The 144,179-nt window shown below is 40.6% G+C and overlaps 1 protein-coding gene across 2 annotated transcripts; it reads right to left on the reverse strand.

The window, feature by feature from the left end:
* Window positions 1–9,532: 9,532 nt before the first annotated feature.
* Window positions 9,533–106,104, reverse strand: DAPK1 (death associated protein kinase 1). 2 transcript variants are annotated; one of them, XM_061343945.1, is made up of 26 exons: window positions 105,841–106,104; window positions 56,793–57,014; window positions 46,496–46,634; window positions 44,478–44,607; window positions 44,154–44,202; window positions 43,978–44,004; window positions 43,383–43,535; window positions 43,187–43,232; window positions 41,600–41,689; window positions 41,438–41,530; window positions 40,268–40,360; window positions 38,589–38,708; window positions 37,578–37,676; window positions 36,687–36,785; window positions 35,450–35,548; window positions 34,716–34,913; window positions 33,541–33,738; window positions 30,147–30,245; window positions 25,565–25,642; window positions 22,534–22,756; window positions 19,853–20,041; window positions 17,889–18,086; window positions 15,521–15,659; window positions 14,098–14,218; window positions 12,594–12,782; window positions 9,533–11,950 (listed from the first exon to the last, which is right to left on the reverse strand). In XM_061343945.1, exons 1-26 carry the CDS (start codon window positions 105,900–105,902, stop codon window positions 10,718–10,720), a joined length of 4,386 nt encoding a protein of 1,461 aa, XP_061199929.1. In that variant the 5' UTR covers window positions 105,903–106,104; the 3' UTR covers window positions 9,533–10,717. The 2 variants fall into 2 exon arrangements, with proteins under 2 accessions (XP_061199929.1, XP_061199928.1); XM_061343944.1 differs by lacking the exon at window positions 41,438–41,530 and having other exon boundaries at window positions 105,841–106,103.
* Window positions 106,105–144,179: the final 38,075 nt, after the last annotated feature.

Below are 144,179 nucleotides of genomic sequence, written 5' to 3' on the forward strand. Positions count from 1 at the left end.
TCCTAGCTGGTATATTTTCTTTACTGCTGAAAAGGCAAAAGTCATACTTCTGCACTTTGGAAATGGTTGTGTGAAAGCCACTGTTACCAACCCCTGAAGTGATGACAGATCCCTTGCTTGTCCTAAACTTAACAGTTTTTCCCCACAGCACAACCAAATCCTTCCTACTTATTTACATTTGCTTTATAGGTGAAGAGGAAAAAATTCAAATACAGATTCCTAAAGACTTCCTAAATTAATGGGGATCACAGAGCATCCTTTACATGCATCAGGGTTTGTTAAAATACTTGGGAAAGTGCTTCCTGACTCACTTACAGAATCAGTAAGGCTTGTAGGTTTGTTTTTTTAATGCTTTCCCAGGCAGTGGTCTAGACTGAGGTCTTGAAACCACCAGTAATATTTGGTGTGCAAACAATGGAAGAGTGAACCTTGCTTTGTAACAGTACTTTGATTCCATTTGCTCATTATGTTGGTTTAAGAAGAAATTTAAGACAAAAATTCCATTTGCTCATTGTGTTGGTTTAAGAAGCATTTACAGCAGCTGCTGTAAAATCGGGGTTTTCCCCTTCTTTTCTGGCTGAAAGTAACAAATCCAAATGCCGATAAAGATACCTGCTTGAGCATAATAAAAAAGATTAAAGGGGTGAAATGACACACAGATGAACTTTACTCAGAAGTGTTTAATCGTAAGTAGTACTGTATTTCTTCTTCATGTTCTGTGTCTTCTGATCAACATCTCCAGCTAATGTTTTGTTTTGTTCCAGCATGTAAAGCCCACATCTGCATCTCTGCGACAGTGACGTAGGACCACAACATGCCCTGTACTCTCTAAGAAGTAGCAAAAGCAGTATGAAGGTGTAGTCCTGTGGCACTGAGACTACAACTAGTTTTAGAAACATTCCCTCTGCTGAGCCTCAGTCCAGCCCTCACAGTCAGGGCAGTACTATTATCTGCCTGTGCACTGCAGAGGGATGAGTCAAGGGTGGACTCTGCAACTTCAGCAATGCCACAGGAATCCTGTGGCACAGGCAGGAGAACCAGACTCCCTTATCCTTGCTTCAGTACTAACCTTTCCTTCATCACCAGATGGACCAGAATTAGCTGTACCCAGACAGAGCTTGAGGAGAGAAGGGCTGTGGATGTCACTCTTCATTTGCTAATGGGAGTAAAACAAAATGCTGTTCCTAGTACTTCAGGGATGGCTGTGAGTTAGGAGAGCTGAATCCCACAGGGGTGTATTTGCCATGCTGCCCTCTCCTCCACGGTGAAGCAGATGTAATTGGTGCTTAGGGCTGGCTTTTCTGGTTAACCGTCCGACAGGGTACAGGCTCTACCATCTCACACTTGCCAGTGTTTCTGGAATAGTTGCTCGTTCCCTAGAAGTGGGTAGAGGACTGTTTTAGTTTACTGTGATCTCTTTAAAACGTCTTTTCTGCCAAGAGCCACTGACATCTGGACAAGAGTTTTACCAGAGCTTGTAGAAATGATTTGTTAGCTAAAACAAATACTGAAGTCAAACCTTTACAGGGTTTTAAACTATTTCTGGGTGTGGTTTACCAAGCAGCTTAGGCTGATTTGAACCAGCATTACTGCTGAGAAAAAGGCATTCTGGCCCTTCCCTGTCCTGTTGACTTCTCATTCCTGCTCTAAGTTGTGGCAGCAAGCTCATTGGACGGCAGACAAAGCCTTCAAACCAAAGTGATAGCTTCCTCGTGTATCAGTGAGCCAAACTGGGTGGGCATGCCAGGTAACAGGCCAAAAGATGGCAAAGCAAAGGTGGAGAGGACAGGACTTCCCCCTTCAGTGCAACACACCTTAGTTTAGCCTAAGGTACTTGGGCAAATCCACGGTAAGTCTTATGGTTTCAAGACCCGAGATATGGCAGAACTTGATTAAAGTCTTGAGACAAGCTGAGCAGGAATTTAGACCAGCCAGCATCAAATTCACCTACTCTCATGCAAACTATCTATCTCCTGACATTGTTGTGAAAATGCTCCGGATTAAAGATAAAGAGAAGAAAAAGCAAAATGTCAAAACCACAGACATTACTGCAACAAGGTATCTAACCCCCATCAGCTGTCCTGAGTATGGTTATAAACTCACATGCACACCAGCTACCCTGCAAATAAGAGACATCAGCCTTGGACAAATCCACTGATCAGTTGCCAGCAGTCTCCTGACCAAAACGTATGCAGTAAGGCTTCGAACTGTGGCTACTGGCCAGAAGAGCACCTGCTCCTCTTCACTCCAAAGGTAGTTACATTAGCTGCTGCATGCTAAGTTTTGTTTACTGTTTCCCACTAAGCTCTACCATGCTGCTTTTCCAAGACAGTTTAAATATGAACACAGCACTCACTAAGCTAGCAGAATTAGACTCCCTCTTGCAATCGATGTAAACGGGCTGTGCCAGAACTGCATGTACAGAACTCCCCAGGAACCCATACTAGAACATGGTCTGGCTTTAGAAAGAGCTATTAATCTTATTTCCCAGTTGCCTTGTTTACCAGGACTACAAGTGAACCAGGGCCTCCCTCTTTCAGGACACTATCTGCAGCACAGGGAGTAATGCAGGGGATTTGTCATTACTGCTTCCTGCCAACAGTTAAAATTGTCTGTGCTCCCTACAGAAAGCAGTTCAGATATTTTGAAAGGTGAATGCCATCAGTATGTTCTCTAATCTGGCTATTTCAATGTTCTCTAATTTGTCTATTTCAACACTTGCTTATTTCATTCCTGCTCCCCAAAACATTTTATTTAATTGGCTCCTTGGAGCAGGACTGCAGAGACAGGCTTCAGGTAGCAGATATTAGGAGGAGCACATCTGGCTTCCCAGATTTGAAACGGTCCCTGAAATTTGGTGCCCCAATGAGCTAAAAGTCAGAAGGAAGGACTGTAGTTATTTGTGATACAGCAAAGGCAGACAGCTTGTGAAATTTGTTCCTCATACAAGAGCATGAAACTTTTTTTGACCCTAGTCTCTAGTTTCATTCCTTGACATCTGAACACTGCAGCTTTGATCAACAGACACTAGCACATAACATACTCAGCCGTTTTGCAAGGTCAAGGAGCCACTGATTTCACACATTTCCGTATTTTTCACATTCCCATTCTACTTTCATCATCAACCCCCTTTCATATAATTCATAGAAATGGCCAGATATGACACAGGACACTTGAATAAACTTCCTCACTTATGGCCTTACACTGTAGTCCTCATATCTTCTTAGGGCAGTCCAGTAGAAGTCCCTTGGCCACATCAACTACTGCATCTCTGCTCATCAGGAATATGATTATGCCATTCCTGCCTAATGCTGGGAAATGTGAGGAGATGACATTTGAGGGTCTTAACTTGGCTCTACCATAATACTATTGCCATGGCAGTAAATTTTCATAGTAGCATGATTTGGACAATGTCTCTCATCAACAGTTGGACTGATTCAAACACTAACAAGAGGAAGGACATCCTCACAATTAAGCATGTGTCAGGTGAGAACTAAGTGGCCGGGGCAGTTTAATAACCTAGCACCACACCCTGCCTGATGGCAACAGAGCAAAAAGCCACTGTTGTGGGTAGCTTCTGCTAATGGAAGCCTTGTCTGAATTGTAGAAGTGACACAGTACATCTGGGATTTGTAAGTGTTGGGAAGTGCTCTCCAGTCCATGGTAGGGAGTCTTCTGCTGGGAAAACACAGGAAACCGAGCAGAAACACACTTCTGCCAAGCCGAGGAGAGAGAAGTTGAACTCCTGCTTGGAGCAAAAGAAAGCATTCTTGGATGATGTCTCCAATGAGCAATTCCAACCTGATTTCTTAATAGTCATGTTTCAGAATATAGCCCAAATCAATTATACTAAAGGCTTTCCAGACTTCATTGAATTTCAAATCAAATTTAGATTTGAAAAAGACAAATGACTTGGCAGATTTATTTTTTTTTTAACTGGAAACTGCAGAAAGAACATAAACCCCAGCTTTTTATTGCAACTGAAATGACCTTACATGCACCTGATCTTAGAGCTTCTCAAAAAAATCATTAGTACTGTTGGCCCACTTCTTGAGACTCACCTCAGGCTGGATAAACATGTGGAGCTGTGAGCAGTTAACAGGAGTAAAAGGGTAGGCAGAGAAACGTAACCCAGATAGTCCTGAGTAGGAGTGAGGCCAGGTCTGCAGGTCACTTCCTCCAAGCTACAAATGGAAATTGGCTTCAGCTTATGCAAAGTGTGGCTCTGGGCCTGGCTGGTATTAAGAATAAGGTTCCAGGGGCATAAGCAGTCCTTGTAAGTCTGACCACCTGTAGAAAGTACCACAGGTTTCATGTTTACTGTGTATGCACAGATCTACTAATACCTGTTAGGGAGAGTAGTCTTCATTAATTTTTGTTATGCAGAAGCATACTGAAGTCATGACTGCTGTGGTAGTTAGTATGTAAAAACATAACAAGGAATTGTGGCTCTAAATTGATAGTGGATTAAATGTTTTGAAACTAATTCTTCTAATGACAGAAACAATTTGCATATTATTTCACTTACCAGTCAAAGTAACAGTGGCAGTCTCTATTAATAACTCATACGAGTAGAAAATTGCTATCAAAGGTTATGTTTATCTTTTAGGGAAAACTTTTTTTTTTTTTTTTTGAGATTTCATTGAAATCTATCCTAAAACCGACATGGACCAAAGATGGAGACTATAAACACTGAAAATGAGAGGTTTCCAGCACTTACATAGAGATTGGCTTCACTTCTCAGAATGAAAAAGCATGAGTCCAATGAATGCCGAATGAGGCAGGAATGTTCCCCACACTTCTTAATGTAGTAGTACTGAGCTTCATACAAATACATGAGTATCAAAGCTGAATTTAGCAAGATGCCTTTGTGCTTACAAACCCTGCTCCTGAGCTCACTGGTGGAATGTGAAAGATGCTTCATGTCAATCACACCATAAAGAAAAACATAAGACAGTTGCCCTTCTGTTCTCATCAGTGGATGTGGTATTTTGTATTTGCAGCTAAAGCATGGGAAAGTCAGAGGCATCACATCCATACTACATGTCCTGGGGTCAGGACTGTGGTTGGTCTGACAGTAGAGAGAGGCCCTGGGACCGTCACATTTATCTGGGCAGCGACAGCAGCCACCATGTCCATTTGTTTTGACCTGTGGTGTTACTGTGTGCAATGCCTGACTCACCTGGTGCTGCAGACGGCATTTTGCACAAGTGACATGACACTCCTTCCTGCAGTGAGTAACTCAAAGCAGAAAGGCAGGTCTGGGAGGGGAGTTGTGAAACTACTGCACTAGCATGGAAGACTGCAATGTTTAAATAACTGAATATCCTTACTGAAGAAGCCAGAATTTCTCCCTGACATGATTTCTTTGGTGACTATGGGAGTTCCTACAGAACTTTCCTAGCCATGACAGTAAGAAATGGGTTAACTGCATGGTGTTAAGTCACAGCTGGGAAAGTGAGTCTTCCCATAACACTCCTTGACCTTCCTCCAAAGTATATTCTCGCTGTTTTGTTAATCATAGAAAAGACTGGGCCTTGGAGAGTGGCAACTGGGGAGGTCATTTGATGGCTTTGTGTTCATTCTTTACACCTGCTCTCTACACACAAGCTGACACCAGTAGATAAGGTTCCTTTTCATATTTTCCTGAGAAGACAGCAGCAACTGCTTTGCAAAGTGCTTCTCAGGCAGGTAGCATTACCTGGGATAAAGAGGTCTGGAAATCCTCAGTAGCACTTTGGAGCTCTGGGCCTTGATTCAGTTCCTGAAGCATACATGGAAACTGTGTTAATCCATCAGCTTTTACATTCATGCAGCTTCTTTCTGAAAGTCAATAAACAGACTGATACTGCAGGCCACTTCCTCAAAAGCTTCCCTTGACACCCTTACTGGCACTTGACTGCCAGGTCTAACAGCTGCAAGCTGTATTTCCGTGAGCAACTGAGGAAATTCAGCCCGTCCTATCTGATGCTAATTTGGTTATGGTGACTCAGCCCCTTCCACAATTTCCAGACTAATTGCTACAACATTCTCAAGCTGCCAACACAAACCCCAGGGGTCTGTAGAAGATTTTGATTCAAAATGTTCTAGTTGTAAGGGATGGTGGGTTAGCTCCTTATGTATTATTTATACACATATTTATATACATATATTTATACATATATCAGAGAATGTAATCTTAGCTGTCAAAGCCTTTAATGGGTAGAAATGCCTCCAAAATAATCTCCTGCTTCTTCTGCAAATACGTACCTTAGGAATAGTACATACCATAAGTTTAGGAAACTTACGTGGGTTTGGGACTGGCTTTCATGTGCACTGACATACTATCTTCAGCACAAAATTCAAGACCCGTACCCTCTGTTTTCCATGGTAATGTTCCAAGCAGATGACCCTTTCTCTCTGTGTTCCCTCTGTGCAGCTGACTCACTCTACTACATACATTTTGGCTTGTAAGTAGTCCTGCACAGGGGATGCTCAAGTGACACTGATTCACTTCCAAGGAAAATAGAACACTCTATAACAATCAAATACACATTTTTTTGTGGGTAGGTTAAAATAGTGGATTTTGCAATCCAAAAAGCAGCTCAAAAATGAAGCACAGTGACTCATAAAGTAGTACACACATGATCCTTTAACAGCATCAGCAGTCTAAATCCAATAATGCAAGAGTTCTCCCTTCTCTCCCACGTTTCCTTGACAACTTTTTGAAAAGCAGAACTTCATCCTCCCCATCCTGTGCACCTCATGTGTCTCACCCAGCCTGTACTCACTCATATGAATTCCACCACCTTTGGCAGGTAACCCCCCCGACCCAGCCTTACATGCCAAGATGCATCAGAAGCATCATGATTATACTTCAACACAGATGGCCTAAAGCTTCTCCAGGTCGCTTATGCTCAGCTGCAACAATGCCCGAGTCAGCAGGAAAGATGCTTCACCAGACTACACTGTTTGGATCCTGTGCAGGTACGAGAGAGAACATATTCCTGAACCTGGACACACAGAAGCAAGAAATGCCTTAACTATTGCAGCAGGTACTATGACATTTCACATCAGGAAGAGGAAGTACGGGCTCAGGCTGTCAACATCCACCATGATCCTCATCTGGCTCTGTGGCAGCATTAGCTGTTGGCCCCACTGTTCCTGTAAAGTTTGTTATGATAAATGGTGTAGCCACACAGAGGAATACCAGCAGTCCTCTTCTATGTACAGGCAGATGAGCTGTATATAGAAAACCCAAACACTTCTACAAGCAAAGTCTGAGTGGCTTGGCCGTAACCCTTTTGTATCTCATGCATCTTCCTACTACCTTGCCTTCCAAATCAGACAAAGACTGAAAAAACATGGGAGTGAATCTCTGGTAATGTTTAGTAATTTTGGTGATTTAAAAAACAAAAGTCAAATAGAAGTAAATGTTTTGCACCAAAATGTTTGCTTCTACCCCATCACCACCTTCTTCAGAATGTTTTGAATCCAGATGCCAGTAACACACATCTCTAAACAGGAAGACCATCTGTAATGCATCTTGGCCTTAAGTAACTGTGTTGCAAGCTTGAGAGTTTGTCTGCATTATGGATTTTGAAGACAAAATGAAATGTTTGGGTTTATCTGCTTTATCTTCAAAATTCTGTTTCAGAAGCTCTGCGCTGAGGTCAGAAAGAAGTGGAAGGTAGAGAGTTTCTTAAGAATATCCAGCCTCACTTACTTCACTGTCAGGAACTGAACTCAGCATGTCCCTTGAACGAACTATACGTACTGTACATTTATGGCTAAAGTGCTTTGATCTTGCAGAGACCTGCATTCCCTCCATTTCTGAAGTGAGTAAAGCAGGCTCAGTGCATTTTAAACACAGTTCTAAAAACTGCGGAATGAAGCTCTGCTCCTAGTGGCATTCACAAACCAAAACAGGCAATCAATAAAAGTGAAGCAGCTGAAGGGATGCCCACTTGTATCACTCTGCTAACCTTTTTTTTTTTGTTATTTAGGACAACAGTTTTTTGGGTTTTTTTTGTCAGTGGCACATGACTTGTAGGAAAGCAATCCAAGCTATCCTATGACTGTGATTCACTTTCCTGAGCCTATTACCATGAAAACTGTAAATGATGCAACAGGCTGTGACTGCTTTTCAAGGATCCATCATAGCACCTCCTAAGTCATTTATACTCCCAGGGCTGTATTTTACAGTAAATGGAAGCAGAGAGTTGTCAGGAACATGCTGTTGCTTTCTGCAAGTCAGGAACATGCTGAAAAAGGACAAAAGACTATTGCATCAGTGTTGGTCAGTCAACCATGCATAAAGCAACACAGGAGGCAGGCAGGGTAGGAGCTACCTGGTATCTCCAAATCTTGCCACTCCACCACAAGCAGTACAGTGGTGAATTAAAACCCGAATTAACAGACACCACTGACAGCCCTGCTTTGGAAAGGCATCTCAGAGTAGTCTCTGCTCTGAAAGGGCTTGTGATGGCAAGTCCCACTCTTCTGCAGTCACATGGACTCAGTGAAGGTTAACTCCAAATTTGATGCTTGAGAAACAGGCCTAAAGAAATCAGCAAGAAAACCATAAAGTCTTATGAGATAAGAAAGACCCCTCCACATACCAGAATCCAAAAAAAAGTGCTGAATGTGTTCACAGAGGGAAGTTGAGGCATGGTGGTGGCCATGATGTGACCTAAGCAAATACAGCCTGTGGAAAGATGAGCTCTCCACTGAGCAACTTTGATAACTGGTGGGAGACACTGAACTCGGTTCATTAGAGGCAGAATATCAGAGCACAGACACCTCAGGTTAGTACTGGCATTAACCACATTGCTCATTGAGGACTAACACTTCAAGAAATGTTTAACACGGGAGCCCAGTGATGCCTGGGGAAGAATTTAATGAAACGAGAAAATACGGAAAGGCAGTGGGAAATGACAAATATCATTTAAAAAAAGACTATTTATCTCCTTTTCAGCATACACAGGGAGGAGGTATTGTGCAGAGTGGCCCCCATAGAGTGCCGTACTGAGACTGTGAAGCTATCAGTGAGTGATGCTGAGGGTTTAAATAAGCAGCCATAGCACTCATGTCATAGAATCGTAGAATGGTTAGGGTTGGAAAGGACCTTAAGATTATATAGTTCCAACCCCCATGATGAGGGGATCCTTGATGTAAAGGACAAGTACTGCAGCACAGGCTCTAATGCAATGTTCATCCCCTTTACAGCACAGCATACTCTCGAAGCTTCCTGATGACAGACTCATGTCTGCTGTTTGGGTTTCCATTGCAGAAAAACACAAAGGAGAAGCTATGTAGCAAAGACCTTTGCCTTACCATTTGTCAACCAAAATGCAAATCCCTCTGCTGCAGAGGGACCACCTCTGCAGTAAAAAAAGAATAAATATTCCTCCCGAATTCTAAGGAATTCCCCTGAAATGAAACAGAGGGTTCCCAGAACTTCAGAAGCCAGGCACTGCCTCTCCAGGATTGAGACTCTTAAGGAAAAAATAAGTTACAGTCCCTTTCAAATACAGAATATGAACGACACGGATGCAACAAGCAACAGTTTATTTGTAGAAAAATCCTTTAAAATTTTACTACATTGTAAGATTAAGGAAAAAATAGTATTAATGTATGTACATACAATATATATAAACAAACACACATCGCACCGTTAAATTACATGCTTTTCAAACCAGAAAATGGTTCATATTCCCTCATATCAATTTTAAAGTTATCACTGCAAGAAACCTTGCTTCCTTTTTGTTTTTATCCCCATCAAAGTTTTCAAGTACAGGAAGTAAAGTAATGCAGGATCTAATAGTAGAAAACCTTTGTTATACACAAATAACGACTGACAGCTCTACAATATTTTTCCGCAGTAACCAACACTTGTGTTTTTTGAATTCTCTAATGAAAAGCAAACTTTTACCTGAGGTGCACGGAAATAATGAAGCATGGTAATTGGCAAGTTTAAGAGATTTTCACATTATGATCCCACTGTAATTGAAGTTGATTAGGTATCACATGTCTATACCCATAGTACTGGCACAAGAATGCTCTGCGTGAGTTATCACCAATGTCTTAGAAGTGCAGAAAAAAATTAACAGGCAAGCACCACTTGCAATGATAAGCATGCAGACGATTTAAGTGAAACAGAGGTAGCATGTTCTTGTAACTCCAGCAGGGTCATTCAAATCAACTGCACCCTCCCTTCTGCAAAAGGCACTCACTTTATCAGCTGAAAACAATAAAATGGTTTAAAATTGTCAGATTGACCACAAATGGTGGATTTCTCTCCTTACAAATATAAGAAAATGTTAAGCAGAGGACATGATGAATATTTAAAAAAGAAAAGGGTGTGTTAAGACATACACATTTTGGGTAATATGTGCTATTCCTCTCCCCCTGCCTGTTATGGGGAGAATCGAAGTATTTTATAAAAACATTTGCAGTACATAAAAGTGAAAACTTTCCAGTTAAGATGGCAGTATTAAGCAGCACATTATGTATCAGGAATAACTTTGAAACACCAGAAGTACACCAGCCTTTTTAATAGATAAAGAGCAACAATTCACAGTTAGAAGTAGAAAGTTTATGCAAAAAAAGGTGGTGCTAGAGAAGGATAAAGATCCTTTGATGTAAGAGCTCATAAACTAAAATGCACAGAACCTTTTGTACTGTATCTCTTATCCTTTCTGCAGTTTGAAAGTATGTCCATGCAAAACACCTGCTCTTACCGTGACACTACAGAGCTGATTGAGTTATAAGAAGTGCCACTGTTGCAACTAGAAGCATAAGCTTCTGGACCGTTAGCATCTAAATTTATTTTGAATACAGAAGATGCCTTCAGTAAAAAATCTGCTGCATCTCTGCGACCTAATTCCCTCAGCTTAGACATCAGGATACCTACAGTGCTCTCAGGAGTGTTACTCCACTCCTGCAGGAGAGCATGGACTGGGCTCGAGATAAAGTCATTTTGTGTTCCATTATTTGTATTGTACTTTGCAACAAGATCAGGGAGGCCCAGGTTCATGGCCAGAAGGCACCAGTCTTTTCCCATAGGATCAGGTGGATCCAAAAGTCGACTTAGTTTTCTCCTGGTAAGTAGATTTAGATCAGAAACATGAATATCCATTCCTAGGCTTCCCTGGGAGTACACATCAAGACACCCAAAACACAGTATACTGCTAAAGCTCTCTTTATATCCCCCCATAGTGTTAGTTAGTGATGTCTCTTTTTGACTCTGTGCACGGAAAAAGTCTCTAGGCTGGTAGACCATTACTGGTTCATGATGTTCCCTCAGCTGCTGCGGACTAAGGTAGTATTTCCCAGTCAGAAGGCCTGGTAAAGTTGTGGCCATTAAATTATCAATGGTGCTGCATACAGAATCCAGAAGTAAACAGCACTTGATCTTCTCTGTTTCCAGTCCTCTAACTTGAACCTCTATACCCTGACCATGGTTGACCAGCAGCACTAAAAGCTCAGCTCCACGATTCATAATCTTTGATCCATTTACCCACAGGCGTATATCTGCATCTCCCTCTGTGCTTTGCTGATGAACCCACCTGCAGAGATTCACCTGAACTTTATGAAAAATTCCACAAGGAAATGGGGTAAGATGTTCCACAGGAACGATTCTAACACCACCATAAATCAGCACCTCATCCTCCTCATCTGTCCAAGACCTGTGGAGATTGTCAGTCTTTATGAGAGCAGGAATATCCACCATTGCTCCACTGCTAAGGTCCCTTGCACAAATATCCATTGCATCCAAAATCTGTATCAGTTCTTCCACATCACTATCCGTCACCAGACGCTGGATATCCTCTAGAGTGTACCGACCTCTATAGTGATGGAGGGCTTTTGGGTTCTCCACTGACAGGATTTTTCCAAGGACGTTTGAACAGAGCCAGCGAGGATCCAGAAGCACAACATCTTGGACAGTTTCACTCTGCATAATGTTAATCTGTTCATAAATATGAATGTTATTATTTACGTCTTGTGAAGTACAAGATGATACCCCATGTTCTCTCCTCCCTAACTGGCTGACCAATCATTTTGTTAACACTGCTGACAAGAGAAAAACAGTGCATTTTATTTTCTTGCAAGTATTCAGAAGAAAGAGCAGGTCTTGTTCTTGCTTTTCACTAGTAATGAAGCCTTTAAAGTCCGCCAGCTGTAAAGCCGAGCCATGCCCTGCCAGCTGTTTATGCAAAGGTGTTATGCTTTGATTCAATTTCTAACGGGCATACAAATTTCTCATATGCAGTTAACACATTAGGCACTACCTCAGTAAAGATGAAAGCATACTTACACTTTCTGGGTATTTTATATTCTTACAACTACAGCAATAAACTTCCTGTTGCAAGGAAATGCTTTTGAATGAAATAGGAGCCACAGGACAATAATGATAACAATTAAGCATTATTAACCAGTCTACTTTTTATGATATCTTACGAGGGAGGAGGAAAAAAACCCTACAAGCTACAAGACACACTACAACTACAAACTTCCAAACTATAGACATTTGCTTCAATCTCATTAATCAATATTCTACCAGAGCAGCACCTTGCTAATAAAGAGTTGCAATTTAGATAAAAAACACTTACCTCTCCTATGCTGTGCAACTGCTGTGCAATATGTCGTAGGTCATCTTCACTTGCTAGGGGATTAAGGTGTTCCTGTACATCGTATACAAACTGCTGCAACGACATCAGCTGGTTGGGTCCATTCATTTTTCTCCATGAAGGCAGTGTGGAGATTATTTTTTCACACAGATAAGTCATAGGTGGGCAAGTCTTATGAAAGCACAGAAAACATCTGTTTGTAATTCTGCCGTGCAGAGAATGACAGTACTGTTGTTGTGGGGTTTTGCTGTTGGTTTTGGGTTTATTTTTTAATGGAGGTTATGAAGTCTGATATATTTGTGGCGTATATTCATGTCTAAAGACTTCCCCTTCTGATGGACCCTTACTCTCCCACCTGGCATTTGCTTGCCACAAGATCTACATTTTCTTAATAAAGTGTTTTTCAATTAAATTAAAACAAGATTTTTTAAACATGATTACAAAGGGAATCCTGACATGTGAAACAAAGCTTGGTTTATATAGTCCTGCCTTGTCAAATGTCAAATGACCAATTTCATGGTCTAGAAGATAATCTTTATTTTGAAATTGTCAACATTATCTGTATAGGACCAATTTACTTAAACAGGGGAGACATCAGGGTACCGGATTAAGATGTTACTTTTATTTATTGATTGTCTTGGACCTCACTGTTGCCTTACACTCTCAAGCCACAGCATACACTTCTTCTGCAGCAAAGCCCTCCAGATTTCAAGCCGGCTATGATAAAGTTTTGTCAGAGAAGAAAAGCTTATTAAATCAAGAGACCATTGGGAATGTAAAATAGACTGAATTTGGTATGAACCCAAACATTTTCCTTGATCTACAGGATGAACTAATACGTTTACTTTTCATTCATTAAAAAAAAAAATCCCAGCCTATCAGAAGTAGCTACAGAAAGTCTTAGTGTGTCACACAAGTACGGTATGAAGAAATTTAAAACCATATAGCACAGACTGCATATCAACTTGATTTGGTCACCGTTGTTATGGATTCCTGTGATATCACCAGGAATTCTGTGGATTCCTGGTAATAACATCAAGTCATGGCTATTTGACCTACAGTCTCATTTACATATACTTAGCCACATATATACACCTCCAAGCACTTTTTTCATTAAAAAAGTAAAGTAAAAAGTTAATTAATAGTCAGTTCACACATCTATATTGGGAATTATCTTTCTAACAGTTAGAATCAATCACTGTCAGTTAAAAACATGAAACTATAACTTTGAACTGAAAATCTTGAATTTTTTCCTTTTAAAAGAGATCATTTTGATGACCTAATAAAACACACACAATTTTTAAAATGCTGACTGAATCTTTGCTGTCAGGAGTTTCTTTATCACCATGTTTGTCATTAAAGCTGCTAAAAAATTTGAACAGCACTCACTTAAGTTACATAATGTAAGTATTACATTTACAGTAAATTATTGCACAAGATTCTCGCATTTTGGCTGGTCCAACACAGACCATTAGACATTACTTACAGAAATTATCTGGCTTCTTATTTCTTGCAGGTGATTCCGCAGAAGCTTCATATCTTTAGACCCAGACGCTCCAGCATCCAACACATACAACTTTTCTGAAATTTGAAGATCATTTCCAAATCTGAAAGAAGAAAAGCAAGCAATTATTTACTTAGTCCCAAATCCAGTTTTATTTCTTAATTCAATTGTACTTCAGTCTTAAATTACAGTTATTTTTCTCCTAAGGAACGATGAAAACATTTAAGTACAGATTATGCTAAGTTATTTTATAAGCACAGAGAGTAAAACTGCTCTTTAATTTTCTTGAAAATAAACAGAGATATTGAGATTTTCTAAAAAGGGAGGATGAACATTTATAAGAAAGTAACAACTGCGTCACAAGACTTGAAATTACAAACTCAAACATTTTACTAAAGGAGGGGTAGTGGAAATTAATTATTTTTAAGGTCTCTGTATCTGCTGTTTTCTTTTTTTGCACTTTGAATAGTTAATTTGTCATTGCTACTGACACCAGCTCTCTTCTCCAGTTCCTTTTGTTCTTTCAACAGCACACACTTGTTTTCTTAGCTCTGGACTTATCTGCATTTTAAAGTATTCCAACATCAACGATTATGCAGGTATTTTCTGCTGGTTTATTTCAACTGATTAAGACACTGCCCTGCCACTATTGCACTGGAATTCCCACATCTGTTTCTTGCACAGTCCAGACAAGTATCTACGCCTGCAGGTATGGATTGGTTGCTCATATCATGTGTTACTCACTTACATGCTCACTGTGAACATAAATTACTGTCAGTTTATACAACAGTATGTTGATGACAAATTTCCCTTTCCATCTCCAACCAGCATGCTCTCCAAACATTTGCTCAAGAAGGCTAGAAGTTTCCCTAACTTCTAGGTAACTCCTGGATAACCTTGTCACCTGTGTGACTCCACAATCCCCAGCTCTTCACAAACTGTGCAGGGAGTACCTCCAGGTTTAAGTTTTTTTCCTGCCCATCCTAAATCAATTCAGAGCAAAAGGTGGCTTCCCTGTAAAGCTTCCTCTTTTGCACCCAGAGTCTGTAGCTGAGAACTGCTCACTTTTCTGAGACTGGTGCAAAACCTGAGTACCAAGTGTAGGCAGATGTCTGATACGGATCTTTGGATGAATCCCAGAGTTTACAGGACGAGACTTCCTAAGCCTCAACTAATTTTTGCATCACTTATCTCATTTTAGGTCACTTCAGGCAGCTTGCTCACTGTATTAATGGTAAGTGACTAAATATTTTCACAATATAAGCTTCCTGAACATACTCAAAACATCAAATCATAAAGCTTAAGCCACATAAAAATCTTTTACATATTCCTGTCCATTTTAGTATTTTTTCTTTCTTTCCACCTGGCATGTTTAAGTGCTGTGTATAACACACTCCCCACTTACCTGTTCCTGATTTCTTTCAACAATGACATATCTTTGTCATACCAAAACTCTCCCCCAGCAGGCCGAGGAAGATTCACTATGTCAGCATGTGTGGCAACCAGAACAACACGCAGCGGACTTTTCAGCTTTCCACCGAATGCTGGAAGAGAAACGAGAGCACTCCCTCACTATGAGACATGCCTATGGAGATGGCTGCCTTACTAAGCCAGGAAAGTAGCAATACATTTCACATTCTTCATACCAATCATTTTTGCAGTGGATTTATCAGGTCTAAGCATAACCACAGTGTGGGTACACCACTGATGCTTTGTGGCTTTTATTTCCCTATAAGATTATCTACGTAGATTCCTTGAATGTCATCAGATACATTGATACTACATAACTTTATTGTTTTAACAAAACATTAATAACACTAACGACATCTATTAACACTATGACAGTGTGAGGAAAAGAAGTAAAAATAACAGCTTCTTCAAAGGGTTTCTCTCAATCTTTGGATGATGCTTAATACTACAGGTGCATAGTAGAGGACTGTAAGTAGAACACAAAAGGTCTACAACATTCATACATTAGTATGAATGCTATTTTGCAGTACTTACACAAACAATGACCTCTCACTTAGGTGAGAGTTAAGTAGGAAAGCCTGTCAGAAACCATGAAAAAGAATAAGAAAGAAAGAAACAAATGACATGAATGAGGTGACAGGATGGAACACAAGACTTTCCAATCTCTTCTCAAACTAATCTTGCAGAAAAAAGGAGACATTGTTAAACTATTTTTTAAAAATGACAGTACATCCAATTCTGCTGTTTTAATTTGAAAAAACATTCAATGGGAGAATATGCTTACATCACTAATCGGTTTTCATCAACCAAGGGCTACAGAATCTTGATTCATTCATGAATAGTCACATTTTCTCAAATCTTTGCATAGCACTTCCATGGTTAAGTATTTTGTACTAGTATATATTTTTTTTGGCAGCTGAATGACGTAATTCTAAAAGTATAAGTTTTCTGCTAACATCAGTTACTACAGATTACTTACAAAGAACGTGTAATAGTACAAAAACGCATGGGTACCCAAACTGAGCCCACCATTATAAACACTCATTTAAGCAAAGTATTTAAATAATGCTGATAATCAGCTCAGCAAGAAGAGACAATTAAATTCTAACACAAACCAAGAACTATGTTTCCTCACTAGACTGAAGAGCTGTTAATAGCTTTCCACAATTGCAAACTCACTGTTTTTTTTCAGCTTTGATACTTTTTTGCATATTTCTGAGCTTTTACTTCCAGAAGTAATTTCATGATGTGTAGATCCAAATGCTCATATTGTTAATCTCTGTAACTATTGTAACTTGATCTACAATGCAAAATGCACATGCCTGAACTGAAAACTGAAGGTCTGCCTGGGCTCATCATTATCATTATTTGTCTGAGACAATGCATAGAGAATTGAGCAGAACACAAAAAGAGAGAAATACTCTTTGCACTATGTAAGTACTTGAGTCCCTAGCAGCATTACACATGCTTGTGAGTGCTGAATTAGATCCGCTGGCTGGAATAATGTTTTGGTTCATAGAACCAAGCCACGTCAGACCTTGGTTCATCCCTGAAACTGCTGCAATCTGCTCAGCTAAAAGCACAAACAATTTATATGGTGTATACATACCCAGACTTACAGACCTTCTGAGGATTAAAAACATAAATCTGTTTGCCTGCCGAGTAACTTTCTTTGTTAGAAAGCTTATATATAAAACAAGTAAACTTACTCAAAACCTGTGCAAAGTCTCAGGATATACGAAGTCAAATTTACAAGAAACAGCAATTTCTGTACACCCTGATATACCAAAAGGCTAACATATTTGAAGTCCCAATACAACTCTAGTTAAACATGTTAAACTTGCATGTATTGAGAGATAATGCCACGTCACTATTTTCTGTTCTGTTCTCACTGACAAGACTGACTTATGCTGGAAAAGCTGTTAATTTGGGCTAGATTTAAGTGGAATTTAAGCAATACATCTAAAACTGGTTTTAGATTGTTCCAACCCTCTGAAACACTTTTCTACACAGCTTATTTAAAATAAAACTTCATGTGTCATTTACAGATGTAAATCCAAGTGCCGCAGGAGGCTGTACCACACTTCATGATCACTTTTAGGTGGACTAAGTGGTGTGTACAACTCTTCAGGCTTGTTCCACAGATAATTCCCTTTCTCTACGAAATCTTGTGTGAAGTTTGTTTGAATGCATGGGGATGACATAACAGTGCTCAACACACAGGATGTACAAAGTTGCAGAGAAAGACAAGAAGCTTTATTCTACAGTTCCCTATTATTTAATTAACAGGCAGAAGAGCATACCTATTGGCTCCTCAACTGGGACTAATGATTTCAGTAAACTGAGCCAAAAGGTCACTTGGTTTAACTGGATTTCATAAGGCTCCTCCAGACTAAAAAGCACTATGTGAATTGCTGTGGCATCATTTGCAGCAAAATAATCGTAACAGCAGAAGTACACAGGATTCCCAGAAAACTCCCAGACGCTGAAATCACCAACTCCTGAAAACAAACAGATGAAAAGATCACACTTTATCAGTAAGCACAAAGAATCTTTCAGCCATGAAAAAACAAACAAAAGAGTTAATCTGATTTAAACTTTCAGAAAGATAAACCCTACGCATATGAGAAAGACAACCGCAAATGCAATCATGAACAAAGGGAAGAGGTTTCAGTCAGTTTCAGAGGCTGAGAAGTTGTGTGCTCACAATCTGTTCCTCTCTCACATTCACTTCTCTCAGACAGTCAGCTGGATGCCACATGGAAACATCTGTGGGTTAACTGCATGCACCCTCACACATAAAATTTGCCTTTGCCTTGTAATTCACTTGCAAAACAAGAGTTACAGCTTCCCTTCTTTTCCTGCTCACCCCCAAAATCTGAGCATTTAAATTGATTTTTCTTCTTAACATGTCACTGCTGCTATTAAAATGAGCTGAGGGACAAAAAGAAGTCTTCTGCTTTCCAGAACTGCAGTAATATTCACATCACATCATTAACTCAGGATTTAAGAATCACGTTAAGAATCCCAACAGAACCATGCTTGTTGCTCCCATCTCCTTGAGCTTCAGGTGAGAAAAATGTTAGTGTGTTGCAGCATATAGTACTTCCCAGATGCACCATCGGATTAGGGGTAAGTCTGCTGCACTTGTACTACCTCTATTTAAATAAAATGCTGATTAAGATGAACCTTAAACTTCTAGAAGCCAGAAACCTCAAACCTGCTGTTAAGAGTACAGCTATTCAGAGTTCACCCATGTGTATTCATTTTATATCAAGACAGCACAGAGAAATAAAAGAAACCCTTTCTGACAGTCTGTTGCACAACTGTTTCACTACAGAACTTGGTTTCAACGACAGAGGAAATAAGCCTGGACAAAGAACAAGCTTAGGTGCATGGCAAACTCTTCAGCATCTAGGATGAACATTTTGTCACTGCATGTGTTAGTGTGTATATACTGCATTCATAAATAGTTTTCTCCCTCCAAGACAAAAATCTTGATTAATCCTAAATCAGAATCAAAATTGCAGCTGTTAAGGCATGCAGAACATTTTCACTATGAAGAAGAGATCCTACTGGGAGAGATCTTATCCCCTATGTAATAATTAGTATGGCTCGTGGTGTGTATGTGCTCTTTGTATGGTCTTCACAGTCAAAGCCATATATGTAGTTATGGCAGCCTCTCTAACTGAGCCCTCTTACTGCTAACACGTGCAACTTTTCCTTTTAAAAGAACAATGGAATCAGAAGCTCCATTCACCATGTTTGGCGAGCTCCAGGGCTCACCAAACATGGTCTAGCCCTGTCATGGGGTAAGAATGGTAGGTCCTTCATACAGCTGGGAACTATTTACATATCGAAGACACTTGGGTATACAGGACCAGATTAAATCCAATAAGGATATGGCCCAAAGGACATACAGTTTTGGTGAAGGAGCCTTTACATTAGTAGCTTGTTTGCTAACCCGATCTTATTATTCTAAGTCCTTCCTTCCTTCCTCCTGCCCAACTTACTCACTTTAAAAACATTTCTATGTGACACTAGAGGTACCTGACACAAGTGATTAGTATGTATATTACAAGTACAGAGCTTTATGGAGATTTACCTTCAGCTTAAACAAACCACATCCCACCACTGTTGGGTTTTCAACCACAGTCACTACAATATCAAGTCAGATTTTTTTCTTCTTCTCAGTTTTATTTTAAAAAGCAAGCAACATGGCATTAACTGTCCCACATCATTAAGGCACACCCACGGCTTTGCTTACCATGCAGATAGGCATTCTGAATATCAATGGCCTTGGTGGACTGGTCATCAGCAGATAAGTGAGAGTGATGAGCAGGTGAAACAAAAGCTTCTAATACTCCTTTGGTCAGGCCCGGCTCAAACATCATACTACGGCTTCTCACGCTCACGTTCTCACAACCAGGATAAAGATTTGTAATACTTACTGAAACTGGGTCAGGGAAAGGAAAATGAGATTACGAAACATGTGAAAATCACAACCAGATCAATTCAAAATAAGTATGCAAAGCATAAAAGCTGATTAAACAAACGAACTGCTCTTCAAAGAAAGCAGATGACTACCAAGCTGTGAGAATACAAAACTACGTCCTTCTTTGACTAAAAAGGACAACATTAGAATGATCCCATATAGCACTTACTGCCCTTTAGCATGTATACTGCTGGGGAGGAAACACAGAAAAAAAACCCCCAAACCCGAAGATTTGTGAGTGAAAGGTTTCAATATTTAAAATTTTTCTGTGTTGCAAAGATAAATTCCTTTTAGCTATGTGCTGCAATTTCACAGTATGGTCTATTTTTCTTGGAATATCACTACCTATTCATATTGTTGATTCCTGTAAGTAAGGATAAAAATGTCACTCTGTAACAAAACCTTTTTGGGGAGATGGGGGAGAAAAACAGGCCCTTAACTAAAACTATTTTACTAGTAAGCAATTTGTTCAGTTCATGCCTAATTCAGATTCCGTTAAGAGAAATGAAAGGGCTTTGTAATTGACTGGCACCATCTAGTGGAGAAAGTAAAGTTTCCTCTCCTTTGATAGACACTGCGTTTAATATTGGGTTTTAACAGAGAAAGCACCTGTCAGCTGTAAAACTGTATTTTAATGTTTGATCTTCTACTGTATTATTTGTATCTTTAGGCTCTTGTAAATAAATACGTGGTGAGGCCACACATTAATTTTTGAAGAATATAAACAAACCTAAGCACATGGAACCACAGAATCAACTAGGTCAGAAAATACCTTTAAAAGTCATCAAGTCAAACCATTACCCCAGGACTGCCAAGACCACCACGAAACATGATCAAGTATAGACCAAACTGTGCTGGTTTAAATATTTATCTGATTATGTCACTCAACCCATAACATTATTTATATGTTATATAAGGAATTTCATCCAAAGGAACAGATGCTCAAATAAGCAAAAACCAAACAGTAAAATAATGCCACAGTAGCTTTGTGTGCATAGAATTGCACAAGTTTCAAGTGTGCATAGCACTACACAACTTTTTGGTTTATATTTAGGTCATCTGTTTTCAAGTGCACACTTTGAATTCACCATTATTTCTATAATGATTTGCCAATGTGACTAGCAGTGTTGTCTGATTTATGATGGTGTGAGTACATAGCACCTACCTGCTTCTGATACCAACCAACATTGAAAATAGCTGTCTTCAGTCAAAACCTTCCTGAACTGCCTCCAGGTAGATACTCCCTGAGTGACTTATCTCCCCTCGTATGGCACAGTAAATTAAAGATAAATAAATCAAGATCTTCTTATTGATTCCTTTAATCAGTTTCTTTTTTCTGTCATCACAGATGTCAGCCTCTTATGTTAAGTAAACAGCAAATGCAATAACAATCTCTGTGCCAGCCATCTTGTCTTAAGCCACTCTTTGAGTACCTTTTAGCTTCCTCAGGTGACTAGACAGAAAGCAGAGACAAAATCTACTACCAGTACTGTCCTAACGTTACTTAAAAATGATGAATGAAACCTAAACCTGCAAGTATTATCCAAAGGTTTTTAAAGAAAAAGGCAACCCTTGACCCGTCTAATACTTACTCAGTTAAGACTATTTCTAAATATCGATTCAAATTTGAGTTTCTCCAAGTGCTTGCTTAGCTTGTGTATTGTGCAGTCTCTCAGTACTAGAAAAGGCAGCTGGACAAATAGTTTGCTGCTCTCTCCTGTGTACTTCTACCACAGCTGTAGATTCCTCCAATGTCAGGCACATGCTGAAGTATAAACCTAGCTAGCTCCTCCACATTCTGCAGCTCTTCCCACTTCACACAGGCCAAGTGGTGCTACATGGGCAAAGTTTTCCCAATTATTTGCACACATTTATTTCAGTTTAGAAAACTTCTATTTCTACCTTGTTTGGAGACAATTTTAGACATCTCTAACTGGGCTAATGCACCCCTGTACCTTACAGAACAGCACGCAGAGGCATCAGAGGCAGTCTGAATGCTCTGTTATTACTGAAGATCACAAAAAGATGCAGCAACTGTTTCAACTCTGAACAGAGTTTATTGGAGCTACTCGAAAAAAAAAAAGACTGACAAAACCTACTCCCCAAAATCATGATGGTGACGTGTGGTCAGGACACCGCAGTCACAGCCTAGGGCTTTTTGTGAAAAATAAATGCCAGTGTTCACAAGTCCTGTCTTCCACTCTCCAAGTTCATGTAAGTAAGCAAAACCTTAACTGCTTCTGCATTCTCCACACTGCCTGCTCCTCTCTGCTCTTACTGTAGGTACAAGCCTGTGTACAGAGAAGTCAAAGCCCTCCCTGGTTTTTGCTTTGGTTTCTTAAACAATTTGTGTGTCCTGTCTTTTGCAGTGCAGCCATCAGCTCTTCCTTGGGAGCTACACAGACCAAGAGGAAATGTGTTCTTATTCAAACATTACAGCTTCAAAGCCATACCTGAGGGTTTGGATGACAAAGGAGATGGGGGGAATCTGGTTGAGTTTGTGGATGAGAGCCTAGGCCTTCGTCTTCGGAAAAAGCTTCGTATCAGGCCGCATTTGAGAGACTCCACGAGGGTTGTTTTTCCAGCACCTGAGTGTCCAAACAACTTCAGTTTGATCCGGGGCTGTGGATTCTGTGTGTGCCGCAGTTGCTGGATAAAAATTCCCCGGTGAGCATCCTAAAATTCAACATAAAGAAGAAATCAGAATGTGGCAGGGAACTTGTGCCTCTCAATAAATTCAAACCACAGGGTTTAGATAACATTTTCTTGCCAGGCTGGTGTTCATCTGGATCAGTTCCTTTATCTGCTTCATCATGCAAGTGATCAGTTGCTGGCAGAAGGGCAGGAACAGGTAGACAAGGTACATCTGACAGCTTGCTTTCAAAGCGCCACCTTGAGTCTTCGTGAAAATCACACATGACTTCAGGCTTAACATCTGTGAACAGAATCATTCTGACCTCTGACAGAGAGGGCAAAGGACGAAAACCTAGCCTCTTTCAGTACCCATACTCCTTACCTGTCACTCTCAGCAGCATAACTGATATCCATAATCTTATATAATATACATATACACACAGCACTGCAGAATTTTGCAGTGACATCTACTACCTGAGCAGTCTGAAAACTTGATGTGCATTTCCTCTCTTCTTTACATCGACTTTTTCTGCACTTCTCATATTTGGGAGAATTCTCCTTTTCCCTCTTCCTCTCCCCCATCTAGTTCTCTGTTTACTTTCACTCCATTTCTTTGCAAGGTAAGTATCCCTTTTCCCAGACCACTCTTACCTCTCCTTTCTCCACACACTTAACTCCTCTTTACATGAAAATACCTCTCGCAGACTATTAATTTTCCATTTTTCTAGCCCTCTAGTACAAGTGTACATCCTGTATACTCATCTCCCTCCCTACTCCCAAGCCTCCCTACTCAATTAACCTTTCACAGTTTGCCCTCTGTTTGCACTCATTGTCTCTTCCATAGCTGCAATCTCATCCTCCTACACAGGCCTTCTTCAAACCCAATCACATCTACGTAAGAGCTTTCAGCTCCCCCATTACTCATCTCTATCTTTTCTTTTAGTATCTGAAGGACACTCCTGTTCCTGCCAAGGACAGGAAACAGAATCTGTCTTTTCTTTTTGCCCAGCAAGAGGTAATCAGAAATGGATAATCTTTCCCACACAAAATGAGCTTGGGAACTCAATTTATCAAGGGGGTGCAGTGCAGGACAGCAAACTATTACATGTCTCTTGCCACAGAAAGGCGGGCTTTAAGAAAATCTGGAGATAGCAGAAAGGTGAAAAGGCAAAGGAAGTAGCTTCATCTTCCCTTCCTTCATTCCCCTTTTTGGAACTGAGACAGAGGCTCTGTTGTTCTGCGTTGTACGGAGTTTAACACGTAGGATGAGTCATTAAATGAGCACCTACAGCTCCCCAAAATTACAAGCATGCAGCAATTAAGCTGAGAAATTTGACAGAAATAGTAGTGCATTTAATTTAGTTTCTTCCTCACCAACAGACATTTATTAAGTAAATTAGTCACAATGCAAATACTGAACCTCTCATGGCTAATACTGAATCCTCTCTAAAAACCACTAGGTAACACTAATGTGCTATTAGAAACTAACCCCTCCACAGGCACTGAAAATATAACAAGTGTGAGGCATGCTCTGTACTAGATGATATTGACCATTTTGAATAATACTAGAGTATTGTTAGTGCTTTGATGTAATTCATTCATTTCAATTGACTATATTGACTCTGTTGCAATTACTATGCTGATGAAGTATGTAAGACATGTTTCCCATATATACATATATATATACATACATATATATATGCAGGGCTTCAATAATCAAGTGTACTGCTATCAAGAAGAAAGTTAACAACTATTAACATCTCTTTCAGAAGATGATTTATCTGACCTTCTCCCTTTTGTTCCAGGCCAACTTGTATTAGTTCCATATCTAGATCTTAACTAAACCACAATTTTATTTATCTGCCTGCAGACACCAGCAAGGGTTCGGTGTGGGGATACAACTGTGCAAAAACCAGATCCTGTTACCGCAAACATTTACAAAAGCTATCACTGCAAAGGAAGCCTGAACTTTGGCACTTTCTGACATCTTCACTGATATACTTTACAGTTGTAGAAAATACAGTTTTACTGGCAGGACTAAAGGCTAAGATTCTACTTCCACCTTGGCAATGCCTGGCATGCACAATCTTCTATTGCTACTCTGCAATGTTCATTTATTTCAGTTTTCCACAGGCCCATCATCATATTTAAAACAGGATTCTTTTAATTGGTCTGGCTTTTGCCTGTGATGTCAAAAGTGGTCCCTGAACCTTCACAATTTGAATGATGCTGCATGTCCAAAATGATCAATGCACTATCAGATGTGTCAGACCTACTGCCTTACAAGCCCCGCTTCCTGGGAAGATCAGCTTTCTGTTCTAGTTGTCATTCTAAAATTCCAGAATTAAAAGAAGACATTGAAAACTTACGCAACTCTTCCATATGGTATTAGTTTCCAGAAGAGGCACAACCCCCTCATACTTCATAACCCTGATCTAACTAAAATGGTGATGGGTAGGGGAAATAAGTCCTCTTGTGGGATGTGCTAATTCTCAATAATTTATTTTCCAATTTTTTCTAACACCTTAGCTATTTTGCAGGCAATGACAGAGACAGGATACGACAGATTAGTGGTGCAGATTAGTTTAGCCATTTTTGTTAGTATGCACATACTGACTTTAACTGAGGGCATAATTTTGAATTAAAATTAAAAACAAAATCACAAAACCCAAACAAAAAAAAAAAATCCTCCTCCCTAAAAGAAAGAGACACCATTCCAGTAAGGATTTCTGCAGCTGCTTCTTTAGAATGGCTTTGATGAGAATCTTATTGCATGATTTTCCATGGTCAAACTTTTTCTTCATATCTTAAAAACAGGAAAAACCCAGTTAAAATTCATGCATTGCCAACCTTTTTAAGTCTTGCAAGCAGACTGGCTACATGTTCATGCTGCTCTGCTCTGGCAAGATCTTCTGCTGTTTTCCCATCCTGTCAAAACACAAATATATTAGCAGCAGTTCCTTCCTTTTTTCTGACAATAAAAAAACCTCACATGCAACTTAGCTCAGCTACTCCAGGCAGCAACAGAATTGCTGTCAGATGCAACTGCAATAGGCAGAAGGAAAAAAAAACCCAAAACCCACACAACAACCAATGTTGATCACACCCTACCAGTATCCCCATCTTTTTTTTTAGTTGTCCAGAAAAGATATGGTACAATGAAGAACGATGGCATTTCTTTCACAAATTGGCATCTGCATACCACTGCAATAAGATATTTTGAATTTCGAACCTGCGAGTGATGCCAGTACTCCCCATCTGAGTTTCTCTTCCCATCAATTAGAGGATGATAGCAATTTCTACACACTGAACAGACACAGAAGTTTAAATGAATGACAGTGGTGTAACACTCACTGGAGGATTCCAGAAAGCAGGAACATTGTAAGGGATGTTGTTTAAATTGCATCAGAAAATTCTAAAAAAGCTAAGCTACCTTCAGCATTCTTCAGGTCTTGCCATTTAATTACCCATGTTTCAGAGGTCAGCAGCTCAATATTAAATTGGCTGAAAGGAAAATTGCTCAATACTACAACTACATTAATGCTATTGTATTGTTTAAATCTTGGTAATGGGTAACTAACTTACAAGCACTTTGCTTCTTTCACTCTTTCACAGTTATTAAGAAGTAATACTGGAAAACTAAGGTCTCTTTATTTGCATTTCTACCTTTGATTTTACTGGTTTTTCATGTGAAACCTGCATTGTCTTAAGCAGTTCCTGAGGTTATTGTATTACAGTATTATTACAATTACTGTACCATAGGAAATAAACATCTTCGACAATTGAGTGTCCACATACAGAAGCAATTTTCAGGTTTCCATAAAAGTTATTATGTACTCCAGAGATAATTCAGGCAGAATAAGAACAGAACATTAGCAGGAAACAGACAAAATTGTAGTTGATGGCATGAACTGACTAAATTTGAACCAATGCCTTACCCTTCAATTCCTTCCACAGCTGACATGCAATTGCACCTTTAGTGAAGAAACATCTGAATGTATTTTTAAAATCTTTATTCGTGCTGACTCTCCTCTCCAAATCCTAGTTAATTGCAAGTGTCTGCTGTACAAGAGGAAGAACAGTCTAGTGGCTGGGCAGCTAGCCTGCCATCAGAGCTGCTTCAATACTTTTAGTGCTTTCAAAGTTTCCAGTCTTGTGCACATACAGTGGAATCCAAAACTTTAAAGTAAAGGGAAAATCTTCATCCCCTTCCTGAGGATCCCTGTGGTAACAGGATGCAGCCTCCCCCAAACAGAAGTGTGAATTTTATCTGGATCCCCAAACCTTTGGCCTCCTCTTAAATCCAAAGCAGGACTGTTAGAGCCTGGCCCCACACTCTTCCTCCTGCAGTATACTGTTGGAAATGGCTGTCAAACTCCAGCACCAGGCATGTATGCAGTGACAGATTCCTGCATGGGCATTGTTTCTTTGAATCAAAGTAGATCCCACACCTCTTGATGGTACATCACAACTATATTGGCAAGACTAAGATAAATTCACACCCTCGTTTGCTGTGTCTCAGTGCTCCACGGGGATTTGCTTTGGTTCCAAGCCTGACTTTGGCTACTCAGCTGTACATCATTTGTTTAACTCAGTCACAACTATATGGGCACAAAACCAAAGGAAATAAGATGGTGAATATTTGAAAAGGGGTGTGGGTGGCAGTTGCTCATTGGAAAAATGGCACCAAGAATGGTTCAAACTGCTAACAGTCTAAGCAGATGTGTGCACAGAGCAAGCTTACCAGTAAAAGTGGGGTGGCACTGTTATGACCCAGAGATCCCTCCCCACTTCTTAATAAGTTCTTGAGCTCATGACCAGCTGCTTGATACAGCTGCCTAATCTTGGTGCTGTGAAGGAAGAACACCTCAAAAGCAGCCCTACCAGGAGAGCTCTGCACTACTTTTTGCTCAGGCGTTGCTCTTACGCTGAAGCTTTTGCCCTTGGTCCTCACCTGAGCAACACCCCAACTATATGTCTGTGTGGCCATGTATCCCACTGACCCACCTCCTAACTTCTGCGTTTGACCTAGAACTTGTTTCTTCTCTATGGACTTGCCTGGTATCACTAGAGCCTTGGCGGACCACTTAGCCCAATTCCTGACCATGACTTAACTTCAGACCTGCCTTATTGTTATAGACTTGGCTGGCAGCCCCGATTCCTGTCTGAAGCTGGTTGCCATCACTGCACCTGCTCTGCTTGTCTTGCTTGGATACTGTGGGACCCAGCCCTTGTTGTCGAGGTCACTGTCCTTAGTTGCTGTGTTGTTTACTCTTGGCTCGTAGCTCACCTCTGCTTACAGAGAAATGCCTTAGCAAGGGTGATGCCTGACAAGCACAAATTTTGAAGTCATGGTCATTCGACCACAGAGTAAACAAGACATGCAGAAAGGCCACTGGAGTAAGTGGAGGATACCACAGAGCACTGGCAACAAGTACAACAGAAAGAACTCTAGGTCAAATTCACCCCAAAAAAGCACTTTGAGATGTTTACATTGACAGAGGCTAGCAGTTCAGTTCATATGCCTGTTGTAAGTAGACTCAGATCTGGAAGCTCAATTTAGTAAGATAACATGTAGAAAAATAATTTGCTTCCATGGCAAAGAAATTAACAGAAGAAAGTTCCCATTTTGTCCAAAACATTCTCTGGGTGTCCACAGCAGGAAGAACTGCAGAACACAACAAGAATCAGAAAATACATACCCAAGTAAAATAGGAAATGTATTTCAGTAGGTTGTTTTCCTATTAAAGTTTCCTTGACAAGTACAGGGTATATATATACACTGCAATAGTAACGTGTAAGCACTGAAAAGGGCTTGGCTACAGGGTCAATAAAACCATATTTCATACCTGGGGGTAGCATTTCACTGCAATTGCTGACTGTCTCTTGTTGCAAATCAGACAGTTATGCCTGCAAGAGCTGGTCCTGTGTTTAACTGGCCATGTGCAAGCATCATCCAAAGGTTTTAAGTAATCTGACAATTTTAAACTTGGGACAATTTTAGAAACTTCTGTGAGGAGAAGCCAAGAACATGGTGCCAGCTAGTGTGTCAGCACAACACAAATTTTCTGGTGACATTCAAACATTGGAAATGATTGTATACTTCAGGAACTTAAGATTTTTTTTAAGGTTACTTAACCGCATTCATGCAATCTAATTCAAATAAACTAGTCCTTAAATGGGGTTACTGCAGCCCAGTTACTTAACAGTCCCGGAAATGTTAACTTCTCAGAAACAGCATGCTGAGAGAAGAAAAAGGTCATTAATTCTACCGTGCTGACTCAGGAAAAGCTGTTACTAAGACTTTTCAGAACAGTTTAACATCTACCTGGAAAACTAACACAAAACTGAAATGCTATTAAAATCACAACACTCACTTCCTCTCCCCCTCTCCTCCTTTTCCTTTCTCTTCACTACGACAATGCTAGAATAATGGACAGTTACGTATATTCAATCTGGTTCTGCCACATTTAGTAACAGCACGATTTATTTTGTTATCCCCTTCAAACTATCTAAAGGTAAAAAGTACTTTTATCTTGGAAGGACAGGGTGCATACAGGTAACTATACCAGCTGTCACCGTGACATAAAGCGACACAGCTCAAGAATTTTCCCGTCACCTTTTTGTTTGCAAATAAACCAGATTTTTTTCTCCTTCCCCCCCCCCACCCCCCTTTCAGCCATCTCAGGACTAATTTATTAGAGAACTCTGAAAAACATGGACTTTACTAAAATCTAATCACAACATGATTTCAATATACAGAACAATAGTTCTTTCTGAGCAGAATGCATTGGTTAGGGCAAGTAGCTATGCAAACATATCTAATTCATTTGAAAATAAAATATGCTTAGTTTGTTCAAAACACAGATAGTGGTGTGCATGATGCCTAAAATGTATCATGTGCATATGAAGTGTGTATGATGAAGGACAATTCATCCCTGCTGTGGATGTGTCAGCTAGGAGGATATTTCTCATACTAGTAAGAATGAAAAATACCTTCAGTGTTGCTAATTGGCAGCAGTGGTGCTGACTGCTCTGACACAAATGATTTGCTTTGCAAGGACAACTGCATGCTAGTTCACTCATCCATGAACTCACACATCTCCCATCATAAAAAACAAAACTTTTTAATCTCCTGAAAGCAGGAAAAATATTTAATATACATACAGTACATTTCTATAGTAACTGTATGTGATGTGAAATGATGCATACCTTCATAACGGCAGCCCTGCCATTAAGCACACGTTTCTGTGTGCTTACAGAAAACACAGTCTATAAGTAATTATTCAGTCAAGAAATTCTTAGGTGTAAACGAAGTGGTAGCTATAGTGTACCTTGGTCAGTTTCAAATTTCACCCCTCTCTAAATTAATTTGTTTCCTACTATCATACATAAGAAAAGCAGTAAGCATAAAGTATCTCTCAATACTTACAGAAGTTAAAGCTTCTACATTGGCCCCAGTTAGACACAGGAACCGGACAACATCAAGGATTCCATTGTTTGCTGCTAGATGTAAAGGTGTTCTTCCATACTAAAAAGGTGAATAAAGTGACATTAGTCAAATAACTTTATTTTAAACTTTATAACTAATAATCGAATTTATTTTACAATTATACATCCTGATACATAGTAAAAACTGTAAGAAAAAGTACTTTTGGTTACAGCTTAAGCACAACTACTTAAAGCTTAATTAAAAAGAAAGGCTAGAGTGACTACTACAAAATGAGAAACAATTTTATAGCTTAATGCCCCACAACTGTAAAGGAATCCTTGATTTTTTTGGCTGTATTTGAGAATGTGGTTTTAATTTCCAGTAAAACTAATTGCATTTTGCTTAATTAAATATGAACCAGTTAAGCAACACTAAATCCTTAACCTTTAAAGCTCTGGATTCTATTTCAATCCAAGTTATTGAAGATTACATATCTGCAGTCTTCCCCTTCCACCCAAAGGAATAAGAGGAATGGATTCAAGAAGTCAGGCTGGAGGAATTTGTGCTTTCAGTGACAGATGAAAAGTGCTGAAAGGACTGCTTCCCAGATTTGTGCTTTTCTTTGTGATTCTCTTCACTGCCAACAAGTCCTCATGACATCCACGTCTGTTCTTTAGTGTTCAAAGCTACCGTTTTAAATATCACTACCATATATTCTCTGTGTGTAACTCCTCTTATACTACTTCACATATTTTCATGCTTTCATTACTGATCTCCCTGTTTCAACCCTACATTCAGAAACAAACTCACAAAATAGCTTCACAAAAAGGATGTTTCAAATCAAAGCTAACTTTTTGACAACTGGAAACTGAGAAGATGCCCAGCTCCTCAAAACTCTACACCTGAACACAAATAGCATCTGGGATTGTATCAGAACTAGTGTGGCCAGGAAGACTAGGGAAGTAATAATCTCCCTGTATTTGGCACTGGTGGGGCTGCACCTTGAATCCTGTGGTCAGTTCTGGGCCCCTCACTACAAGAAAGATGTTGAGGTGCTGGAGAGGGTCCAGAGAAGGGCAATGAAGCTGGTACAGGGTCTGGAGCACAAGTTCTGTAAGGAACGGCTGAGGGAACTGAGGTTGTTTAGTCTGGAAATACGTAAAATAGATAAGGCTCAGGGAGGGACCTTGTCGCTCTCTACAACTACCTGAAAGGAGGATGGAGCCAGGAGGTTTCTGGTCTCTTTTCCAAATTTGCAAGAGATAGGACAAGAGGTAATGGCCTCAGGCTGTGCCAGCAGAGATTTAGAAGGGATATTAGGAAATATTTCTTCACTGAAAGGGTTGTCAGTCATTGGAACAGGCTGCCCAGGGAAGTGGTTGAATCACTGACCTCGGAGGTATTTAAAAGACGAAGAACCCTTAGGGACACGGCTTAGTGGTAGACTTGGCAGTTTTATGTTTATGATGATCTTAAAGGCAATTTCAAACCTAAATGATTCTGTAGTAAGTAAATGTGTATGATGTTTTACTGCACATAGTCTATGGAAGAAAGAAATGGTGTCCTCAATTGGTATCATGTACATGTGGGACTAAGGATAAACAGTTATTAATTATATTAATGCACTCCCCATTACAGGGCTCACTGCTGAAGAGGACAAGCAGAAATAAAGATTCTCTATTTGATAAGACCCAAACTCACCCTTTCAAATAAAGAACTTGTACACACAACTGTTAATAACGGAACACAAGCTATAAACATAATCCTACCCCCACTGAACTTGAAGAATGATTTATTATTTCCAGACCATGCTTGCAGCCAGGCCATTGATGCCATTCTCCATTAGGAAAAGAGGTGCTAATCCAGCCTTGTGCTTAACTCACATTCCCCAAAGTGTGTTCTCAGCTGTGGATCTTGATTTAATGGCTTAGTCAGTCAGGTTTAAGCTTAGAGGCAGGACTGTGGAGCTCATTATTTTAAGTTTCTTTCACTCAGCAGCTGATGATTTTAATTATTAAAACCGAAAGCGATTGCACTGGACAGCCCTCAAGTGAAAAGCCCCACAGCTTTCTTTAGCTGACTAATACGGAGAAGGTCAGTGCTTGGGTAATGAATGGAAGTGTTAACTGGCAAAATGTAATTACCAGAACATGTACTTTTCCAGAAACACAAAGAATCTACAACACCTGAATCAAACAAATTGCAGAAAGCAATATGAATATTCCTATGAGTAACTTTTAAGCTTTGTAGCATATATAAAGTTTAAAAAGGGCAAAGAAAGATATTCAGAGCTAAGAATTGTGGCCTAAGCCCCATCAGCAGAGTCCAATGGCTGACCTTAACCTACTCAAACTAACCAAAGGAAAATTTCCTGAAACTGCTTACTTCTCTTGAAAATCTCTGGTGAGGTTGCCAGAATGTTAAAACCTGTAAAGCATCACAGTCAATTATCTCATACAGTGACTGCAGCACTAGCACAACAGAAGCAGCAAAAAAGATACTACTATCTCAGAGTTTAGGGACAGCTATTGTATATTCTTTTGGCAAGTGCTTACAAAAATTATGGACAGTTCACATTTTTACCTGGCAGTAACCCAGGGATATGCACTGGAATCAACATTTTTAGCGTTACAACATTTACCAAGGGTGTCTACAATTGTCATGTGTTTTTGAAACAATGAGCAATAAGAAAATTCCCAAAAAGCACCTTACTCAGACTGTCAACTTCAACTTTTGAAAATAATTTTACATTTAATATTTTACTTCTGAGATTCCTGTACCCTGCCAGTGACAATCTGTTTAATAAATAAATTTGAACTATTTTAAGATAAATATTTTATTGCGTTTTATTGTAATAAACTCAATGAGGAAAACATAAACCAGCCAATATGAGACTTTTATAACTGGGAATAGAATCTGCAGTTGAGTTAAATCCTTTGGTAGGTGTCAGTACAGATCTTTTCATGTAATTTGGAAGAATTCAAAACATATTTTTCATAAAACTGTACACTCAATTCTGTATATAAATTACTGGTTTTAAATCACATCAAATCAAGGCCAGCAGCAATGCATATTATCTGTTCTTCAGTGCCTAGATGTAATTTGCACAAAGCAAAGCAATCCAGATAGGGAAGAAGGTTGGCATATACTTCAACATTAGAGCTGAGTGGCAAAGTACACTGTGATATTCCAACTGGGCAAGCTTTTAATGTATCTTTAATCATCTACTCACTCTGAAACAAACTTAGGCAAATGTGCAAAGCGACTTGTTCAATGCTTTGCATTTGGACACTTCAAGAGATAAAATATTTTTCTTATCAGAGAACTGGAAAGGTCATCTAATGCAACGGGTGAGCTATTAAACAAAGAAGTTCAGCATGCATATTCCATTTACCTTATTAGTGACATCCAAATTACAACTTGCTTCACAGAGTGCCATCACAATAGGAAAATTCCCATCTTTGCAGGCCACATGCAGGGGAGTGTTGCCATGTCTGTCTTGGAAATCTACAAAACATCCTTGACTGATGAGAGTTTTAACTACTTCTATTTGACATCTTCTCACAGCAAGGTGTAAGGCTATATGACCATCCTGAAATAACAAGACAATGTATGAGATTTAATAATGCTAAAAATCAAAGCACTTTGCAGAGTCACCATCCTTTCACGTAACTGGGTGTATCTCCTTGCATCAAGAATCACAACGGCTTTTATTTTGAGCGTGGAGGCAGTTAGATGCACAGTATCTGTCAGAACAAATCAGTATGGGATGAAAGCAAATTTCTATTAAGCCACCAGGCTTTGCAGTGGAATGGATGAAATGCAAATACACATTCTTTACTAAGAGCTTCCCTAGGAGGCGAGAGAGTGGCCAACTGTAACAACCAGTTGAATATTGTAAAACACTCTAGCGTTTGCTTACAGAAATTAGTGATGCAAAAATCATGCAATCTGCTTAGTGGTCAGGGCTTTCTCTCTGCGGAATAACTAAAAGAGACAGCGTGACTAGAAGCACATTTTAGAAGCAAAAGCAGTTTTCTGAATGTGCTTTAGTAAGTAAACAGCAATAAAAGGACAAGCATACCAAAAGTGCAAGCAATGAAATGTTAAATTTCTTTCTTGGGATTACACCGTGAAAGACAAACCTGATTCTGAATTAAACAGAGTTACATTTTTAAATAGTTGGAATTTAAGTTATTGGAAATAGGTGTGATTTATCCAGCCACTGGGAATCAAAGGCAAACAGTAAATCTATAATTTTTTCTCTTCAGTTAACAGTTTGTTGCCAATTACAGAACCCAAAGTTTCTGCCATTTTTTTGTACAGTGTAACTCATAAGGCGGTAATTGATAAGGTGATAATTGATAAGGTGATGATGAATCAGCAAAATCCCAACCATGGAAAAATAAACAGCAGCAACTTTAAAGACTGCTGCAGTCACCCACAGAGTGCGTGAAAATCCACATCATGGAAACAATGCAGCATTCAAACAAAGCAATTCAAAAAGATGGCTCTGTGACATCTTTGATCTCTAGATGTAATTCCTGACCAAAAGAAACTCAAATTAACCTTGTCTGTTGCATGAAGATCAGCCTCATGTTCTGCCAAGCATTCCACTATATCATGGTAACCTCTAGCAGATGCTGTCAGAAGTGGAGTCTCCCCTTCTTTGTTTTTAATGTTCACATTGCAACCTGCTTCACAGAGTGCTCTGGCAACTGAGTAGTAGCCGTGCCAAGCAGCACAATGCAGTGGAGTTTCTTCCTCCTATTAACATGGAAAATAAAAACAACAAAGCAGAATTGAACCAAATGCCAGGAGGAACAATTCCCCAGCTTAACTCAGAAAAACAGAAAGATGACACAAAAGAAAAAGGTATTGTAGTTTTTAATGCTGACATTCTCAAAGCAAGAGTACCACCTTCTGATATGACAAGTGATTATAGCAACGCACTAGATTTTCACCATACTTCTCACCATAAAACTATCTACTGACAATACCTTGCATATCTAGTCTTAGTTTAGATGGTTCCATGCTCTTGAGCTAACTGTCTTGGTTCTCTCACTTGAAAACATTCTCTTTCATAAGAAATTTCTACATCCAGTGTGCTGAGAGACTAATCCAGTGTTTAAAACAGAACACTTGCCAAGGAGATGCAAACCCCTGAACTCACAGAGCACAAACCACCACCCATACCTTTGTGATGTTGACTTTTGCCCTCTTTAAGCTTTTTGAGAGAGCCTGTTTTATAACAGTAGTTGGTTGGCCTTCTTTGTAGAAGAAAAACAGTCTCCATGACTTACCTTGTCTTGAAAGTTTGGATTGGATCCAATGCTACAGAGAAACTGAACCACATCCACATGCCCATACCGAGCTGCGACATGGAGAGCGGTCTCCCCAGACTGCAATTACAGAAGAACATGCCACTGTAATTTCATGTGTCACCCTAGACATGCACTGCTGTGTACAGCCTGAATACAAGGCATGTACACTGCATGGGGTACTCCTCCCTCCTTGTTACCCAGTGGCACAGCTTCAGTCAGCATAGATCTTCCACTTACAAGCTGTAGTTGTATGTGACAGACTTGACAGGTCAAAGGCTTGACTTTTTCAGAACTTATTTTCCTACTTTATTTGTTCCAGGTCACAGCCACAACAGGATTTCTGAGCAATATGAAGAGGTAGCTGCATGGGCAACTGGTGGTGAAACGGACCTCCTACTTCTATTCATTCTATTCCCATATGCCCCTCCTCTGCCTTATATATACAAATGTAAGGAGTTCGCCTAACACCTTGGTATATCCTAGCATATTTGGGTCATTACATGTAATTATTTGCAGCCTTTTATTGAAGTTGTATGAAAAATAAATGGCATTTTTATTAAGAGGGTAACCTCTTTCCTAGTAGCCCTATCAGGAGTCAAACACTAATTTTGCTAATGTGCCTTGCACTAGTTCTCTAAGCAAACTATATTTCACAAGTAAAAGTGCCTCTGTACTGCAGCTTTAGTTAGTATAAAAACACCACAATGGCGTAAGATTTTAACAGCAACTAGTTTCTAGGGCAAATGTTGCTAAAGTAACACTGCTGGAGACAAGGTAAGTGCTCATCAGCTATAAATTGTTAGGCTTCATTATATTCAACTTAATAACAGTCAAATTTACTTGTCAGACAAAAGTGATTTTCAATCAAGAGGAATAAAAACCAGAATCACGATTTTGCCCTATGTTTCAATGAGAAATCTAGTTTTCAAGTGAAAATTAAGTTAAGTTTGTACTTCCCCACCTACCCACCATGTAGTCACCACACTTAAAATGCATGCTTGGTTAACATTTGTCAGGAAAACAATCAGTACATCCAGCTACTTTAAAGCTGTGTTATCACAGCCCTATATGTCAGCTTATAAAACCACACTAAAAAACCCGGTCATATGGTTGGAATTGCGGCACAGATGAAAATCATTCTGAAAGACCTTTCTCTTTGTTAAGTTAAAGTTATAAGAAAAAAAACTCTCTGCATGAAAAAGAATTCTTTGCTTACCTTATCCTTAACATCCAAAGGACATTTATTATCATCAAGAAATTTCAGTGTTTCTACGTGACCATGTCGAGAAGCCCAATAGATTGCATTGGATCCAGCCTGTCATAAATATTTGATTACAGATCTTTTTGATCTTTTTAGAATCCTAATTCTAGATTATCAGCTGAGGTATACATGTATTTTGATGTACACAGATATAATGAACAGATATTAAAGCTTAGATGAATATATTTACTTTAAAAAAAATTCTAATTAAATCAACAACCCTACATATCAACAATGACAACAAAACCCCTCTATGAAAAGGACGACTAATGGGATCACTAACTGCAAGGATAATCCTCTTCCTCTTTTTAAGGGAAGTTTTTTGGAAACAGTCATAAAAACGTTTCCGTTTCTGACTTTACCATCTACAGACAGATAAGCAGACAGTGCTTCAAGTTTGTTTTAAATGAATCCCAGATTGTTACACTACGTTTTGGAAAAAAGCTTGCTGCAAAGTATACGCTCTGTCACGTACCAGTTCTAGTTGCAATATCCCTCATCACTAAAATGTGCATTTATCATTCCACGATAAATAAAGCTCACCATTGTGTTTCAGGGCAATCACTAATTTGAACTAATTGAGGCAATTTTGCAAGCATGAACTGTATTTTAAGATTAGTATCATTCAAATTATTTCAGCTAATAAAGTGATCAAGATCAGAGGATATGCATTAGAAACAAATGACATTATTAAAGATTTGCTTTTATCTTTTTGCTGTGGAAGGCAGTAAATGGGCTCTACAGCCAGCATTTTTTACTTCCCAACACAACTTGGTCAGAACTGCTTGTCTTCTCCTAACTGTACCAAATAACTTACACAGAATGGTGACAAAGAAAAACCCTGACCTTATCTTGAACATCAATACGGGATCCATGCTTTAAAAGCAACTGAAGCATCTGAATGTTTCCACAGCCAGCAGCAATCAGTAGTGGAGGTGTTCCATGCTAACAATGAAATACAAATGAGAACAATCTATTCAATTTTTGAAGGCTTAAGAAAAGAAAGCGGAATAAAAGGAAAGTACTAAATGGCATCTCTGGGTTTCTAGTTTCAAATTATGTCTTCAGGGAGCACTGTATAGAAATAATTTGTCCCTTTGACCAAAGGAATTTATTGCATGGCAATTTTCCAAAGTTTTGGGATGAATTCACATCTACTAAATGATACACCACACATTAAAGGTATGCTTTTCAAATCTGAAATATTAAGGTTAGGCTCTCATTAGCCCAGTCTGGCAAGGATGATCCCCTTCGCAACTCCTTCATATCTACATATCTACATTTAAAACTGGATTACCTGAGGTATTTGCCAAGACGCAACATATAGGAAAGTTAAATGGGACTGCACTATTAAAACACAAACCCACTGATTTTTTTTAAAGGTTCAAGACACCACCACAGTAAAATAACAGATGCTTTCACTTTACAATGCTATTCATGAATATTTCTCAAAATACAGATTTGGCAGTCTGGTTATTTCTACATATTCTGCCATGTCCACCTGCCACAAGAAACAACAACAGAGGCTGACATCTCATACACCACTGCTCTTGACAACACCACTCCATTAATACTTTCTTAAGGCCCTAGCTGGGAAAAAAAAACCCAAACAACAACAACAAAAAACAAGAACAACCAAACCAAACAAAAAAACCCAAGTATTTTAGGTTCCATTTTCAGGTAGTTTGAGAAGTCTGAACACAGAACACATTAAAATTTCTCCTAAAGAAAGTCAGAATCATTTCCCATCCACTGGTCTCTTCTTTTTGGGTGTTATATTTCTATTTTACAACCATGCTGCTCTATTCAACAAGGTGATAGCTAGTCCCCCACGCACCTCAAGCAGACCCACACTACCTTGTTGGGTTGATTGACATCGTAATTTGCCAGAGATCCCAGAAGGTGCTGTAATCCAGGAAAGTTGTCATCATTGATGGCATGAATAATAGCTTTCATTACAAAAGAATCTTCCTCATCCTTGTAATTAAATGAGAAAGAAGAAAAATTATTAAAGGAAAAAAATCCCCCTCTCAACAGCTGCCAAGACATGTAAAAAAATAAAGTAAAATTTTCAAAGTCTTCAGCTGCAAGCTGTAACCCTTTGCAAAGCATATGGCTAACGTGTCCGCAAGTTATATGAAAAGAAAACCCACACCAAAACCCCCCTCACTTTTTCCAGTACTGTTATGCTTCCCCTTTCTTCACACATAAGCCCATTACTCATTGAGATTCCAAACAGGTTTCTTTTATTAGGTGTACTTTCCTTTTCCTCGTAGGACTTTCAGTAGATGCAGTACTTTCATCAAATGAAACTAATTCCATGCATATGTGTGAACATTAAAAATACCAAGAAGTACACAAATACAAACCAGAATATCAAGTCTTACACCGTCCATGACTATGACATAAGAGAAGTACTTTGGACCAAGCTTTTATTCATTCAAATGGACCAGTTAAAAATCTAGAACGTAAGTAATGAGCCTAGGCCCCTCTGGAGGTGTATTGTTTGTTTTGTTTTGTTTTTTTCTCATGCAGTAAAATGTCAGAGAACTGAAACTCACTGAGTCCAGTATTTGGATTACTCCTACCTCCTGTCTCCTGAGGTTTCAGATTTTTTTAGAACACTAACATTAGGCTACAATCCTTTCTGCTGCAACATAGGTTGAAATGATGATCCCGTGTTAAAAGTCATAATGATAGCTGAAGTGGGGGAGGCAAGGAAAGGAGGGCAAGATGGAGAGAACAAAGAGCATGGAAGCAGAAAGATAAGAGGAAGAATAGTGGAAATGAGTGGAGAGTTGCACAGCAAAGATAATATGGATAAAAAGGGCTCTGCAAAATATTTGACATTTGATCCTATTAATGCATTGAAAGATGAGGTTACCCAGCTCTAAACATATTAACATACATAAGTTGCTGATCACAGGGAATTTGTGAAGCGTGTATTACAACCTGGAGAGTAAGCTAAAGAAGAATGTTTTTGCATTTACAAGCATTTGCAATTACAAAGCATACAGCAATTGCTTCTGACTACTTAAATCTAGTAGATTCAATATTACAAACTGAATACTGGCCAACTTAAAGTTTTCCCTCTTAAATAAATAACAGCTTGTGATACTGCTGTCTAGCATTCACTGAATCTAAGAGAGTCTCAATGATTTTGAGTATTCTGTTAAAAAATGCCATATTATTTTACTCTACACAGTGCCGTAAAAAAAATTCAGATGCAACTTTTTCACATTGTAATTGTTACAGCACAAAAAGTCCTCTTGAATAAAAACAAAGTTAGATGAATTTCTGGCTCTAGCTATCATGCTCACCATGGTAATTAATAAATTCAACTTCAAGGTTTGTGATGTGCAGAAGATCAGACTATCAGTAACTGATTTCTGCAGCCTTGTGATCTATTTCATCCTACATACGAGATTGATTAATCGCCATAGTTTCAACAACCCAATATTTCTGTTAAAATAATTTCAGAAAACGTTAAGTTTCAGATGTAGTAAAGCATTCTAAGCATGTAAGTATACACTTACCAGAGTATCATCACTTCTAGCGACACTCATATTACTTCTGGACAAGAAAGATCTTGATAATCTTTGGCACAAGGATATTAAGCGCACCGATTGCTTTTCAAAAACAGAAAGAAAAAAAGCTATATTTAAAAAAAAATTAAAAGGGAATACTGTCATATTAGCAAAACAAAGTGGAGCTTGAATTCAACACCCCCATCTCATTTTTATATTGCATTTGAATCTTCAATTTCTTTTGCCATTTATAATGCAAACGGTATACTTATACACTAAGCAAAGCTATATATTATTTTAGGATCACTACTATTTCATCATGCTGTTCAAAATAAAGCAAACCTGACTTGTATTACATCCTCTGACTTACACTGAAAACATTTAAATGTAACTATTTTAAAGCATTTACACACAGAAAACCTAAACCGAGTGTGAATTAGCTGACAGCATTCCTTTAAATGCCAGGTGTCAAACCAGTTTAAGATATTCCTAGCTATTTCATTTTAAGGCAGCAGACTAGTACTTGGATTTTATAAACACCATAGATGTTCATCTATCACAGCCACTGAACTGCAGAAAAAAACCATTGTACTGCTTGCTGGAACACTTTGTGCCTTCAGACCATAGATTAGCAAAATCATCCTATTTCCTGGCCTCTGTGACAATGAATAAAACTCCTTTTCTAATAATAGTGACTTATCTTGTCTCATGTCTCATCTCTCCTCATGATAAAACAGATTTCACATACAACACTCATGCCCTTGTTTAGTATCAGTGTGAACTCCCCTATAGGTATGCTGGAGGAGGAGGGACCTGTTTCAATGAACTGCTCCTTGCACAAATCAATGCTTTCAACTAATACCTTGCCTCCCTTCTGGAAAAATAACTGATGCTAACCTCATGAACAGGTTGGCAATCTCAGACCAAAACTGCTCTGCATGAGAGACTAGTTTTTCCCTCCTGCTCTGTAAAGTGTTGGCATAAGTACTGGAGCATTCCATTCTGTGAGGCCTGCTTAAACGATGCTTTATTTACTGGGATTATTGTCAGAAAAACATGTACCTACACTTAGAAATGCCTTAGAAATGTTAGAAAACATTACCAAGACAGATGACAGCATACAGCTAGAGGCATAAAACAGAAAATCCATACACACACATTTGTATGCAGATCACTAACAAAGAAGTCTTCTCCCATACCACCATACTCCAAATGACAGAGGAATGGGTTTCTTCTTCCTCCTTCTTCACTCCTAAAGGCACTGATATTTCCCTGAAGCAGGTAGTATCACTACTGTATTTGTATGTCACCTATTTCCTTAAGATTAATTGAATGACTTACTTTCCATTTTCGTCGTGCTGCAAACTTTTTGAATTTCTCCATATTCACTGCAGATGCTTTTCTACTAAGTGCTTGCTGGGTGTCTTTAGGCTATGTGCAACAGGAAAATAAAACCGTAAATCCCACAATTACATCCAGAACTTTCCTAAGATACCTTTCTGTATGCAAGCCTCTGTCCTTCAGTGCTGACTTCCACTTACATTATAATAATACTGTAATAATAAAGTAGTCGTAAGCACATCATTTTAACATCCACAGCCTAGTGGCACATGCAGATAGGATTTCCTGAGAAAATGCCCTGTAGAAAATCCAGACCTAAGAATATTTCATGCAACAGTAAAATTTGCTTTTTCATTTTTAACAAAATAAGCCAACACCCAACAGAATATTCAGCTTTATCCTTCACCTCCCCCTATGACAGAGGCACTGGATGTCTCCTAAATAAATCCTGTCTTCTTGAAAGGCTTCATGCTGATTTGAAATGCAACCAAACATTGTTTCAGTCCCAGTGTGATCACGTGGACATTGCACCAGCTACCCATGGAATATACCAAATTTAGACTATACGTTCCCATACTTGAAGCAATTTTTATGGAGAAATGCAGGTAAAGCTAGTGAAGGGAACGGGAAAGAGAGATATGATCAGTGTGGTGGGGGAAAAATGCCTGGAAAGTTAATGTAAAGAGGACCATAAAAGTGTACAAAACAACATGCCTTGTTGCAGAGTGGAGACCTTGGGTCCCTGAGAGACAAAGCTTGCAGTATAAAAAAAATCATTTCAGAATGTTTCAACTATTTGAGATTATCCCACCAAAATTCAGCAAAGCACAGTCAAATCTGTAGCTTGGTGTATAGGAGTAGAAATGTCTGCACTACAATGCTGAACTGGACTGGAACAGTTGTGGCATGGGTAAATATTCTGCTAACCGGCTGTCTGGGAAGTGAATGGGGTCAAATACCCACTGTGAATCCCTAACACTTGGGAAACCAATGGCACTGAAGAGGTTTACTACTCACAATCAAAAGGTGGTATGGAATTTGAAAAAAAAATAATTAAGTGGCAGGTATTACTATACCCATTAAGAAGAATGATAGGTCCCACTTCCTCCCTTTTAACCTAGCACCACCACAACAGGTCAAACCAAATCAAACACTGTGGAACACCGAAAGAAGACCACTGCCCTGCATTAACTGCTTTCTTCAGTTTAAAGAGGAAGGACAGAAGAGATGACCCTTTTCATTTTTTTTCCCAATATAAAGAAGGATATTAAAAGATGAAAAACATGACAGTAAAGTGACCAGGAATCAGAGAATGTATCTTTGTCAGTGCAATGCTCCCTGAAGATTAGCTTCTCTGCCTAAGCACTAATCTCAATAGTGGGCTACATCCCTACTGATGACTTATATAGAGGATATATTAAAGAAGTCCACATTCTGCACCTATTAGCTTTCATACAGACAGCTTTCCAAAACAGTAGGTTATATTAAACAGTTATGCCAATTTTCCTTGTTAACTTGAAAAATGAAAGCGAAGTATAAAATGAAGAATGAATAAAAACAGGACAACAGAATGAATGACATGCTAACCTTGATCCAAGGATGCAGCAAACTATCTTGAATAGTCATTCTCTTCCTTTAATAGAATAAAAGGCAAGACCGTTTCAGATAGTAAAAAATACATACAGCTACATGTTTGTTAAACTAACATCTAAAAACATAATGTGAATTTGGAACACTAGAGACATAGGCTGCAAACACTGTATACACAAGAGAAACAACTCACTTTGGATCCTTGACTAGAAGTCTTTGTATAAAATCTTTAGCTAGCGCACTGGTATTACTGAAGAACTCTTCTTCAAATTCGTAATTCACAGCAGACACATTTGCTAATGTTTCCTGTTTGGTTTCTCCAAGAAATGGTGATGCACCACTTAGTCTGCAAGATACACAGAACGTTCCTCTCGTTTCATGTTGTAACATTGCTGTTCCAACCTTCTGAGGTCAACTAACAGTAGAAAAGCGAACATTTTTATTTTCTGCTCTAAGACTGCAAACAGACTTTCAGGAAGATGTGCTGCAGCAGGGCAAAAAGCTTTGCTGTAATTTCAGGGAGTATTGACCAAGATAAAGCCACTGTGGAAAATCATCTACAGATCTGAAGACAGCTTCCCATGTTATCTCAATGCTGACTAATAGCCTTCCTTTCAGTAAATATATTATTACTTTATTATTGTTCAACTTGAAACATGATGTGCAATCAAAATGGTTTGACTTCTACAAGCACCACTGAAAACCCAGATGACAGAATCAGAATTAAAAAAAAAAGCAAAAAAAAAAAAAAAGCATTTGCAAGAGCACCCACAGACTTTGGTACTTACAGAATATAAGTTATTACACCGATGCTCCTGGAGTGAAAGGTAAAAAAACCCAGAAGGGTGAGGGATGGGGTAGAGAAACAGATGGAGGGACAGAGAGGAGAGAGAAAAAAAAAAAAAAGGTTAGAACATAAGAATAATCAAGAGAGATTTACTTCAAATAAGATCCAATAACTTACCACATATCTGCTTCAAGACCAAGAGGCTCATAATTTACTATTTCAGGAGCTAAAGGAGAAAGCAGGAAGATCAGTACCTAGTCAGAGAACAGATCTATGTCACTCTGAGCCTATATATGTCAGAGACAATAAGCTAAGATGTTGATAGATAGAAACACCTTAATGCAAGTCTAAGTTGGAACTGAATGATACAAATTGCTTATTTACATTTCAAAATGTCATGAATTACACACAAAGTGCATAATCTGATCTCAGCTAAACCAAGCTGTGCCGCAAATTCTGTTTCATAGACTGAATAGTTTGAAGAAAAACCAGTTTTCTCACCAACAAACTCTGGCGTTCCGAAGATATTTTTGAATTCATTTCCAAAGTCAATTTTGTGTGCTAAACCAAAATCAATAATCTTGATTCGAGGCTTTGGTACATTCCTGTCCAACAACATTATGTTTTCAGGCTTTGAGAAGGAGAAAAGGAGAGAGAAGGAGAGATTATACATAGGTACAAAATGTGGGATACATATCAGCATTATTCAGCACTGAACACCTCTCTCAGTCTAAAATTCTGTCTTCAACGTAAAAATCCCACCGTTTCCTATTATGATGTAACATATGCTAAAAATTAACTACAGTAAATTAGGATTTCATGTTGATGACAGGGTGCTATGATTTCCACAGGGGCAAGCTTTTAGCTCTTCTAGATATAACAGCTGCAGTTTTCTTGTGGACTGACCGTAAGTGAAACACGCTGTCTTCCCTGAAGACCACAGCTTCTGTACAACAGCCACTTAACCAGTCCTGGGAACTTGTAAGAAGCAAAGTCATACAAACTAGCATTTGGGCTTGGTTAACATTACTCCCCGAAAAAAGTTTCTTTCACACTACAAGCAGTCAGGGAGGTGTATCTTGTTGCCTTTAGATCTCCAACACAAACTTTTGGAGTGGTCCACCTCCCAAATTTTAAGGTTCAACATACTGACAAAAAACGAAACAGAACATGTCCTCATGTCTTTTCTATCTTATTTTAAAATACAGACTTTGGATTATTTTACAACAAAGATTTGCAAAACCAGAAATGAAGTTAGGAGGTAAAATTTCGAGATTACCCTTTAAAGGAGCCTGCTTTTACACTCCATCACTTTAGTTAGGATACAGAACCAGCTACTTAGTCTCTGTATCCTGACATGCCCATAAACTGGTGTGCTTTGAAAAGTTCCTTGAGTTACATCCATCTTTGTTCAGGACTCTTGGAGTCATTCAGCTCAGCTTTTCATCATCATCCTTCTTTTACCTCTCTTCCCCAATGAAAGGGGCTGATATGTGCAAATGTAATATTCTTCCTTCCCATCCTACATTTCTGTTGCATACTTCTATTGTTCTGCATACTTTGAGTCCTGTTGCATACAATTCCTATGTTCTTGGTATGTGGTGAAAGGGTGCTTTGTATTATTACAAGCACATTGGTCAAAATTTACATTTCATATTGTAACATATGTACGTCTTACTAGATTCACAATTTTTTTCTCTTGTTAACTGTCATATAAAGACCAAATATATTACTGTAGGCAATGGGGATGAGACTGGGAAAGTTATGCTTATTCTAAAAGTCATTTCCTTCTCTACCTCATGGTCAGAACACAGCACCCCTTTCAGAACTGCACTGCAATGTAATAATTATGCCTCCTTTTCCTATTATGGATGTAGCTACCAACTTCAGGGTATGTTCAGCTGCCTACCTCTGAAAAAAAGCTTACAGAGGAAAACATTCTGGAATTAAAACATTAAGAAAGCAATAACTGAGTTTAGATACAAAAGATCTCTTCTCATTACCAAAAGGATGCAATTTAACAGGCTTTTGGAAAATGAATAAAAAAGCCCCAAGAGCAAAAAAAACAGACAAAATGATCTGCTCTGTTTGCTCCATAAGAATGTTTGTATTTAACTCTGTACTGTTTCAATTTAGTACCTATAAATAACATTCATGGGAATATACAACAGAAAAAAAAAAAAGTTAAAAAATGCATCCTGTTAAGATTATTTCATCCAGATCCCATTCATATTACATAAAATCATAATCATAATTTTTATTTCGAGACTGCATCCTCAGAATGGTTTACTTTCATCGGAAGTTGCCATTTTCTGTGAAGAATCTTACATTAAAACCAGATGGGAGCTATTTATGGTTCAGTAATTTCTTTTCAATGGCTGACCTCTCCCCCGTCTACATAAGCTAGCAAAACAAAACTGCCGCCAAGGTCTGCATGACGGCGGGTTTGTGACTGGTGTTACAAAGGATTTTAATGGAAACTCCTTACAGTTGTTGAAGTTTTTATTTGCTCAACACACCTTAAGATCAAAGTGGGCAATTTGCAGAGAGTGGAGATACTGAACACCATTAAGTATCTGTTTGAGAAATTCTGTGGCTTCCTCCTCCGTGAGAGATTCCTTCTCAGCTAAGAAGTCGAAGAGCTCTCCACCTGCAACACTTGGAGAGCAGAAGCAGAGTTATTGATGAGCTTTCCTTATCCAATGGATTCCTTTTAGCATAGGTAGTCTCAAACTAGCCTTGAAAAGGATACAGATGCTTTGAAATTTGTCAATACCAAAAAGAACATCAAAATAACTTAATTCAATACCCCAGATAGTAACTACTCCTCATCCCCCTGAAAGGAATACAATGAAAAGAGTCTTATTTTCTAACAAAAGAAGGTTTAAAAAACCCAAATACATATAGTTGGCTGTATCTAAATTTAAATTAAGTAAAACCACCCACTCTGTGTATGCACATTTAGAAAAATATAACTATGTGTGAAGTAAGTACACTGAAAACATACCAATGTAGTGGGACATCTAGAAAATAAAACATGAATTGGCTCCTATCAGTAAAACATCAGATTTCCAACCCCAATTCTCTCCCCCATTGAAAAATACAAAATTTAAAGTTTACTGTGAAACTATACACTGGTAGCTGCCCTACTGTTCAGTTTCTGAAGTCCTCAAAGCATTCAGCTCTTTGAAAATATAGTCTTTGAAATAGCGCATTACATTCAGCATGTACGTTGTATTTGTTCTCTAACATTACCACCCTTCTCCTGCAATGAAAAGCCACTACTGCCCCCAAGTATATTTCCAGCAAGTGTTTTAGCTGCACAGGCAGAAAGAGGGGTAAGAAGTGAGGAAGGTACATAAGCACATCTAGATTTTTGTGTTTGAGGAAGCAGAATAAACTGAAGATGACCCTTTTCTCAGCTCTGCCAGCAGTTTGGCAGGAGAAATGGTAACTGTCAACAGAAAAAACAGATACTGAAGTGAACAGGAAACATGAACTACAACTATTCTTAAACAACCGATCTCCTCTCAGTTTAAGGACATACGGAGATGACTGTCTACTGCGGCAAACTGTTTGTTTCTGTTTATAAAAGTAGCTTTATTACTTAGAAATGTCTTAGAGATCATAAAAATGGTCATATTACCCCCTATATTTTGCACTGTATTGGCATCAGAAAGTACACCCTAATTTATGTTGCCTTTCTGTAGGGAAAACAATACAATCTGTTCACAATTTAAATTTCTGATTATGAAAAATAATGGGATTAACACATAAACACAGCTAAACAGTCTATGCAAATTTCTGGAAATACATTTGACTACTTTACCGTGTCAACTTTTCAAGAGACTTAAATCTGCATTATTGTAATTCAAATTGCATGAAAAGTGTATTTTAATGAGTTCTTGGAGCTTTCACTGAGCTGCCTAGACAATAATGAGAGTATTGTTTTTGGTATCATTTGTGTTGTAGTATTTTCTGCATGAAAGCAATTACTTAAACAAAATGCCATTAAATACATGAATTATAGACTGGAAGGAAGAGAGGTAATCTTGTTTTTTTCTTTATTTTTTTAAGAGACATGAAAATGGAATTTCTAAATATTAAATACAGTTCATTATTTTACAGAGGCTGGTCAGAAAAATCTTACAAATGGATACACTTGCATATTCTCTCATTCTTTGCTTCCAACTGAAAAGACAGGAAAAGGTTTTCAGGCAAAGGTCTGTATCTGTAGCATTTTGTGATAATTAACAGAAACCTGGACAGTGACACAGTGCTGGCATTTCTCTTAATTTCCGGTTACTGGACTAAGAGACTTAGACATCCATGGAACTTGTTTTCATGTGTTTCCAAGTGGATGTCTGCTGCATTTGCCAGGAGGCTGTTAGCTGGAGTACAGCCATGCCATGCAGAGCAGATTCACTGTGGTTACTTCCCCAGCCATGGGCAGCCGCAGAAGCACTCACAGCAAACCCCAGCACCTCTGTGCACTCAGCATGGTTTGCCATTGGGCTGTCACACAGTTTAGTGAGCTGGCAGAGCTGGACCCTTGGCTGAGGAAGAGTCCCAGAGGCTCCAAACACATGCTTATATGGTCTACTTCTTATGTGAAACAGTGAAAGTGCACAATGATGCTTAAAGCATCAGAAATGTGAAAGAAGTACACAAAGCACGCATTTTCAGCAATTTGCAATACTGTGCTGCCCATCCTGCAGTCTAAAACAGACTGCGACTGTGTCACACAGGTAGTGGTATGTTTTATGGCTGTTACAGTTTAGTCTTATATCCACTGGCATATTAAAGATGGACAATCTCTGTGAAACTTATTAATCATCTATAAACAAGTAGCACTGATTACACACCTTCCTTTTATATCCAGAAGAATGACTTAATTCCCAATGTTTACTTATTTTCAAGTTACCTAACAAAGAAATGTAATTGTGTTTGTATAAAATGGAAAGAGTCTCCTCCAGGTTTTTATCTGCAATCATTTCATTTTGTGCAATTTTGTACCCTGAAAGTTTACATTGCATGAAATTACAAGTTTTATGTACATGCACTTTTATGCGTCACAAAGATGTCACATTTGTGAGTAGGTAATTGCATGAGATCACATATGGCTTTTCTCTAGCACTGCTGAGTACTATCCTGTCATTGCCACAGGTTAGTTTTAGTGACACTTCTTTTATGCGAAGCCTTATACTAGAGCAAAATTGAATGTTACCTGTATTTCACAGGTAATATAACTAGTGCTCGTCAATCTTAAAACTGAGGTCCAGAGAACCTAACTGGTTAAAAAAATAAACAGACAAACAAAAAAACCTGATTTTTTTTTTCCCCTTAAAATTCAAAGCTAGTTAGCAAAAGTTGCAGATTTTTCTTAAGTGCTGTGTGCTTCTTTAGATGCCTAAGTACTATGACCCTAAGTGACTTGGTAGCCCTATACTTAAGGAGTGGGTGGGTGAGGGACTGGATGTAATACACTCACAGCTTTGTTCCAGAAGCAGCTGGACCTCTGGTCTACAGGATATTAGTGTTTCCCTTCATGTAATGCATCTTAACCTTAATGCCTAGGGTGAGATCCTATGCAGGTTCACCTCACTGCAAGGCAACTACTTCAAGAAAATCACAGAGGTTTAATACAGCTTTCTTTGTAAGTTTCACTTCCACAATTAATTCACTGCATTACAGTGACCCAGGTCTATATTCGGAGCCTGCTTTCATACATTTCATTACCAGATTATATATCTAAACATCACTAGATGATCTTGACTGGACTTTCAGATGTCACAGGTCAAAGAAATTTATTAGAACAAGCCAATAGAGACACTAGCTATGTAAGCTACTGCAGTCTTCACAAACCTCCTAAAATCGTTGGGTTTTCAAGCCTAGCCCTGCACCTCAGCCAGGGCAACAGAGTCGCACAGTAAACAAACACTGTACATTTTACTATCCCGGGGTCACCTTCAGAGGTGGAGCCAGAAACCAAGCAGAAACACCATTCTACCACCAACTGCACATGTGCACATGCCACCTCATGCACAAATGCAATCTTAACCTAAAGGAGAAGGGGCAGACAACTCTATACATCAGCCCCTACAACTGATCTTTTTGAATGTCACCTTCTCCCAAGTCATACACTGGTTCCACTTCCACTACAATTGTTCAGCCTTCTTTCTAAGTTAGCTTTAGTGTGGCTGGTGCATGAATGCCTTGTGGAAATCTGCCTGAAACTAGGTCATTATGCAGGTTTCCAGAGCCATGCAAACTGCCTTCAGGGCTCTGCAAAGAGGCCCATGCAGCCAGCATGTAGCAGACTGCCATCAACCAGTGGCTGGATAGATTGCTTCCTTAAGGGAGTAGAGGCAAGAGGTTAACCAAGCACTAACGTTTCTTTCTGTAGAGCACTTTGGAGTGTCTGTACCTCATATACTCTGGAAGCACAGACGTTTTCTTCAATTTCTCTGTTTGCTGGTAGGAATTAGCACACAGCTTTCTGAGCAGTTCATCTGTGCTGTAACACAACTCTGATTGCCAGAGTGCTCATAAATAAGTGATATGGAACAACTTATACCCCTTCAGATTAACAGAAGAGCTTGATTACAGTCAAGTCACAGCTAATTCCTTTACAGCTGCAAAGCCCCTGTGTTCTCCTTCACAAGGTGTTTTCCTTTAAAGCATTAATACTTTAATATTCCTGCATAAAAGTTTGGTGCTTACATTTAAATCAAGTCACAATTTTGCAGGCATCATAGGTTGTTCAATTATTTTGCTCCATAAAACAAGAATTTGTGACTGACGGAGATGACAATTTTAATAATAAAATTTTAATCATAAAGGACATGCTGCATTATTGACCATGATATAACACAGCTGTGAGGGCTCAGTAAATCTATTTTCACTGTTATAGCATGACGGCATTTTACATTGTTTTTGAGTAGCAGAGCACGTTTTCACAAATATTTTGTACAAGCATTTTCAGTAAGAGCAAAGCTGATATGGTACGTGTTGCTTCCCCGGCATTTCTAGGCAGAGCTGCTAGCACTCCCCAGACTGATGCAAGTAAAATAAAGCTTTGGGTCAACTGCATTCTTTTTTTATAAAATGCCACAGTGGTAAAAGCATTTCACAAGCATTCTCAAAGGAAGGTCTGCAACCCACATATTTCCCTCTGGGAGTGAAAATATATCACCTCTGGGGAAAAAGGGTTTCTGGATAGTGCTTTTGCAAGTTTCCAGACTTTCTTAACTATGAAACGGAACTGATCACCAGATCTCAGAGGAAGTCATTATGGGAACCTACACAGGGAACTTAGAACTAATTAACCTTCACAGTCAGTGCGGTCACCTTGTAACAACTCAGTCATATGCCATGTTGATCATACTGCTCATATTGTAAACAGCATGTAAATGGTAATTAATGATTATCTAAGGATTTCTAATAAAGTTAAAAAACCACAAACAAACCCCCAAACCCAAATGCAAACCCCTTGTTTGAAGAAAATTAACCTTGTAAGTTGAAGCTTACAAAGTTTAACTTGCCTTGCCTACATTCTGAAGCAACATAAACTAGTAAAATTAAAGATTTCCACAACCATTTTATTTCATTTTTTAAAAGCAGTTTTGATAAATTATCTGAATCCTTCTCTAATTCATGTCAACTGCAAAATAAATGCTTTCTCTAAGCATCCTGTGGTCTAATGGCTGCTGTATGACCCTTTCCATTCCTTTAAAACAGAAGTTATCAGCCAAAGACTAGAATAAAAAATGGCTCCTTCTGTTTTATTTAAGGTTAAATGGTTTTACCTCCACTGCTTTTCACAGCCTTTATGAATTGTGTAGTTGCCAACCCACTCATCAGAAGTACAAAGTGTACCACGTTTTGAAAGAGCAGAACAAGTCAGTTAGCTGTTTCCTACTCACAGAAAAACACTGTGCTTAGCTTTTTCTTTATCTAGCTACCAGAAATATCAAGACATGTTACAGCATCGCTATGCCTCATCATTTTCCTTTGTCCAGCTTCCATTAGACACACCAGCTGTAATAAAATAATCTCTTCAGTGTGACTGAATTATTCAGTTATATTAAGTAAGAAAAGCATCAAGCTCAGAAATGCCAGCCAGAACACAGGCACTAAACTCTAGGCTAAGATGTAAGCAGTTAAGTCCCACTAAGGAGAAGGCCTGAACACTCCAGTGAGTATTTCCTGTCCCAAACGTGGCTGGTATTCAGGTTTTCATCACTAATGCTCCCTAAGTGCCCAGAGTCTGAAAAATGCACATGGTTACAGACACTTTGGCCCAGAGGAGAGCCTTAGCATTTTGATCATGCCTAATACATTACAATTTAACATACGAGGAGCATTTGGGTTTAGCATAAGAGTGCCATGCATTTTGCTCAGGGACTGCAGAGCCCAGAGGCCAAGTGCTCTCCCTCCATGACGTGCTCAGGGCATTGCAGAGTTGCACTGGCCCTAGCTCCTTTCTTTTTAGCCCTGTCAAGTGTTCATTCTCACCTGTCTACATATCCTCTGTGCATCTATCTGTGGGCCCACAGGTTGGGATTCTGGAGTAAAAAGTTGGACCATTCACAAATTCACATTGCAGAGATTGCTTACCTGCTGCTACCTCCCAGTAAGCGCCAAAGATTAAATCCTCCTCTAAAAATTTAGTACAAGGCCACTTGGGAACAACTTTCTTATGACTTACAGGTAAAATTAGCAAAAAACCTCAGATCTATTTATATCAAAAGACAACTGAAACTTAAACTGCGTGCAGATGTCAAGCTTCTCTGGAAGTTAAGCTATTATAAATATAAAAAGTTCAACGAGCTCCCAGTAAGGTAGAAGTTTAAAGAGTTTGTAATCACATGCTTTTATTTATTCTTCAGGAGCATCTCACAAGATCATCAGAACCTTTATACATGAATCGATCATCTTTATCTTGCTCTGTTCTGTTTTGGTTAATATGATGAAGGTACCAATAACGTGGCAAATCTCTCAGACACTGTGATGCTAAGGACTACATTTTAAAGAAAGTATATAAGAACTTTCTAAAAAGTATAAACCTAGTATTTAATACACAACGACTTGTAAGTCAATGTCATTCAACTTTCTGAGCTGACACTTTCAAAGCTTTCTTCTTTTTTTTCCTGAAGTTCAGCATGTTATTCGTCATTCAGAACTATGCTACAAGAGCTGTCTTCAGTTAAGATTTCCAATTCAGAAATGAAGGTATGTTTCTTGGAGAGAAAAACTCCATCCACAACTTCCTATGGAAAAGAGTCTGCTATTGCTATCAAGCCATTTTAAAAGGTGATACCATCTGCATTACTTTTGTGCATTCCAAGGAACTACTATATAGTTTAAGATAAGGGTATTCATTCTTCACAGTTGAACTGAGAAACCATAACCAAGGCTCTACAAGGCACGACACACAGTATATTTTGTAGGTCTGCAGTCTAAATGAAAACATAACAAAGTGGAAGGAAAAACACAACAGAAGAGTGAGATTATGCATCAAAGGTCAGCAAGAGGGGAACCAAGTAGATGCAAAACATGCTTGAGGAAAGAAAATAGTCATTACTGTGCAACAGAAGCATCTGTGTTTTCTACTCTATGAAGTCTGAGAAAATGACGGCTTCAGCAGAACTCACTGAAATAGCTAACAAATAACAGAGACTACTTCCTGCAGCTGGACAGAAAAAAGTACCATAAAATTCTGACTAATTAATTATTGTGTGAATGGAGAAAAAACCCCACAAAAACTATTACAGTTTTAAGCTAGATGAGGAAGAGACAGTGTCTTCTAGTTAGTATGTAATATGTACAGTATTCCTGGCAAGCTGATGAAAGAATCCATAGAATGGGAATTTCAAAGGTTATTTCCAAATCAAGGAGATACTTGCCATTAAGGAAGACCTAGAAATATGAAAATATGTCCGATTTCTCTAAATATAACAAGAGTGTCTCTTTAAATACACAACACTCTTCAAGAATATCTCATGCTACTGTCTGACTGCTGAAACTCTTAAGTATGCATTTGACTATTAAGTATTTCATAGTTTTTTGTTTTCTTTTGTGAGGGTTTTTTTGGTTGATTTATTTTTTGTAGGGTCAGTGAGATAAAGTAGTTGAGAGAAACACCTCCAGACATCTATGTGGATAGTTTTTGGTACGCAGCTCTGTTCTGCATTCAGTGTTGTGAGGACCTTGCAACCATAATAATTAACTAACTGCCTACATTTTTCTGCATACAAATCACCACATTGAATACTTCGCTGGCTGATGTAACATTTACCACAAGGGAACGAAGTGAAAATTTGTAGAGTCAATCACGTCTGAGAAACAGCTGACTAACAACACATGAAAATGTTTAGGGGGCTGCACACAATACTGCAAATCTCCTGCTGAACCGAGAGATAAAAATCGATACAGAACAGGCAATAGTCACTGTTGCCCTGAGACCCTGGATGTCAACATCTGGCAGCCAGCAAAAGGGAAGCTGCAGTGGCTTGATCTCTGTGGCCTGCAGCTTCTACCAAGAACAGAAACCAGAGATACTTTTCCTCACCACTGCTCATGTTACTACCCTTGCTTATTAACATTAGTGTTTCCTCTGGGCTTTTGTTTTGTCATTAATTTCTCATACATAGCTGGAGTGTTGATTTTTAGTTTCTCTTTGAATTCTAGAAAAATCAAATTACACAAAATTCTGTCTGCATGACGTATACTATCTGAAGTCATAGAGGAACATGAGTCCCAGGAAAAATGCTATGTTCTGAGCAGAAGGGAAAACAGCCATTTAGGATGGGTTCTGAGCAGAGCAAAACAAGTTATTTAATGAGCTTTCAGCTTTGTATTTGTTTGAAATTGTTCTGTAAGAGCAAAGAATGTCAGGGGAGTAAGTCTCTAGGCATAATGCAAATATTAGAACATAAGAAGAAAGGGATTACATATTTAAGTCTCTAAGCATGTAACTGAAATGACAATTTTTTGTCTTTTCAGCAGCTTTACATACTATCATAGTGATTTTCAGAATTACAAAACATTACAGCAATTAGCAAATTCAGTTTACAAAGGGTTCACAAATGTGTCATCTCTTCCTTGTCGACCCTCTAAGTAAATTAATGCATTACCTTTGTGACATCCCAAATAGCACTTAAACCTGAAAGTCTCACATAGCAGTTGGAAAGCAAAAAAAGGAAGTTTCCAGCAGAAACTATATGGAGATTGTTAACTAGGCAAAATAACTGGTTAAATTGTAATGCCAACAGTTTGCTGAGCTTCACACCGTCAATGTTAAGACATATTAACGCTCATTTTCAGAAGCAGGATCTTCTTCCATTTAATGAACCTCAGGAGGTACACACAAAGACACAAAGCAACCTTGTTGCCAGAAGAGCTCCTATCCATGTAGGAAGGGATTCGGGTGCAGAACAGCCCCATTCCTCCTACCATTGTCCATGATTACTGGGTGCCCCTCAGAGCTTTCAAGTCCAGACACTGGCCAGATATCAGCTGGCCATATTACAGAACAGAAAGCATGCACTGCAGAAGCAGTGATACAAGGTTGTAGACAGAAGGAATGCAATAGCGAGTATCAACAGGGAGAGGAAAAAGGATCACACTAATTTTGCTGTGTACTCATGACACATTTAAAGAGCTCCAAACGAAAAGCAGGAGTAGTAGATGCTCTGACAGGAATATAAGGTAATTTTACTTCATACAGGATGACAGTTAAGCTTTGTTAAAAAAATACCCCAAACTTGTTTATATTACCCCAAGTTAACATAGTATCATGCATGTACATACCACAGAAAAGACGAAACTCCAACTTTCCAGTATTCTTTTTAAATCTAGGCTGCAAATCTATAGATATGTTACTGAAAGCACACAACACTAAAGTATGCTTGTAAAACAAGTGAAAATAACATTTACCAAAGCTAGTAAACAGGAAGACATAACCTTCATACGAAAAGTTATATGAACAGCCAAGGAAAAGACACAAGTGGTGCCCAAGAATCTGGTACCAAACCACAGAGCAGGAATGCCAATTATACAGCGTCAGGTATGCACCTTATGTAAAGAGATGCATGTCCCACCAGCAGGCACTGGCAAACTATAATGGGTGAGTGATGCTTAACTTCTAAACTTGCAATCTTTGAGGAACTGGAAGCCAGGCTTGAAAGAATGCAGAAGTGTTCTCTGACAATATATTTACTTCAATCTGTTAACAATAACCTTGAGTGGAAAATGGGAACTAAAGCTATATGAAATAACATGAAAGTTCAGTTTACATTTACACAGGACAGAACTGGGAAAATTCTGTTCTGTTAAGCGGGTTAAAAAAAAAAAAGAGAAAAAGCTGTGATGCTACTTTACTTTACACCAACATAGCAATACTTGCTAAACTAATGTCCACTTAGAATCTGTATTTCCCTCTGCTCTTATCTTTATATCACCTTACTTAGCCCCATGCCATTCTTCTGGATCCGTAATATCAACAGTGATTAAAGTAACAAGCAGAATAAAATTCTAAATATGCTGGTTTGGGGTGTTTTTTTTTTAACCTTGGCAGTAGATTGTGTGGTGCACTGTAGTGAAAAATAGGTGTAGAGATCAAGAAGCTACAACTCTGACTTAAAACTAAAGAATTCTAAGGCTATTACTAATCACCTTTTGGGGTTATAATTAAATGATTAAATTCCTATGATTCTCAGAAAAAGCATCTATTTTGTTAAAACCAACCAACCAACCAACCAACCAACCAACCAGTATTCTGTTACTAGTCCCCAGGTCTCTACAGCTACTTACAGTTCCAGAATAAGAATGACGTCTGTTTTGTTCTCATAAACATCATGCAGGGTGATCACATTAGGATGTCGAATCTCTTTTAGTATGCAGACTTCTCGCTCGATATCTTCCCGGCTCACCCCGCGCCGGCTGGATTTTGTTCTTCGTTTCTTGATGAATTTTGCTGCAAACTGCTGGCCAGTGCTTTTCTCACGGCATTTTTTCACTACCGCAAACTGCCCACTAAAAAAGAAATGGGGGGGGGGTGGGGGTGGGGGTGGGGATGGGGAGAGAGGAATGAAGGTAAGTGTTTGCTTCAATGAAGTGTTAGAAGTATCCTCTATTTACCACAGTGGGAAAAAGAGCTGTAACTGAATTACCAATTTGACTAAAGTACATTACAGCTTTCTAATGCAATTGTCCTGGGTTTAGCAGTTGCAGCCATTTTTCTCCTCCTTGTTAGCTGGTGCAGTGCTGTGTTTTTGACTTTCAGCCTGGGAACAGCGCTGATAACACCGATGTTTTTAGTTGTTGCTCAGTAATGTTTACCCTGACCAAGGACTTTGTGAGTCTCATGCTCTGCCAGGGAGGAGGGGAAGCCAGGAGGAAGCAGAGACAGGACACCTGACCCAAACTGACCAAAGAGGTATTCCATACCACAGCATGTCATGTCCAGGAGGTAACTGGGAGCTACCCAGAAGGACATGGGCTTCTGGGTCGGACTCATTTTTTGGTGGGTGGTATTGTATTCTCTTCCCTTGTTATCTCTCTCATTATTATTATTATTGGTGGCAGCAGTGGTGGTTTGTGTTATACCTTAGTTACTGGACTGTTCTTATCTCAACCCATGGGAGTTACATTCTTTCCGTTCTCCTCCCTATGCCTCCAGGAGCGGGGAAGGGGTGGAGGAAGGAAAGAAAGAGGGAGGAAAAGGGACGGAGTGAGTGAACGAGCTGTCTGGCTGGGTTTAAACCATGACAGCAGGCTAGAATAATAATGAAAAGAACACTAGAGAAGGCAGAAAAGGCAAGTTAAGGTTCTGCTTTTACATCACATAACCATACATACGCACACATTTCAGTGTATCTGTAAGTAAAAGATAACACCTCTGTAGATCATTGGATTTTTGACAAATAGTGCATTAGGGATTATTGGGCAAAAGTAATGGTTTCTAGGTTTCTCTTTCTATATGCACGTTAAGGATAATTTTTTGTTGTTGTTCTTGAAGAGAGACAGTGCTTAGTTTGTTCCAATCTATATGATCTGTCAAAACTCGCTTTTATTCTGTCCTAAAGTATGCGGCTTGTTTTCTTTTGTTTGTTTGTTTCTTTCTTTCATTTTTTGTGTGGGAGTACTTTTGGTGGTTTATTTTGGTTTGTTTTTTGTTGGTTTTTTTTTTTTCTTGGGGGTGTGTTTTGTTTGTTTGGGTTTTTTTAATGATACTGGGCTGCAGGGCTTGGGTTTTAGCTTTAAAAGCACTAACTAAATACAGCAATATCAAGAATTACAGCTATTGTATCATCTTCTTAAATAGGAATTGTTTGAAGGTGAGAAAAATACCAAAGTACTGAGGAACAAAACCCTGTGACTATGTTACATACCAGAAGAAACTTCAGGAAGCTGCTGACTCCAGTACGTTATCATTTGACATACAAGCTTGTTGCTTCTAGATGTACAGACCAGTTCAAATCAGAAATCACCAGGAATCTAATGCTGAGTTAAAGCAAGTCCAGGATTTCTAGTATCACTGAGTTTTGCTTTTAAGTTTTCTTGATCTCTTGCTGGCAATTCTGGTTTTGGTTTACTTGACTGTATGAAGAATTTGCAAAATTATTTGCAAAAAATTTATTTGCAAAATCTTCTGAAGTTAGCCTACCCTGTTAACTGAAGAAGTGTTGTCCCCTACAGTAGACTTAGAACAGCGGTTAAATCAAAGCTAAGCCTAGTAGGCTTATATCTAGGCATGTATAATTCTATCCATACCATGAAGAGGAGCTGACTTGTATCAGTGGTTAATTAATTACAGCTGACAGAGATCTCTCTAGAAGATGTATCACCTGCAAAAAGGGCATCACAGAATGACAAAGTGCCAAGTGGGACTCACCCAAAGCTACACATCTTATGCATGAACTAAATGCACAATACTACCTTATTACTGGAGAATGAACATTGTCAAATATGCCAGCAAAGTAGTTAAACAATTAAGGTGTGCACAATCTATAGAAAATAGAAAATAGTAAGTGTTCAGCAACCATTTTATGCAATAAATGAAGCTAATAAAATGCTGTAAAGAGAAAATCACACTCATGATTATTGAATTTAAAGGGCTGATCAGCTAAGAACACCTTGTGCTGCTGTGTTGCCACTGCCACCATTACTATGGTGACCCTATACAGAACCCCGAGTGACAAATTGACTTGAACTGGGACACGCAGCTGGGCAAAGCAAAATAACTGTCACCTCTAGAAGGCAGGGTGAAGAGATCCTCTTCTAGGAAGCCACCATTAAGGTAGCTGCCACTGGGTGTGACAGAAAATAAACCCACAGGCAGTGAGAGAAATAAACTCAAAGAGAAGCAAAACAAACAGCCTTTTAAGTTTCAAAGTTTGGTTGTAGTTCAATGTTACGATCACCATTCAAACTTAATTCTTCCTTATTTCCTGAAATCAGTTTAATAATTTGTGAGATGACTTTACGCTGCATGAAAAAAATTCCTTGCCTTAAACTGCCCCTCTCCTTCTCCAATTCTGCACAAAGTTGTCACAGGCCAGGTCCAGACAGGGCTCAACACATTATTACAAACTGCACTGGACAGAGCACTGCTTTAAGCCACTCCATATCCTCTTACCCATTACACGGAGGTTGGAAGACCTGCTTCACTTGCCTAGACTTGGTTAGCTAGTGATACCTGAAACGCTCTAGGACACCTAAGAGATTGACATGGGACTGGCAGATGGGGCAAATAACCTCTGAAAGATGTGTGATCCTAAACTGGCAGCAGACGGCTAGACCAACCCTCTCTGCTTGGTTCACACCAACTGTTCCTGCAACAGTGGCTCTGGGTTTGATCTCCAGGGTCTGCGCATTTTTGCACTGTGGACAGCAGGCCAGAGTGGTACAAATGACTGAGGTATTTGCATTGCTGCAGAGAACACACACAGTCTTCTGGCCCTTGCTTATGCGAAATAAAGGAGCAATTCACTCTCTCCTGCAGAACATGCACATCTCCACAGAAATATGCAGCTTTACTTAAAAAGCAATCGGCTTTTCAGACAGTCCCCAGTTCCAGAGAAACTGCGAAGTCAGGCAGCAGACAGATGCAGGCATCACCATACTCTCAACAGCTACTCAAACTCACAAGCCATAAAGAAGTAAAAAGCCATTGGTTGCATTTTGGCCACCTGGCTGGCTTTCAGGCTAGAAGCCTGAACTGCCTCAAAGAGTAAGAAAAATATTTCTGCTTATGATTCATCCATAGGCATGAATGCTATGTGGCTAACCACTTATCAATGCTCACCCCTTAAGTCTAGGGCAAAACCTTCTTCATTTAAAGAAAAAAACACTCTACAAGGCAAACCAAACAAACCCAAACAACAACAAACCCCCAAAACACTAAAACCCCAAATTACTGCTAACATCACCTCTGGAGAGTCTGGGCCTGCAAAATAATTCTGAAGTACATTGACACACAATGCATTTTGACATCCAAGAAGACTTAAATATAAAGGTTGACTGTGATTAAATTACATATGTTTCACTGACAAAGCATGTATCACTGACTTCTGGAAAATTCTGGTATTTAAAATTGCAATCTTTAGCCCATGGTGGATTTTTTCTGCACCTATGAGAGTAATACATTTTCTAATTACTTTCTAAATAAAAAGCATTCCTGGTGTGTTTTTAAATATGCACTGTAGACCTGTAAGCTAAAGAAAGATGACTTTTCCATAGTACTATCCATATTTAAATTACACCATTCCCAAAGCCACTTCATGCTTCTGATGCCTTTATAGCTGAGGCTGTTTAATCATATTTTTGACAATGAGTGAACTATGATATTAGAGCACGAAGCTGACTTACTGAAACAAAGTGGACCACGTAGGACAAGCAGATCTCTCTCCTCCTCTCTTCTGAGCTACACAGCTTTATTTTTTTAGTCTTTCACTTTTTCCTCCAACTACCTGTTTGAAGGATGTCCAATCTATTACAGTTCAATATAAAAGTGTAATTGGGAGACCAATACATTGCTTAAAACCACACAACTTTATAGATTGGTACCATTCATAGTTTATCAGGATGTCAGGCTTCAGAAATCTTTGACATTGCTCATGGCAGCAAAAAAGCTATCAACTAACAGGTATCTAGACTAAGTGTTATCTTTTACCAAATAACCTCCTTATTGCTGCCTGTTGTGGTATTCAGCACATAACCCCACAATTAGTTGTTTGTCATTAAATGCTGTGCATGCAGATGACACTTAAGGCGCAATCAAAGGGGCCGTTTCATGCCTGGGATCCCTAAGACAGACCATTTTATAACTCTCCTGTTTTAAAAGCAGGAGAGGTGTAAATCAACAGGTACTTATTGGGCTTTAACACACAGAACTGCAACAAGTTGTTGTAAGTCAATTGTGTAGGATCTAACACATTTATACCCAGCAATATTCTCCCACAGATCCTACAGTTTCTGATCCAGCATTCATTCATACAGTGTGTTCAACGCCAGAAAGTCCTTCAGTTTTTTAAGTTCCCTTGCTTTTGAAGGTGATTGCCATTTAGGAGACAATCACACTGAAAAAAAATACAGAAATAAATCACAAATTCACACTTAATAAAATATCAATTTTTTTTTGTTTTGTTTTCCACATGGCAGAATCAGGTTAAACAGTGCAGCAGGATGACAGCTTGATGTTAGAACAAATACTTCTGTTAATAACAGTAATTTGTTTTGTGATCTTGCAATTCTTATTCAACCAGCAGTTAATTACTATTCTAAATCCACTCTTTTTGGCACACTTCTCATGGTATCTCCACATTCAGTGATTTTCCATTCTTGCTTCAAAACAAGTACTTATCCCATTACATTTTTCCATCTTTTTTCCAAAAGGACCTCACCAAGTCCTTTCATTTTTTTCCAGAAGGATGATCACAGTGACTATGGGTGGCAGACACCCTGTATTCCTCCCCACTCCCAGCTTTCTGCACCAGCTCTTCCCAGCTAGATCCTTCTTTAAGAACTAAAACTCTTGCCCCAAGAACCCTCCAAGCTGGACACAGAGATACTCAAGTAATCCCCATGGACTATTTTTCTATTACTTATTGTCACAATAGGGCAAGCATAGGGTAATTCTCCATGCTGTCTTCTGAGGACTACATTCAAAAGCGAAAGTTTAATGGGAACAGGGGATAAGACTAAGGAAAAGGTGTTATGTTGACATCAGAACAATAAAATATCATGGTATGTTCCTGACACTTAGGCTCTTTTTTCCTAGTCTAAAAATTTGGTGTTTACTACTCAAATCTGAAAATGTGCTATATTAAGATCCAACTGCTTTTACTATTTGTCTGACTGCTTTCCTTTTAAAATATTACACTAATCCCACAGAAGGAGGCTTACATAATACAATTAATTAGCCAGTGAAAAAAACTGCGGCTATCATACAGGTACTTGTTTCCCCCAATGAAACCATTACTAGCAGACTGCAGACACCTCTGTCTTTCCTCAGAGATGTGAAGCAAGGAAGACCAACTGAGCAGGCGACCTGCACACCCAGCAGTACCTCAGCATCGGTCAGCTCCATCACTCACCATTGCCACCCATGTACCGCTGCCTGTCATCAAGGGCATTTGAGCTGCTTCTGCTAGCAACACTGTCTCTCACAAAACTCTCCAGTGAGGTAGCAGTACCTGAGTCTTTTCCAAAGGAAAGGAAAACTTTTCCACAAACTGTGAAGGGTTATAGCTACATTAAATCCCTCTACATCTTCTAAATGAAACAAAACATTTTCACTTCATCTGCAATGCCAAGTTGCAGGCAAGCTCTTTCCCCTCAGTCCTGTCTCCCTCTTTATGGTCTTGCAAAAGACAGTGCACTTACAGAGACACTTGAGAACCTCTCCTACATGTATGTTTACAATACCACAGCTGAGAGTCTCTAGCACAAAGCACTACCCTTGCCCCATTGAGAAGATAAGCTATTATCCCCATTAGCAAGTGGTGTAAGCTGTGTTTAATAGGTTAACAGAGCACTTCAAGCAGATGCAACTGGGAAGTGGTAGCATTTCACATGTACCACACTCAAAAGACAACATGTCTCATGGAGTAGTAGCACTAGTGCTAGCTACCACCATCGCATCTGCAAAGAAAAATCTTCACAGATCTTGATAAAGAAACTGACATACTCTATGAAAAGGTATCTTGGCACGTAGAGTTTCCCTAAGAGCAGGCACATCTTTTCCCCAGAGAGGGCATTTTAAGCAACATGCCCTTTCCCCAAATCACAGTTTTAATTTTGAGCCAACCAAAGAGTATAGGCACATAGGGAATGAATGCAGGACTGACTGATAATCTTGTATTTATTTAGGCTCTGAAAATCAGAAATACTTGCACGGTGCTCACAGTTGTTGTGTTCCTCCCCTTCCCCTCCAATGTTTAATTCTCTAGCACTGATGCTGAGATTACCAGAAGTGTTGTTCAGCTGCCAGTCCTCCAAGCACTGAAAAGCTTTGAAAAGACATGGCAAACAACACGAAGATGATGAGAACACTGCAGGACAGCTGTTACCTGCAGAATATATGGATCCTGGATAGATAATTAGGCTGGGGGTTATTTTTGGTTTTGGTGGGGTTTTAACAGCTCTGTCAAAACAATTTTCAATGTAAGTAATAAGCACTTCAAGTGCTGACACAGACACACATCTCACAATTGACAGTAGAGCTGTCTGCTTTGTGTTCATGGAGAAATGCATTTTCCTGGTCCACAGTGACTCTAAGTGTCAGCACTCAAAGTACTTGACCACTCTGTCACATGAAGGATCACCTAATTACTTGGTAGGATAAGGAGCCACAAGCACCTGAGGCCTATTTATCACTGTAAACTTGTTTCAGCTGCACATAAACACTTGTTATAAGGGCACACTGGTCATAGCACAACAGCAGTAACTTTGAGATACACACAAAAAAAAACCAGTACTAAACTGGTGGAAGAGGAGCTAAATGTCATACAGCATATAAGCTAAAGAGAAAATACTCCTCAAATCCTACAAGTGAGTAAACAGGAGGATAAGCCAGCTGAAATCTCACAGTGCACTAAAGAGATCATTGTTAGGAGAGGTCTTTCCCAACTACTACTAATATAGAAAAACAACTATAAGAACTGAATCAAACTTGACCATGAAACTATAAATAGTAGAGTGGTGCAGGTACAAAGGCAGAAGAGTAACACACTTATGTAATTTTGCAGTACATTCCAACATGTATGGAGTTTAAATCAAGCTGTAATTTATACCTGTTTTCTCAGTAAAATGTATGATGATGCATTTTCCTTCAAAATATTCTGGAACAGTAGCAAAGCTGAAAAGAGCAAGGACAACAAGGGAAGCAAAGAAGAAAATCTGGCAGATATATAAAGCAAAGACAAACAAATGTACCGACAACCAGTATTTCTTAATTTCCAAGTTTCTTGTTATACATACACATGTTTATACACTTATGGACTCTGTGTCTCTTAAATTCCCTTCACCAGTTTCTGACTTAGAGGTATTTGGTGTCAGATTACCAAGTTTCAGAAGTACCCTGATCCCATGTACTGACTCGTATACCCGTATTCAATATACTGACTCAATCTATATGATGCTGTAATAGTTTGAAATATTTGATGTATCCATACAGAAAGGTAATAATTTAAAGATATTTTACCAAAACATCCAAGGCATAAAAAGGACTTCTTCCCTTATATATTTTCAGAAAAAAAACCCCAAACAAAACAAAATAAACAGAAGCCTAACATTTAAAATCATCTGATTACTGTGTAAAATACTGTCAGTTGGAAAAAACCACTGCATTATCAGATACCATTTTTTGTCTGTATAAATCAACTGAAACCTCTGTCGTACTACCTATTCAAATACAGTTCAAACAGTGTTTATTATTTATTAATGAAATTAATAGAAAGATTGTGTCTGTAACAAATGGTATCACAGAATGAAGCAGTCAGAATTTGAGGTTTCAAACACTGTAAAAAGCAGGTGGTCTAAGTTAACGTTTTAAACATATCCATATACTAAACTACCTATCATAACCTTGTATAACTGAGGTCATGTTGCAGAATAGACCAGAAAGCAATGAATCACAACTGTAGGGCATTTGTCCAAGCTGTTCTTTTCTCCAGCATTTTAAAGCTTGTGCCTTATATTTTTGTGGTTTGGTTATTTGAAAAGCTACCATTATGCATTTCAACTATGCATTTAACTCCTGCAGAAATCCTCTTGTGCTGTTAGCCTCAGCAGATTACACCGATGAAAATGGAGGTCTCTATTGCTCTGCAGTTTTCTGCAATTTCATCAGGCTGCTAGCACACTTCTCTAGATGTTTTCTAAGCTTACAGGAAAGTGATTTTCAAGCTCTCTGTTGTTTTCTTAGAAACCCAGAAGAACCAGTAGTCCTAAGGGAGGGCATAGATAAAGTAATTTATCATTCTGTTATGACATAGTACAAGGAAGATAACATGCTGTTTACAATTTATTGTTTCTCATGTGCTTCGTATCACTACAAGTCCTACATGGAAAATGAGAGAAAGGGGCACGTAGGTGTGGACACAAGACTGGGATGGACTACTTCTCCGCCTTTCTACATGTATGCACATGTATCCAATGCTGAATGGAAGACTATGCTACAAAGTGTCTTCACAATACCAGTTTATCATACTGCTACTTCACTTTCTGGTCCACACATTTAAAAAGGACAAAAGATCAAGAGGGTGAGCAGCTTTGCCAAGACTCACTACACAGACAATTTTCTATCTATGTATTTGTTCAAGATGCCATCTCACCGAACACAGCTCTCCAGAACAGCAATTATTGTTAAGCACCAGCAGATTAATCAGATGGTTCTGGCAGGCTCAGAGAAAAGGGGATAAAGAAAGAGAGCTAGGTTTGTAACACTTTTAGTGTATTGTACCCACATGTTGAAAGTGAGACAGCACACCAGTGCACACCCTCCCATGGCTTTCTCAACACCCCAGCTGAAAAGAAAGGGGCTAATTCTATGCAGAGAACTATGATAAAATTTTCCCAGCACAGTTAATGTCAAAGAAGTTAAAACTGTTAGAGTGTGCATGCATGCACACGTGTGCATACATTTACTGAGCTGAAAAGCAGCCATAAAACTAATACAGTCCATCACACCAAGATGATAGAAAGTGGATCCTCCGTATCAGCATTTGACAGCTAACTTCTACTGCAGATGACTGAATAATTGTTCACATTCAGAAACAAGAAGTTTAGAAAAAATACAGTCTCATGATTAGGCTTTATTGTGAAGTGGAACAAATAATAGTTTTTTTAAAAAAAAAATATATATATACACACACACAAAATCCAGCTCTTCCCACCCCCCATTTACATGCAATACATGTAAATGCTTTCACCCACTCTCTGTGTACCGAAATATGCCAGTATCTCTATACAATCATGACTAGAGAGAGCACTGCAGGAACAGGATACAAACCAAAATATGACTATATGATATTTTGTTTATAGTTTATACACACTATGCTGTGGAGCTAGCAGGTAGATATTTGATATATTCTATCTTTGTAAGTGGTAACTGAGTTACTGTGCTTGAAAAGGGCTTTAATTAGTAGCATAGGAACCTTAAAAAAGAAATTAAAAGAGTCAAAGAGCTTGCAACATTTGTATCCTGCTGATGCACTTCGCCTGAAGGCTAATGGACAGCCCTTGCCAAGTAGGGCTGCTATGTAACCAAACGAGAGTGCAGTCCTCTCTTTTACCGCAGGAGAGTGCCTTCACATTCTTTCCTTTAAGGAAGGCTTTGTTCCACCACAGGGCTCTAAATTGAACACGATTTCAGCCCACTAAATGTGTTTTCCCTGGGTAACACTAGTCTCTCCATGAAGCTGCAAATTTAATTGCTGTGCGGAATTCCTGAGTGTTGGCATACAAGAGCAGGGAAAAGAGTGGAAGGACTTCCGAAAAGCAAAGTGAGAGGTGCTTTATTGTGTGCTTCAACATGAAAAGACTTTTAAAAAGGCAAGCAGCATCAGTTTGGTTTGAAACAGAGGCCATTTGTATTTTCCTTAGGTAGTCTACCTCTTGATACTTAATTAGATGTGACGGAACTGTGGTTTACTTCACCACTTCAAAGGGATGTTTAGGTTAAGTACTTGAGTTACAATACATCACACAAGTATAGCAAAAAGTAAATGCTGTTCAAGAACGTATTAAATCATAAACAAGCATTAGAACAGAAACACGTATAACAAATTTAATATAAACAAATCACATGAAGAACATCACCTCTGAAGACTTTATCTTCATTGAACATGAATTTGTCTCTAGAGATACCACTGGTCTTAGTTCAAAATAATGAGAAAGAATAATACAGGAGTTACAAAGAATGGAAAGCTCTCTACAAACCAAGTCAGCCTTTTGTATACAGAATAGTTCAACAATTATTTATTATCTAAACTGAACTGCCACACAAAGCATGTAATTGTAAGACACTGTCAAGGCTTACAGTGCATTTCATCATCATTTAAAAGTATTGAACAACAAAGCTTACCCAAGACTTTAAATAAGAGTTAACATCTGTAAACTCAAATTGGCAGACTACAACTCAATCGTGCAACAGATCCTTCAAAAGTTGCCTGTTCAGTAGAAAATGCTTTGCAAGAAAGATGCATTTTAAAGCCTATGCACAGTCCTTAAGCTTTATTTCTGAAGCTGTCCAAGTTGTGTGTTTCTATAGATTACATCGGTCTTAAATTAATTTTATTGCTTTTTCATCTTTAAGGGAAAGAAAAAAAATCCTATGACTCAATTTCCCTCAATTTAGATAACTGTAAAATGAATTTCAGTTCTGTTTTCCCAGGTGATCTTCAGATTTCTTAAAGCATTAAAAATAACCCTTATAATTTTCTTATTTCATATCCAAAAGATGGATTTATACAATTCAGGAGCAAAATAAGTGGGAGAAAAAAAAACAAACAGCCCCACACATGAAACCATTAAGGCAGAGAAAAGACAAAGAGCAACCTCACACAAAATGTTATGTGAATGTGCAATCTTAATCTTGATGGATACTTTAGAAGATTTAAGCATTCACATGGAAGTCTTCAAACTGTTTCTCTTTTCAGCACTGATACAATAGAATCATTTTGGGAAATACTTGAAAATTGCTGGAAATAGCTCCCATCTGTTAAATGTAATAATGCATCTGCTTTCCATTGAAGACCTTTGAATAAAATGTTCTACTGCTTTCAACAAACAGCTGCAACCATCCTATGAGTTTATTCCACCTCCTGATTAGAAATAATGGCAGGGGCAACAAAACCATCAAGTCCAAGGTTTAAGAGAGTTTGGAGCAGGGCACCTCCTACTACACACGCTCCTTTCCTTTCTTCTACCTCAATCATGAACTGATTTCCTGGTTACAACACGTGATAAACCAGGCTTGCTGTCACCAGGTGTCCCACTGTGGCAACATGATCAGACTCTGTGCAAGGCGCACCACTCATTTTGCTGCATTGCTAGTCTTCCTTGGTGAAAGATTTTTAGAACAAACGAAACACCACTTGTTTGCCTATTGGCTTTTTTAAAACACTAATTTTTGATTAGGCTGCATAGTTTCATAGGCTGTTTATCTCTTGTGTTTACCACCTTCAACCCTCTTCACCCCATTCACTATGCTCTTTTAATGTAATTGAAAGATTTAATTATTGTCAGAACTGCCAGCCTTCTGCATTTATTTTCCTTGCTAAACCCTCTTAATTCCATATTTTTATGATCTCTGCCTTTGCCTCAGACCTCAGCACTTTGAAGTCCACCTCTCCTGTATCACTAGATCTAGGTATTTAAGCCAGATTGTCTAAAACTTTGAAAAATTGTAAATTCCTCCTCCACCCTTTGAACTCTGCTGTCTTCCCTATTGCTCTTCCCTGACTCCAATGGGACGGCCAGGTACTCAGTTCCACCCCAAGTCTCTCCTAGGAGAGACTTCTTCAGATCACTCTGTTCTGCAAATCACTCTCTTGCTGCATATACTATGTCCTGAATACAATAGCTGGTTTGCTTCCAACTTGCCTAGCTTACCTTTGCAATAAAATGGCAGAGCACACCAAAGAAACATACTCTGGGGACAGGGGGATTGGGTGGGGAAGAACAACCAACCCTGACAATTACATTTCCTTTCTGAATTCAACAGAGTGCTGCACCCCAAATGTGCATTCACACTTCCCTGAGCACCTTTAACACTCAGTGGAGCCTATTTATTATCAGAGGGAAACAGTCAGAACCTGTTAAGGTCTCAAGCATGGATGTAAGAAATGGGTGGAGTCTCCGCATGTTCAAAAACAAATTTCTTACTATAAATAAACAAATAACAGTAAACTGTGCATTGATAATTTAAAGCTTCTGTATCTCTTGCGTTAAAAATACCCCACAAATCTACTCTTTTCAAAGTTACTTGCTCTTGTTTAGATAGCTGAATAACACTTTTGTTACAACTGTTTCAAGGAACAAATTGAAAAAATGTGCACAACATCTAAATTTAACTTAAGAGCTAAGTGGCAGATGGCACATCATGTGGTTACCCATCAATCTACAGCATTGGCAAAAGGATTAATCTGCAAATCCTGCTGCATAACCAGCATCAATATAGGAAGTATCAACACCCCGTGCGCCTGTACTCTCGCCTCCAGCCCATTAGGGAATAGTATTTCTGCAGGAAATTCTTGGACATTTACCTATCCATTTGCTTTTGGGCCCATGCCAGTCAATTTTAAGTACTGCCCAATTAACAGTACAAACCATCTGAAGTTCCAGTATTTGCCAAGATGTCTCACTTCCAGGAATACTATTACGTATGGGTTTCACATCTCTTTTCTAATTCCAGACCAATATTCTTCCAAGAAGTAAACACAAATTTCCACTGGTTTGCTTAAGGTTTTTAACCTCCTTTCTCTCCCACTCCCAATTATTCTAAATACTGGTATCAACAGTCTCACCATAACTGAACTAAATGGAATAATTATCCAAACCACAGCAACTGAAAATCTCTTTAGCTTACTGCAAACGGCTCCAACTTACAGCAACTACATATTTTCTAAAACTCCAAACACAGAAAGGATTGGGGCATTCGTATGCTCTCCAGTCTCTGTGCGTAGTACGAATTCAATAGCTGGAGGGAGGGGAGGGAGAAGATTGACAAGATTTTTTTTTTGTGCAACTATTTCTACCCAAATCCTTATCACTTTTTAACATAACACGTAACCCTCCGAGCCCCTTCCTTCCAGGGAGCCTATGACCTAGCAACTCAATCTCTGCATTTTTACACTGAAACATAAAAATGTCTCAACATGCTGAACTGAAGATAACTGCTCTTTGTTTCTTCAGTATTGGCTTTGTTTAACATGCAAGTATTTCATTTTAGGATTCCCTGCTACAACACCAATCACAGTGTAGTCGTGGAAGTCATGGATGAAAACCACAGCCGAACCCAGCCACTTGGTCCCTTCACTAAAAACACAGTGTTCTCTTCCTTTGGTAGGATCCTGAAGTGCTATTGTGCAGCACTTGAGAGATGGCAAGTTTGGAGCACAACTGCTGAATAATAACATGGTCTCAGGTTAAGCACGTGTTTTATTCACGTGAGTGCTCCTTGTGGAACAAGAATGAGGTTTACAGTTAGACTTCCAGATGGAACTTGAGAAGTGGGAAAAATGTCAAGTCTTTGGATTGATGACTGGCTAACTCTTTCAGAACCTGAAAATGAGAAATAACAGTAGATCACTAAAATTAAAAGGCTTGCATCAAATTAACAGAAGACATAAGTCCATCATGATATTATTGATCTATTGGCTCTCTTGAAGTGTCTGAAAATTGCAGTATCACCACCATCCTTTGGGAATTCATCCATTTGCATTCCATATTATTAATGGTGTCCACTTCCTCTCAAAACCCACTTTAATTTCCTTGCACAATATTTAACATGCTTTCCGTCTGTAAGTACTTACTTTGACTCATTATGAAAAAGCCAGCAATATGCATATAGTTAAGAAAAGAGCATTAAAAGCTTCATGTTTCAGTGTTATGCTGCTATACAGACAATACCAGGTTTTTATGCTTACAGGCAGTTGAACTGCTCTTCTGAAGCAAGAGAAATGGATAAGTGATTCCTAGATGTCATCCTATTTAGCTTTATACTTTATATTTAGCTACATATACTTTATATAAACATATAGCTATATACTTTATATAAACAAGCTTATTGTTAAAAATACTTGTGGGTTTGTTTTTTTTTTAATGCTCTAAATCTGTATTTTACTGTAGGTATAAAAATTGCTGTCCCTAAAGAAAGATTAGGGAAGACGTAGCAATCTACACGTAAGGTAATTTTAACAAAAGGATCTCTGGAGACAGCAGCACGCGGCAACATCCAGAAATTACCTGAATCCCATGATTTGGGGTTCACACTTTCATTAAATATTAATGCAACATCTTAGGGGCTATGTTCCTTAAGTGGCAAGTGGTGCCTCATTTTCACTCCAAGTTTCACTTGGGATGAAAGGTTAATCTTCTGCATTGCTACAGAAAGCAACCTGCTTATGCACAGCCGGACTGTGTAACGCAGCATGTGTGCAGGCAGCTGTCCATCTGAAGCAGCATCTGTCTCTCCGTGATCTACTGGGGGCACAGAATGTCTTCTCTACTCTGGATGCACTTCAGCAAGTTCATGTTGTGCCCAGTAACTCTCTTCTGTAAGCTTTAACCTAACGACACCTTGATTGCTTACAGTCAGTACTGTGAAGTGGTCAGAAGTCCACAGGCATAATTTGATAAAACTTCACGAAAGCTATGAAAACTATTACACTGAACAGAAGGTTGGACGCTGTTGTAGCAATGCAAATACTTTCATCACTACAAGCAATATGTTCAATGAATATCAACATTAAGGACAAACATAAACAAAAAAGATACAGGAAGAAAACCCCAACAACAAATAACCTCGTTGCAAGTCCATATCAGCATTATCAAGAAGAGTTGTTTCTTAAAATCCAGCTTCTGTGCCAAAACAGAGAACTTTTTTCTAAGTTTGGTTTTGACTAACAGGATGCCAGGAGATTTGTTATTCAAAATAGTTGGGTATTTATAATCACTACCATTGCATCAGAAAAGTTTCATTTTCTACAGTAATTCATCCAGTCTACAAAAGACTTGCACACATCAATTCTAGCTTTCAGCACTGCAGCTCCTTCTACACAGAGGAAGAGTTAAGACATCAGAATAAAGATGAAGTCACAGAGACATCCACACAGCAGTCACTGCAAGCTGAAGCTGAAATCCTATCTGCCTGTTACAAGGGCTGAGAGCAATGGAGTGCACAAACTACAGGAAACATTTAGAAATTATGGTCTTAACTGAAGGTCACTTCTGCAGACTTCTGCACTGAAGAACTGGAGATTGTCCTACATGACCTGGCCTTTCCCCTTCACCTTCTTGCTTTATACATTATGGATATGCAATGCTACACCAGAGATAAAACAAGTGGGATAACTTGGAGACACCTGCTTAAGTGATGAAGTGTTTCTCAATACAGACCCAAAATAAACAATTTTTGAATTCACAAATGACTTTGTAAACACAGTTTTATCAAGGGTGTTCTCGCAGAATGCTAGTATTCCCCAGTTACAGCTGGCAAACAAGAGGGTAGTACCCCTACAGTGTGCACTGAGTCCATCCCTTACCCATGCTCTGCTCCAGAGGTACAAATGAACAAGTAAGGGATTTGTGCTTCTTCCTCATTGCTAGCACCAGCAGTATAATCCCTAGATTCAGTTCCCTCATTTTGCCTCTACTCAGGACCTTCCTGCATCCCAGCTGAGAAGCAAGGCCCTGGAAAAAAGCAGAACCAGTCACCCAGTGGCATATCAGTATTTCCAATAAACCTTCTCTGCATATCACTTCCCCCTGCATCCTTTGAGAGGTATTTTACTGTACCCCTTTGGCTTTCATGAATTTCTCAAAAATAACGTAAGAAATTCACTTCCTAAAAGCATTAACTCTTTACGTAATAGAATTCAGAAGCTTGGGGAGAAGTACTCTTGACATGCCCAAATGATACAAAGGGCTTTTGATTAATTTAACTCTGCATCGAAGCTCTCTTTGGAAAGTTTTAGTCAGATGTTTCTTTACTGCATGGTAGTCTAATAAATAAATAAAATTTAAAAAAGCCTACAAGTGACAGGCTGCCTTATGGAAGATGCATTTGTTCTCGATACTGTGTATTTCTGCACACGGAAATAAATGTCAGACAATCCTGAGTTATTTCACTTCACAAGCTACAGCCTACTTTGATCTTTGATTTTCTAGATACAGGCTTTTCAAATAAAGATTTCAAATATTAAACTGCACTAATTCCTGGAATTTTCTTGTATCTATTACCTTCTTGACAAAGGTGTATTCACCAAGAAAACGGATAGAAATGACTCAATCTCCAGTAACACAAGCAAAGCCGTGTTTTTGCTGCAATCTTAGTGACAAATCCAGCTCACAGGGGCATTTTACTCTGGACCCAAAACCACAAATTCCATCTATGCATTTCTTTGCTTTTTCTGTCAGAAAGCAGCATTCATTTGCATGAGTTGCACCTACTGGAAGCATTACCTGGAGCAAAGTTTCTCTTAGCAGGAAACGCTAGTGTTTCTTTCACAGAAGCACGGATCTGTAATAAACCCCGTTATGTCGGATGACCACGTGCCTCTCAACAGCTCTCTGCATGCCCCCCCACCCCGTGCCAGTGAAATGGTAAGCAGCCTGCCTTTCCAACCACAAGCCACCAGCTTTTCAGCTCAACACAAATTGTCTCAGGGAGGCCCGCACAATGTGCTCTCCCCCAGTGTCATGCTTCATTTTGTTCCTTTTCATGTTAAAATGCCAGACAAAGAAAAAGCACTCCGATGGGGGGTTTCTCTCATCTCTTTACATGGGGAAACATCAATGAGGAACTACAAGAGATCAGTGTGGCAGCGCATTTGCCACAGCTGACCTTGCAGAATAGTTTGTCAAAGAACAACCAATTTTAATTGTCCTTTTTCATTCTAGGGAGTTATTTTAAGAAGGACTTACTGTACTTGGTAAGAAAGTCTGTGCTGACAGAGGCAGAGTCTGGCAAGCAGCCTTTTCTTGTTTCACCTCCTGTAAAGGTCTCACGCCCAGCCAGAGAAAGCTGCAGCGGCATCTCCTTAGGAGGTCAGCCCTTGAACTGGGGCAAAACCCAGTGTTTTCAGGATGGCTCCATCCCTATCTATGAGGTCTTAGTAACCTCCCTCAACACCACTGTTTCTGCTTTTCAGTCACTCAGTATGCAGAACTCTCCATTTCAAGTAAGAGTCATGTTCTCCCTCTACCCCACCCTGTTTCTTAAACTGTTCTGGCTGTTCACGCCTGAACTTGCATCTGCAGGGCAACAGTTGTGTGTCAAAGTCCCCCTCCCCTCACAGGCCAGGTGCTTCTCACATTCACTTTGAGAGCTGCTTTGGCATCACAGATTTGTCAGGGCTGAATGCAGACAATGTGCCAGAAGGAAAACAGGTTGGGGATGGGAGATGGAGGGATGGGGAGGAGAAGGCAGAATAAAATGGGATTGCCAGAAGTGGAAAAGCACTACATCAACAAATGCTCCCTTCCCATTTCCAAGAGTGACACCAGTGAATTTTTTCTCGCAATTAATGAGTTTGCACAGGTGTTACTCCAAACGCAACCATAAGACTGTAGAGCTGCCAGAAACAACGCTGAAGTGATAGTGTGTTGGTGGTGACAGAGAGAGAGAGCAGAGCTCAGCTGCCACAGTGCATAGTAACTACGGCAGGGTTGGCAATCAAAATTCAACTTGTAGGCTTGACATGGAAATCTGTCAAATAGAATGGGGAATTCCCAAACACCTTCCCATCTGAAACTGTACAATCACACCAGAAGAGTCAGATACAGGCAGGAGCCTTAGCTCTTTTATAACATCTCACAGGCTTAAATTCACTGTCATTCTCGATGCACTCACTAGGTACAACTTAAGATATTTATTGCTCTTCTTGAAAGCTTTCCTCCATCATGGAAATAACACAACTCCAGCATCAGGTAAAATTTATCTCAATCTTTATCTCAAAAGAGCATTTGAGTAAACAAACTGAAATCCTGATAGGTGTGTGGGTTCAGGCTTCCACTTGCGAGTGAACAGGTTAAGTACAGGCATTGCTGCAAGCAGCCTTTGTCAGGCATGCAGACAGAAACTGTCTTCACAGTGAGTACAAAATACTCTCAACAAAAGGTTCTTTAAAAAGCCATGTCCTTTTGGAACCTGTAACTCAGTAGTGGTTGCACAGGAAAAAGAAGTTACTGTGCAGCTGTAACTTCTACCCCACTAGTATCTCACCGCGGTGCTAAAAGAACATGGTTTATCAGAGGTGGGAATGTGACAGTAAGATGAACCTATATGACAGAATGGCTTCAAGTGGCACTCACATGAAAGATAATATGATTTCTGCAGAGTAGGCTGTAGACTCTACTGCTAGCACTAGCTGAGCACAAACACAGCTTTCTCATGACCACAAGTACAGGGGGTACTGGAATTACCGTGAGGACAAGGGACACTGCTCTCTTTCAAAGACGTTACAGAAAACCTACAACCGCGTGGAACTAGACTGCCACCAAGAAATAGTCATTCTTTTTCTGGCCTCACATGATTTTTCATGCTATGATGCTGAAACTCTTTTCCACATATGCCACATAATTAGTGGAAGAAATAACCTTCAGTCAACACCACCACAGTAGCACAAAAAAGGTCAACACTGAAGCTCTAAGGATCAAACCAGGGAAGGCAGCAGCTTTTTGCATTCTAAAGCTCTACTCCAAAGTTAAAGCCTATGTAAGCCACACATTAAATAAACATGTTAAGTAAATCAGGTCAGCACATAAAATTAATTTAAAAGCAGCGCTATGAAGAAGAACAGGGGACTTGTCTATGTAAATTATCATCAACTTACAATTTTCCCCAGTCTTCCGTAGTATGGAAAAAAAAGTATTTCTTCCATAATTCAGTTTAAATGGTTTTCATGTTAACATCATATACTTCACCCACATTTGTTGGGCTGGATTGCTAGCACAGTGGCAATTCTGGAGCATACAGTGCACTGCAGAAAGGGTCTCTAACATGTTCCTCCTCTGTCTAGAAGTGAATCTGTTTCAAAATGTGTACATGATACCTACCCTCCCTCATGCCCACCTACCTGCCCTAGTTGTCATGCTTCTTCCTCAACTCATCTCACAAAATCAAGATTTTCTTCTAGCATTAATGCTCAATGTTCCAATGTTCCACTTTAAAAGGTAATTAAGAAACAGTGTTCACAAAAGTAATGGAAGAAAGTGCTACCGAATGTCCTAGGATAAAATGGCAATCAGCTGAAATTCTTGAAATGAGCCAACATTGCCTTGTATCCTGCAACCAGACTTGGAAAGACAGTATTGTAAAAGAGGCAGGAAAGACCTTAGGAAAGCAGGCAGACCAGAAGATGGATTTATGAGATTGTTTCAACTTCTTTCATACCTCCTTTATGCTACTTTTTTGAACAAGAAAGGTTGTTGTGTGGGAGGTTTTGCCACCATGAATTAAAACTGATGGAGTAAAAAATAAGAACCTCTCATACAAGCCTTCTGCTTGGCCAGCCATATCTCAGTCGTTAACATCAGCCAAAGAAGTCAGAGGAAATAAAGAAATTCTGAAGGTGGCATATAAGAAGCATTTTTTTTTCTTCTCAGCATCTAGCAGTTATTCAGCATAATTTTCCGAAATTCCAGTTCCTTTAAGATGCTCCACCACAGGCAAAGTTGAGGTTACTTGCAATAAGATGTGACTACACAGAGATTTACTAGGATTTACATGGGGTTTAGTCAAAAGCTCCAGTTATCTTTTAACAGTGCTCAGTTTCTTCCAAATACAGAAAACCAGTTACTGTCAGGTTAAGAAACAAAACTGAAATAAATTACAGCTAGTTCCCTACATTTGGGATGCTATTGTGGAAACATCAAATCTGATTTTTATATAAGGCAGTTACAGAGATTGATTACGAAAAATGAAATATAAGCCATTTTGAATTAATACAGGCAGAAAAAAAAAGCAGAAAAGGTCAGAAAATTTTCCTGGTAGAGGATTTCCTCCACAAATTATGAAGTTGAGAGGACAGAATTGAATATTTCCAGCAGTAGCACCAAGCCATCTATATTACGCTCAAAGTTAACACAAAAACAGAAAAAAAAAGGTCATCTTGCAATGGCTGTGGAGGTCACTTCAAGTGAGAAATATGGTCAAAACCCACAGTTGTCCCTGTAATCTAAAACCCAATAGAAATGCATGATATACTCCTTTACTACGTAGCTTTCTTATCCCAGGAAAGTATTGGTGTACACTTTGGAGTCCTGAGAGCTTCAGCAGGAAACTCTGTATGGACAACAGTGAGGTTGTATGCACAACTAGCTTTGATGTCTCCAAAGGAAAAAGCAATCAATTCCACCAGTCACTATGAGCAGATGAAAAGTCTGCATTTATAGCCCCATCTCCTGAACAGTTCATTCAGGTTCAGCATAACCTCCTCTAACATCAAATGCAAAAGACTGCATATCCTAATGTCATGGTTTAAGCCCAGCTGGTAACTCAAAACCATGCAGCCGTTCACTCCCTCTCTCTTTTCTTCCCACCAGTTCCCTGCAGGATGGGGAGGAGAATCAAAAGAATGTAACTCCCACCAGCTGAGATAAGAAAGGTCCAGTAACTAAGGTATAACACAAATCACTGCTGCTGCCACCAATAATAATAATAATGATAAGGGAAATAACAAGGGGAGAGAATATAAAACTAAAAAGAGAAAGGAAAAAACCCCAGTAAGCACAGGCGATGCACAATACCCAGCCGGACCTGAGCAGCAATCTGGACCTTCCAGGTGACTCCCCCCAGGTTATATACTGGGCATGACATGCTGTGGTATGGAATACCCCTTTGGCTAGTTTGGGTCAGGTGTCCTGTCTCTGCTTCCTCCTGGCCTCCCCTCCTTCCTGGCAGAGCATGAGAGATTGAAAAGTCCTTGATCAGGGTAAACATTACGTAGCAACAACTGACAGCATCAGTGTTATCAGCGCTGTCCTTAGGCTAAATCTGAAACACAGCACCATACCAGCCACAAAGAAGGAGAAAAATAACTGTTAAAACTGAACCTAGGACACCTAAACACCTAAAAAAAGAGCTTCAAGGCAAAGTAACTACTGCAAATGGTGAGGAAGAGGCAGTAAATTGATCATTAGAGGCCTCTCAAATGCACTTGAAGGTAAAAAACCTTTAGAAGTTTACATTAATTCTTTTCTCAACATCTTCCCACCCTACATAAAAAAACACAGTTAATGTTTTCAGACTAAAAATTCTAAATGACTACAGAGAAATTAAACTTTCCACCAGTTAAATATGCATAAGCAAGATAAATATCATTAATTAGCAGTGTTAATTAAGATGGATGCCAAGAATTCACTGTGTGATGTGTTCTGATACTAGTGATCCCAACTTCACCGTTTTTAAGCTGAAGTTAACTGTATTGCAATCACTTTCGGTTAAAACAGCTATGACTGTATTATCCCTCTACCCCCCAATCAGCCAATGAGAACTCGCCATATATCAAGGTGAGCTCATTACCACACAAGAAAACCTTTTGAAGCAAATTATATAATCAGGATGATGGGCAAAGATAGGATAATAGCACATCACAGATGAGGGAGATACCCCCAGACTAAAAATGGAGACATTTTCACACTTTCCTGACTTGCAAACATCCTGAAAAATCCCAGTTTTGGGGTGTTTATTAAGTGATTAAGAATAGTGTGGTGCGTTTTGACAGCCAAAGATAAAGGAACAAATGCAACAGGCATCAGGAAGAGAGTGTCATGTTGAGATTAAACAGCTGGCAAAGTGCAAAGGACAAAAAGCAAACGTAAACGAAGATAACACCCAAGACAAACCAGAATGCAGTGATGTGTTGTTTCTGATGGCATACAGAAACAACCAAACCTTGATACAAAGAGGAAGAAAGAGAAGGGAGAAGAAAGTGTTGAAAACAATTGATTTAAACAAAGCTACACATATAAACAAGCTGTCAAACACACTCAACCTGATTTGAGATTTACAAAGATTAGCCAGCCTCTCCTGGTGCAACCTTGAGACATGGGGAAGCTACTGAAAAGGTAAGGTAAGCAGCAGGACTCCAGTCATCACTCAAGACTTGGAGGTCTGCTTCACTTTTGTTAAGAGTTAAGTGCTCTGTTCCACGCTGCACAAGCACACATGCTTTACACGTGTCTGTTGAAAACTAGGGTAAACCTGCTCTCACTTCAGCAAAAGGCTACATGGTGCATCTAATAAATGTCCATTACCTACTACTTCCATGCAGGTATCTGCCATCCAAACACAAGCATGTACATTTTATAACCACCAACAGGCTGATATTAACCATATCCACCATTCCCTTCCATAAAGGATGGATGGATTAAATTCCCAATTGAAGAAGTATCACATTACATTACCTTGCTTTTTCCAGTCTTTTGGGTCTAACTGTAGCTGAGAAACTGTTTCTGTAAGATATCTCTTTTTCTCTATGTCAGCAGAGTTAGTAATAATTGAGAACATACGAAAAACCACCAGCACATAAACACTATTAAAGATAACAGTACTTAATAGATATAAAAAAGCTATGTTCAAATGAGACAGCCTAAAAGGCTTTTAAAACTTCATACTTTCCCAAAATGAGCGAGAGAATTGGGTGAGAAAACAAGAGCTTTATCATTAAGCGATATGCAGCTGACTAAACACAGGACCTCTCAAAATATCCAACTATAATACGATTTTACGGGGCAAAAATGGAAGAAAAGACAAGCACAGAAACCCAAATACCATACATCCTGTATGTCCCCACAAACAAGCACATAAAGCCTTTTTCCTCTTCCCCTTCACCCTTGTTTCTAAGAAAAGAGCAAGCAAGCTCCTTTCCAAATATACTCAAGTGCATTTACCTCGTTACCTCCAAGAGACCTACTACAGCGGGGGCTTAAAGTCATGCTCAAGGACCCTGGGTCTTCAATCTCTACAGTATAAATTACAGACCAATAGAATTGCATAAAATGAATAATACTAATTTGAAAATACCCCCTTGACAACACATGTCATGTGAGATTTGAAAGGGCAGTCACCTTTACATTTTTTTTAAAAGAAGTTAAAAAAAATACAGAAAAATGGGATAACTACTGCTGAAAGACGGGGGAAAACTAGTCACTTGTATTCTTATTTTCAACTGAAAGTAACAGTCAGAACAGTTCTCCCACCTCAGCCTGCTGCTTCTCCTCAAAACACAGCCTTGATGACAGCAATACAAAGTGCTACAATGGATGAGCTTTGAATTCAGCAGGAGTTGCACAGTGAAGGAGAAGTCTCCTACGGAGACAAAATCAGTCTTGCAGCAAAAGACAAAAGTTAATAGCTCATATTTAACTAATGAACCCAAGAGCAGCTAGGAATCACTGTTATTTTACCTTGCACCATACTTTGCACACCATTAACTTCAATAATCCCTAAAAACTTCACATTTGACACTGACGATTTTATTCACAAGTGGATTTTCCTGTCACTACACTACTCCATAAGCTAGAAAAACTCCCCCATCCTCACTGATTCTGGGACTTGTTTTAGTACAGATAGACACATACAAAGAACTCAAAAATAATTTCCATCTGCTTCACAAAGGAGCCAGAGAAAACATTTCTTCACTTGACTCATTTACGTTACCATTATGCACAGCTTAAACCAGAAGCGTGTTAAGAGAGCTTTCACAGTGTAGCCCCACATTCATCACTGCAATGAGTAACAGCAGGAAACGCAGGCTTCAACAGATGGAGGATTCGGTCTGTGGCAACCTACAGCTTCCGGGTTTTTTAAGAGATGGCCGTGATGAGCTAGAAAGGAAGTACCACCAGAAAGATTAAGGTTTCCAGTGAGGTGCAGGTAAGGAAGACACTACAGGATCCCTGGATGAGATCATGCTGACAAAAGCCTGTCATGCTCTCTCTCTTTCCACCACGTTTGGTGGCTGCTCTGCTTTGAAGGTTTTCAGAACAATGAGCTAGCATTTGTACATCCTGCTTTACTTTGTCTTCTGGTCTCTTATTATTTATCTTGTTTCCAAATCATCAGAGCATTTCAAATTTACACTATGCCCGCACATAAGCCTTTTAAGAAACCCACAGATGGTTTGGGTTGGAAGGCACCTTAAAGATATCTAGTTCCAACCCCCTGCCATAGGCAGAAACATCTCCCACTAGAGTATTTTTCATCTAGGGAAAGTATGGATTCACCATTCAGTCAGACAGAGTAGAGAGTTTCTGTCTCTTTCGTAAGTGCCACGCAGCACAAGGACAGCGATTTTTCAGAAAGAAAAGGTGCCACTGACAATGGTATTTCAAGGAAAGAAAAAGAAGAGATCTTGCAGCTGTTAAATCCTCCAGAGACAGTGCCAGAACACAGCCCTCCCTCCCATCATTGTCGTCTTCTTTCAAAGGAGTACACAACTTTAAAGAAGTTATGACCACAGCATTAGCAGACAATATATGGGATTTCCCCATCATCATACTCTGCTAAGCAATTAGGTCAAACTGTGCTCCTGAAAATTAGTTTAGCGCAGCTGAAGGTCAAGGAATAAAAGCATGCGGGGGAGGAAATGAGGCAGAAAAGGAATAGAAAGATTTAACTCTCAAGCACATGCAAAGTGCTTGCCAGAAGGAGAAGTTGCTCTGTTGCTGGAACTTTATAGTGTGTGAAAGGAACGTTCTTGGCACTGAAGAACTGGCATCTGTGTACAAATAGGAAAAGTGTTGTTCCAAGTTACAAGCTGTACACAGAAACAAAAAGGAACTCCTTTACATCAATGTGCTCACCAGTACTGTCTTGTTCATTCTCAATTACACTTTTGTCAATCGATTGATGTGGCTTAATAGTCAGGTAAAAAAGCAGATTTTTGTTGCTGTTCACCAGAACAGAAAGGTATTATATGCTTTTACAGAGTTCTGTAATTCTATTTTTTTGTTTTTTTTTTTTTTTTTTTTTTTTTAAAAAAAAAAAAAAAAAACCCAACAAAAACCAGATTCTCTTGCAGGAGCAGGAACTCTGATATCAGACTTTTTTTTTTTTCTATTCACATTTGGGTTTTGGAGTGTAAATTTGAATGAATGAAGTACTCTAGGTCTATGTTGGCAGCAGATGTTCAGAAGAGAAGGCACACTGAAAAAGCTAGAAAGATTGCTGAAGGTTTGATGATTCTGTCCTGGAAACCCATAAATTACTGCAGATACAAAACAAAGACCCACTAACAACTTTACAGATTGCTGTAAGAAGTTCACTAAACTAAGCCTGAAAGTAGCTAAACAAAGACAAAATTCTCTTTCGTGCTTTTTATAGTGCTTTGAACGGTTAGGTGGGTGAGAGGCAAACATCAGACAGGCACAGACAAAACCTTCCCTGCTTCCTGTATGTATATAAACAATTCAGCTCTGTCTTCAGTTTCATATTCTCTAGCCAGCATTCACTTGTACAGTCTGGGTAACACCAGACATGCGTGCTTGTCACTGTGCCAGTAGACGAGACAAGAAAAGCAAGTTATCAACATCACCGAAACTTTATACAAGAGGCTGAGCAATGGTCAGACACTGGTTTGTTTTGTTTTTTTTTTCCCTCCTCTGATCCAGTTATTGCCTAATCAGGAACAGCAATTACAACATAATGGAGAGGGGAAGCAAGGGAGAGAGAGAAATCCAGTTGCTGGCTATTCCTTTGTACACAAAAGTGTAATACCAAAATACTGTGACTTGCTATCTTTAGTAAGACTTCTTCCTGCTCAAGAAATAAAGAATTTTTCACGGCAATACTATAAAAGTCATCAAATAAAACTCTCAAAGGTTGTGCTGAATCTTAGAAAGCAGGCATTCTTTATTGTAGTGCTGGAGACATGGGGGATCCCTTCACCAAAGGAGTCTGGTGTTCTCAAAAGCAAGCATTATGTGACAGTAATACATACATATTCATTACTTTTCCCAGAAAAGTCTTGCAAAGGAGTGAAATCTGGTCTGTTTTTCTACCAGTGGATTATTTCACTAGTGGACTCACATGGATGACTCACCCAAGAGATGTTATTTGTTTAAAAACTGTTATATTGGGAACTAAAGCTCCTTTCCAGTTGGATGGCAAAATTTGTCTAGCTTTGTTACCACACAACCAGTATCACCTGGTTCCTTCAGGGACTGTCCGTCCTGTGGTCATTTCTCCTGTATCTATTGTGTTATTACATTTAGTATGATTTCCCATATAGTGTGGTTAAGGCAGTCAACACTTCCGATATCTCTAGGTGGGCTACATCATTGAAAACATTTCACTGGTTCTCCTGTGTTTAAGGTAGTGATTACCTGTTCATTTTCTTTTAATCTCTTTTTATACTCAATTGTAGTGTTCACCCAAAGGCGGTACCAAGACTTGTTAGCCTCAATAGGAATTCCAATTAGGAATTCCAAATAGGAAGACCATTACTTGAATGTTCAGGAAAACGAGTACATACCCAACAGTCAGATTTGTTTGCTCTCTTCATTGTTTCCTGAATCAAGATAAATGTCGATTTTGATTCATGGACCTTTTTGATTTCTCAGAGGTTGACCTACATTTGTTACACCTAGCAGCAGTGATAAGATTAAACAATACATGGTACCAGCTGTCAAAATGAAAAGGTTCAGATATAACTTTAGGTCACTGTCATGGTTTAAGCCCAGCCGGTAACTCAAAACCATGCAGCTGCTCGCTCACTCCCCCTTCTTCCTCCCCGCCCAACTCACAGAGGGATGGAGAGGAGAATCGAAAGAATGTAACTCCCATGGGTTGAGATAAGAACAGTCCAGTAACTAAGGTATAACACAAACCACTGCTGCTGCCACCAACGATAATAATAAGGAAAATAATAAGGGAAGAGAATACAACCACTCACAACCTGCCAGCTGATAACCAGCCTGACCTGAGCAGTCAGCTAGGCCTTCTGAGTAACTGCCCCCCAGTTTATATAGTGGATATGATGTGCTGTGGTATGGAATACCTCTTTGGCTAGTCCGGGTCAGGTGTCCTGTCTCTGCTTCCTCCTGGCTTCTCCTCCACCCTGGCATAGCATGAGACTCAGAAAATCCTTGGTCAGAGTAAACATTACTGAGGAGCAACTAAAAACATTGGTGTTATCAGTGCTGTTCCCAGGCTGAAAGTCAAAAACACAGCACTGCAGCAGCTACTAAGAAGGAGAAAAATGATTGCTACTGCTGAGCCCAGGACAGTGTCCACCCCTTATTCCATACCATTCTCGTCATGCTCATATCCCACATTTTTCAATATACCACCTCTCTTGTCTCATATATATCTCTCTATATACATATATATATGTACACACACACACAGAGAGAGAGATATCATTCCTTAGTGCATGGACCAATCCCTATAAAACTGCTGAGTTCATCCAGTTCACGATGACAGGTTCCATCTCTTGTAACAGTCTTTCAGAGCAGGAGAGAGGGTGTGCAGTGTTGGATTCTCGCCTGCTGACGATACCACAGAACTCATCTGGTTCTATCAAAGTTTATTCTTTGTTGGGATGATGGCTGGAGGGAAGTCAGGGCCAGTTGCTGGTGACCTGAAAACATCTAGCTGATGGGCTATGAAAGTGTTACATAGCAGGCAACAGCATACAACTGAGTTCATTGCCTGTTTTTCCCTAAAATCAAATCCCCTTGAGGTACACATCAGACTTCCCCATCTTCCCGCATTACCCACCAAGTATACCCAGGTCTCTGAGCAAAAGCAATCCCATGAGTGGGTTTGCCTTTACCTGAAGCAGGAATAACCCAGACTCTCTTCTCCAGCAAATTCTTCATGTGCACCACAGGAACTTTGTCCCCTTCTGGGGACAGCCCTGTTGACAGATCCTCTGGTGTTGACCAACCAGATGGCTTTTAGTTAAGTATGTATCCCAGTATCTGAAAGTCCCACCCATTGCTCTTAGTGTAGTTTTTAACAGCCCATTGTACTGTTCAATTTTCCCAAAGGCTGGTGCATGGTAGGGGATGTGATATACCCATTCAAGAATACGCTCTTTGGCCCAAGTGTCTATCAGGTTGTTCCAGAAATGAGTCCCATTCTCTGATTCAATTCTCTCTGGAGTGCCGTGTTGCCACAAGATTTGTTTCTCAAGGCCCAGGATAGCGTTCCGGGCAGTGGCGTGGGGCACAGAGTATGTTTCCAGCCATCCAGTGGTTGCCTCCACTATGGCAAGCACGTGGCGCCTGCCTTGGTGGGTTGGTGGGAGTGTGATATAATCAATCTGCCAGTCCTCCCCATATTTGTACTTCTGCCATCATCCTCCATACCAAACAGAATTAATCGTTCGGCTTGTTTAATTGCGGCACGTTTCACACTCATGAATAACCTGGGCAATAGTGTCCACTGTTAAATCCACCCCTTGATCATGGGCCCACCTGCATGTTGCATCTCTGCCCTGATGGCCTGAAGTGTCATGGGATCACTGGGCCAAAAATAATTCACCCTTATGTTGCCAAACTAAGTCCATCTGAGCCACTTCAATCAGCAGCTTTATCCACTTGTTGGTTGTTCTGGTGTTCCTCAGTGGAAACCAAACTCGTCTGCTTATCCATTGAGAAGAAGTGCTCTTGATGCTGGAGCAGTGAAACCAAGGTCCTTTTCCTTCAAGATTTACAGCAGTGTAAGATGTTAGTAGCACCTGGGAAACAGGAGAGGTGCCTGAGGACTGGAGGAAAGCAAATGTCACTCCAGTCTTCAAAAAGGGCAAGAAGGAGGACCCGGGTAACTATAGACCAGTCAGCTTCACCTCCATTCCTGGGAAACTGATGGAACACCTTATCCTTGGTGCCATCTTAAGGCATATCAAGGATAAGAGGGTTATGAGGGGCAGTCAACATGGCTTCACCAAGGGGAAGTCATGCTTGACCAATCTTGTAGCCTTTTATGAGGAAATAACACGGTGGATGGATGATGGCAGAGTGGTGGATGTGGTCTACCTTGACTTCAGCAAAGCGTTTGACACAGTCTCCCACAGCATCCTTGCAGCTAAATTGAGGAAGTGTGGTCTGGATGATCGGGTAGTGAGGTGGACTGTGAACTGGCTGAAGGAGAGAAGCCAGGGAGTTGTAGTCTATGGGGCAGAGTCTAGTTGGAGGCCTGTATCTAGTGGAGTGCCTCAAGGGTTGGTACTGGGATCAGTATTATTTAATATATTCATCAATGGTTTAGATGAGGGAATTAAGTGTACTATCAGCAAGTTTGCTGATGACACTAAGCTGGGAGGGGTGGCTGACACGCCAGAAGGCTGTGCTGCCATCCAGCGAGACCTGGACAGGCTGGAGAGTTGGGCAGGGAATAACTTGATGAAATATAACAAGGGAAAGTGTAGAGTCCTGCATCTGGGCAGGAACAACCCCAGGTTCCAGTATAGGTTGGGGAACAACCTGTTAGAGAGCAGTGTAGGGGAGAGGGACCTGAGGGTCCTAGTGGACGACAGGGTGACCATGAGCCGACACTGTGCCCTTGTGGCCAAGAAGGCCAGTGGCATCCTGGGGTGTATTAGAAGGGGAGTGGTTAGTAGGTCGAGAGAGGTCCTCCTTCCCCTCTACTCTGCCCTGGTGAGACCGCATCTGGAATATTGTGTCCAGTTCTGGGCCCCTCAGTTTAAGAAGGACAGGGACCTGCTGGAGAGAGTCCAGCGCAGGGCAGCTAAGATGATTAAGGGAGTGGAGCATCTCCCTTATGAGGAAAGACTGAGGGAGCTGGGTCTCTATAGTTTGGAGAAGAGGAGATTGAGGGGTGACCTTATTAGTGCATATAAATATATAAAGGGCGAGTGTCACGAGGATGGAGCCAGGCTCTTCTCAGTGGCAAACAATGATAGGACAAGGGGCAATGGGTACAAACTGGAAGACAAGAGGTTCACTTAAACTTGAGAAGAAACTTCTTCTCAGTGAGGGTGACAGAACACTGGAACAGGCTGCCCAGGGAGGTTGTGGAGTCTCCTTTTCTGGAGACATTCAAAACCCACCTGGACACGTTCCCGTGTAACCTTATCTAGGTGTTCCTGCTCCGGCAGGGGGATTGGACTAGATGATCTTTTGAGGTCCCTTCCAATCTCTAACATACTGTGATACTGTGTGATACTGTGATACCTAAAAAGGACCTTTCCACTACTCTTAATGGTTCTTCCAGCTGAAAAGGACGGGCTGGACCATCCAAGGCCAATGATTTATTTATCAAATCTAGTCTTGAAAGTTCCTGTAAAGTTTTTCCAGTTCAGATCCTGGGTTAAAGTCTAGTTTTAGTGGTTCTGCTTGCTTAGATTTCCCTGGAACTTCTCTGTCCCAAACTGTTGGAATCACAGCTGAACATGGCCTTTTGAGATTTTTACTCTCTTTATCGTTCTCTAATGCCAACACTAAGGAATCTGAGGAAGCTAAATGAATTCCGCACTTCTTTTGCCACTCTGGGTGATTTAAAAAACAGCATTAATTGTAACAAGGTATTGTAATTCAGTCTTCCACTCAAAGTTTGTTTCTCTCCATCATCTAATTTATATAGAGGCCACCATTGATTACAATATTCGATTAAATTTTTTAGAGTCACAACCCCTCCTGGGGGACCAACAATTTGTCTCCAATGAGTTAAAATACATCCTAATTGTATTACTTATACATACAATAGACTTCTTTACTTATACATACAAAAGACTTCTTTACAATACCACCTGAACTCAAACTTTTATTATCCATACCAACTTCAACAAATAATTCAAATAGCCAAAATTAACAAAACAACTTACCAAAACAATAACAAGTAATAATAACCTGAGAACTCAAAACCTACACAATACCAGGAGGACTTGAATCTCCCTTCCTCTGGGGACTCTAACCCCTGATTACCAAATCAAGTGGGACTCTAACCCACGAGCTTACACAAAACCCAAAATACCCAACTACTGCACAGTATTAAGCGGATGGGGCTGCCTAAAAGAATGCCTTTTGTACTTACCAGGGGTCTTACTTCAAGCTCTCAGGTCCGGGGATCAGGGTTCTCCCCAAGAAAATCCTCAGTGCCAGCTGGAGGTCCCATGATCCCAGAATCTGTCGAGATCTAGAAGCAGGGTCCCATCTGGGTCACCAAAATGATACCATAAAACTCATCAAATATAACTCTCCAAGGCTTGTGTTGAAATCTCAGAAAACAGGCATTCTTTACTGCAGTGCTGGAGACACCAGGGATCCCTCCACCAAACGCATCTGCTTGGTGTTCTCAAAAGCGGGTATTAAATGACAGCAATACATGCATATTCATCACATTTCTTGTGAAAGCCATGCATATTTAAATAATTCCTTGGAATGCATGAATATCTGCCAGTCTGGCGGTCTTTTTATTTGAGTTGGAGGGCGGTCCTTTTACAACCACCATTGTTATTTTTCTAGGTATTTTTCTTTATTTCACCCAAAGTAGAGCTTCCTTATTTGGTCATATTTGTTGTATCTTGCTCATGCAGACATAAACTAGGAACAATATTACATGTTGTTCCTCTTTTATCAATGTTTACCTGAGTTTGCTCAACAGGGCCAAGATTCTTTGTTCTATCTTGCTTACACAGGCAAATATTCTACTCGCAGTTAAACATTTCCTGTTATCTAAATTGCTGAGCACAGGATATACAAAAGACAGCTCAATTCATTATCTGCCAGGCTTAGCCTAGTCCATAAATATTAACCCTTTACGGTTTGAGTAAGTTGAGTATCGGTGGTTCCTTCTTGAGAATTCATCTTAGTGAAAATTAGTTTTCACTTTTAAATTTCATCTAACAGTTCAATGTGAGATGACCAAAGTACACAAGTATTAAACATACGGTTTGAAAACTTCAAAGCTAGTCTTAAAACATTCTTTGACACACGTTCAATCCCTTTCTTATTATTACTTTAAATGAGAGTAAGTCATGCTGCTAATCTCCAAGAGCTTGTAGCTTCCTAGCAGAATAATAGAATAGTTAGGGTCGGAAAGGACCTTAAGATTCAACCCCCCCTGCCATGGGCAGGGACACCTCACACTAAACCATCTCACCCAGGGCTTTGTCCAACCTGGCCTTGAACACCACCAGGGATGGAGCATTCACAACTTCCTTGGGCCACCCATTCCAATGCCTCAATACCCTTACAGTAAAGGATTTCCTCCTTATATCCAATCTAAACTTCCCCTATTTAAGTTTGAACCCGTTACCCTTTGTGCTATCACTACAGTCCCTAATGAAGAGTCCCTCCCCAGCATCCCAGTAGCACCCCCTTCAGATATGGAAAGCTGCTTTGGGGTCTCCACACAGCCTTCTCTTCTCCAGGCTGAACAGCCCCAACTTTCTCAGCCTGTCTTTATACGGGAAGTGCTCCAGACGCCTGATCATTCTCGTGGCCCTTCTCTGGACTTGTTCCAACAGTTCCATGTCCTTTTTATGTTGAGGACACCAGAACTATACACAACACTCCCAGTGAGGTCTCAGGAGAGCAGAATAAAGGGGCAGGATCACCCTCCTTTTGATGCAGCCCAGGGTACAGTTGACTTTCTGGGTTGTGAGTGCACACTGAAGCTGGCTCATGTTCATTTTCTCATCGACCAACACCCCCAAGTCATTCTCTGCAGGGCTGCTCTGAATCTCTTCTCTGTCCAACCTGTAGCTGTGCCTGGGATTGCCCCGACCCAGGTGTAGGACCTTGCACTTGGCATGGTTAAACTTCATGAGGCTGGCATCAGCCCACCTCACAAGCGTGTTAAGGTCCCTCTGGATGGCATTCCTTCCCTCCAGTGTAGCAACTGAGCCACACAGCTTGGTGTCATCGGCAAACTTGCTGAGGGCGCACTCAATCCCACTGTCCATGTCAGCGACGAAGATGTTGAACAAGACCGGTCCCAACACCGATCCCTGAGGGACACCACTCGTTACCAGTCTCCAGCCGGACATTGAGCCATTGACCACAACCCTTTGCGTGCGGCCATCCAGCCACTTCTTTATCCACCGAGTGGTCCATCTATCAAACTGATGTCTCTCCAATTTAGAGACAGGGATGTCATGTGGGACAGTGTCGAACGCTTTGCGCAAGTCCAGGTAGATGACATCAATTGCTCTACCCCTGTCCATCAGTTCCGTAGCCCCATCATAGAAGGCCACCAAATTGGTCAGGCAGGATTTCCCCTTAGTGAAGCCGTGCTGGCTGTCACCAAGCACCTTGTTTTTCATGTGCCTTAGCATGCCTTCCATGAGAATCTGCTCCACGATTTTGCCAGGCAAAGAGGTGAGACTGACTGGTCTGTAATTCCCCGGGTCATCCATTTTCCCCTTCTTGAAAATGGAAGCTATATAACCTTTTTCCAATCGTCAGGAACTTCAACTGACTGCCATGACTTTTCAAATATGATGGCCAGTGGCTTAGCAACCTCATTTGCCAGCTCCTTCAGGACCCACAGATGGATTTCATCAGGACCCATGGACTTGTGCACGTTCAGATTCTTAAGATGGTTTCAAACCAGATCATCTCCTACAGTGGGCTGAAGGTATTCATTCTCACAGTCCCTGCGTCTGCCTTCCAAGACTTGGGTGGTGCAATCAGAGCCTTTGCCAGTGAAGACTGAGGTAAAGAAGTCATTAAGAACCTCAGTATTCTCCAAATCCAGGCTAGCCAGTTCTCCTGATAGCTTCCTGAGGGGGCCTACATTGTCCCTAGTCTGTCTTTTATTCGCTACATACCTATAGAACCCCTCCTGTTACCTTTCACATCCCTAGCCAACTTTAATTCTAACTGGGCCTTAGCTTTCCTAACCTGGTCCCTAACTTCCCAGACAATATCCCTGTATTCTCCCCAGGCTGCCTGTCCTTGCTTCCACCTCTTAGAAGTCTCTTTTTTCCCCTCCAAGGTTCCTCAGCAACTCCTTATCCATCCATGGAGGCTTCCTGGGCTTCCTGTCCCATTGCCTTCTAGTTGGGATGCAACACTCCTGAGCTTGTAGCAGGTGATCCTTAAATATCAACTAACCGTCTTGGCCCCCCCTGCCCTCTAGGGCTATATCCCATGGTACCTTACTAAGCAGGTTCCTGAGAGGTCAAAGTCTGCTCTCTTGAAGTCCAGGGCAGTGAGCTTGCTGCACGCTCTTCTCATTGTCCTCAGGATCTAGAATTCGACCATCTCATGATCACTGCAACCAAGGCTGCCCTGAAGTGTTACATTTCCAACCAGCCCCTTCCTGTTGATGAACACAAGGTCAAGCACGGCACCTCTCCTTGTCAGCTCCTCTGTTACTTGGAGATGACATATAGATGACAGCAGTGCTAAACTACACTTTCATTCTTCCTGTCTCTCTCACTTGTACTCTACAGTTCACAGAATGCAAGTGCAGTCAGACTGACTGAATCTTGGTATGTGTGGTTCTCTCTCAATTAAAATTTCCATCTCACTGATCTTCGACATGTTGTCTGGGGTTCAGCAGTAGCAGTCATTTTTCTCCTTCTTGGTAGCTGGTGCAGTGCTGTGTTTTGACTTTCGGCCTGGGAACAGAGCTGATAACAACGATGTTTTGGTTTGGCCAAGGACTTTGTGAGCCTCATGCTCTGCCAGGGAGGAGGGGAAGCTGGGAGGAAGCAGAGACAGGACACCTGACCCAAACTGACCAAAGAGGTATTCCATACCACAGCACGTCATGCCCAGGAGGTAACTGGGTGTTACCCAGAAGGGCTAGGAAGACTGTGGGGTTGAAGGAGGTACGGGTCGGTGCTTGGTCGGGCTGGGGGGGGGGGGGGGGTGGGGTGTGAATTACTGGTCGGCTGGTGGTGAGGTGCTGTATTCTCTTTCCTTGTTATTTCCTTTATTGTTATTATTATTGGTGGTAGCAGTAGTGATTTGTGTTATATCTTAGTTACTGGACTGTTCTTATCTCAACCCGTGGGAGTTACATTCTTTTCGATTCTCCTCTCCCTCCATCCGGGAGTAGGGGGAGGGCAAGAAGGGGAGGAGTGAGTGAATGAGCTGTCTGGCTGGGTTTAAACCATGACACATGTACATTGCCAACATTGTAAAATAAACAAAGTAGTACTTAAACAGGGGAAGTTTAGATTGGATATAAGGAGGAAATTATTTACTGTTAGGGTGGTGAGGCACTGGAATGGGTTGCCCAGGGAGGTTGTGAATGCTCCATCCCTGGGAGTGCTCAAGGCCAGGTTGGATGAAGCCTTGGGTGAGACGGTTTAATGTGAGGTGTCCCTGCCCATGGCAGGGGCGTTGGAACTTGATGATCTTAAGGTCCTTTCCAACCATAACTATTCTATGATTCTATGATCTGTTCTAGATGACTTTAGAGCTGGCCGTTTGTCAAAATGCAGTTGGGGAAAATAAAACCAAAACACTTCATTAAATGTACATCAGTTATACCATGTGACAAATACAAGATGTACACAACCGCTATGAAAGTGAAGTGAGGCTAAAACATGCATTGTTCTTGTAAAACCCGGAGAGGCAAAAAGAAAAAAAATGTGCAAATGTGAGAAGGTCCCTTGTCTCAAGTCCCTTAACACAAGCACTTACACTTAAGTGATTACCAGACTACAGAATGTGAAGAACTAGGTAGGTACGATTTTATTTGCCTAAGCAAGTACACAAGAAAATGATTCAGACAGAAGTCTACTCATAGACATGGTTGTTTAAAGTACCAGTGTGAAGTCTGTACTGAGATGTAGTTATATGTTATGTATAAGCTAAGGGAGTATGTATGTCTGTAAAACTCCCAAGGCTGCTGGATGTCAGCCATTTCCTATTAATGAAGCTTGGGCTGGAGCTTGGTGAAGCCCATTTCGTCTGAATACATGTACATCCGCTAAAGCCTTTTCAGAAATCATCTTATCATATGAAAAGCGGAGTTCTTGCACTTGTAAGCAGTTCATAGAATCACAGCATAGTTTGAGTTGGAAGAGACCTTCAAAGCTCATCTAGCCCAACCCCTAACAGTACAAATAATAACTACAACTATGATGAAAAGGAAAAAGCTACAAAGGTGGGAAAATGCAGAAAAATGCATAGATTTTCAAGCAAAGTGCTACCCTTACTGCCATTTTTGGATTAAAAAAGAGTTCACATACACAGGTACCGAAGGATCAGTGACTAAGTATGTATCAATATAAATAAAGGCCGTAATATCCTGTACCAGTACTTAATGCCAGAGATGGATTCTAAATGCTTCTACTGTTCTTTAGTAGTTCAATTTCCACCCCATTTGGACTTGCCATAACCTTTGTAAACCGTCTTAGCTATTAATATTAAATAAGAGGTTAGTTTTGCTATATGTATATGTTAAAAGAAGTACACGATGTACATCTGACTCAGAACTGAACAAAGCTCAGTCATTACTTGCTCAGAAATTCTTTAACCAGGAGCCTGGGCTGGATATGAAAATATACATGCAGAACAAATTTCATTTTGGTGATGCTAAAGACTGTTGATGCTGCTATTTGGTAAATAGAATGTTTTTGAGTTTCCTGCTTCTCTTCTGTAGCAATGGGTTCTGAAGCATGCCTTCAGTGCGTGTTCATCCTTCAGCATGAGGAGGAAGAATCTAGTGATAACGCTTACCAGATCTCAGTTATGCCATCCACTCTTTCATCACAATGAGCAGTTTCCCTTTACTTCACCTTTGCATAACCTCTTGGTTTATAGCACATGACCTATGATCTTGATGAGCAATAACAACATGCCTCTAGGCAGCATTTCTTTGAAGATTTGGACTCTGAAGCTATCTACTTTGAATAGCCAAAAATAAAAATACACAAATGCATGACACTGGCAGCGCAGCTGCACCTGTTAGATACATTACATGATGCTGATGTAAGAAAATGTTGCTTTTTCAGTATATTTGAAAAATCATTTAATATGGTGATAGGGTACGGATCACTCACCAAACACTTGCTAAAAAAAAAGGGTAAAATGTGAAAGCAGAATGGAGGATGGACTGCAAAGTCCCAAACAGGTTATGACTCAACTCTCCCAAGAAATTAATGGAGTTAAAAGGTGTGGAATGTATTTCACCATGTTTCATTACTTCCCATCAAGTACAAAGAACCACTGTAAAACCCACAGGTCTCTTACTAACCTTTCAGTACCAGAGCACAATGAGAAACATACAACCTCAAGCTTATGCTCTACAGAAGATAGCAGAGTAATTTTTTGCATGGGAAAATTTCTGTGTTTTCTCCTCCAATTATTAATTTGATTTTAGCTAAATCCTTAAGAAAGCCAACAAGCAATAGAATCTACAGACACAACATATAAGCCAAAAAAATAAAGCCAGTGATGAAAATACTGCTTTTCCTTGACTGAAGGCAGCTTTTTAAGAAGACATGGAATTACAAATAAAGCATATTTGTGTCATATATACAAACCTCATACCAAGTGCCTTAGTAACTGTCCATGTACATTACGGTTTTATCAGCTGCTATTTACAGCCAAATAATTGTCTGCTTCCCTAGCTCTTCAGCCTTTATTCACAACTGCTCCTTCTCACAGACAAGCTCTGCACTTAGGAATTTAGAACAATACTCCAAGTTGCCCCCTCTGACCTCAGTGGAAAGGAGGGCTTGTTTGGCCACCCTCAGGCTGCTGGCGAAGGAAAACATACTCAGTCTGTGCAGTCACCAATGGCTGCCTATGGTTGACACAGTCAAGCTTTGCTTCCTGGTTCAGAGCAGCTCTTCCACAGAGTCTCAGCCAGCCACACCTGTGTGGCACTGACACAGAGCACATGAGGCACAAGCTTTATGGTGTGCGTTAGTAGACTGAGCCAGCATCCATCACAAACAGAGGCTGCCCCATCCCTCTGGCATGCATTCCTGACATGCTATGCCTGTGGCTGGCACTGACACTCCTGCGGTGCCCACCGTGATGCAGTTCAGGGAGATCAATCTGTAATTCTCTCCTGCTTCCAGACTGTGCTCAGGATGGTGCCAGTACCAGCACAGAAGAAGCAGGAGAACACAACTCAGCAAGTGAGGAACAGGATCGTTCCCATTCACTGACCCCCCACACTAGGCTGGTTTAGCCACCTTGTATAAACACTCAGGCAGGCTGGCAGGCAGGTAGGGCAGCATTGACCACGCACCAACACACTCTCAGGAGGGATAGTAATGTAAAGGTTTCTTTTTTAAAGGAACAAAAGGGACAGCAGAAGTGGGCCAGCTTTATAAGATATAATCTGGAATGGTTTGTTCTCTAGTTACTGTTATAACTGGCAACAAAAGCAGGGAAAGCAATCCTTTTAGGCAGGAATGTGAAGTAAATACTATCAGAAGGCCCTTTCAAGTAAAAAGCAATGGGAAAAGATGAGACATAAGGAACTAAGCCATCCCCTGATGGGTTTTCCTTTCCCAGGGAATAAACAGCAATTCTGCCCAGATGGCCCTGCTCATGAAGATAAGAAAATACTGCCAGACAGATAATATACCTAAAAAGTCGTAGGTCCCATCCCAAAACATCTGAAGTCTACGTAAGCTTAGGGTGCGTGTAAAACCATAACAATGACAACAAAAAACCCAAACAAAACAAAGGAAAAAAAAAAAAAAGAAAAAAGAGAAAACCCACCAAAATGACAACACACAGAGAAAGAAAAATCACAACCCCCCAAAAACCCCCACAATCCCTCCCTACAGCCCACCTCCCTCAAACAAAAAGAAAACAAAACAAGCAAAACAAAAACCACACAAAAAAAGAACCCACCTCAAAAGATGAAGAAAACACAAGGAGACAAGGTGAAATATCTACCTCTATGATTACATCTGCCTCCCCTTCATTAAAGGTAACAGGAGCCAAGTGCCCCAATAAAGGAATCAAAAGTCAAGAAATAAGGTATCAAAAGAAAAATAAAATTTATTGCGATCCAAGACTCCTGTGAACTTTGTTTTCTTAGGAAATAATAAACTGCCAGTTTTGTTGATAAAGCTACTGAAAGTGTTGAGTTCTTGGCCACAAAGCTGTCAGACCCAAGTGTAGTACCCACTAATATTATTTTCCTTTGTGGATAAAGGGAAAAATCTCAGATCCCTATCTCCATTAAACTTGGCAAAATGATTTAGTTGTAAACCATGCCAGAACAGAATATAATATTATCAGTTAAGATAAAAATTAACTCCACCTAGTTATATCTACATAACTAGGCAAAGTAAGCACAATAGCAAGTAACACTCACCACACACAGTACAGACGATTATAAATTTTAAACGTTTGCTTTCTCAGTTTCATTTAGAAATGCAAGATTAGTAAGGACCATCTCAGCAATGAAGTCCAACCTTGCAATAGTCAGTGAGACTTAACATTTCAGAAAACAGAGAAAGAAGAGATGAGAGGCCCCACACTGCTTCCATATCATCACAGGACAGTTAAAAGCCACCAAATACTTCAGAAAATGAACATATTTTCTCTGTTCCGTAAGAATAACAATGCCAAAACACCACAGCCTCAATAGACTGCGCGGCCTGGGGAAAATGTCCCTTTGCTACCAGTTCCTGTGGCACATGAATAGGTTCTCAAAGTGAACATTTCTACAGGCACACCCATCCAGCACCTCAACTCTTACAATGACTTACTCATACTTGACAGAAAACAGGAAATGGACCAAAGCCCAGAAGCCAATCTACATACCAGACTGAAAGTAGGGCTCCTCAAGTAACCTGTGAAAGCTTAGAAACACAGTATGAATTGCTCACAAATAAAGATATAGCGGAAATCAAGTATTTCCAGTACACTAGTCCAGTCACAGGCTAACTTAGCATTCTGTTTAAGCGAGAAGGGCACAAACAGAATGGTACTGCATGAAGCCATTCTTTTTTCCTTTCTAAAGGCTCACTCCTCTGTACAGGTCAGCAGAAAATTCAGTTGAACTGTATCTTTCAAAAAGGTTGCACACACAGTTATGGTTTACACTTACTGTGAAGTCTTCCAAATTTTGCATATATCCCCTATGTTTCTGACCACCCTGTAAGATACGTTTCTCTTTTAGGTAAGTGCAGGCAAGACCATCTAATCTTCATAACAAAGCTACTGACACCTGCAGGCAGGTGGTACTGGGGACTTTACTTTTGCGAAGAGTGGTACATCACTGCACTGCGAGGTCCCTGCTGATGGTGATCAATGCACACACATGGTCTGGGCAGCCCTGCAATGATGCTTCTTCCTCAACAGTATTGCCTCTTGAAGCCAAAACTGTCTGTGACATTTGCTTGTGTAATCAGGAGGGAATAAAGGGAAGGAAATAAAATGTAAAGCCCAAAAGAATAAGATTGCAGACCATCATGTGGATTACTCAATGTAGTGTTTTACAACAATCCTAACTAAACCATGTGAACTATTTTGGATTTGGGTAAAAGAACATAATACAAGACATTCTCCCCAACATCAATGTGTACCACAACCAGAAAAGCCCACCAAACTGCAACACACTAAAAATATAACACCTTTAATACAAAAGAATAAGATCCTCAAGGACTACAGTGTGTCTAGAAACCTTGACAGAGAAGGGTTAAACTGACCTAATATATCCACAATGACTGTATCCTTATCAGCTTCTTCCTTCCCCAGGACACTATCATGCAATCCTCTCCTTTAATTTTACAAGCTCAATCTTGACACAATTTAGCTTTCCTGTTCACACTGTCTTAATTTCAAAGACAAGTCCCACAAGTTCGCTCTCCTGGAGGCAAGCAGCCTCTCAGTTCCCAGCTTGCAGATTCATCTGTGAACACTCTAAATGTAAACCTAGTTTCTAAATTTTCTTTGTTTCCTCAAGCATTTTTGTTCTTCCAGTGTATTTAAAACCCACACCGCTGCAAGCTTTGTAGTGCAAAGCTAAATGTACCAAAGTCTTAAGTCTTCTCTCTCAAGAAGCTTCTTCCCACAGCTTCAGTGCCTTCACGTTTCTTCTTCATTTTAGAACAGAAAAGCAGCAATCTGTTTGAAATGAAGGGACAAGAGCTCTGGGTAACATGTAAAGGAGGATGTAGCAAGGTATTGCATGAGGATATGGCGAGATATGTGGCCCTACAATTCATCTCTTCTATTAGCCTGTTCCATAATTGCACCGAAGCCAACAGGAACATCACCAAACTGACCAAAACACTCAGGCTCCACTCTTTCTTTAGCACCCTTTAGGTAATGAGATCTCAGAGTTCAACAGCATTACCTGTATTAGACTGCTTGGCACAGGCCTTAGGAGAATCCAGTTCCCCTAAATTTCACACCATTTATGTGTGAATTTACTTCAAAATTCACTGCATAACAAAATAGTTTAGGCTTGCTTTAAGATCTCTGGGCTTTGTCCAGGCTTCTCTCAGCTTCCACATAGCTCTGCCATGAACTAGTGATGGTTAAGTTATATACAGTATATCTACTATACCGCATGGTAAGTCAATGAACACTTTTCAGGTTTGTGGATGATCCTCCTTCGTGTCACCTATCTTCCTGCAGTGCTGTCAAAACACAGTTTGAGAGACAACAGCTATTTGAGACAGAACTCCTACGCAAGTTACTGCCACCCAGGAAATAGAAACTACTGATCCACTGCTTTGACTGGCACCTTTTCCTTGGAATGTATAATTTTACTAACAAGTTGCACAGGTTTTCTAACCAAGCCAGTGAAAAACAGAAGGGCATTAAGCCATTAAGCACAGCTGTGGGTCTCACAGGAAACATACAATTTCCTACAAAAACTGACACACTTTTGAATATCTGTCAACAGCAACAATCATTTGTCAAGGTTACTCTAGAACCACTGCACCATTCATCATTCTTCTAATTTCTAGCTTAACTCCCTTATTGCTGGTTTATGTTCTTCACCTTTGTGGTAAAGTGAGTATCTTCGGCCCTGCTACATATTTGAGGTAGATTTATGGAGACAATCACAATCCCATGCAGGCTGAAACTTCACAGTGCTTTCAAATGATCCCAGTGTGCACTGCTGCCATAAATTAGACATAAGGTGTTTCTTCCCGCTCCCCTTTAACGGCACCACTGCATAAAACAAAACAAAAAGGAAACCCACGAAAACACACACCAGACGAAAGTAATACTTCTTTTAGCCAATAACAGCACAGGCTGAGCTTGGCACACAGCTCTCGTGAAAGGATGGCCTCAGCCTCCCTTTTCGTAAGCTAAAGGGGTCAGTTTCTGTTTGCTACGTACAGCTCCAGCACAGGAAATTACATACTGGAACATCTGGAAAGGGAGACAATGGGGAGGAAAAAAGAAATGCCAAACCCCTTCACTCCACAAAACACAGGAGGACAAAAAAGCAAAGCACAGAAAGACAGAATGGCAGTTTCAGCACATCCCTGTCAAAGAAGCTCCAGTACTAATTGTGCCTCGCTAAACCTGTCTAGAAGAGTAATCAAACATGAGCATTTTTACCCACTTCCTGATGAGTCTAGATTTACAAAGATTTGTGCATTTAAACTGAAGGCACAGAATAATCAGCAAGCTCTAGTTTTAATTACACTTCATTTTAAAAGACCTACAAAGCAGGCATTATTCTCCCCCAGAGTGAGAAATAAACTAAGCAGGACCAAGCAGTTACACCCAAAAAGTATCTGCACCTCTTGGGTTTTTCACAAAGCAAACCTCTCAGCTCATTTTATATGGCAGTAATTGTCATCAGTGGCACTGTATGGTGACAGCCTCTTGCAGCCTGTGCAATCAGCAGCTTGCAGGTTATTATGCATTTGTGAAAAGGAGGCATTTTGAGGCACGGCTGGGAGGTAAAGTGACTTAAGACATAGAAGAATAGTTCTTCCCACCACGCTTCCCAGTTAAGAGACCTTCTTTTTCAGTACCCACGCAACCACCAGGGCCAAGACTTGGAGACAAGCAGAGAATAACCAACTTCTCTTCTGAGAGTTAATAAGGCTAATACAACATTTACAAGGTTCACAAACAGCACAGAAAGGGCTCTTCACTGTAATCCAAATGTCAAAACTTTCAACTCAAAACCAAAAAAAAGGCATACAAAGACACCAACCAGGCTTCCTGCTCAAACAGTGGCTTGGTGGCTAATGCTTTCAGGGCTGCTTGCAAGGCCTTTGAAAAACTCATAAAATCCATTCAGTTTACTGTAATTAATTGTGTTCTATCAGAATTTACACACACATAGCTATAGAAGCAGCACGTTCCACGCATGCAGTATTTATTGTTGTGTATGTACAAATAATACAGGAAACAGTACTGCAGAGGTCTGCATCTTCTGCATATTCAGTACTTAGCCATTTTATCTCCATATAAGAGGGAAGGTTAACACATGCCTCTTAACAGAGCAGTGGAGATGAGGTTACAGCAAGAAAATAAAATAAAAAAAAAAAACAAACAGAAATTGGAAAATTCAGTGTATCACAATTAAAAATTTCTTACCTACATGCAATACTTCTAGCCTTACCAGATCATCTTTCACAGTGCTTCCCAACCCCCCCCCCCCGATGACTTCCTGACCTGGTAATTCCAAGGAAAAAATGTTACATTCTAATATTATTAAAGATGGTTGGCATGGGTTTCAAACATGACCATTTTGAAAGGAAGTGTGACCACAAAGGAATTTCACATCCTATACATATCACAATGGAGCTTGACAATACTCACACAAATTTAGTACGTTGGCTAGTTTATCAAGATTAGTTTAGAATGTCAAGCCTGAAAAGCACTCTGAAGTACAAATTCTAGTCATCCAAGTATTTTTTTGTTTTAATGTTTATACTTTTTTGCTGTTCTAAAAAGCAGTGTTTTTGAAAACTGATATGCGAATAACCAAAACCACATAAATGCATCTATATATATTCTGCCTACACAGTTCCTGTTTAGTACAGAAATCAGTTTCCAGCATCCAGGGGGAGGAAAAAAAAAAGAAAACCAAACCACAAAACCCCCACTCTCTTTTCACTCAACACTCAAAAGAAGGTAAAAGAACATTTTTCAGACTGTAAATACACATTTGCATGCTCTCTTATCAGCATCTTCAGCATGTTATCCTTTGCATTTTTCTCTCACAACTGATAAAGTGATTAGATACCTTAGACAGCAGGGTTAGCTTACTGTTTTTTACTGTGAGCATGTCTGCTTAGTGAGCTACAAGCAGAAACAGACTAGTTTTCAAAACTGCTGAAATTCATCATAGCTTTTATTCAACAACACAGAATCCTAGAATCCTAGAATCCCAGAATCATAGTTAGGGTTGGAAAGGACCTTAAGATCATCAAGTTCCAACCCCCCTGCCATGGGCAGGGACACCTCGCTCTAAACCATGTCACCCAAGGTCTCATCCAACCTGGACTTGAACACCACCAGGGATGGAGCATTCACAACCTCCTTGGGCAACCCATTCCAGTGCCTCACCATCCTAACAGGAAAGAATTTCCTCCTTATATTCAATCTAAACTTCCCCTGTTTAAGTTTGAACCCATTACCCCTTGTCCTATCACTGCAGTCCCTAATGAAGAGTCCGTCCCCAGCATCCCTATAGGCCCCCTTCAGATACTGGAAGGCTCCTATGAGGTCTCCATGCAGCCTTCTCTTCTCCAGGCTGAACAGCCCCAACTTTCTCAGCCTATCTTCAAGTTGCAGGTGTTTCCCTGATGAGTCCAGCAGATCTAAAAAAGCTTGAAGTTTAAGGGTATGATAACTCCCCCAACTTTTTGGATCAACAAGAATCTAAAAATTGCAAACCACAGTGCAATGCAAATACCATTCTTCAATTCCAAAGCTGTATCTTAATAATCTGTGTCTCTTTTAGGAAGCACGTGGAAGTTTATGCAAAAAAAAAAAAAACCCGAACAGGAGAGTGGGGGTGAAAGAGAAGGGAGCTGCTTGTAAAATCAAGATCTAAATCCCTTCAATTCACATAAATACGACACAGTATGTCATCAATAACATAGCTTTGTTTGAGTATGTCTCCCTATAATTATTTAAGCAATGATGCATTTCTCTCAGTGTGTAGCAACTCCCAAGTAAGGCTAATCATAGGAGGATTTTAAAAAAATAAATATTAGTATTTTGATTATTTGATCTATTTAAGCGCTTTACCCTCATGCTCACTGTGAGTGAGTCTGCACTTGTGGTGCAGGTTTTAGATACTGATAAACTTGAATTCCTGTCTTTTGGGTGGAACGGAGTAAAAGCACTGCAGCAGCGTGTTTGAAATGCACGGTCACATCACCTGCAACTGCAGGCAGAATTAAAATGAACAGCTTGAGTATATTTCTTGCCTTTTCACGATAATCTCCACCACCCCTTGAAATTTCATGGTTGGATAATTACTCAACACATCCGGAGGTAGCCTGCATCTGAACAATGCCAAGTAATAGGTATCACTCCAGATTTATAAGACAAAAAAGGTGTATGCAATGCAACGTAACACTGACCAAGAGCAGTGTCTTTGTATACATTCTACACTAAAGACAATATTTGATCCACAAGTTTCACACAAGACTCCCTTGGTAAGCTTAAGACAAACAAACCTGAACATTCACAACTGTGTTAGAAGAAATCATGTACAGGCAAGACAAGTAAGGGTGACCCTGTCAGGATTTACAATCTCTAGTGCCTTTATTTTCCTTTAGTCTCCCCAGGCACAAATCAAAACAAACCAAAAGAATGGAATAAAACTCAAACATTTTGGTAAAAGGATGAGAACCATTTATTACTCTTTTCTGTAAAAGCACTGTGAAATGCCAGAAAACTAAAAAGCGCATTTTCAGCCCAGGCACATTATCCCTTCTCCTTGTTTCCAACAACTCTAGTTCTTACCCAGTATTCAAACCTCCGTTACCAGTTTCAATCAAAAATTTCATTTACACAACCCATTTGCTTTCACCAGGACATCTTTTTTAGATCACTCTTATTAAAATGATTTTTTTATTCTCACTTCTGTCAGAAGTATTACAAAGTACTAAAGATTGCTTAATAATTTACAAGGGAAAACAGTGAAGATTATTAAAATTTCTGAGTATTTGCATCTTTGCTGAGCTTTCTCAGAAGGCAGGTTGGCCTAGAATTTCATGATCCATTCTTTCAAAACACATTCTGTCAAGAGAAACTTACCTGTTCATTTATTCACCTTGTTTGTTGCATGACTGCAGCAAGGCAAGAGGAAATAAAGGAATTCTTCCTAAGAAGGGGTGGGGAAGGCTGATTTTGCAAAATGGAACCTTTCATCATTGCTTAGCTCAAGTATTAAATCATGATGTGGGCTCCCAGATGAACAGAAGAAATTTTAAAGTAAAAGGTGTTTTTAGTATTCACAGCTTTCTGAGTTTTGAGCCTCAGTGTTGACACTTGCAACTACATTTGGATGCAAAAAGTAATGGTGAGAAACCTACATAAGGGGTAAAGGAGGAATAGAAACTCAAGGGATTTACAAGGCAGTACTCCAAGCAACCACAGTAATTTAAGCTTTAAAAGAAATTAAAAACACCACTAAAGTAAACCATACAACTATTCTAAGATTTGCTTACTCTTACAGTTTTATGGCAACACCTCACAGTGAAATAATCTCTTCTTTTTTTTCCTTTTTGTTATAAATGATGCTGAAGTGAAAGCTTTGGCCCTTCTAAATAACTGCATTTCACTTTTAACGCAAAATCCCTGTCAAACACTTTGCAATGTTTTACCACCCACTGGCATTTTCTCATGAAAGTAGATAAAATTGATAAGGTTCTTGGTTATCTTCACTTTTTTCAAGGAAGAGAGAAGAGTTTAAAGTTCTTTAAGATTCTTAAAATATTATAAGTTTAAACTGCATGCCAACCTTATATAGCACCGAGATCAAGAACAATCTCAGTACCCTAATAACATGTTTATAACAGACCACATTAATATACCATTTTTTTACTACATTCCTCTTAGTATTCTGCCAACTTGAAAAACACTTTTTTTTTCTGTATTATATTACTCAGTGTTTGCACTTCCCCATTCTGTAAAAATGACAGACTTGGTCTTCGGTGCTGTGTTCTGGAGCCAACATGTGACTTCCAAAGGGTGTCTGTTTGGAAAAATACCCATGTATTTCAGCATTTATTATGTGAGTGGCCTAAGGCAATTGCTCTCTTTTATAAATAGGTATTGGGGACCTAACATTGCATTGACACTTTCTCTTTAAAATAAATACGAGAGAGATTACACAAACCTTAACACCTTCTAAACTAGAATACTGACATCGTCTTCTCCCTGAAGAACCTTAAGAAAACAGGGCAATTTCTAGATGTGTCTTTATTTTCTTCTGCAAAGTAAACCATGTGTGTGTCTGTAAGCACAAGCATAGTTTTATTTTTAAGAGCCCAGACACCTAAAACTAAATTTCAGTTCAGAATGCACTTCATGCATTCTTGCCAAGAATGGAAATTAAATCGAACAATTTTTTGTGTCCTAGCAAAATATTTAGGCCTCACAACCTAAACTATGGCTTGGCACGATAACATGTCTTTCTAACATGATATCCAATAAGTTAATATGACTTCACTGTCCTACTAACGTATTAACATGGACTGTCATTCTAGACGTATAAAAAGCCAACCCAGAACACAACGTGAAAGTATGTATTTATCATGTACCTGTACAAGTCACGGCAACAAACTTGTACATAAGTAGGGTGAAGGTTATTTTAAATACAGTCCAATGAAGTTTCCAATAATGTAGGGGTTTTCTGTTTATTTGGTAGGGTTGGGTTTTTTTTTAAGAAAAAATGTTGTATTTTGAAGTTCCTGCCCATGCCAGTATTTCGTTTACAACATTTGTTATTACTTGTCCCTTCACTGGAAAGGTACACACAGGCACACACACATGATCATCTGCATGTTGTCATGTACACTGCCCTGTGGTAATTAAACACTGATCCTCAGCTTTGAAATTGCCGAGATGAACACTACAAAAAGATTCCACCATACTGATGTGCTAAAATGCCACTGAGTTCCCTCTGAAAGAAGGGGAAAGGAAGATGAAAAGGAGACTTGCACATAACATAATTCAGTGTTAAACTAACAGTTCTGAAACACAGAAGGCACTGAGGAAACAAGGCATCACTAACAGCATGGACTCGGAGGAGATCTCTACACAGCATTCAAGCATCATAGCTCAGGCAGGCAACGCTTCATCTGCAGCGCGCTGCTCACCTCCCCTCATCCGACTTCCAGCTTAACAGGGATACCCAGAAAGTGATCTCCACCGCACGGATGAAAAGCAATTTATCTCACTTCTTTAATCGTCTTATTAAAGCGAAACCAATAGATATGGAGCCCCTCACTACACACACACCACCAACTCCCGTGCTACAAACCCACCACGTTTTCAGCTACGCGCCGGGCTAGCAGCAGCCAGCCGTACATTTCGCAGCTTACCCCGCACAGTATCCCGACGAGCACCAAGCAGAGACGGTACCACCGAAGAACTGCCCGGCTCCAAACCCACATCAGACCTCTATTACAAGCGCAAACGCGCTGTAGCTTAAAACCCCACTCCCCTTTCTCAGAAGGGGCATCTCCCGTCAGGACTGAAAGGCGGCGCGGGGGCTTTTCAGGCGGCTTGAGCAGCGCCTGCCCTGGCCCCTCCGCGCTCAGCGGCCCCGGCCCGCACCCACCTGCCGAGGTCCTCGCCCGTCTCGTAGTGCTCCTCCAGGTTCTCCTGTCTGAACACCGTCATGATCGCCGCCTCGCCTTCAGCCCGCTCTGCTCCGCGCCCTCATCACCAGCGCCCCGGAGCCGCCGGAGCCGCCCCGCCCTCAGCTACGCGCCCTGCGGAAGAGCGCGGCGCTGGGTGAACTCTCCTGCCCGCGGCGGGGCGGTGTCCCTCCCGGCGCCGGGGCCGCCCCCCGCCCGCCCCAGCCCCGCCCCGCCCCGGAGGAAGCGGCACCCAGGGCCGGAGGACGCCTCCCCTGCCCCGGCTCCTGCCCCTGCCCTGGCGGTGGGAGAAGAAAGGGGCTCCCGGAGCCCCGCCCCTCCTCCAGCAGCCGCACCTCCGCCCAGCCGCCGGCGCCCGGCTGCATTCCTCCGTGGCTCTGTTGCCGGGTCAATTGGGATGTGCCGCCGGACCTGCGGCAGGAGCCCACCGGCGTCCCCGTACCTATCTGTACCCTGCTCAGGGCGAGGGCAGGAGGGTGAGGGTGAGGCTGGGGGATCCGCTCCCCACCGCCGGGCAGTGACTGCCGGGGCCGGGCCACGCGCCTCCTCCACCGCCCACTCGCTCTCCTCTCACCCGCTGCCGCCGCTGCTCCCCGGCCCCTCCGCGCCCCGGGAGGCGGTGCCAGCGCTCGCGGCCGGAGCGCCAATGGGAGGCTTTCCACCGCACCCCCACTCCCGCCCCTCGCGGAGGCCTGGCCCCCTCTGCCGCCGGGGCAGCATGGCCAGGTGCGACCCGTCCCGCCCCGCTCCGCCCGGCGCGATACAGCTCGACCCCCCGGGTGAGCCCGTGGCGCCGTGTCCAGACCGAGCGCGGGCCTCGTCCCCGCCCGGCGCGCCACGGCGCGGCTCGGCTCGGCTCGGCTCTGCGGTGGTTCCCGGCGCGGCCATTGTGTGCGCTCCCACTAGCCGCGCCCGCCGCAACCCCGCGCCTCACTCCCGACTCCGCCACCCCTCTGGGAGCCCGCGCCTCCGCCCCGGGCAGGGTGAAGCGGGGCTGGGGGCAGCCGGGGTCTCGCAGTCGCTGCCTTCCGGCCACCACCGCCTGCACCCTGCTCTACCACAGCCGCGGTCCCCGTGGGGCAAAGCGGGGCGGTGCCGGGGGGGGGGGGGCGGCACTGCATCCCCTGCGGCAGGGATCTCCAGGCCCTCCAGCAGCGGCGGAAGCAGAGTTTGGGCACCGCTGGCGCGTCTCGGCTCCTCACAAAGGAAGCATGGAGTACCGTGTACAGGTAGTCTCTTACCAGCAGGAAACAACAGGGAGCTTTTTTTAATACAAAGCGTATTGAGTTGTCTCTGCGGAGTGTTGTACCTTGCATCTGGCATTTGTTAAACGTCTCCTGTCTTCCCATGTGCTGCTGCTCAGGTTCAGCTTTCCCAGCGCGTGTTGTTTCCTGTGGTGTATTGGTCCTATGCCAAGCTGTTGTTTTCCGAGTTGCTCTTTCCTCTCATCCCTGGTGTTCAGCCTCGAGTCAGTGCATAATGTCAGATAACTCAACAGCTTTTAACTTCCATCTCAACTCTTGAGATCTCTCAGAAAAAATTGCTCATCAAAGGTGAAAAGAAGTTCAGTGCAGTAATGCAATATTACACTTGAGTCAAGAGAGCCTATTTCTTCAGGTACAGGGCAATAAGAACAGAAGCCCTGAAATTTTCTGAGTGAGTCATGGCATGACCTGGGGCAAGCATCAGAAATTTTTGTGCCTCCACTGAAGTCATCTGTAAAATGGAAAGAGGGCATTTGAATGGATCGCTGGATGTGAAGTTACGTAAAGCCATCTTCAAGGACGGCAGCACTATTAATGGCCCTATGTTCAGAATTATGCCCCCTCACTATGTGGTTTACAGCCAGGCATGATGCTGTGCCTTGTCTTCAGCCCATCTTCTATGTGTTTATCTCTTACTAGGTTTTCAGACTCATGACTCACACACTTTAGATCGTTGGATTTTCAACACAAAAGTTTTTAACAGACACTGGCTCCAGGTTCAAAAGTTCGATTTTGTGTTACAGATTCTTCCTTTGCTGGAAATAAGGACAATCACTGGAGCCAGCCCATGAAATCTGAGGCACTCTAACCTCGCTTGATCATAGAATCATAGAATGGTTTGAGTTGGAAGGGACCTGAAAGCTTATCTAGTTCCAACTGCTCTGCCACAGGCAGGGACACCTTCCACCAGACCAGATTGCTCAAAGCCCCATCCAACCTGGCCTTGAAAACTGCCAGGGATGGGGCACCCTCAACTTCTCTGGGTAACCTGTGCCAGTGCCTCACCACTCAGAGGGAAGAATCTCTTCGTTGTACCTACCCTCTTTCAGTTTAAAGCCATTCCCCTTTGTCCTGACACTACATGCCCTTACAAAACATCCTCCTTTAGGTACTGGACTGGAAGGCTGCTCTAAGGTGTTCTTGGAGCCTTCTGTTCTCTAGGCTGAACAAGCCCAACTCTCTAGGCTGTCTTTATAGATACTCCAGCCCTCTGATCTATCTTTCCTGCTCTTCTCTGGTCTCGCTCCAACAGATCCACATCTCTCTGTGTTGGGGGCCCAGATCTGAACACAGTACTGCAGGTGGGGTTTCATGAGGGCAGTGTAGAGGGGCAGGATCACCTCCTTCGACCTGCTGGTCACTCTGCTTTTAATTCAGTCCAGGATATGGTTGGCTTTCTGGGCTGCGGGCACCCACTGCTGGCTCACACTGAGTTTCTCATCAAACACACCCCCAAGCCCTTCTCCTCAGGGCTGCTCTCAGTCCATTCTCTGCCCAACCTGTAGCTGTGCCTGGGATTGCCCTGACCCAGGTGCAGGACCTTGCACTTGGCCTTGTTGAACTTCATAAGCTCCAGGTCCATCACTTGAGCTTGTCCAGGTTCCTCTGAATGGCATCCCTTCCCTCCAGCCTATCAACTGTACCACACAGCTTGGTGTTGACGGCAAACTTGCTGAGGGTCCACTTGATCCCTCTTATCTTCAGATGTTTCACATTTCTTTGTTTCGTATTTTTATGATGGTGTTGAACTTGTATAAGAACAAAATCCGTTGTAGTTTGTATGTATTTTGCATTGTAAGCGCTACTCAAAGACACAATTCAGTATAACTCCTTATTAGCCAGCCTGCTTTAACTGAAGCAGTTGAAATTTCACTATTGATTCAAGTGAGAGCAGACACACACTGGAATCAACATGCCATAACTGAGATAATTACTGAGACGCATAGGATGAACAGAAAAATGGGTTACTTAAAATGTTCTGGTTTTCCTGTCCACTTCATCAACTACGATGATTGGGGAACGACCTGTTAAGAGAGCAGTGTAGGGGAGAGGGACCTGGGGGTCCTGGTGGACGACAGGGTGACCATGAGCCGACACTGTGCCCCTGTGGCCAAGAAGGCCAATGGTATCCTGGGGTGTATTAGAAGGGGGGAGGTTAGTAGGTCGAGAGAGGTCCTCCTTCCCCTCTACTCTGCCCTGGTGAGACCTCATCTGGAATATTGTGTCCAGTTCTGGGCTCCTCAGTTTAAGAAGGACAGGGACCTGCTGGAGAGAGTCCAGCGCAGGGCAACTAAGATGATTAAGGGAGTGGAGCATCTCCCTTATGAGGAAAGACTGAGGGAGCTGGGTCTCTATAGTTTGGAGAACAGGAGATTGAGAGGTGACCTTATTAGTGTATATAAATATATAAAGGGCGAGTGTCACGAGGATGGAGCCAGGCTCTTAGTGGCAAACAATGATAGGACAAGGGGCAATGGGTGCAAACTGGAAGACAAGAGGTTCCACTTAAACTTGAGAAGAAACTTCTTCTCAGTGAGGGTGACAGAACACTGGAACAGGCTGCCCAGGGAGGTTGTGGAGTCTCCTTCTCTGGAGACATTCAAAACCTGCCTGGACACTTTCCTGTGTAACCTTATCTAGGTGTTCCTGCTCCGGCAGGGGGATTGGACTAGATGATCTTTTGAGGTCCCTTCCAATCTCTAACATACTGTGATACTGTGATACTGTGATACTTTACCTGAAGGGGGAAATCTTGCTCTTGTTGCCTGTCCATTGAGGTCTGGGATGCCTGAATTTTGTTGTTCAGGCCCTCAGTGGGCCTGGCAGTTGTGTTTGAACACTCTTTGGACGGTAGCAACAGCAGTTGTCACTGTGTCACATGCATGAAGAGCAGTCATTCTCCACTCCAGTGAAGACAGCTATGGCAGCACATCCATGCCTCAGTATACACAGGTACCAAAAAAGAAGTTTTCCAGATGAAGCAGGGATTCTGTTTCTTCAGCGAAATGGTCAGCTGGTTGTGTTTCGTGCAGCCGACTTTGAAAGGGCTTGCCTGTTCCGAGTGGCACTCATCTTGCAGTCTGAGAACACTGAATCTAGGTGAAAACCCAGCCCCACTGCTGTGCTTTCAAAATGCTCAACTTCCATGAGTGATACTAGATTGCACATGTAATAAATGGGAAAAATAATTTTAAATTGCTGTCAAATGTAATTCAGGCATTGCGATTGTGATTTATGCTTACAGGTTTAATAGCACATTGGATGAAATCCAACCGTAATAAACTCAGCAGCAACATCTCTATGATTTCACGGTTCTGTGAGTTCAAGCCAATGTGTGTTTTTTGTTTATTGTAATGTAACAGGAATAATAAAATGAGTTTACTTACTTACTTACACTGTTGTAAATTAGGAGTGATACTGATGTCAGACTATTTCAGTGTGAAAGAGGGTCAAGAGCAAGATTAATAGCAACAAATTTGGTTTTTTTTAAGGAGTGATTTGTTCCTGCTAGGTTATTACATCAAGTGGTTCACGTATATTTTGCTATGTAGAAAAACAAGTGTTCTGTTCCTTAAAAAATACTGCAAAGAACTCAGATTTGCAGAAAGCATCTGTATCTCCAAGGAGAAAGTGAAAGGAAAGCTACATTATTTCTTCAAGTCAAGTGATTTATAGCCCTATTCAGCCACTTTACTACTGAATCAACACAGCCATTTCTACATACAGTTAACAGACAAGGAGGCATATTAAGTGTATTATTTCAGGATAAATCTTTTCAAGATCACTGACTGATTTTTTTCTGTCATCCAGGTAAGATGGTTCTTCTAACCATGTAAGATACTAATTATGACAAAGAACAGAAATTACTTAGCCTGGCTATTACTTCTTCTGTGTGTGGTTTTCTTTTTAAGAGATTGGCATTTATGTTTGACATGACTGTAAAAGCAATTTCCTGGGTTATGTGTGATGTTCTTTCTGCGGATCCATAGATTTTTCATACCTATTTTAATTTTTCACAAGGCAGTCTAGTTACTGCCACTGAAAGCTGCTCTTCTGCATTTATCAGACACACTAGGGATGCACCAGAATGGGTGATTGTTAGTGTCACAGAGCCACTGAGATTTGGTAAACCCAAAGCATTTTTCCTATAAAAGGAACTCCAGATGTGCCAGTGACGTTTGTGATTAGGGCTCCCATGCCTCAGAAAGTAGACTGAAATCCATCAGTTCCTATCACAGACTCCTGAAATGGCTGGCAAGGTAGGATCCGTAACTTCACAGTAACTGTGACTTTTAGCACTCTAACTAGACTGGACAGTGGTGCAGAATAAATTTTGCTGGAAAAAATAATTCCTTAGCATTTCAGTCAATACACAAAACAACATTTTGTTAAAAATTCATTAAATTGCTGTGTTTTAGAAGACACGTAGAAGTCAAGTTCATAAAAAATTATCCGCATCACTTCTGAAAGCACCAAGCACAGCAACATTAGTGCCTCTTGTATTCTGTAGGGATTTATGTCAGTTCCTCACAAAAAAAAAAAATAAAAAAAAAATCTAGGATCTGCTGATCTATGTGTTTATTCATCACAGCCCATATCGTGTACATCCCCCAGTGAAGACTTTACTTGGCAAGACAATTAATTGAATGCCTGACTTGGACCAGTGAACAGCAGATAATCTGAACTTCCTGAGGACTTAATCAATCAGAACTACATACGAATTACCTATCTTAAACTTTGATTTCCTGTAACTGTCCTCCCATGTAGATTTGGTCTCTCTGTGTTATATATTTATTTAATAGAAAACAGACTGTAAACAATGAAATTCTTTGCAGGACCATTTCTTTATGAAAAAAAGTTTTACTCCAAGTCAAACCATTTTGACAAAGATTTTTTTAACATGTAGTTTCAGTAACGTAAATGTAAGATTACAACATTTAGTTAAATGCTGCTTGTAATAGTATAATATACCCTTATGTTGTGGAAAGTTTAGGTTAGATATGAGGAGGAAGTTCTTTACTCTGAGGGTGATGAGGCATTGGAACAGGTTGCCCAAGGAAGTTGTGAATGCTCCATTCCTGGCGGTGTTCAAGCTCAGGCTGGACAGAGCCTTGGTTGACATGATTTAATGTGAGGTGTCCCTGCCCATGGCAGGGGGTTGGAACTTGATGATCTGAAGGTCCTTTCCAACCCTAACTATTCTATGATTCTATATACACAACATTCTGCAAGACAAAATGTATATTTTAAAGTAACATGAGAAAGCCCTTTGGTCTTTTGGCTTTTTAATTCTGAGCTCAGTTTGATTCCCTACAAACCCAAAATGCACCAGGTATATAGCAATATGTTTGATAAATTTTCTTTAGTCAGACCAAGGAATACTCCAAATCTACATTTTAAATAAGAAATCAAGAAAGCACTTGCTGGAAGTCCTTGGTAATTCTCAAAGTACTTTAAGAATTTTACAAGGAAATTGAAGGCTATATTGTTCAGTGTATTGTGCTATAAACCTTGAACTTGACTGACATCTCAGTATTGTGATACGCATGTTTTATAATAATAATTTATAACGTATACTATCATAAAACAATGGTCTTTGCATCACCTTCTTGCACAATATGCACTAGAATTCCCACCTCTCAGCTTTGAAATGGAAAAGTTCAGCAGACTTGTCAGTAGTATATAATGCCATGAAACCACATTTATTCTGTTCAGTAAGCTTCCAGAGATAATGGATGGCAGGATGAGGTAGCACTCGCTGTCCTGTCTTTATGCCTATATTTTCTTTTTGTAAGGGTGGATCTAAAATCCCAGTCACAAGACAAACAATAGAAAATCAAAATATATCTATAAAATAACAAAAATATTAATGAGGATTATTAAATTTATGTAACAACTTTTATTCAGTGCTCCCCAAATGCTTTATAAACATCAGTTGCTTTAATTATCCTTTGCTACACCTCTGTAGCAGAGAGTGTTGTTAAGTAATTATGCTTGTCAGTGCTGAACAGACAGTTACTGCACTTGCCAGGAATCAGAACCAGCTTTAGGGAAAGCCATGTGGAAGGCAGAGGAGGTTGGTGAGACAGTGCCTGTGATGGTGGCTTTTGGTGCTGTAATCAGCAAGACCTCTTAGACCACTTTCCTGCAGATGTCAGCTGTTAGAAGGGAAATCTGCTTGCTGACACTTGGCCTTGGTTCACTGCCTGGGAAAGCCATTTGTGGGTTCAAATTCCTTTGGCATAGTATGGTAATACAGAGGTCATAGCCTTATCCTTAGAAATAAATGCTAAGTAGTATTTAACGTAATCATTTTACAGAGAAGCCATTGGTAGTGCAGGCTGAATACAGGATTTAACCCCAATGCCATGGATGTGTACTTAATTGCTGGCATTCTTTCCTTTTTTTCTTTTTAGCTAAACATGACTAAACTGGACATGCAGAACATCTGTAGGACTAGTCTGCCTTGTACAGTATTGCACTTGAAGTGAATGATGCTGACTGGAAAAAAAAGTGCTATCCTAACGCTTATTTCAGTTAGTCCCAAAGACAGCCTCTGGCAGCTCCCAGGAGCCAAGACACCTACGTGATGGTGTTTCCTTTGAGGATGCACTGTGAAAATGTGGATGTAAAGTCATTAATGTTTCTGACTGCTGCCCCAGATTTTTTCTGTGTCAGTAGGTCTGGCATGACAGATACACTGCTGTGGAGTCCACATTAAATACCTTGTTACTACAGCTAGCATTATCACATCTTTTGTTCTTAAAGAACATTTACCAAGGGAATCTCAAATCAGTACACTGTGCTGATCCAAAACTATCTTAGCACTGGTGAAGTGTGCCTAAACCATATTTTTGTTGTAGAATAGCATAGGACACAAGACTTGACTAGTGCTAAACCAGGACAGATACAGCAAGCGATATTTAAAGGTAAAAATGTGGGAGATTTCTTTTGTTGGTTTAGTACATGATACAGGTTCCTCATAATACTGGGGAACCAGGGGCAGCAGTTTTAACATCATGGGGTATGACGAACTTACCAGCTTCCTGGCACCCTGACTAGCTACAGGGGAGTGTGAAGAGAGTAAGCACTCTCCAGCTGTTGGTGAAATGCCTGTGTGTGAAATCATTAGCATATAAAAAAAGTCTGTTTGACTGTACTGCAGCATTTGCTCAGTGTATTTGGGCATTTCTGAAAGCAAAACATCCCTAAGCATGAATATACAACAAATATGTCTGCATGGAGTTGTCATCTAGATGTTTGGGAGACAGAGTAATCATGTTTGGCATGTTTCATGCCCATACATTCCCTCTGCCTATCTATCTTCCCTACGTGTTCAGCAGGCAATGAATCATTTGTGCTATAATTTCTGAGGAGAGAACTTTGAAGTTTGCACTGAGTTTCCTCTGCGTGTGATTAATTTTCTCAGGTACTATGTATGACACACTGATCCTGAAGAGTGCTTTTGTGTGTATGCTGTGCAGAGAGCTAGGTAAAAAATACGGAAAAAAGTACAAGAGGCTTCTTTAGTGTAAATGACATTTAATCTTGGCTGGCTGATAAAGAGATATAGTGCGCTGTTCAAGTTCTGTAATCCAGTCTGTTGGAGTTGCCTGTGGTATAGGGAAAATCTGCTATTAAAATGCCATTTCCTGAGGTTTATCCCAAAGTTCACCAGGTATAAAGAGTAATGGTTGTCATGCCCAGCCACTGCCTGCAGAATTTTGGTTTCACGGCCCTCCTAATCTCTTTATTTCTCCTCTTTGCATCGTTAGCTCAAGTAATGCAAAACTAGTATGTTCCACCTTGCTAGGCATAGCTACAATAGCAGCTGTGGTGTGGAGGGCCAGCAGTGAGCACCTCCCATCTCCATGAGGCAGAGTGTATTAAAAGGGGGGCAGAATCCATCTTCCTCAACTGAAATAATCCCTCCCAGCATGCATTTAATTAATTGAGTATTGTATCTCCTTAATTGATTTATTATTGTATCACAGATAAAGCTAAACAAGTTATTTAATGAGCTCAGCTACCAGGATGGTTGGATGATTTGTTATATGATTTGGTGATAATTTTCTTTCTGTGCAATTTTCAGAGTAAAAGCAGCTGCCGTATACCTACACGCTCAACTGTCCCAGTAGGATTTTACATCCTGAGTCAAAGATCTTCCTTCTCCAAATACCCTAGAGGCTTATCAGTTACAAATAGAACAGGTGTGACAAGTACTGCTGTCATTGCCAGGAACAATGTATTTTTTATTAGTTACTGTCACAGTTTCCCATTAGGAAAGAGAATTCTTGCAGAAATCTGTAACCGAGACTTGGCAAAGCAGATCCAGAGGTCTAGATGATAGACATAGCATTGTGGAGTCTGATTCTGGTGGAATAAACCACTGCTTACCTGGGTACAGGCTGGGGAGTTTGTAATCACTCTGCGTGGTGAACATCCGAGAATGCAGCACTCTGTAGATTGAAAGGTGAAATTCTTAATTATGTGCTTAAATAAATGGACTGCTTTTCACATCCAGACTCCTCTCCTGACATCAAGAGGAAGGGACTGACATGGGTTTGTCCATCATTAAAGTACAGAATATTACTTTGGTATTGCCATAAATGTAGCATCATGATTCATTCGCAATCACATTACAAAAATGATGTACTACTTACATACATATTGCTTAAATAGATATTATTGTATCCAGAAAGAATTACTAAACGGGAAGTAAGCACTCAGACCTTCTTGTTCCTGAATTAACAAAGGCATGCATTAACAATGATGTGTCTCGTACCTGAAACCATATTTAGCAGTGAATTTAACTGACAGGCAAGGAGAAAGAGTTCTCATGCAGCTCATTTTTCTTTTGACTTTCAGCTATGCTCTTGCAAAGACCTAATGCATTATACTTAAATGCAAAGCACTTTTACAGTACATTTTCTTTAGCCAAGTAGAAACTTACTTTTATTCAGAAAAGCATTTTTTATTCTGCAAAAGAATACTGGTATTTAGAAAAAAAAATTAAAATAAATTACAGGCTGTCCAGTGGGATAAAAATCTAGTCAGGATGTGTGAAAGAACAGCAAAGACATACCAAGAGTTTCAGATTAAAACCTAGAAATTGTTATTGAAAACCTGGTGAATGTTTCTCAGGGAGAGAGGCAGCCCTGAGTCTAGGTGAGGGAGCTGTGTGGGTTGGTGGCTCAGCCATATGACCAGGACCTCTGATTCTGGAGCGAAAGCAGTGCTAATGGGAAAAGACTGGGACTGGAGGAGAAGGAGGGAAGAAGCTCATGTCCCTTCAATGCGCTGGTAAATCTGCATTGTGTTGTTTTTCTGCTAAGTAGTGAGAACATGAAGAAACACTAGGGAATCCTAGTCTCTATTTCAAATAAAGTGAAAAATATTCAGTAATATTAAAGAAAGAAAAGAAGTTATTCAGGGCTAGTTCTTCAGCTGGTGTAAATCAATATGATAAATTGCCTCAGTCCTCTAAAGTAATGGAACGAGGATAACTCAAAAAAGGGTCCGTAACTGCTATTAATCAAATGTTTAACTGAACCTCTTCCTTTCATTTGGGGGATTTAGTGTAAAAAAACTGTGTGTGAATCCACCTTGTAGAAATACAAAGTACTCATACACAGACACTCAATAGGAAAGTGGTAATTGTATATTGCTTCATTACTGGGAGAACAGGATTTTGTTTTGTTTGGGGCTTTTTTTAATGTATCCTTCAGATTGTGGTACATGTTCTGCCAGCTGTGCTCAGCCAGTTGATCTGCTATTGAGGTGCTAATTTTGAAGCTGTTGTGGTGCAAAAGCAAGGTGGCACACTGAGTTAATGCCATAGCATTTTACCTCAGGAAATCAGGGTTTTGCTTTGGCAATACTAGGCTAGTGTAGGTGCTTGCTCCCACCCCTCCCAGTTGATCATAAGGCAGCGTTGTGGAGCTGACACTGGCAGTCAGTGGGTGTGCGGAAGAGGTACAGGACTGTGGATGGACAGACACTCACAGGCATCATCAGAGGGGATCAGGCTGGAGACATTTCAGACAGCACACCCCGTGCTTCCTCAGCTTCTCTACACCTGTCAAAACAATAACTATTACGTCCTCCACCCCAAAACATGCAGATGAATAGAGGCTGGGGGTGGGGAGGATTTGCTGATTATTGACGGTAATGAAGGAGAGTGGGTGGTGATTGCACATTGCAGAAACCTAGAAGAAAGGCAGTATGATATAATTTCACCCTGGGAATCTATTGCTATGGCAACAAAGAACAGATTTATTATTTTTTTTTCCCTGAAAAATAGGGTTCAATAAAAAAGTATCACAAAAGCAGAAAAAAAGATTAGCAAACCTTTTCTCATCTTTTCTTGTATTCATTCATTTGTATTATTACTGATATGTTTATAAGCAAGGAAGAGTAAATGTCTGTGGTTCATAGGCATTTCCCCTAAATTAAATAAAGTATTGTCGTGTTAGCTTTATTGACTGTTGCAGGGAAGTCACAGCAAAAACCCTTGTGGTGTTCTTGATGTTCAGTCTACAGGCCACTTAGAGTTTACGTTCTATTTACAGCTATTAAACTACTCCTCCAGATTTAACAAGATGTAACTGAAGTCAGGATTTGGTCCTCAACATTTTCTATTCCATATAGACAAAGAATTAATGAAAACAATTACTTTAATTTAAAGCCACCGAAGTAGGTTTCGGTGGCCATTACAAGACACTCTGCCAGCAGCGTTTCACTCTGGGAACTGCAATGGCTTGGGCTGGTGAATAGGTGTTCAGGGAGGCAATCTTCTACATTTACTGTGTGAGAAAGGTTTAAGCTCTGCAGTAGCATTAAATGAAGGAGCAGTGCTAATTGCCCCTCTACAGGAGAAGTAAGGCTTTTTGTCGGAAGGCCAAAAAAGAAATCCAGGAGCCAAATGAATACTGCGTGGCTCAGTGCCCATATTGCCTGCCAGACCCCTGAGATCACCAGTTTAAGTGCTGGAAACAAGCTGCTGGTACAAGGAATATTGACCAGATCTGAGTTTCTTTCCCTCTTCAGGGTTTAAATTAGAACTGTAAATTGCTAGCTAGATGAGCCAAGGATTAGCCTGTACCCAAGGTCTGCTCCTGTTTCCCCTCAGGACATCTTCATTTTGTTCTTTTAGGCTTAATCCCACCCCATTTCCTGACACTTGCATTATGGTAATCACATTTGCAGTTTCTCTGCTCAGATATGATGTTCATTTCAATTACACACTATTTTATCTCTACACCAGGTATAATTATATTTTTTTTCATTATATTAATCATGTTTTTCATATCTCCAGGCTTTTCATAAGATATTAAAATGAACTTTTTTCACACCTTGTTTCTGACATGGACCTTGCCAAAGAGAACTCTTGTTGTGAGATGTCCTGAGCTCCATGCAGAAAAACCTCTGGGAACATCAGTAACTTCAACAGCCAAATTACAAACTTACTGAAGAAAGGCAGCATGCCTACAGCAAAAGGCATTGAATAAAACAAAGCAATTTCTCTCTGTATGACTCATTTTCACAAAACACAAACCAAATTCAAAATTAAAACAAGAAACAAAAAACCAAAAGAGAACCATTCTGACAGAAGACAAAAAAAAAAAAAAAACCCACCAGAGATGAAGCTGCAGACAAACCTTCACATATGTTGGGTGTCCTGAGTTAAGAAGATGGGGGAAAGGGAAGTCTTCTTAGGACATATTTAGACATGGCAGAACTGCCTGTAAGGAGCAGTGGTGCTGAGAAATTTTCTGAGACCAATTTTTGCTTCTTTCCTCAAGTGTCTTGCCTATAAATTATGAATTTGTAATCAAAGGACTCTGCCCAGCAGAGAAAGCTTTCACCACATAATTACTGCTCACAGAAACTGCAGCACTTGTATCTGGATGGAGAGTGACAATTAGATTTTCATGACACCAAAGAAGCACAAATTGGCCTCAGAGCTTTTGCTGCATAAAGAACAGGGGCAATCCCATGCACCGTTTTGGCCTGACGTCTGCTTTATTTGCTTTTCTTGTTCTCACACAACCACTATGAATTTTCCTGCTGGCAGCCTTCTGGCAGAAGCCTTGGCCCCTCTGAAGTAAGCTGGAGCCCTGGCACTGCCACCACTGGCAGCAGGGTGTCAGCTTCTATTCCTTTGCGTTGCTAATGGAGCTTAAAATGAACATGCTTTTCCTGTTTGGAAAGTAACTTCACTTTTTGTTTGGTTGTTTTAGGGATTTTGGGGGTTTTGTTTTTTGGTGTTTTTTTTTTTTTTTGGTTTGTTAGTTGGTTTTGGTGGGTTTTTTTAATATTAAGCAGCAGAAGCAGAATTCACATGTGCTATTACTTTAGCCTAAGCAATAATTCTGTAGCAGGCATGAATCTATCATCTGTGTTCTAAGGCTGATGTTTATTGGAGAGACCTCTGTGAATAGTGAGGTACTTTTAGTTCGCTGTTAGTTAAACCGAACTTACAGTGATACATTTTTGAAGCAAGGTGTGTTTAGTATGAACTGATTTTTGTTGCATATCAAATGCTTGGAATTTATGCAGCAGAGACTTCCCACCTTATATAGAACAGAACAGAAGAGTAGCAATTTACCTCCTGTTAAACAATACAGATTTACTTTGCCTTGTATCTGTGTAGGCTGCAGTAAAGGTTTTTTTTTCTATGGAAAAACCGTATTGAATTGAACAGGGAAGAAATCAGTAAGATTACATAGAAATTTAGCAGCTAGTAGGTTTGAATAGAGAATTACATCCCCATGAGAGTATTGCAGCACTCCCAGGGCTGTTCTAAGCATTCTACAGAAAGCTTGTAATTACCTATTAAATTTCATAGGAATTTCTCATAAATGTTTTTTGAGCTGTTGGGACTAGAAGTAGACCAGCACCAAGGTTAGGAAGGGTTAGGAAGCACCATCCACTTCTTGTACAGAACGAAAATTATTTAATTTGCCTTACATAGCTGTCATTCCTCTTGGATGACAAGGCAACCCAAAACCTGAATGCCATTATGGTGGTGCACTTGCCAACCACTGCTGCTGGAATGGAGGGGAATTCATTGCATCTGGTAGAAAGGAGAAGAGAAATGGGATGCTCATTCTTATTTTTAACTCCAAATTAACAATATAATCCACCCTATATAGTATAGCTACATTACTGCAGTGTTGAGTGCTGTTTAGGGGTCAGCAGAACATCTTATTAGCCTGGTGAGTTTTAATACATACAGTGGTGTAAGTGCTCCAATTGTGTCTGCCTGTTGGCTGCAGAAGGAAATCCTGCTGTACATTCAGGGATTGCACTCCTGTGAATGACAGAGTCTATGTGATTTAGGTATCATAGCAACCTCCGTGAGTCACATTCTTTGTTTCTCTGTGACTTGTTCATGAAAAAAAAACCAACAAACACTCTTAGCATGGGGTCTGCCCTTTCACTTTTCACCTCAGTGAAGAGAAGGACTGCAGAAGCGGTGCCACTATCTCCAGTGTATGTCACGGGGGAAGGATTGTCTCCTTTTATACTGAGTACTCTGTATTAGGAACCACTTTGTTCTAGGTGCCTGTACAGGCATTAGCACCCACTAAGTTTTCTGACAGTTATGCAGTTTTAATAACGAAAAGGCTTTGTTTTGCAATACCACAGAAAATAAGGAAATGCCACTTAAAACAATCCTTCCCAAATGTGCTTTTCTAAGAAAAAGAATTTAAGGAGTTACTGTGCTCACACAGAGCAATGCTGTGTGGCTGGCCTTCCTCTTTGTGCTCACCAGGTCACGCTGCATGCACTGCTGAGAAGGTGCTGCCTCAGGAGAAAGTAAATTCCTTCAGACCCTGACAGCAAGTGATTTGCTTTGCTTATGCTTACTGCTGTCTTCTCAAGTTGGAGAAAGGAACTTCAGGTCCACACAATTCTAACTAGGTTCTACTTCCTCCCTTTCTACCAGTTGCAGTAGGATCAGGGAACAGGGATTTGGCTCCAAACCAGGTCCACCAACCAAGTGAGGAAAGGAGTGAGATTGATGTACTGGTGCTTTTTTGCCATCTGCTTTGGCAGGTAAACACAGAGAAGGTGGTGCTGCAATTTGCTCTTGTGTAGGAACACAGAAAGCAATACTGTGTAGAAGGATAACTGCAATGTAAGTGCTTGGCCTTATAACTTTTGGTCAAGCTATTGTTTCTGTTTGACCCTGAAGATCCTGTGAAAGAGAAAATGCTTTTGTTACAGTTTCACTGTGAAAAGATAATCTACCACAGTGCGAAGTATTGCATGGAGAGGAGAAAGAAGAGAGAAAGAGTGAATCATCACTATGACCAAGCAGAACAAGACAGGCTAGCCATATATTTGTTTCTACCAATTTCATTTTCTCTGCTGTCACAGGAATTAGTTCATGCATTTGTTCAAAATGGGAAATAACCATTTCTTAAAGCCACTGCACTTAGATGGTATTGGCCTGAAAACAAAGAACATCCATTAAACTCCTGAAGTTCTTTCTAGGGCAATAAAAACATACTGAGTTTTGTAAAATAAAACAGAGGAGCTGAATGACTCTCTTGGGTGTTACATTAAATATCTTATGAAATTCCGTAAGTCAGTAGAGCCTTTTTAAATGTAAGTTGCTGATTATGATATATAGCAACGTAGATACTATGGTAAAGAAAGACAAAGCTAACTTAAAAGCTCATAACCTTACCAGACAAAAGGTGCTGTAGATACCAAAAAACCTCAGAGATTCTTGTTCATCCTCCTCCAGATGAAGAGTATTTTGTGGTTGCTGGGAACTTGGACATGTGTAATTTTGATTCAAAATGCAGACTTTTGACAATAACCTAAATATGATACTGCAGACAGTAGAGCTAAATGACAGGAGTTCTGAAATTAACTGTAAAGAGGAAGATAATAGAATCATAGAACGGTTTGGGTTGGAAGGGACATTAGCAATCATCCTATTCCACCCCTACTGCCATAGGCAGGGACACCTTCCACTAGAAAAGGTTGCTCAAGACCCTGTCCAGCCTGGCCTTGAACATTGCCAGGGATGGAGTAGCCACAGCTTCTCTGGTCAACCTGTTCCAATGGGTCAGCACCCTCACAGGGAAGAATTTCTTCCTTCTTTCTTATCTAAATGTACCCTCTTTGAGAAGGCCATTACCTCTTGTTCTAACACATAAAATACCATTCTAGGTGAAAAAAAAATTCAGCTCACAACTACAGAACCTGAAAAGAAATGTAAATGTTCTTGCCAGTGTACAAAAAAGATTCGCTTATGAATTGTTGTGCAGAGATATGTGGTGGTTCCATATATGCATTCATTAACCTCATTTCCAGGATTTCAAGCTGGTTGGCCTATGGGAAGGCAAACATTAGTCTCGGTGTTACATAGCATGCATGCCACCTCCGCACTTCACACTTTTATTTGTGGTGTTAACAGAGAGGCCAAAGATGTGAGTAATGCAGTGATTGTACCTGAACCGAGTGTTTTGCTTGCAGGGCAATATTAACATACTTTACTGCACTCTGGTGTGGTCAAAGCTCTGTTTTTTTAGCAGTTCTTTCACCCTCACCCCAGTGTGAAAACTGATAAAATAAACACTTTGCTCATGCACCTACATGGGGGTGTCTGTTATATCAGTGGCATCTGTTATATTTGTTAAATACTGTATATAGCTGTGGCAGGTACGCAGTTCCTTACAGTCAGAACTACCTTTCTTGTTTCCCAACAAGGGGCATCTTGAAGAAATAGTAGAGGTGGCAGAAGTCTTCCAGAGAAGAATGTATGCCTTTCCTGACTCCACTGGGATTTCTTCACTCTGGATTACAGGTGCACTATTGACAGGAACCTAATGCTGTGAAACTCTCATTTATTTTGAACTTTGTTCTTTTATTTCTATACTGTATTTGTGCTTATCTCCCTTTCATTTCATTTGCTGATCTCCTTCATATCTCTTCACCTTGCTTGGTTTCCCACACCCTCCTACTTTTTGGTTGGTAAAGGTTCTTTTGCCTCAGCCACTTTCCAGCGCCTGGGCTCTGTCAAGGCAGCTGAGGCTTAGAAAACTGCCTGATTCCATAGACCAGGGTCAGAGCTGCAGCCCTGTACCACCTTGTGCTTCCTTCCTCTGGCCTTAGACATCAAGTTACAAATTTCCCTCAGTCTATCAAATCTTGGATCGAGGAACTCAAGAGCCCTGGACAGCAATCCTCTTCTTCTTTTCAGTGATCCTAAAAATTAAAAAGAACACAGAGGGCGTCTGTCTGGATTTGCTGTGAAAATCCTAATACAAAGCATGTTGTGCCCTTTCCTATTTTAATTCTGCTATTCCAGTCATTATTTCCAGAAGACAATGATGAATTCCTGATCTCTGATTTCCTCTGTTAACAGGGCTCATTTGAGTGACCTTGTAGTGCTTGCCAGTACCAGATACTTGACCTTTGTTCTCCGTGACATTCATTTTTTCTACACAGTGACATCAGTCACTGTATAAGCATAATCTGTTTACAGCTCTTGAAAACCTATTTGCCTCATATGGAGCTGCTGTCCTTGACCACAAATTGACGGCACACTGTAGCAGGTGGCTGTTTATGAATCCAAAGGGAAACACAGGAGAAACACCAACAGATAAATGTAAATCAGACAAACAGGTGCTTATAATGGTGATGTTCAACAAGCTGGGACTGTGGATAAAATGTTGCCTCATGAACAAAGTAGACAGTATCCAGGAAGCCGATAACAAAACCAAATCCATGAAATAAGGCAGATTTCCATATATTTTGACTGCAAAAGGGCTTTTCCTGCTGGCAGCTTTTGGGTAATCTCTTGCCTCATAGAATCATAGAATAGTTAGGATTAGAAAGGACCTTAAGATCATCTAGTTTCAATCCCCCTGCCATGGGCAGGGACATCTCACACTAAACCATATCACCCAAGGCTCTGTCCAACCTTGCCTTGAGCACCACCAGGGATGGAGCATTCACAACTTCCTTGGGCAACCCAGTCCAGTGCCTCACCACCCTTACAGTAAAGAACTTCCTTCTTATATCCAATCTAAACTTCCTCTGTTTAAGTTTTAACCTGTTATCCCTTCTGCTATCACTACAGTCCCTAATGAAGAGTCCCTCCCCAGCATCCCTATAGGCCCCCTTTAGATACTGGAAGGCTGCTACGAGGTCTCCACGCAGCCTTCTCTTCTCCAGGCTGAACAGCCCCAACTTTCTCAGCCTATCTTCATACGGGAGGTGCTCCAGTCCCCTGATCATTCTCGTGGCCCTCCTCTGGACTTGTTCCAACAGATCCATGTCCTTTTTATGTTGAGGACACCAGGACTGCACACAATACTGCAAGTGAGGTCTCATGAGAGCAGAGCAGAGGAGCAGGATCACCTCCTTCGACCTGCTGGTCACGCTCCTTTTGATGCAGCCCAGGATACGGTAGGCTTTCTGGGCTGCAAGCGCACACTGAAGCTGGCTCATGTTCATTTTCTCATCGACCAACACCCCCAAGTCCTTCTCTGCAGGGCTGCTCTGAATCTCTTCTCTGCCCAGCCTGTAGCTGTGCCTGGGATTGCTCCAACCCAGGTGTAGGACCTTGCACTTGTCATGGTTAAACTTCATGAGGTTCGCTTCAAAACTTCACAAGCATGTCAAATATAGCTGTAAAGGATACAAAGAGAAATCTGAGTTCAGAATTGACAGATTAATCACAACATACAGCTTCATGCTTATTCATGTGACCCTTCATGTAAAAATGAAGATGATGCCTCCAACACAAGAAAAGATCAACAGCTAATACAATTGAGAGATTACTTCTGGTGTTTCCACATCATGGTCCCAGTTTGCAGACCATAAAAGAGAGAGCACCTTCCCATACACACTGGATAAAAGAACATGGTAACAAAAGTAGTTGCTGGGATTAAACTCTGGGCTCCTTTAGACATCATGTTCCTCAGCAGAGTCTCTTATATAGGCCCAAGAGACCTTTTGTAAGGAAAAGAGCACCAGTTCTTTTTAATTCAGACATTTGCCCTTCTTGAGTGTTGTGAAAGTGTTACTAGAGAGTGTAGCTAACAGTACACAGTGGCTGGAGTAACAGAAGTAATCTTGCTTCAATCATTATGAAAAGAGCTGACAAGCCTTGCCTCACCAAAACAGGTATCTGCTTTCATTTAGTAGGTAGGGTGAGAGAGCAGAAAGGATGGAGCTCGAAAGGTCTTTCTTTAAGAGTGTAAGACTATGGTTGTTGCATGTCTCCAGACCTGAAAGTCTTTTAGCCTGTAGGGGAAAGTTGCCTGCTAAGAAACCCCTGATGCCTGTTCACAGAGCTGCTGCAACAGAGCATTTCTCCTGGTAGTTAGGATTTCCACCATTTGATTCAGGGTACTCAGAAGCCAGGCAGAACACCCACTGCAGGTAGCTTAGTTAAACAGCTTACGTCTAACACACTACTCCTTCTTCCTTCCCTCTTCAACAAAGCTACACTTTTTGCATTGTATTTTCTCTTTCCGTACAGTTCAGACTGGGAGATGCAGTTCACTTCCAAATGACATAGATTATGATAGGCTCTATACTTCTCTCCCAGCAGGAGAGCACATCAATCACTGAGGAAGCTGCATTTCAGGACTGCTAAAGTTGCCTTTGATTAGTACCTTTGCCTTTCAATGGTGAGTCACCCTGTCCTTTCCTCCTGTGAAAGCTAATCTTAGTGGTTGTTTTGGGACAAATACTTTACGACTGCACTTATTCACCAGGAGAGAACTCAGTGCCTTTCTATTTACAGCAAACTTCCCACACTCTGTTGTCTTGTGATAGATCTGAACTTCACAGAATCACAGGGGATGGCACTGTACCCTTCTGTGCTGAAAAGAGCTTGAGAAGAAAACTATGTAGTGCAAGAAGCAGTGAAGTGGGAAAGGACAACAGAATAGTCTTCCATGGAGATGCTTTTAGACATATCTATTTGTTTCTGAGAAGCTGGAAAGGAAGCTGAAGCCCTAAGAAGTTGTGGGGCATTTATTAGCCCCTCGCTATTCAAGCTCAAGAACTCTTATGTCCCAGGCTGGCAGAAGACACAGTGTAACACCGTCCCGTGGGAGAAGGGGAATCCATGTAAGTAAGCTAATCACTTGAAATGCCGTTGTGGTAAATAATTAAGTTGTATGATTGTGTAAGCACAGATAACTCTGTATGCCACAACGGTTTTGCTTCCTTTTGGGGAAATCATCTGTGACCAAGGAGTGCCTACACCTCTGCCTACAGAGAAGTGTAATGGAAAATTAGACAGGGAACCAGAACACAACTGGCTGTCCAGACTGTAGTGACAGTGGTATCTCAAAGTTTATTTAGAGGTTTGTCCAAACCCCTACATATATCTGAGTATTTCTAGATGCTTCTTTGCTCTATATCAGAGTTATTTATGCATTTTTCCAGGTTAAATGCAGTTAGGCAGCAATACAGTCTGAAGGCCTAATAGCAAGTGAAGGAGAGATTCCCAATGAAAGTGTTTGAGCATGGCATTGGCCTTCAGGCTAACAAAGGTTTGTTGGTGCTGGTTTGTGGCACGATTTCCATCCTGCCCATGGGACTATTATGAGCAGTAGTTATTTTGACTTCCAAGAAATTATAACCCAGATGTGTCTTGATAAGATTGTGGAATATGAAGAGGGTGGTTGTTTCTCCAGAAACTGGGTCATCCTGCTCCCATCTGTTGCTTTTGAGTCAATCCTTAAGTTACACCATCAGATTAATTTACTCAGTTCAGGATAAGAGTCTTTTAAAGAAAATATTTAGTATATTCTGTCTTCACTGCTAGCTATTGACACGTGATGCAATCCTGCAGTTACTTTGTGTTTTTATAGAAAAGAGAGAAGTGGTAGCTATAGGGAAAGGCACAGCATGGTTTTCAAACTTGTTCACGCTGTGTTACTAAGAGATTTTACTTTCCGAACCTGAGGATCAGTTTTACTACCATTCACCATTATACACCATCCCTCTGGCAACACCAGTGATTACTTCCAAACAAACATAGTTACAAAAGAGTGAAATATATTTGTATCAGCCTTTAATCCACCTTGGTAGGTAAGACAGAAGGAGAAGAGCCATTCGCATGTTCTACACTTACAAGTTTCTAAGAGAGAAAGTTTTGGTAGTGGGCAGATGGCTAAAATGGCTTGCTGTGGCATTTTTTTCTTCTCTCTAAACTTCCTATCAAATAGCACGTACTCATTACTATTACTCCTCATCAGAACTATTCTGCTTTTGTGGATTCCACGTTCCTGGTAGTGTGCACTTGCAGCCCAGAAAGCCAACCGTATCCTGGGCTGCATCAAAAGGAGCATGAACAGCAGGTCGAAGGTGATCCTGCCCCCCTACTCTGCTCTTTCCTGTTACGGTGGTGAGGCACTGGAATAGGTTGCCCAGGGAGGTTGTGAATGCTCCATCCCTGTCAGTGTTCAAGACCAGGTTGGACAAAGCCTTGAGTGAGATGGTTTAGAGCGAGGTGTCCCGGCCCATGGCAGGGGCATTGGAACTTGATGATCTTAAGGTCCTTTCCAACCCTAACTATCCTATGATTCTATGATTCCAACATTTTTCAAGTGCATAACTGAAATCAGCTGGGAGATGGTAATCTGAAAAGGTTTCAGTATTAGGCCTAACAGCTACATATATTTTCTACAGTTTAGCTCTTCCAAGGACATGAAACCAAGAGTCAAAGAAATTGTAGCATGCAGAATTCAGCAGCTTTTTTCCCCTGACCTTTTTAAAAGGCTACAGTCACTTATGAAGCAACATACATCCAGTTTGATGGATACATAGCTTCTGGATGGCCAGACATGATTCCCAGTCGTACAGTTTGCCCAGGACATAAGGAATCAAGGCAAAGCACTGATGCTGTTGGCAAATTACTAACAGGTTTGTTTTAGTGTCCAGATGCAGAGAGGTCACATGACTTTATGTCTGCAGTAGTTAAATGCTACCAGGCAGAATTTTAAAGGAAACTTTCTAATTTCTGTAATCCAAACCAGTTTGTAGTATTTACTGCCAGTATGTTCAAATGTTTACTGAAGGATTAAAAAAATACAACCTACATAAAATTGGTTATTCACCAGTGAAAGGACTGAACATTTACTATGGAAGGGACAGAAAAAACAAATACTTTCTACATCCCTCCTACTCCACCCTCCTTGGCCACTTACTTTCCCTTCCCCAGGGCATTTCACTCAGCTGCATCCTGCTCCTTACAAACTGTCCTTTTTGTTTTTGGCATTTAGTCCCCTTAATAGAAGTTGCAAGTCATGCTGGTTTGCAACAGCTCTGTGACGTATGCAGGAGAGGAAAAACAGGATCAGAGGCCCATGTTCGTGTTTGCTTGTAGCCTAGGGAAAGATCTGAACTCAGGTTTGCAGGAGGAAAAGGCATTATCCTTTTTGTTATTACAGTTCACAGTGTGTTTCAAAAATTGTCATGGCTTAAAGGCCACAGCTTAAAACCTGGTATTGAATTTGTGCTTCCTTTGATAAGAGAAAAATCCCCACTGTGCTTGTACAGGTCTGAAAGAATGTAAAGCATAGCACCAAGTGCAGGTCTTTTATGTAGGCAGTCAGAAGTAAACTGCTCACTTACTGTTTTCTAAGATCTGACATATTGAGGCACGCCTTTTATGAAAAACTGTTGCCTCTTTCTGAAAGAACTCTGCATGAGTTCTTGTTTGGTAGCTCAGGGCACAAATGAAGGTGGAACAAAGCTTGCTCTTTGCAAGTCATTATACATTTGATCATCTAAGGTTAAGCTTCGCCACCAGAGCTACACTGCTAGGTCACTGAGGCCTCCTGTTAAAAGTTTGGCCTGCATGTTTCCTTGATGCTTGCAAACAGGCACTCCTGACCCTCTCTGCAGGGAAGGGATGGGAGTGACTGTCTCAAACACCACGCCTGACATCTAGTTGGTTGTATAGTAAAAAGCATTTGTTGCCCCACAAGTGCCGAAGAAGCAAAGCACATAACTGTAACTAAAATTCCTCAAAGGTCCTGTCAATGACAAGAGAGAAAATCATCTTTCACAAGTTCAAATCTGGCAGTTGTTGAAGGCGGACTAGCTCAGCAGGTCTCAGAAAGTGTAAGCTTTCTTAGCAAATGATCTCTGCAGTGCCAGGTAACTGTGGATCCCACTGCAGACTTAACAAGTGTAAGAAGAATAGCGTAAAAAGAAAAGCAAAGCACATGGACAAATTGCCCAGAACAAATCCAAGATGTTCTTGAGTGAGGTTCAGAGAGTTCTTGGAGACTCAGAGTGGTGAGGCACTGGAATGGGTTGTCCAAGGAAGCTGTGAATGCTCTATCCCTGGTGGTGTTCAAGGCCAGGTTGGATAAAGCCTTGGGTGACATGGCGTAGTGTGAGGTGTCCCTGCCCATGGCAGGGGGGTTGGAACTAGAAGATCTTAAGGTCCTTTCCAACCCTAACCTATGATTCTGTGATTCTACGTTGTTTTCTTCTCTGGCTTGCTGTGGAGTATTATGAAGGGGTACATGTTAATGGTGTTTGGTCGTTCTCAAAGTACAAGAAATAACACAAAAAATACATATAAGTCCAAACCATTTCCTATAGTACCATTGATGTGAAGATTATAAAATAGTGGTTGGACTATTATGAAGTGGCCAACTTTGGTGTGATTATTTCATGTTGAATATCCATTTCCAAAATCTAAAGCAAAGGCTGGTGAATATGACAGAGCACAGTGAATCAGGATTCAATTCATGTATGACTTCAGTATTACTCTTACATATTGAAAATAAATGCATATAATAGTTTGCTTACTGTCAGGATAGAATGACTATTTAGTAGATTAATATCATAACCTAGACAAGTTATTATCAGTTATTACGTGCTTACCTGGGATCTTCCTAAAAATACTGAGTGCTATTTACAATTGTTATTCACAAGTTATTTACAAGTATTCACAGGTTATTTACAAATATTATTTACCAAGTTTTCAAATACTGTATTTCTATGCATTTCATTACATATATTTAATATGAAGAAAATAGGCACCTGAAATAAGAAAAGTTTTACACTTTTTCCTGAACAGAAGTCAGAGCAATGAATAGAAAGGAAATGTAAAGACACAGGCAAATTGTTCTGTACTAAGTGGTGGATTATTGCCCTATAGTTGCTACATTTGGTAAATAGAACATTTCACTTTTAAACCTAATGAAAAAACTGGAAAGATCTTATATAAGTACAGATTTATTTTATACTGTTTGAATTCAGAAAATTCTTTTCATAAGATTCTGAGATTTTGCCTCTATCAGAGCTCACTGGAGATGGAAGATTTGCTTTTACAAAAACAGTGCTGTTACCTCCATGCATTAAAAAGTGAAAAGGATGCAAAAAAAAAAAAAAAAACAGATGCAATACTTCTCATCCCGTGCTTTAAAGTATTCTTTCAACCAAGGAAAAGCTATTTCCATCTAGACCTGCTGTATTTTGTAATCACTCTTCCTCCTGTCTGCTCCAAATAAGCTGCCTACTTCCAATATGAGAAACAGAATGAGCCCTTTGGTCCCTATCAGTCTTGTGGCCACTGTGTCTTTCTTAGAGGGAAGAAAATAATGTAGACCATAAAACCTCCACATGTTCTCTTTTGGAGTGGAGAGAGTCTGTGCAACCATTAACCTTAAGTCTTCTCTTTGAAATCATAGTTACTAGAAAGACACCAGTACCATTTCACTTTTCTTCACTTTCAGGCCTCTCTCCTACAGAAGGAGGTTACCTGCAGTTTGGTGGTTATTGTAAAGTACCACCCACGCAATTCTGTCCCTCCTGTATATAACCCTGCCATTACAGATGCTAGGATTATCAGTTTCTATCAGAGAAAGTGCTTTGAATTCCATTAGTGTTCATTAACATGCATTCCTTCAACTCTCTCCACAAGTCCTTGCTTTGGAGTGTGAATATTCAATTACTTGTGTCAAACCTGCTTCTAAAACTAAGAGACTGAGGCTGAGTTAATTTACATATAAACAATAGATATTATTTTCTGAGTTATTGATAAGCCCTTTTTTCAGAAGGGTATTTGAATAAGAATAAATTACACAGACAAATGCTGTTTCTGTTTCGTATGTTGTACACTCTACATTGATAGTCACTAATCCTACAAAATTAAGCAAATGCTTTAATCCTGGCATTCTAATTGTCACATTAGAAACAGAATAGTACTGTATCTGAGCTAGCATTTAGGCATACTTATTTATCTCTATTTTTTTTTAGAAGATCAGTGGCACTTTACCTGGGTTCAAATATTGTCCACAGAGATTTTTCAGCACAGCTTGAGAGCAAAAAAGTGCAAAAATATTTTCTTTTTCTGTTGAGGTAACTGTGCATGAAAAATGAAGTGTCTTTTTAACACTAAAAGAGGTATTCTTTGATCTGTAAATATAGATAGTTCAGCTGATGTTGGGAAAACCAGTCTCCCTTAATTAAAATGGTAAATTTCCTACAGAGTTGTGTTTCTAAAAAAGTAATAGTGCATTAGGGCTCTCTTAGAGCTATTTGTATTCACTTGTCATCATAAATCTTCAGTTTTAAAATAGGCCAGACATTTTATTTTTGTCTTCCTGGAAACAATATTCTGTACCCTAATCAAAGGGATCAGCTTATTTTGAGATACATAATTAATGCAGACAGAGGCATTTTTTTTTTACTCTCATGAAAGACCAAGAGACAGGTTTGTTCAAGAAGAGGAGTATATCGGTAGCTATGCAAACACCAGTGGTCCAGCAATGTATGCTGACAAATGTAGTGTGTTATTGCACAGGACAGGACCAGTGCTCCTCCCACTGCTGTGCTTCTCTTCCAAGATTCTTGCTGTATTTAGCACTGTCCCGTGTCCTGCTTCCACAGCTACCATCCTGTTTGCAAAAGAAGACTGGAAAATTGGAGTAGGCATGTTGTGATTTTTAAAAGTTGCCTTGCAGTGAATCTACTCATCCTTACATCCTAATACCACAGGAGAAGAGGATCCACTGTTCCTGCCATGATTTAGAAATAGTAATGAAAGAACCTGCAGCTACTTCCCATCTATTTCTAGAGATGCAGTAGCATTAGGGCTCTACCTAAACTGTTGCAGCTGAAGCCAGGACAGGTTCTGACTGGGTAAACTACATCTGCCTACACACCTGAATTCTCCTCATAAACTTCTCAGCATTTCACTTGCACCCAAAGACACATTTACATGTGGCTTGCTAATGAACATTTTCACTGAAGTATACCATTAAATAAAAGGTGCTGTATTACAAACAAATTCTCTATGTGGTGCCCACTCTGCATAGTATCCAGGAAGCAGTCCCACATGAATTGAAGTTTGGGAGCCCTGTCTCTAAAATCTCGTCTGATTCCCATTGCTGTAATTTGTGTTTGCTAGCAGCTTGCATTCTGGAAGGCATCTGCCTATAGCAAAGTTGTATTCTGAAGTCAGACCTTGGTAAAATATGGGAAGGGAAATGTATTCATTTTACAAATATTACCAGAGGCTGCTGACTCCAGGAAAAAAACAGCAGATCAGAATAACCTTTTCTTAAAATCTTAAAGGAATTGAACAACTTTGCAACACCTCAGACCTTCCAGACTTTCCTCTGGAAGGCCAGAAAGCCAGAATTACAAATCGACAGGCCTAGAACTTGGCCCAGAAAAAAGAGTTCATGCGCATATCAGAGAGAAGGGGTGTCCCACAGAGGAGCCACAACCTGCTCCCACCTCCCTGAGCCATGGGAAAGGTGGTGCAGGGAGATTAGTGTGGAATGCCTACAAATGAGTCTGGACCCTTGGCTTTCCACATGCCTTGCTGGAAATGTGGACATGCATGTCAGCTTTTCCAATGTGCTTCTGAAGCCTGTTACAAGTGCTTGAGTTGGGTGGATGTTCCTGTGTGGGTCTCTGCTAGAACAAGGAACCCTCACTCAGCTCTGTCCCCAGTCACCTAACTCACAAAGCAGCGTTTAAGCTTTTGCATTTAATTAAACACCGGTGTTTCTTTTTATCCTGAAGACTCCCTGAAGTCTGCTCTTGATTTTTAATCCCATCCTTCTCTTAGAGGCTGTTGTACACTGTCACAAGCTACTGCAGACTGCTGTAGGAACCATTTAGCTCTACTTTGTAAAGTACAGAAGATGCACACAAAACAATGACAGAAGGCAAACCACATTGTCAAACATCACATGGCACTTCCAAGGATGGTGGTTTTTCTGCCCTAATGGTATCAACACCAGCAGCAGTCCTTATGGAAATGTGTCATTTCACAAGATGGGAGGCAAAAAGCAGAAACCAAGGTGTCAGAGGCTTCCTGCTGGCAGTGTCCCAAGGGTTGTAGCATTTCCTGACCATCCCGACACAGCATGCCTGGAGGTGTGAAAGCCTTGTAAGCACTTGCAGTGAGAGTTGAGCAGAAACCATGGCAACAGTAACTATGGCTGTGCCTTATCACCATTTAACTTTGTATTCTGGCCCAGTTTTAACTTTTCTGCTTTTAAAGTGACCACTTGGCTCAGGCACGCATTTGCCTGCCTCTTAGCTAGGAGGTTTGGCATGATAGCTTAAAAAACCCCTACTTATGGAGTCACAGGCTCCAGTAGTTACCTGGATGTTTCTGCATAATATTCTACGGGATTTTTTTTCCTACCTGTAATTGCAACCATAAGTTGCAATTATTTAACTATAGACAGATTCAAGGACTAAGGTGTTTACTAGGTTAGGGATTTTTTTCTTTAAAGACCTACCAGTCTTATACTGCCTTCCCCCCCCCCCCGCAGCATTTTATTCATTGCTAAGAAATGCAGGCAAGTGGAAGAAAACAGCACTGTGTATGCTTTGCCTTCAAGATATACTATCTCAAAAACTAAATTCTTTGTACACGTCAATACAAAATGTTATCATCACAGATCTGCTCTGGAAAAAACCTGCTGGACAGAAAGTAATTCAGAAGAGTAAGGTGATGTAAGCACAAGAAAGGTCTGATGTTGCAGAGAGATGAAAGCTATACATATAATTTACTTTTATCACAAGTGTTCCTGCTTTACGTGGTACAAATTGTTTTTTCTGCTGAATATGTAGCCTTGGGCATGAAGTAATATCCAGACGGATTAAAGGACATGACTTTACTTTATACTTATACTTTACTGTTCTATTTTTGCATTTTGTAGATTACTTTCTCATGAAAGAGCTGTGATTTTACAGGCCTTCATGCTGCTGCAGTCATCATCTCTCCTCCTGATCTGGGTCACTGGCCACAACAGTGAGATAAGGTTAGACAAAATTTCATGAGAACGAAAGCCTTACAAGGGCTACTTCCCTGCTGACAAGCAAGCCTTCCTGCTAAGTCACGTAACTTGCACAGTTATTTGTGGGAACAAAAAAAAAACCCAAAACAAACACTATCAGCTCTAGCTACATATGCTGCATCTTCCCAAACTAAGGTTTTGGTCTCAAACCCCATACCCTTACTTACACTCTTGTGCCTTGCTCTAAACCGTGACTCCAGTATCATGCATTCTCCTTTTTCTCAATTTCCTGTATTTCCTGTGTTCTGTATTCTGTACTTCTGAAGCTGGATCCATCGTATATGCTGTCTTCATGCCAGGACATTTCCTTTTTTTAATTTACAGGGTTCCCTGTACCCCACACAAATATCAGCTAATTTCTTGAAAGTTGCAGAGAAAAATATTTGCTGCCTTGTCCAGAATCATCCTGGAACTTGCAGGCTCACATCCTCTTTCCTGTTCTATGGATGCTGACAAATGCAGCAAACCATCAACAGGGCCTGTTCCCCAGGGCAGCAAAGGACCTCAAGCCTGAGACAGCCCCTCTCCTGTAGCTGTCGCCCAGAGGTAGGGGACCAAAAAGATGATGAGGGTTGGAAGCGAGTTCCGGTTCGGCATCGTGGGCAGCCCTCCTCCCTTCCTGCCCTGCTTCCCCAGGTGTCCCTCCGTAATAGGTTTGAGGCCCTGGATCTTGAAGGAGAGGTAGGTGAGGATGTGGTGCAAGGCCCGCCTACAAGGCCACATAGGAAAAAGCGGTCGACTTCACACCTCAAGACTGCCTCTGGTAAGAAAGAAAGAAGGGTCATTGTAGTAGGTGATTCCATTCTGAAAGGAACAGAGGGCCCGATATGCAGAGTTGACCCTCATCATAGGGAAGTGTGTAGTCTGCCTGGAGCCCAGATCAGGGATATCACCAGGGCGCTCCCCAACCTGGTGCACCCGACAGACTACTACCCAATGCTGGTCTTCCAGACAGGTGAGGGGGAAGCTGTTTCCTGCAGTCTGAGGGGGATGAAGAAAGACTACAGGGCCTTGGGGCGGATGGTGAAAGACTTTGGGGCTCAAATGATCTTCTCCTCACTACTTCCACCTTCTATTGATGATGTGGGACTGAATGGGAAAATTCAGTCCATAAACAATTGGCTTCGAGGCTGGTGCTGCAGGCAGGGCTTTGGATTCTTTGATAATGGCTGGTTTTATAGGGCACCGGCCTGGACATTGGCATGTGGGAAAGGTTTATCGCACAGAGGCAAAAGGATGCTGGGGCACGAATTAGCAGGGCTCATTTGGAGAGCTTTAAACTAGATTCGAAGGGGGATGGGGTTGTAGCTGGGCTTGCCTCAGTGGGACAGCGCTCCAGAATTGATGATGACTGGGAGGCCTCCTGTAATCCTAGGGTGAAATTGGTGTGCTCGGCTCGCTCCCTGAAATGTCTGTACACCAATGCGCGCAGCATGGGAAATAAGCAGGAGGAGCTGGAAACCTGTGTTAAGTCGGGAGATTATGATCTGGTGGCAATTACAGAGACGTGGTGGGACAGCTCACATGACTGGAATATAGTCATGGAGGGCTATGTCCTTTTCAGGAAAGACAGGCCAGGCAGGCGGGGTGGTGGGGTTGCTCTTTATGTGCGAGAGCAGCTACAATGCGTTGAATTCTGTCCGGGGACAGATGATGAGCGAGTTGAGAGTCTGTGGGTGAGAATTAAGGGGCAGGCTGGCAGGGGCGATACTGTTGTGGGGGTCTGTTACAGGCCACTGGATCAGGGTGAGGAAGTTGACGAGGCCTTCTACAGGCAGCTGAGAGCGGCCTCACAGTCACAGGCTGTGGTCGTCGTGGGGGATTTTAACTTCCCTGATGTTTGCTGGAAGGACTACTCGGCAACCCAGCCGCAGTCCAGGAGGTTCCTCCAGTGTATGGATGATAACTTCCTCATGCAAATGGTGGATGAGCCAACCAGGAGAGGTGTGCTGCTGGATCTCATCCTCGCTAACAAGGAGGGTCTGGTGGAAGGAGTGAAGGTTGAGGGCTGCCTTGGTTGCAGCGACCACGACATGGTGGAATTCAGGATCTTGTGTGGTAGGACCAGTAGAATAGCAAGTAGAATTGCAACCCTGGACTTTAGCAGGGCAAACTTTGGCCACTTCAAGCAATTGCTAGGGGAAATCTCATGGGCTAGGCTGCTTGAAGGTAAAGGGGCCCAAGATAGTTGGTTGACGTTCAAGGACTGCTTTTTCCGAGCTCAAGATCGGAGCATCCCGACACGTAGGAAGTCAAGGAAGAGGGTCAGGAGACCTGCGTGGCTAAATAGGGAATTGCTGGGTATGCTCAAGTGGAAGAGGAGAGTTTACAGGTCATGGAAGGAAGGGCTGGCCACTTGGGAGGAATATAAGGCTGCTGCTAGAGGATGTAGGAAAGCTGCTAGGATGACTAAGGCCTCCTTGGAATTAAAGCTGGCGAGAGGGGTCAAGGACAGCAGAAAGAGCTTTTTCAAATACATGGCAGATAAAACTAACACCAGAGGCAATGTAGGCCCGCTGATGAACAGGACGGGTGCCCTGGTGACAGAAGATACAGAGATGGCAGAGTTACTGAATGCCTTCTTTGTCTCTGTCTACTCTGCTGGAGGCAGTCCTGAAGAGCCCTGTACCACTGAGACCTCAGATGAAGACAAGTCAACGGAGCGGTCTGCCTTAGTCGATGAGGAATGGGTTAAAGACCAGTTGAGCAATCTGGACATCCATAAATCCATGGGTCCAGATGGGATGCACCCGTGGGTGCTGAGGGAACTGGCAGAGGTCATTGCTAGACCGCTCTCCATCATCTTTACCAAGTCTTGGGAAACGGGAGAGGTGCCTGAGGACTGGAGGAAAGCAAATGTCACTCCTGTCTTCAAAAAGGGCAAGAAGGAGGACCCAGGTAACTATAGACCAGTCAGCCTCACCTCCATTCCTGGGAAACTGATGGAATACCTTATCCTTGGTGCCATCTTAAGGCATATCAAGGATAAGAGGGTTATGAGGGGCAGTCAACATGGCTTCACCAAGGGGAAGTCATGCTTGACCAATCTCGTAGCCTTTTATGAGGAAATAACACGGTGGATGGATGATGGCAGAGCGGTGGATGTGATCTACCTTGACTTCAGCAAAGCGTTTGACACAGTCTCCCACAGCATCCTTGCAACTAAATTGAGGAAGTGTGGTCTGGATGATCGGGTAGTGAGGTGGACTGTGAACTGGCTGAAGGAGAGAAGCCAGAGAGTTGTAGTCTATGGGGCGGAGTCTAGTTGGAGGCCTGTATCTAGTGGAGTGCCTCAAGGGTTGGTACTGGGACCAGTATTATTTAATATATTCATCAATGATTTAGATGAGGGAATTGAGTGTACTATCAGCAAGTTTGCTGATGACACTAAGCTGGGAGGAGTGGCCGACACACCAGAAGGCTGTGCTGCCATCCAGCGAGACCTGGACAGGCTGGAGAGTTGGGCGGGGAATAACTTGATGAAATATAACAAGGGAAAGTGTAGAGTCCTGCATCTGGGCAGGAACAACCCCAGGTTCTAGTATAGATTGGGGAACGACCTGTTAGAGAGCAGTGTAGGGGAGAGGGACCTGGGGGTCCTGGTGGACGACAGGGTGACCATGAGCCGACACTGTGCCCCTGTGGCCAAGAAGGCCAATGGCATCCTGGGGTGTATTAGAAGGGGGGTGGTTAGTAGGTTGAGAAAGGTCCTCCTTCCCCTCTACTCAGCCCTGGTGAGACCTCATCTGGAATATTGTGTCCAGTTCTGGGCCCCTCAGTTTAAGAAGGACAGGGACCTGCTGGAGAGAGTCCAGTGCAGGGCAGATAAGATGATTAAGGGAGTGGAGCATCTCCCTTATGAGGAAAGACTGAGGGAGCTGGGTCTCTATAGTTTGGAGAAGAGGAGATTGAGGGGTGACCTTATTAGTGCATATAAATATATAAAGGGGGAGTGTCACGAGGATGGAGCCAGGCTCTTCTCAGTAGCAAACAATGATAGGACAAGGGGCAATGGGTGCAAACTGGAACACAAGAGGTTCCACTTAAACTTGAGAAGAAACTTCTTCTCAGTGAGGGTGACAGAACACTGGAACAGGCTGCCCAGGGAGGTTGTGGAGTCTCCTTCTCTGGAGACATTCAAAACCCGCCTGGACACTTTCCTGTGTAACCTTATCTAGGTGTTCCTGCTCCGGCAGGGGGATTGGACTAGATGATCTTTTGAGGTCCCTTCCAATCTCTAACATACTGTGATACTGTGATACTGTGATACTCTGCCCTGCAGCCGTGCAAGGCCTACCAGGAATTATGCTCACATAGGCACCACTAGAAAGGGCCCGACCAGGGCTGTTAGTTAAAAATTCCTCTCCAGGCATGTGGCATATCTTATCGTGAAAGGCCCAAATATCAGAAGAACTTAGGCTAAAAAGAGAAAGTTGGGAAGAAACGTGAATGCATTCATGAGGTTCTGTTAGACCAGTCCTAGTCAAGAGGGAAAACAGATCAGCAATGGACCAAAATAAGAGAATGTCTTGTTTTAACTACATGCATAGTTTATTGAATCACTGATATAGGGTTGCCATAATCATCTGTATCAACACCGAGCTTGATCTTGGGTTCTATTTCCCAGGGTTTTACTGGGCCTATTTAGCACAGTCCTTGCAGTTGGACTCTGAAGCAGACCCCAAAGGCATTGAAAAATGCCAACTTATTTTCTGAAACAAATTCTCGTCTGCCTGCTTCACTGTGGAAAATGATGGCTCTTTTAAATATAATGGAATACACCCGGTGCTATGGTATGCTACTGAAATTTATATTACCAGGAGCTTCTAGTATATTGGTCAGAGTGACATAACAAAGCCTGCTATTTATTCTTTTAAGCTTTTCTTTCATCAGGTGCTTAATCATCTCCTATCTTCAATCAGGGAATTTGTTTTGCGGATGAGGACAAATTGAATCTACAACTACAAATCTACAAACTGGAGACCAAAGTGCTCACGTAAGAATTAAAATGTCTTGCTCAGATTCTACATGTTCTTGAAGAGCAAATGATACAAGTAATTACTTTACTCTGAGGTCTGCTGTATGGGTTAAATCAAAGAATATTTGTGCTATATTTACAAAGTGCAGTGTGCTATTTATTACATGGGCCAAAGTTTATTTTTGTTCAATATTACATTGAAGGCTCCTTAAATGGCCAAGGGGCAATAAAAACATAAAAAAGGACAACTGAAATGTTATGGAAATCTTTGCCATTGGCAATGGTGGTTGATGACATGCAAATAATTTTTAAGCTATGAGATTACTGGAGTGGCATGTTTCTATTGTATCAGCATCTTCAAAGGGCTTGTGCTCCTCATTAAATGTATATTTTAGATAGCATTGTTGTTTTCTCTGGCTTCATGTTATAGTCTTTCTTTCTGTGCCTAATTGTAAGGTATGCTAATGGTGCTGTTACACTGTGAAAGTGGGTGGCATAAAATCTTTAGCTGAACTGCAGATCAGATCATGTAGGTTTTTAACCAATAAATTGTGTCTCCCTCCTTACAGGGCTTTGAGGATTCTTTAATGTAAGTGAAACATCAAAGGTCAAAGTCTTGCTTTGTTAACTGAAACTTCTTTAGAATGAAAAGCATGGCAATTTTGGCAAGTAAGATCCAGGTTACTGGCTTAGTTAGCTGTGTTCAGCTGTAACTACGCAAACTTTGGAATTTTTGGTTTAAAAATACCAACTTTGCTGCAAGGATCTCTAAGAAACCTTCCCCTAGAAATGAATCAGCTATGCCTTAGTACACTTGATTTGTTAGTCAGAATGATAATGAGGCTTCTGCCCAGACAAGAACATCAGAGCATGTTTTCTAAACTGTCCCCCTTTTTTGGCATTAATATGTATTACTCTGTACAGGATCTCCCATCGTGATTCTGCTTTCAGAGCGATCACTGTGTTGAGTCATTGCATTTCTAACTGTAGGCAGCTGGCAAGTTAATATGATCCAATTTACTTTCAGGTAATTAATATAATATGATAGAATATGTGATGTTACATATACACATTTCTCTTATCTCTAGGGGTTTTATAAGCTTTTGTTTTTCTTATGATTTTGCTGATTCCTTTCTGATATATAGTTTTGTTTATATCAAAACCAGGGAAAATCAGTTTCCAGATTTCATGATGATTCTTCAGAACTTCAGTGAAACTGTAAGTTCCTGTTACTGTTTGACCTAAGTATATGGCATAGATACTTGCATGGCACAGCTTAAGTGGACTTCTCAATGCATAGATTACTGGAAATGCACATGTTCCAACACTGGAAGAGAAAAAACAAGTAACCTTGTTTAATACCTTCTGAAACAACCTTGAGAAATGAACCTTAGATAAAAGTCTTTTACTTAATTACTATTCTATGAATTGCAGTTACTGAAATTGTTTTATTAAACCGTGTTTTCACTGATGGCTTACTTTGACAAATGGAATTCCTGTAGCATTTTCCACTTACATCTGAGCAGTCTTGCTTTGAGGGCTGCAGCTTGTATACTGCAATTGTCTACAGGGCTAGTGTAAGGTAACGATGCTGTTTTTCATGGGCATTTTTGCACAGAAACATCTTGTGAAGGCATTTTTGAAGAGTACATGTCAATGTCAGAGCTTCACCCAACAGAAATGTAGCTCTGTTCCTTCCTGATTTCCCTTCAAAAGATTCCCCTCCAAAACAGAAAAGACTTCTAAGTTAATTGATATTTTTTCATTTGTGGAAATACAAGGTGCTTTTTCTCACTCCATTAAAAAGCATTGTAGACTGTTACACACATCCAGTTCAGTGTTTCTTTTCAACTATTTCCTCTCTGCTACTAAAGCACTTTGCCAGATACCACATATTTCAGGATAAAGAAGAACACCTTAAGGAAGAACACCTTTAAAGTCTTTAAGAAAATGAAAGAAAAAGACAGAGACTATGAATCAAGCTAATATTTTCCAGAGAAACTGGGAGGTGCAGAAAGTCAGCTGCATGTGGTAAAGATATGAAAGAATTTCTTTTATTTTAAGGTTCAAAACTAGAGCAGGGATTTTTTTGTACCAATGAAAATATGGATTTCCACTAAAAATAACTCTCCTGCAGGTATATGGATGAGAGTGTCTAAAACCTAGTATTTTCAGTGCTTAAACAAAAATTGAATTTTTCAAATCTAATGCTCCAGTGACAGAAAACATCTGTGAAAACCTTCAATCCCCTCTGCTCAGCACAGAAACACAATGCTGGTTGGTTACATAGTCTCCTGGTGAAGGGCTTCACACTATGTCGTGTACAACAACTCAGAAGATATAGCCTAAACCGTATTTTACAGTGTTTTCCCGCCTTAGATTCTCAGACAACCTCCTATTATGCCTATCATCTTTTTGTCTCATTAAGCAGGTAAGACAAGGAAGGAATTATTTTAAAACCATTAGTTTCATTTAAAAAATGTTAGCTTACTTCAAAATAGGGCAGCAAGTTCAGCATACCGATGAAACATACTGGATGCTCATTGCAAAGTACCATTTTATCTGAATCCCAAGCACACACATCCATTTAAGAATCATGTTTCATGCGGGACTTTCTGCCTCAGCCGTGCAGTGTGCTGCTCTGCCACCCACTGGCCTTTTTGTTCCTGACAGAGAGTGCAGGGGAAGAACAAAACCCTGTTTTCCTACAGACATGAAAATGGTTATTTGAACAGACCCACCTCAACTATCTTCACAGCAAATGAAGCATCACTAGAACATAGTAACTGTACTTTTCCAAAACAAAGAAGGATGTCTAAACAAGCATTGCTCAAGAACTGGGACAGACTCCATCCAGAGCTCAGCCTAGCTGGATCACATCTCCCCTGGGTATCACAGAGCTGCTGAACTTTCCACATATTTTGGACTCATATTTAAGAGATGAGTGTCTTCCACTGGCATGAAAAAGGAGGCATGAATGACCCATGTCTTGGAAAGTTAAGCCTATTATTTAGATATTTAACTGTGGATTGACTTCATAGGGCCTAAAGTGAGGCTACATTTGCTAAAACCAAAATTTAGAAGGGAGAGAGGCCTTGGATTCTACTCACCTGTCTGTAAGAGTTAATAGCAAATGTGGAAAAAAGAATTACCAGCAAGGTAATTCTCGTGACCTTTGCAATTTCTGTGTTGATGTTTTAGGGTTAAGTTTTGCATGCTGCAGACCATCTTTTCTTGTCCATGGGAGCACTAGCATTGAGTAGCAAAGCCATTTTTGTATTTCCAGCTCTTCACAAGTTATTTTTATGTTCTGAAAATTAAAATGAGTTCTGAAACAGAACTGTCACACCCTTGAATTGTTTTGGAAAGCTTCTGTAGTTTTACATAAAAATGGAAAATATTTTCCCCAGTATTAAAGCAATTAACAGATTCACAGTTTCTATTTTAACCTGAAAAAGAACAGAATTTTAATTGCTTTTGATTTACTATAAGGTATAAATATGTTACCCCATATTTCCATGCTCACATGAAAGCACAGCTTTTTAGGAGGGACATTCAATAATCTGCAATGATTAACAAAAGCCCTTTCTGTGCCAAACATCCAGATAACCCATGGACATCAGATGCTCATCTTCCCTTACCATTTAAGCAAGAGTGCTCACTCCTGAATTCACGTTCTGATTATTATATGAGCAGTACTATCAAATAGCACCAAAAATATTGCTTCCCTTGACTTGTTAGGTAACCTGTCCTTTGAAAATACTCTTCCAAAGTACGTCCCACCACATATGGCTTATAATTCCATTCTGCTTTCATTAGTGAAGAATGGTAAGTCTTAGCATGCAGTCACCAAGCCAACTCGACAGTCTGGTATATCCCCTTTTATGAGAGGGTAGAATAATTATTGTTTCCATACTCACCAAACTGACCCTTATTTTAAGTGGTTTAAATTCTCCAAGGCTAACAGATAACTCTGTGTTTCCCTATTGGAATAAGGAAAAGCATGTTCCTTTTAATGATGGTCACATTAGATATTCTCTCACTCACTGTGTTACTTGGAAGCAATTACCTTGAATCAGCTTCCATGAGGTAGAGGGGAAAAAGAAGAAAAAGATGAAGATGTTGCCACACTTTGATACTATGAACAGAGTATTCATAAACACAGAAAAAGGAGGTGGAGAAAAAAACCTCCATGTCAGATTTTCAGCTAAAACACATTAGCAATGATGAGATCCAAGAAGCAGCTTCAATTACCACCAGCTGGGGGACTTTCGTGAATGGAGTATCCTTGCACATTAGCTAGAGGCACCCACTCAAGTGTCAGGACCTACAGCTGTGAACTGTCAAATCACAGGAGAGGGAAGAGGACACCTGTACACCCTCCTATCATGCAGTGTCAGTGATTAGAGCAGTGATTCAGAATGAGATTATCTTAGTTTCTGAAATATTATTCAGTATGGAGGCCCTGCAGCTAATGTCTACCAAAGCATGATACGTATCATAGGGCACAACTGGTATTCAATATGCAAAAGCAGAGCTCTGCTAACACATCTGAGGAAAAGGTAAAATACTGAAAAGTCCAGTGATTTGACCACAACAAACCAGAATGAGGGAGAAAATATGTCGTGACATTACCAGAAACAGATCAGCAGAGATGTGTATTTATCTTCACTGACATCTGCTCCCAAGCAGTACCCTTATTAGCTCATTTGTATTCAGTAATT

The sequence above is a fragment of the Neopsephotus bourkii genome, unplaced genomic scaffold, assembly GCF_033783945.1.
Source record: "Neopsephotus bourkii isolate Nb327-2 ecotype Australia unplaced genomic scaffold, CSIRO-AGI_Nbou_v1 NB_1831, whole genome shotgun sequence".
Lineage (NCBI taxonomy): Eukaryota > Metazoa > Chordata > Aves > Psittaciformes > Psittacidae > Neopsephotus > Neopsephotus bourkii.

Bases quoted from the DNA above. Each gene is read 5' to 3' on its own strand.
- DAPK1 (XM_061343945.1), bottom strand. From the start codon at position 105,902: ATGACGGTGTTCAGACAGGAGAACCTGGAGGAGCACTACGAGACGGGC. The intron at 38,709-40,267 runs GTAAGTGTATAC...TTTAATTACAAG, and splicing joins CTAGAAGTGATGATACTCTG to GATGAGGAAGATTCTTTTGT. The intron at 34,914-35,449 runs GTAAGTCATGGA...CCATGTTAATAG, and splicing joins ATCCAAACTTTCAAGACAAG to GAGGAAGAAACTCCACTGCA.